The sequence below is a fragment of the Oreochromis niloticus genome, linkage group LG11 (genome assembly GCF_001858045.2).
Source record: "Oreochromis niloticus isolate F11D_XX linkage group LG11, O_niloticus_UMD_NMBU, whole genome shotgun sequence".
NCBI classification, from domain to species: Eukaryota; Metazoa; Chordata; class Actinopteri; order Cichliformes; family Cichlidae; genus Oreochromis; species Oreochromis niloticus.
In genome coordinates this window covers 1,711,722-1,821,672 of record NC_031976.2, presented here as the reverse complement: position 1 = coordinate 1,821,672, position 109,951 = coordinate 1,711,722, and the positions used below count along the sequence as shown (strand labels likewise).

At 41.5% G+C, this 109,951-nt stretch overlaps 3 protein-coding genes across 6 annotated transcripts; 1 reads left to right on the top strand and 2 right to left on the bottom strand.

Moving 5' to 3' along the window:
- Positions 1 to 23,828: 23,828 nt before the first annotated feature.
- sacm1lb (SAC1 like phosphatidylinositide phosphatase b) lies at positions 23,829 to 78,347 on the top strand. Of its 4 annotated transcripts, XM_025911630.1 has the most exons (21): positions 23,829 to 24,958; positions 42,352 to 42,507; positions 42,937 to 43,034; positions 47,218 to 47,292; positions 47,419 to 47,546; positions 48,057 to 48,206; positions 56,056 to 56,115; positions 56,935 to 56,968; positions 57,361 to 57,462; positions 62,374 to 62,459; positions 64,231 to 64,317; positions 64,412 to 64,480; positions 64,650 to 64,729; positions 64,828 to 64,926; positions 65,010 to 65,148; positions 70,685 to 70,754; positions 71,284 to 71,356; positions 74,997 to 75,090; positions 76,696 to 76,788; positions 76,871 to 76,928; positions 77,006 to 78,347. In XM_025911630.1, exons 2-21 carry the CDS (start codon positions 42,479 to 42,481, stop codon positions 77,140 to 77,142), a joined length of 1,761 nt encoding a protein of 586 aa, XP_025767415.1. In that variant the 5' UTR covers positions 23,829 to 24,958; positions 42,352 to 42,478; the 3' UTR covers positions 77,143 to 78,347. The 4 variants fall into 4 exon arrangements, with proteins under 4 accessions (XP_025767415.1, XP_005472416.1, XP_013123838.1 ...); XM_005472359.4 differs by lacking the exon at positions 23,829 to 24,958 and having other exon boundaries at positions 42,070 to 42,507; positions 47,419 to 47,501; XM_013268384.3 differs by lacking the exon at positions 23,829 to 24,958 and having other exon boundaries at positions 42,074 to 42,507.
- fbl (fibrillarin) lies at positions 25,698 to 35,586 on the bottom strand. The gene is made up of 9 exons (XM_003446166.5): positions 35,417 to 35,586; positions 33,655 to 33,771; positions 30,803 to 30,955; positions 30,528 to 30,622; positions 30,241 to 30,411; positions 29,625 to 29,757; positions 29,357 to 29,469; positions 28,356 to 28,501; positions 25,698 to 26,498 (listed from the first exon to the last, which is right to left on the bottom strand). The coding sequence occupies exons 1-9, from the start codon at positions 35,424 to 35,426 to the stop codon at positions 26,474 to 26,476; spliced, it is 963 nt and encodes a 320-aa protein (XP_003446214.2). The 5' UTR covers positions 35,427 to 35,586; the 3' UTR covers positions 25,698 to 26,473.
- An 8,216-nt stretch (positions 78,348 to 86,563) lies between the features above and the next one.
- On the bottom strand, positions 86,564 to 104,173 carry slc6a20 (solute carrier family 6 member 20). Its single transcript, XM_005472357.4, has 11 exons — positions 103,940 to 104,173; positions 101,829 to 101,969; positions 101,301 to 101,392; positions 100,961 to 101,188; positions 99,303 to 99,413; positions 98,961 to 99,202; positions 96,135 to 96,303; positions 92,236 to 92,437; positions 90,645 to 90,804; positions 90,349 to 90,514; positions 86,564 to 88,582 (listed from the first exon to the last, which is right to left on the bottom strand). Exons 1-11 carry the CDS (start codon positions 104,061 to 104,063, stop codon positions 88,412 to 88,414), a joined length of 1,806 nt encoding a protein of 601 aa, XP_005472414.1. The 5' UTR covers positions 104,064 to 104,173; the 3' UTR covers positions 86,564 to 88,411.
- Between the last annotated feature and the right edge of the window lie 5,778 nt (positions 104,174 to 109,951).

The following is a 109,951-nucleotide window of genomic DNA, read 5'->3' as shown; positions in this document are numbered from 1 at the left end:
GTGTGAACCAATAACTGTAGAAAAGATGGATGACTTGTTTGTGGGGGCTGCCATGTTCCACTTTAGGAGCCAGAATCTGCGCAGTATCGACTTGAGGTGGGGTTGCGTTGTCGCACCCCCGCCCACACGCCCGCTGGACTTGCATGCAAATATGCCCCCTCTACACTTTTTACGTAGCCCGGCTGCTCCAGTTTTGAGGACATCTGCTGAAGGGGTTTTCACGACTGGCACATCGGTAAATTAGGATAAGTACAAGCACGTCGTCACCATAATTAAAAAGACACACATCTTAATTTGTTATAGTTCTCGTCTAACGTCTCTCTAGTTCCTGTTGTTAATTCTTTAGCTAGATCAGCCATTAGCATGTCTATATGTTTGAATAACTGGGCACTCCTTAGTTTTTGTTGTTATATTTTAGACAGAGGTTGCAGTTAATATCAGAATTATCTGGAAATTAAATGTTGAGATTGGAGACGTAAGCTGGACGAGGATATAAAACTGAAGATTTTACACCCACAGAGCGCTCTACAGCCGGGTAACATGGAAACTTTAAATAAAATGTTAGATTGAAAACACAGCAGCAGGAGGTTTCATACAAGTGTAATTTGTTCTATTAATTTAATACCAGGATCCAGAGTCTACATTATTATTAACAATTATCCTGGAGAAAAACTAATGAGGGAGACCATCAGGACCAAGCTGTGTTTCCTGGGTGCAGAGGTTTCCTTCATCACAGCTGTCCCGAGCCAGATGTTGTGTTGACTCACTGACAGACATCATTTCAGAAACCTCAGGAAGACTGAAGCTCACCGCAAGGATCAAGGAGGGCTCATAAACTTTACCAGCAACTTCAGACCTCAACCATAGGCTCACCCCATAACATGGACAAACCCAGCACCTCATGAACAGTGTGATACTGACCTTTGCTTTTTGTAATGTTAGAAATACTCACATCATCCTCATATAATGCAAAGAGGCTCTCAACTTTTAAAAATGTTATATTCAGTCCTTACAAAGTTACACATATAAAATATGTACATTACTCTCTGATTATTCTGATATGAATGACTCTGAAGTATTTTATGCTCCCGTATACTGACACCAGTTACATGGATGATAAATCCCTTTGACTTTCTGTCAAAGCTGGACGTCTCAGTGTCCCTGCTTTATCTGCTATTACCAAACAAATATACGCAAGTTTCTCTGCGACTGCAGCTGCCAGTCAAAGTCATGATGTCATGATGACGTTGCACCTAAATTTTACAGCAACAAATTAAATCAAATTTATGAGAAAGGAGACCCCCCTCAACACAAATAATAATAATAATAATAATAATAATAATGGCTGAAAACGTCTTTGGGAAAATTCCTTTCTCTGGAGAACTCAGAGAAATGTACAACTTGGAGTTAGTATTTCGCCCAAGCAGACTGGAATAGCCAGAGTTCGAACCACTAACCTTCTGATTAGTAGATGGCCTGCTCGACCTCCTGAGCTACAGCCATCATCACCATCGGTGGTTCAAACATACAGACACATAATAAACCATAGAGTCAGACATTCATTCCAACACACATGCAAACAGTCAAAAACTATGGCTGAAAATAAGAGAGAAAGATTAAGGGAACGTTAACCTAGAAAAAGTAATTTTCAGCAGCTGTTTCAAACAAATCTCAAAATCTGAAGACCTGATTGGCTGAGGAAGGCTGCTCCACAGTTTGGGCACCACAACCTCAAAAGCATGATCACCTCTGTTTGTAAAACCAGAGTGAGGGAGAGAGGAGACTGATTAGAAGATCGGCGAGGCTGGCTGCAGTGATAAGGTCTCAGAAACTGCTACATATGCAGGGGCACATATTGGAGTCATATTTATTAATAACAGGATTTTAAAGTAGATTCTAAATTTCACCAGTGAAGGGATGCAAGAATGGGTGACTAGCTGAAGAGGTCACTTGGATGAGTGATGAAATGTTTCTCCCACTGAAAACGCTACAACCAGATGAACAGAATCGACTTTTTGGGATACCCTTACCTGGATGATTGAGCATGCATCAAGACAAAAACTTATTATAGTACTTCACTCATGATATGTGTTGCAAATTTAAACACTTTGCTATTGCTAAGTACTGCAGTAACATATATTGGGGTGGCTGTAGCTCAGGAGGTAGAGCGGGTCTTCTACTAATTGGTTGGTTCAGTCCTTGGCTAATCCAAGTCTGCATGCTAAATACTAACCCCAAGTTGCTCTCTGATGCATCCATCGGAGTATTAGCGTGTGTGAATGGTGGATGATCTGATATTGTCGTGTTGGTGTTGTTCCCATACATGGTAAATGTTGTTCCAGGATCAACATTGTAAGTGACCAATCAGAATGTTGTGACGTTATTCTTTGGCGCGCCAAGCCATTCGTGCATTTATGAAATTCCAATGTTGCAAGGACAATATCAATTCTGCTTAGCGTTTATTAAAGGGTTAGGGTCAGGGTCCGTTGATCGGCGGACAGAGGCGGTTTCTCGCAGCTTAAGTACCGTTTTTTGTTTTACGTCGGTTTTTCCCGAAGTCGCAAAAGTATGACATCACAACATTCTGATTGGTCACTTCCAATGTTGATCCTGGAACAACATTTACTATGTTGATCTGGGAACAACACCAACACGACGATATCAGGTCGTGCGTGAATGGTAGATAGAAGGCACTTCTATCGATAAAGTGCTTGTATGAATGGGTGAACGAGAGAGTATCAGAATCAGAATAGTTTCATAATCCCAAGGAAAGAGTAAAAAAGTGCTATATAAGAATCAGTTCATTTAAACACTTTTCTTCAATGGATCATACAACCAGTTGTAGCTGTACTATAAATCAACTTTACCATTCACTTCTGTGTAGAGGATTATGACAGCTGTGTCTGTGAGAAAAAACATTTAAACAGTGTCAGTACCTGGGTCCCAGTGTCATGAGAAAGAAACCAGTAAAAAGCCTTCATTTTCAACAACGTCAAACACAGGTGTTTGCACAAAAAGTAGATGATGGATTGTGTAGCTCACTCTTAATTGGGAGGTAGCTTTGCGAGGCTTGGTTTTTCAACTGAGCTGAATCAACATTAGCTTTGGTGTCCTAAGCTAACATTATCTCAGGACGGTGGTGCTTGAGATGAGCTCTCATACTAATAGTATTCCCAGACTATTTTACTTATAATATCACACAACTTGCAAATCTCATGTCATATCCACCTACTTTGTCCCATCCTTGCCAAAAGAAAAAAAAAATAAGTCAAACCATTTGATTTTAATGTGGACAGTGCTTTTGGATTGCTTTCCCTGATGCCACCACTTTTTTTTTTTTTTTTTTTAAACTGTGCAGCACCAATGTTAAATATGACATGAAAACACGTTACGACAAAAGAAACTATTACAAATGTATTTGTTTTTTGGATATTTAAAATATCCAAAAAACGAATGAATTGAGACTGATCAATTTTCTTGCGCTTATCGCCTCTGTCAGTGCGCCCCAGGGCAGCTGTGGCTACAGTGTAGCTTGCCATCACCAGTGTGTGAATGTGTGTGCGAATGGGTGGATGACTGGATGTAGTGTAAAGCGCTTTGGGGTCCTTAGGGACTAAGTAAAAGCGCTGTACAAATACAGGCCATTTACCATTTACCATCTGAAAACAGGTTGCAGGGACACCAGCCTAAGCAGGGAAGCCTCCCTCTTGCCCGCTACCTCCACTACCTTGAAGGAAACATGTTCCCAGGCTATCCAATATAATCTTTCCAGCATGTCTTGGGTGTACCCCAGTGCCTTCTCCCAATAGGACAGAACGCCTTACCCAGGAGGCACTGATGTGGGGGAGCATCCCCTACACACAGATTTTTTTAAAATATTCATACGTAACAGAGCTTGTCCCTGTGCTGCCATGATTAGTGCCTCTGTGCTGTCTTTCTGTCCAGCCACTGGTAGGATTTCTGGATGTCAGCCACCTCCTCTATCTGCTGGTGGTACATACCGTGCAGGGGCCTATCCGTCCATGATTGTTCCTCCTCTTGCTCCTCTTTCTTGGGTTTCTGCTGCCTGAGGTATTCACTGAGCAGATGTTTGTTGTCTCATCCTGGACTGTGGTGCTGACACTCACCAGTTCCCGGCCTCCTTCCTTTTGCTTAGCGTACAGCCTGCATGCTCAGGAGTAGTGCTGGGCGATATGACGATATATATCGTGTGGACGATAGAAAAGTGTCTATCGTGCCATTTGTCTTCTATCATTTCTAACCCTAATTTTATAAATTATTACATAAAATATATCATTAACCCTTTACAACTGGTCGGAGCAGGCACGCTCCGTTTTGCCTATTTTTAAATCCCTGTAGAACTGGAACCATGTAAGCTAGCGCAATAATTTTTTTTGCATATGAAACCGTAGGAGTTGTACTTACATCTTATTCCATTAGCTTGCCCTAGGTCACGGTTTCCTTCCACATATAGCTTTGCAAAAATTGCATAAAAAGCATTTCCAGCAACAAAAACAGAATATTCCAGAAACAGGCTTTGCCGATCCGATCAGCTGTTCATAACACTTCCTACCTTGGAATAGACGTCAGCGCGAACTATCGCATGTCCGCCATTACCCGTCCGAAACCGGAAGTGATGTCATTTCGCGGAAAATTTAGGGGTTTTTTTACCTTCAAAGGCTATGTTGGTGTTTTTAAAAGTCATGTTTGACTTTATGCTTTTCTGTATCTTTCTGGGATGCTTAGAAGTCAAATTACACTGTTGGAAATAGTTTATTTTGATGCACATGCTGTTTTTTGCAAATTTGCATTATAATATTTATTTTCATTTTTCCTGTAGTATATAAAAATTAGTGTATCTCAAACATAAAACTATGAAGACACTCAAAATAAATTTCTCGTGGTTGGAAACTATTTTGTGCAACTTTTTTGTATTTACAGTTTTGAGGGATAAGCCTCTTAAATATCAAGAGGCAAAAGAACAAAACAAAAACGATTTTCAATTTTTTTGTAGTTTATTGCACTTTTTTGCAATTTATGTAGTTACTATGCACTTAATGCATACATATTATTAAAATTTGGGCTATAACGGTTGTATTGATGTATAGCAACTTGAAATGCTCCCACAAATGGCACTACAGCATGTAAAATGTAAAGATAAACTCTGGCGGACTTGGTTCTATGGTAGGTCTTAAAGGGTTAAATAGCCTATGGCAAATATATTAGTGTTGTCTTCTCACTATACATACTCTTAACTTTATGCAAGAGAAAATAAAGTATAAAAAATGATATTTTTCGCAAAGAAACTCTGTCTTGTGGTTTTGCGACATGGTGCTGCTTTACGTGCACCCAGATTTGTGACATGCTTTACGGTAACTCAAAACAAAGACTGCACCCTCTCCACTCGCTGTTTACAGACTGCATACTTTCCAGATGACCACAGGTCAGGTGGTATATCGTGATATATATCGTTATCGTGATATAAAATAATTCATATCGTGATAAATATTTTTTCCATATCGCCCAGCACTAGTCAGGAGCTTCCTTGTGTTGATGTCAGTGGCTTCTATCTACTCCTTTGGCCAGCTTATTATCCCAGCAGGGAACCTGATTATGGGCAGGGCGTGGGTGTTGATAGCCCGGATATTGTTCTTACGGTTCAGCTGACACCTCAGGACTTGACTGACCCTCTGCAGGTACATAGTAGTTGCAGTTTTCCTAGCAGGGTCTTCGTGGTTTCCATTTGCCTGTGGGATTCTCAGGTACTTGTAACTGTCCTCTATGTCTCCAATGTTGCTTTCTGGTAGTTCAATCCCCTCAGTTCTGACTACCTCCGCTCTCTTCATTACCATCCAATTACACTTCTCCAATGCGAACGACATGCCAATGTTGTTGCTGTATAATCCTGGTGGTGTGAATCAGTGAATCCATGTCTCGTTCACTTTTGGCATACAGCTTGATGTCTTCCATGTACAGGATGTGGCTGACAACTGCTATTCCGTAGTCCGTATCTGTAGCCAGTCTTGTCAATGATCTCACTGAGGGGGTTCAGGCCTATGTAGAACAGCAGTGAGGACAGAGCATCTCCTTGGTAGCTCCCACACTTGATGCTGATCTGTGCTATGGGCTTGAAGTTGGCCTCTAGTGTTGTCCATCACATCCCCATTGAGTTCCTGATGAAGGCTCTTAGGGTCCTGTTGGTCTTGTATGGGTCTAGGCATTCCAGGATCCAGGTGTGGGGCATTGAGTCATAGGCCTTCTTGTAGTCAATCCAGGCAGTGCACAGGTTGGTCAGTCTGGTCTTGCAGTCTCGGGTGACTGCTCGGTCTACGAGTATCTGGTGTTTTGTTCCTCTGGTATTCTTGCTAATTCCTTTCTGTGTCCCACTCATGTATTGAGTCATGTGCCTGTTCATCTTAGCCGCTATGATGCCTGACGGGAGCTTCCATGTGCTACTGAGGCAGGTTACTTGCCGATAGGTGGATGGGACTGGTCCCTTCTGGGGGTCCTTGGAGATCAGGGCTGTCCAGCCAAAATTCCTGGTGAATTCCCTCAGTGAATTCTCATTACAGATATAAGCCTGGATCCATTTTTCTAACATTTTTGTTAATGTCATAAAAATTCCTTATTATCTAAAATAAATAAAATTCTGCCAAGATATGTAAAAATGTGTATAATTATGATTGAATTTATTAAAAATGACTGTGTCTGCACTAAATGTTTCTTATTAGCATAATGTGACTTCACCTGCTCTTCCACAGCATGTCTTTATCCTGTTTTCCTTCTCTCACCCCAACCAATGACAGCAGATGGCCCCGCCCCTCCCTGAGCCTGGTTCTGCCGGAGGTTTCTTCCTGTTAAAAGGGAGTTTTTCCTTCCCACTGTCGCCAAAGTGCTTGCTCATAGGGGGTCATATGATTGTTGGCTTTTTCTCTGTATCTATTATTGTAGGGTCTACCTTACAGTATAAAGCGCCTTGAGGTGACTGTTGTTGTGATTTGGCGCTATATAAATAAAATGGAATTGAATTGAATTGAACCAGGCCAACACTGCATCTTTCACATAGAAGATTCAAAATGGACACTGTACCAGCTGTTCGCTCTTCTCTTGCTTTGATATTTTTGATATCTTGATATTTTTGTCAGTGAATCTCCTGTCTGTTACACTGCCCATTATCATTACTGATATGGGATTATACTCGATACTTTTTTAAATCTAAAGAAATATTTTTATAATGACAAAGAAAATGTAAGGCTTCAGCATGAAGCAGTGTTAAAGGTTGTGCAGTGTGCTAGCATTTCAGAGTGTCTGATTACTGTTACTCATGATTGTCATTAACACGCACTCAAAAAGATCTTAAAGGTGGCAAGCACCTTTGATGCGGAGATGAGATCCGGATATAAGATTCATTTTAAAAGCAGTTAAGAGATTTTGTGTTTAAAACTTTTCATACGTTTATTTCTAGATTAGATTCAGATCAAAGTTAAAAATTGTATATGAATCCTGACCTGCTCGAGGAGTACAGGAGAAATTTGGGCAAAGTACTCCAAAAACATGAATGATCATTTTGAACAGTAATAACAGTAACATTAGTCTTTCAACCAGTTGTTTTTACTTTCTTTTTTGCTTGTATTTTTCTCAGTCAATTGGGTAAACTGAATTATTTTCATTACCATAATTCTTATCTCCACAAGGGACTTTTTATTACCGCTACGCATGAAAAAGCCTAGATTTTAATGTTTTATCTTTCAGAGACAAGAATTTGTCATTTTTATCGAAACATTTTCCTTAATCGTCCCCCTGCTGGTGTTTTTGTGAATAATTTTTGTGAACGATAACATTTTAAAAATGAGCTCTACTTTACATGTTTGTGTGTCAGTAATGAGACTTGTTTGATTTGAAATATAATTAAGAAATATATAAATCACTAATTTTCATTTATTTAGGTAAATCTAAAAAGATCTTTTAAAAATCTTTTTCTAATTAATGGTCTCACTTTGTCATTTACCCTATCGGTAATGACAATTATTTTTGGATCATCCTGCCATTAAATAAGAATAAAAAGTCCATGAAACTGTTTTATAATAATACTTTTATCAAAATATAAAATTTCGCATGGCAAGTTAAAAAAAATTGCTTAAATGAGAGAGAAAATATTTATATTTTGATCTTCCTGCGACAGTCTTCGTGAGAATCACCCGTGTATGGAGAGGTCAGGAGCGTGTGAATTACAGCCGAGGCTCTGTCAGGGTTTGGGTTGATCTCAGTCAGTGATGTTGGGGATCTTGTGAAAATTGATGGAATTATGAATGCAGATCCACCATGCAGCATGACAATGATCTTAAACACACTGACAATGCAAGAAAAGCATACCTAGACAGACAAACTTACAAAGGAACGATCAATCATGGATTTGTCTCCCCAGAGCCTGGATATAAACATTACTGAAGTGGGGATCATCTTGCCAGAGAACAGAGCAAAATGCAGAAACATCCAAATTAGAGGTCTGAATGTGATTTAAAAAGCCTAAAGTATCATTTGTATAGCCAGGGGTGCACATAAGTGGTCCGCAGGTGCGCATTAGCTGTCAAAATAAAAGACGCACACCAGATAAGAAGTTGCAACGCGCGTTTGCATACATAAGATTTTCTGGAGGAGGACAGACATTTGTTTAGAACTCTTAAAGAACCACTCTTAAAACCGCAAAAGAAGCACGTATTCCTGGAAAAGTGGTTGCAGGAGGTGAGCTGGCTTCAAACAAATGATGAACGCACAGAGATGTGGTGCAGAATATGCCGTGAAAATCCCACTCTAGCGGACAAAAACAGTGCCTTTTATATGCACGCAAACGCGTGTTGCAACTTCTTATCTGGTGCGCGTCTTTTATTTTGACAGCGAATGCGCACCTGCGGACCACTTATGTGCACCCCTGTGTATAGACTAAAAGAAATTATATTAGGCTTCTGAAGAGAGTTCAGACTGTGTTCAAGCATAAATATACTCACACCAAATACTGACTTTTAAATCTTATTAGAATGGTATGAACTATGTTTGTGCACTGTTTTGTACTGTGACAAATTTACATCCAAAAAACTAATAAACTGAGTGTGGCGTATTGTGCTGTACTTTATGAACGACGCAGGCTGTTTCAAAATTCACGAGAACAAGTTCAATAAAAAAGTTAAAATCTAAAAAAACAGAAAAATACATTATCCATCCACTAGGGCAGGGCAATATGGCCAAAAATATATATCACAATATATATTTGAAATTTTGCGATAACGATATAACTGATGATATATTTGACGCGAGACAAAATACTTTACAACTCCACAACTTTATTAGTGTAAAAAAACCCATCAATGTATTTTCACTTAAACAAGCAGCTGTTTTTTATGTGCATTAACACTATACAAAAATTTAACAGTGCAAATGCAAATTCCTCGCTGACAGTTTAACCAAAAGGCATTTCCAGTGGAAACTGGCCGACATATCCTCAGCATAACCATGTATAATATCCACAAAACTTAAAAAGAGGTTATACACACACAATACGCTAATATTATGTTGAAGCACAGTACGTATCACTCCGCGAGGCTCCTGCCTACGATAGCCGTAATGCTCCGACAATCCATCAGGCGGTGCGGCTTCGTAGCTTAGCAAAGTCGTACTAAAACATTTGACAGATTTCTGAGCGCCGTGTGCCACATAAAATCTGTTCGGTAATAACGACGGCCCGCTAGCATGCTCTACCAAAAAATGTGCTTTGTTGTGTATCTGACGGACGAAAGCTAAACCAGTTCCACACCACTGAAGTTGCAGCATTTTTACAAACCAGTTCTGGTTCATCTGTTTCATTCAACGATCCACTTTCGCCCTTCTCATTCTCTGTCGCCGCCATGCTTTTTCCACCATGTGCGTGCCCGCTTTACCCTTTATTCTATCGCAATATTTCATTTTCTTATCATTGCCTAACATTATACCGGTATTACCGTGAATGGTGTGATATGGCCCAGCCCTACCATTCACTTTATTCTGCTTATCTGAAATTGGGTGGCGGTGGCAGCAGCCTAGCAGGGAAGCCCAGACCTCCCTCTCGCCAGCTTTCCTAGCTTATCCGGGGAAATGTTCCCAAGCAAGCAGATAGATAGAATCTCTCCAGCGGACACTGGGTCTACGACGGGCCTCCTCCTGGTACGACATGCTTGACTGGAACATCTTACACAGGAGGTGAGTATCTCAGCTGTTTCCTTCCAATGGCGGCTCCACTCTGAGCCCCTCCCGAATGACTCCTCCTCACCCCAACGCTAAGGGAAAGCCCTCATCAACCCCCCAGGAAAAGCTTCTTTTGTCCCCTTGTATCTAATTTTTTGCGTACCAGCAATAATAGCGATTTATGGCATTTCTCACCAACGATGCTCCATTTGGTGACAGATGGTTGCATAACATCTGGTCTTACCAGCATTGGGTATCAATTAACATGTAAAACAATCAGATTAAATGACTAGTACCTCTGGTACCGACTAGCAATGGTGGAGGGTCGGGGTGGCTGGCCACCACATGCAGAATCCTGGCCACCCTATTGGCCACACCAAGCACTGCATGACAGCCGTCTGCATTTTTTTCCTGAAACTATCCCTGCACTGGTGCAGCACTTCCAGACACGTTAGCTGCACGCACATTCTGTCTTCAGATTGGAGTGGTCAGGAGGTGTGTCCCAATTTAGAGACTACATCCTTTAAAGGACCAGGCCATTCTAAGTAGGCCAGGCCCTTTGAAGGATGCAGCTCTGGCTGTTAACTGCAACCGTGACACTAGCGGGTAGAAACATTTTATACAGCATTGCTTGACAGAAAAGAAGGTGAAAATCTTAATTTTTTAAATTTTTTTTATACTTCTACTGACATGTTTCGCTGGTATGTATGTGAGGCTGAGAGACCACGGGACTGTGCAGCAGTAATTTTAACATTAGCTGATGAACAACAGTTGGCTAATGTAGTTCATGAGACTAGTGCTGGTAATATAATGTAAAAATGGTCAACATTAAATTTAATGTATTAATATATGAAAATTAATTAAAAGATTCAATTCAAATATTGAGCATCAGTAAAAAAAATAAAATAATTCAAGGTGCATGTATTTCTTTTTCATTTCACTTTGTCTCTTCATCTCAAAGACAAACCTCTCTTAGAGACTATATATGGACAATATATTGGCACCATGACATTTGTCTGAAAGCTTACTTATATGGGTAAAACGATGATATACAAACTGTGATTTCTGATAATATGAAAAGCAGAATGATATATTAAATATTCCTTGATTGGCTGAGAAAATGAAGCCATATCATAACTGTTTTAAGTCAGATGGAAAAGATATCAAAATCTTAAACAGGGCAGAGATTTTATTTAATCGTTTTCTGCAGTCAGAAGCACAATTCTTAATAGATATATCAATTTCTCATTTCTCATATTGTCCAGGGATATGCCAAATATATAAAGTTACAGATCTAACATAGCATCAATTTGCAACATGTTTCATCTCTTTTTGGAAAAATAGAGTACCAGAAAGGACAGGTGGAAGGACCACGCGTAACAACAACATGCTTGCCCAAATTACCCCCACATATACTGAGGAACACCGACTGACAGGAAGCTCAGAGAGCTGAGCAGACAGCAGCTGTCTAACACACCTGTTAAGGAACTCGGCTGATTTTTAAGAAATTTGCCTAGCTGCAGATTACTGGGAAAAATCACACATATGTTTGTGTGAAATACAGCGCAGAGCATGAAGACATGATGGTAAACTGATAGCTCTTTTTATTCTGTGCCTTTCAACAGTAACACACACACACACACACACAGGAGTAGCTGGGGATCAAACCACAAACTTTTTTCCTAGTGGATCACCCCCTCTACATTCTTAACTACTACTTTTGAGAGTGTGAGAGCCTGTATGTGTGTACCATAGAGCTATAGAGATAGCAGCAGCTTAGTACATACATCATATTTCTGACCACAGATTCATAGTGGATATTATCATGATGAACACACCTCGTAAAAGAGAACCTTCAGTACCTGTCATTTAAACATAGGCTGACCCAGTTTACTAGAAATGTTTCATCACTTCACCTCCAGATGGTTAAGTCAGAGTTCACTTTCCAAGATTTTTCACCTTGTGAGTGTGAGACTCAACTGCATTCAATGTCAATGCTTAAAGTGACATTTCAACTGCCTTTTCTAAACTGAAACATTCTGTGATTTCAGTGCTTAGATGCTAACTGCAGTTTTAGCTGCTTCCATCTACGACTCCTTGACTGTTCAAAAGTCTTTGACTCAGCTGCCCACAGCGTGTAGCCATTATCCTAACGTAAAGCAGAGCTGCGTTACAACAGTACAGCAGGTGCTGTTGCTGGGAGTTGCAACTTGAGACGATAAGCGCAATTCAATTGCTAAAACTAAAAGTCCACAGTACTAAAAAGCTAAAACTCTAAAAGACAGTCAGGGCAGCTCCATCATTCATTGTGACAATTTTTCTGGAAACTGTATCACTTTAAAATCATCAACTGTGAACTTTTATTGATCACACTTTACTAAATAGTTATTTCTAATTAAACAACTATTTCCAGTCAGCAGTGTTTGGTTTGTTAATCAACAAACCAAAACCAGTTCCACACCACTGGAATGTAATGCACATTACTCATGACTCTTCTTAAAAGCAATGCAATAAGTTATGTAGTTACTTGCTGGAGAAAGTAATGTTACACTACTTGTTACTCCATAAACTGACCTGAAACGCATGAATGAATGGAATGAATAATAATAATAATAATAAAATAACTGTATGAGAATTACAGGTAATTCAAACTTTACACTGAAATACTACCAGGACTCCTGGGGACAGTACTGTACATATTGTAATCATTCGAAAAGCTTGTGGGAGGAAGCTGCTGATCAGTCTAGAGGTACTGCCTTTTATACTGCAGAACGTTTGCCTGATGGCAGCAGTTCAAAGAATCTGTGGAGAGGGCGTAAGAGGTCCTTTATGATGATCAGTGCCCTAATCCTGCAGAGGCTCTGAAAGAGGTCCTGGACGGAGGGGATGATTCTCAGCGGCTCTAGCTATCCTCTGAAGTGCTTTTTTGTCTGACATACTGCAGCTGGAATATCACGCTGATGTGCAGTAAGTCAGAACACTCTCCACCACGCCTCAGTATAAAGTCCTGAGGATGCTGGAGGAGAGACGCCTGTTTCAGTCTCCTCAGGAAGTGCGGTCTCTGCTGGACCCGTTTTGTGATCACGGAGGTCCTTTGAGATCTGCAGCCCCAGCAACCTGACGACTTCCACTCTTTCCACTGGGCAGCCGCTGATACCCAGAGAAGTTTGCTCAATCTGCGTCTTCTGGAAGTTGTGATCATCTCTTTTGTTTTGGCTACATTTAGCACCAGATTGTCTTCTCTACACCAGCCTACAAGGTGTTCAACTTCTTTACTGTACACTGAATCATCGTTTCCACAAATCAGTCCCGCCACTGTGGTATCATCTGCAAACTTAGTAATTAGGTTCCCCTCATATCTAGATACACAGTTGTGTGTTAACAGCATAAACAGCAGTGTTGTTTAAACAACCTTGAGAAGATCCAGTGCTCAGCCTGATGGCTTTGTAGATCTTCCTAATATGGAATGCAAGGATGCATCTTCTATGGAGCGGTTGGGACAACAAGCAAATTGGTCAAATGATGCAACAAGGCTGGCTGTGATGTGTGGTTTGATAAGCAGTTCAAAATACTTCATTACAGTTGGTGTCAATGGGACGGGACAGTAGTCACTTAGACAGGATACAACTGGTTTCTTTGTTACTGTGGCCTGGCTGAGAGAGCTTAAAGATATCAGTCTGGACATCAGCACGCACGCCAGCACAGTCCCTGAGCACACGTCCTGGGAATTTATCTGGACCTGCTGCTTTCCGTGGGTTGACCATGACTAGGGTCCTCTGGGTATCTGCTGTGCTTACGATAACAACTTTGTAATGAGTCAGTGCCTGCACTCCCCGCCACATTGGTCTGATATTTCTTGTCTTGCAGAGCTGTCCTGAGATTCTCTCTGCATAGGTGAGTTTCACCATTTTTTGTCCCTTTAAGAGTGCCGACCTGGCCAGTCTGGCAGTTTCTTCCCCCGCCCTGAAAGCTGCACCAGGCTGTCGGCAGTGAGCGCACTTCTGTGGTCATCCAGGGTTTCTGGTTGCCACGTGCATGACGATCTTAGCTACAGTGATATTCTCTGTGCACTTGGAAAACTCAGTACTCCTTGATGTTTATCTGGTCTCCCAGTGAGGCTGCTGTCTTGAAAACCACTCAGTGTGCCTAAAGCAGTCTCGAAGTCCACCCTCTGGCCAGAGGCTGGTCAGTGTTATCACTGGTCTGCTGCACTTCAAGAGTGGTTTGCAAGCAGGCACCAACATGTTCACACCATGCATTGCTTCAACTTGGGAAGCACAGTCGTTAAACTGGTATGGTTAAAATCCCCCACCATCACTACACAGCTGTCTGTCATAGCTGTCCCTCTTCTGTTTGCATTCACAGCACTTTTGCTCTCTCCTCTCCGTAGTCTCTGATAGGATGCCGTATTGACTTCGTATGTCCAAGTCAGAGCTGAGCTTTGCAGTTCCAACCACATACTTTGCCCTGAGTATTAGTGAGGTCTCTCGTTCTTAAGTTTCACAGCCAGAACGTTTAAACACACCACTTCCACTCGCACTTGTCCCTAGAGGAGCCGCTGCATCCATGCGCAACGCCATCTCTGAAAAATGTAATGTGATTACAGAAACACGTTACCCCCAGCACAGCCAGTTAAATTATAATTCATTATCATTCGTTATCTATGAATAATATACATTGTATCAAAGCTGATAAAACATGAGCTACATAAGCTTTTATATATCATGTACTCATAAATACAAGACAGTCAAATGTTTTTATTTATTCATTTATTTTTTAAATAATAAAGGTTTCACCACTGATCAGTAATCCTATGCTCATTTCCAGAGCATCACGATGGTTCATTTCATGGGTGGTACTAGCTGCTAGCTATGCACTAAAAGCATATTAGGTGAAAACAGTGAGACCAGTAACTCCCAGTTTCTTCACTATGGATGCTTGAACAGTGCCATAACCACTGACATCAGTTAGTATGGCAAACGCACCCTACATATATCACTACCATATCTCAGCATGGTGTGCAGTCTGCCCTTAAAGAATTTGAGGAAACTGGACAAATTCAGGCCTACAAATCTCTCTACAGCAGATGAACAGCATCTGAAAGTCATGTGCTTAACAATAAAAAACAAACAAATAAAAACGTGTATTGTGCTGATAAGTAGTACCACTGACACTAATATTATCAATAAAGTCTTAAAGACATCCATTCCTGCTCAGCAGCACTCGTGTCCACACAACAAGAGACCAGAGGCAAAGGTCTCACTACTACACCCGTGCTTAGCGCCAAATTTCCTTTATTGTTGAATAATTGAAATGAAGGTGCTGAACACAGATGAAGCACAAGCTTTGAAATTGCTCTTTTTGACAAAACTTATAAAATCATTTTCACATAATTTCTTTGAAAAGACAAAAGTCTAAATTTCAGTTGCATCATGTAAGTGCTTTAGCTGTTGCTGTAAGAATTATGGCCAATGACATGCTTTTGGATAATATGAACTTTAAAATTTGTCAAAACTGCCCCAAACATTTCTCTTAACAGAGGGACAACATGGCATCTATAAACATAGTAGTTTTCTTTATAAAGTAAAAATTATTTCTATTTGAACACAATAACAGAATTATATCAGAAAAACTGAAATTATTATTAACTAGTTATGGCCCACACAAGCCTTTAGGATGGCAGTAATTAACCAGTTACTAAAAACGAAAAACAAAACTGTCTTGACCCATCATAGAAAAATCTCTTACATCCTTTTTATCTCTATGTTTTGAAAGAGTAGTTGTCAAACAGCTAACAGATCATCTGCAGAGGAATGGCTTATTTGAAGAGTTTCAGTCAGGTTTCAGAGCTCATCACAGCACAGAAACAGCTTTAGTGAAGGTTACAACTAGAGCTGGGCGATAGAACGATAACGATATGTATTGCAAAATAACTTTTTCTCAACAGAAAAATTTAACTATTGCGATAGGCCTCATCTCTCTTGTCCTCTTAAAAGAAAAAACAGAACAGCCAATCCAAATTAAGTAGCGCAGAGCCGAACCAATCACAGCCACAGCGTCGCGTCACGTGACTTGTTACGTGCAGCACAAGCGCCAAGGCGCACATGTGTATTTGTTTTTGCAGCCGTGCAGCCCGGGTAATGAAGGAAGTGAGTTTGCCGACTAGAGAAAAATGAACCGAGAGCGTGAGCGAAGGTTACCGAAGAAAAAACCGATAATGGTTCCAATGCCGGAGAGCTTGTCAAACGGAAGGGCCACAGAAGTTCCGTAGTGTGAAGGTATTTCGGCTATTTCAAGTCTGACAAAAAACAGAGTAGCGCGCACTGTAAATTGTGCCGAAAGCAAGTCTGGAAATACAATAAAGCGGTGCATGCTCAATCTCTGACTGAAAGCGCTGATTCGTCATTCGGCTTTTCTCAGACTAAAGTAACTGTTAAAACTGTTTGAAAAGCTAAGCTATACAACAAGGAGAGATTGAGAATTTCCTTTTAGTTCTCAGTTTATTTGATATTGACAAAAGTTAGTCAATTTTGTCTGTTCTTCTGTAAAACGACCTAAGATTTATTTTTAGAATTAATATTTTGTTTCTAAGTGGAATCGACAATTTAGTCTGTTTGTTTTTTCTGTTTTGAAACTTAAACGCTTTAGCGGCTGCCTTTTGTGTAGTTTGCAATATTTGCCTTTATTTATCTGAAACTGAAGTCTCATGTTCCTTAAGTACATCTGCCCTGTTGAACTTATTATGGGAAATAAATATTTAAATCAAAACAAGCTGCTGATTATTTCACATTTTACTTGTGAGCAACGGCACATTTAAATCTTACAAATATAGTTATTTGGCTTATATCGTGATATATATCGTTATCGCCTGAAATGAAAAAAACATATCGTGATATGAAAAAATCTTATATCGCCCAGCTCTAGTTACAAATGATCTTCTTATGGCCTCTGACAGTGGACTCATCTCTGTGCTTGTCCTGCTAGACCTCAGTGCAGCGTTCGATACTGTCGACTATAATATTTGATAATAGATTAAAGAATGTGAGAATCACCCACCTTCATCAAAGACTGCGAGATCTACTTTTATGACTAATTTATATTTTGATAAAAGTATTATTATAACACAGTTTTAAGGAACTGTAATCTTATTTAAGGGCAGATGATCCAAAACAATTCTCATTACCAATATAGTAAACGACAAGCTAAAATGAGTCATTAAAAAATTATTTTTAAAAGAGTTCTTAGACTGACCCAAATAAGCACATAAATGAACAACACACTCCATGAAAATTAATGATTTATATATATTTATATATTTCAAATCAAGCAAGTCTCATTACTGACACACAAACATGTAAAGTAGAGCTCATTTTTTAATTAATTTTATTGTTCACAAAAATTATTCACAAAAACACCAGCAGGGGGACGATTAAGGAAAATGTTTTGATAAAAATGACAAATTCTTGTCTCTGAAAGATAAAACATTAAAATCTAGGCTTTTTCATGCGTAGCGGTAATAAAAAGTCCCTTGTGGAGATAAGAATTATGGTAATGAAAATAATTCAGTTTACCCAATTGACTGAGAAAAATACAAGCAAAAAAAGAAAGTAAAAACAACTGGTTGAAAGACTAATGTTACTGTTATTACTGTTCAAAATGATCATTCATGTTTTTGGAGTACTTTGCCCAAATTTCTCCTGTACTCCTCGAGCAGGTCAGGATTCATATACAATTTTTAACTTTGATCTGAATCTAATCTAGAAATAAACGTATGAAAAGTTTTAAACACAAAATCTCTGAACTGCTTTTAAAATGAATCTTATATCCGGATCTCATCTCCGCATCAAAGGTGCTTGCCACCTTTAAGATCTTTTTGAGTGCGTGTTAATGACAATCATGAGTAACAGTAATCAGACACTCTGAAATGCTAGCACACTGCACAACCTTTAACACTGCTTCATGCTGAAGCCTTACATTTTCTTTGTCATTATAAAAATATTTCTTTAGATTTAAAAAAGTATCGAGTATAATCCCATATCAGTAATGATAATGGGCAGTGTAACAGACAGGAGATTCACTGACATTAACAAGAATATGACAAAGTGAGAGAACAGCTGATCTGAGAGATGCAGTGTTGGCCTGCTGGTCAGTTTAAAGGGAGACAGCACTCTATATGAGCAGGTGAAGTCACATTATGGTAATAAGAAACATTTAGTGCTGACAGTCATTTTTAATAAATTCATTAATTATTTTTTATATTTAAATACCATATAAATTAATGTTAGGCACAATTATAGACATTTTTACATATCTTGGCAGAATTTTATTTATTTTGTATGATAAGGAATTTTTATGACATTAACAAAAACAGAAAATGAATCCAGACTCATCGGTAATGAGAATTCACTGGGAGAATTCCCCAGGATTTTTGGTTAAATTATTGTGAAATTGGGGTTAAATGATAAGAAAAAAAAAAAAAAAAAAAGTTTTATCCCTTCAGGTCTTTTTGCTTCCTTTACATCAAATATCACAGTTTATATTAATAAGAACAGAGCTGCTGCTCCACCACATCGACCAGTTGAGGTGGTTCCAGCATCTGACTAGGATGCCTCTGGGCATGTCCCACTAAGAGGAGGCCCCAGGCAGACCCAGGACCACAGTGGAGAAGGTATATCTCTTGGTGGGCCGGGGAACGCCTTGGTGTTCCACCGGAAAGGCTAGAGAAGGTGGCCGGGGAGATGGAGGTCTGGGCTTCTCTCCTTAGGCTGCAGCTCTTATGGTTCTGTTGGCCATCCAGAATCCATGTGTGAAGCACTGAGTTACATGCTTTCTTGCAGTCAATCCAGGTGGTCCAAAGGTTGATCAGTCTGGTCTTACAGTCACAAGTGACTGCTTTCACAGTGCTTCACTTGTTCTACATTTTGTCATATTACAGCCTTATTGAAAAATGGATTAAATTCATTTTTCACCTCAAAATTCGATAGACAATGCCCCTCCCTCCTGACTTGCATGGTGTTTCCTTTTTTTGCATAGTATTATTACGGTTTGTATAGTCTGTTTATCTCTGTTCTGTCCACTCTTCTGCTGCAACAATGTGAATTTCCCAAATCTGGGACTAATTAAGGCCATCTTGTCTTGTCTGAAGTCTTTTTGAGTATGATGCTACAACCTTGCCACACCCATTTTTGTTTTCCTTTTTGATGATGAACCTTGCCCCACTCCCAGATCCGGAGCAGTGTATCATCAAGCTGAATGCTTAGATTGGCCTTGTGACCAGCTCTAGGAAGAGTCCTGGTGATTCCAAACTTTTCCATTTCTGGATGATGGAGGTCATTGTTCTCCCTTTTCAATTCACTGTTATGTGTATAGCACCAAATCACAACAACAATCACCCAAAGGCAGTAGGATAAATAAAATACAGAGAAAATCCAAACAAACAATGAGATGATGCCCTATGAGGAAGCACGTGGTAATAGTGGGAAGGAAAAACTCCCCCATTTAAGAGCAAGAAAAGTGCAGCAGAACCAGGCTCAGGGTCAAGAAGAAAGAGAGAAACTGCCCCACAATAGGAGCTCACACACTGGAGAAGCACCGGGGATTAATAATAACTAATAATTCAATTCAAAGGGGTGCATAGACCCACAGTGAGTGAAGGAGAAACACTCATCATGGGAGCCACCAGCAGCGTTGGCCTATAGCAGTGTAACTAATTCAGGGTCACCTGATCCAGCCCTACCCAAGTTTTATGGCTAATCTTTAAAGTATGGAGTGTGTCCATCTCCTGAATCCAAACTGGGAGGTGGTTCCACAGAAGAGGGGCCTGAATCTGAAGGCTCTGCCTACTTTAAAATAGCCTTGGGATCACAAGTATACCATCAGTCTGAGAGCAAAGTTCTCTATTGTGCTGATACCATACTAAGAAATCTATAAGAAAACATGGGTGCTTACAATGCTGCAGACTTCTATACCCTTGCCCAGATCGGTGCCTGGCTCAGCAATCTACAAACTCAAACTCTCCAGACTTCATGGCTTGGTCTGTGCTCTGACATACACCGTCACCTATGGGACTTTATATAGACAGGCTTTACAAATCAGGTCAAATCAAATGAATTTACCACAGGTAGACAGACAGAGAGAATGGCCTAAACTGATCGTTTTTCCATTAAAGTCAGCTAGCTGTTGAACAACATGATGTCTCAATACTAGTGTGGTGTTCAGTAGCTCCACTGATACTTGCCATGTTCAACAGCAAGTTGAAAAGTTTAACATTTTAAGACAAAACCCACACTGACTTCAAGAAGATGAATTTCTACAAGACAGCAGGTTACAATATTGTAGTGTAAAAAAATAAAGGTTTTATTTCACCCAGCATAATTCAGTTATTTGAACTGATGGAGGTTGATGCAGCACATAAGATTTGCTGTGGAGGTCAGGTCACCTTTAAAATTAATGGATATTTATTTAAATTTACCTATCATAAAAAAAACCTATAACAGTTATGCTGTGGTTACTTTTGGAACATGGTTTAAAGTCTACAAGACTTAAATGCAAGGCAGCCAGCTATAAATGTGTTTTAGAGGTAAATAGCCTTAAGTTCCTATGGGCCAGTGTTCAGTTATTTTGAAAAGAAGCACATCCAATAGAAATCAACTTTTAACAAGCAGACCCAAACTCTTTAACCAGGATTAGTGGTGATATTATAAAAAAAAGAAGAAAAAAAGAAAAGAAAATACAATTAATACCTACAAAAACACTGGCTCCTCCTTTGGCAGTGACTTAAACCTCTATGGAAAGAAAAATGTAGGAAAACCCTTAACACGAGGGAAAAAAGAAATGCTGCAGAGGATACATATATATCCATCCTTCCCCTGGTCCAAATATATGACCAGTGTAAAGAAAAGAAAACAAATTCTATCTAGGAAGCAACAGATAATGTAATTGCACAACATGGACTGATTCTGATTCTTATATAGCGCTTTTCTACTCTCCCAGGGTACTCAAAGCGCTCTATACAACATGCCACATTCACCCAATCACACAAGCATCATCTTCTATGTATTTAAGTGCTTTCTAACTAGCATTCACACACATTCATACTCCGATGGATGCATCGGGGTTACTATCTTGCCCAAGGATATTTGGCATGCAGACTAGGGGGAGCCAGGGATCAAACCACCAACCTTCCGATCAGTATATGACCTGCTCTACCTCCTGACCTACAGCCACCCCGAAACGTGTGAAAAAACATTCAGCTTGAGTAACAGTACCAGCACTACGTATGTACAGAGACTCGGTCATCACTGAATGTGGAGGTGTGTTCAAAAAGACCCCATCAATTTTTGGAATGAACCTGTGAAGAGCCGACACTAATTTTAAACTGGTTTGCAAGAGCTGTCACACAAACAGACTTAGCACAGCTGTGACAACAAGCTATCAGCTGGGAACAAGTCTATTGACCATTTCTGGCCAAAAGACACAGGCTGCACACCACTCCAGTGGTCAAAGTAAACCAGAACATTTACTTGACATCAGTGAGATGAGGCGTTATCTTGGGAGTAAGACAGAACACTAATAAAAGTGACTCGTGCGCTCCCATGTCACTGAGCACCCTGCCAAAAATCCAGATGACTTCTATTTTATTGTAGTTAATCTTAGGATTTGTTTTACCACAAAGTATTGGTTCATGATAGTTTGAAAGATATCAGCATCTTTAAACATACTGACTTTACTCAGGGTAGGACAGTGCTTCCCATACACTGAACCACTACATGGTAAGTACTGATGACCCAGCGAAAAGATATTCAGTGAAACTGAGCTGAATGAATGTGAATGCTTTCCTTTATTTCACTAAAAGTCAGCTTGGATTCTTCTTTTATTTGCCGCCTTCCATCTCATTGTTAATGCAAAATGACATTATGTTTGAATGAGAACACGTCAGAGAAGTTTGCAAATCACAGGTCGAAAGATGCTGTAACAGTTTTGAATCCATCTTCTGTGATGTGCAACTGTGAAGCACAGACCATCAAACATTCGGGCTAATTCCCGATCACACAGAATAGAGAAACGAGACAAACACATTTTCTCTAAGAGCCATGTAGCGCACTGTGGCTGCAGCTGCCCAGACGCCAGGTTCAATTCCACAGGAAGCTCACACACTGAGTAAGCACACCTTCACTGAGGCATCAACATGATGTCACAAAGAATGAATGAAAACAATTAAGCAAATTGGCTTTCACCCATTTTATGACCGACCCCCCACCCACCACCACCCAAAAAAAAAAAAAAAAAAAAATCCTACACAGAGCGTTAAATTGGGTGTGTATGTGGTGAGGGCATTCTGTGACATTTAAATGGTGATAAATATCAGCCGACTGTTAACCAAGAACAGAAAAGGAGCACGGAAATAGATTAAAAAGGTGTCAAGTTATGACTGTTCCAGATGTGCTTCGGCACCGTCCATTTGTCGTTCTGTTCTTGGCTACGAATAGCTATCTCCAGGCAACTGGATGCCTGTGTGCCTCTATTTGAGGGTAGGGTAGGGTAGGGTAGGGGCTGGGGCTGATGCGGTAGCTAAGCTAGCGGCTATGTTAGCTGCCACAGCAGATGAAATGCTGCAGGTCCGCTGAGGACAGCCCGGGGTTGCTGGTCGGCTGCGATGTCACCTAAACCCATCTGAGTCCTCGCGGCACAGCAGAATATTCGCACATATGCTAGAGGATAATCAACACGTCTCTAATGCAATCGTGTAATAGCACACTCATTCAGCTCCCATCGCTTTTCCCGTTTTGCTCCGCCGGCATCCCATCCCAGTCATCCCAGTGTCGCGCGTTAACTCGAGGCAGGTCACAATATCACAGTATGACACTTGTGCTCGAATTAACCAGTAGTCCCTTGATGACCAGCACAACTATGTCAACTCGTTAGATGGTTACTTGTCAGTCACAGGGTAAAGTGGAAGAGCAGGGGTTGGCAACGCTGCACATTATTAAAAGCCAGAGTAACGACTAGTTATCATAAGGCACGTCTCAGCCACCGAGACGCATCATCCCAGCTTAAGCTGTTCAACATCAACCACTGTGCATCAGCAATGGTGACCAACCTGTTCCAGTCGAAGCCTGCCTCTTTGCCTCATCAGCTATCTGAGCCGCCGCGCCGGGGAAGCGGTAACACGAGGCCGGTAACAGGGGCGAAAAGAGGGTAACGTTCTTCTACCAAGCACTGTTACCACTAACCCACTGTCAGCCTCCACCATAACCAGCAACTCTTCCATAAATAAGACCAACGCCGGCCGGCTAGTTCTTACCTCAGGCGGTGTGTCGAACCAAGTTCCGACTAGCAGCCATGTTCGGAACCCCTATTTCCCTTCGTCCACACGAACCGAGCCCCCTCCCCCAGGTCAGTCGTCCTTCGTTCAAAGCAGAAATCCAAAATAACGTCGTGTTGATTTATTTGCCAGGAACTGGTTTCCCGTTTCCAGTACAATTTGGTAGTCTATGTTCTTCGGAGCTCGAGGAGCGGGGCTGTCGATGGGGACTGATTGCCGGCGCAGCACAGCTAGCCGTGCCTAAGGGGAGGTGGGCAGCCCGCCGCTTCAAACACGGACACCTCGAACTCAGTCTTCTTTCTGTTAAGCAAGCTTAATGTACTGGATCGATATTTATTCTCAGGTGCACAACAAATTCCCTTGCAACCACAGCGTGGGGCAACTGAATAGGCGATCTCGTCCTCTTCTCAATTAATTTAAAGGCAAGATGCTAACATTAGCTAGCTAGCTAGTAGCTAGCATGCTAGCTGTCTTAATAAAACACTGCCATTGGAATTTGAAGGAAGACAGTCCGCAAAGTGCAGGCTGTTTGATGGTAACGGCCAGGCGACAGACCGAACCTGCAGACGCTATGAGAAAGACCGTATTTTAGTAGACACGGCTAAAGCTAACTCTATGCTGGCCAGCCCCTCTGTGATGTTAATATCGGTCAAAGGAGAGGGGCTGCATTGAGAGCGCACTCCCGACACTAGGCAAGTACGGCCCAGCGCGTTCCAGAGAAATTTCCCACAAAATGGCTGCCAAAACAAACCGTACCGCATACTCTCATACAAACTTCCCAAAGTTAAGTCTGTAATGGTGCTAAAGCAAACATTTTAAAGGTCTGCCCGATGCAGATCGCGTAACGCTTCGAAAGGATGATGGTAGTGTTGTCACAAACTAGCACGAGTCACCACTTTGGAGAGCACTCCATTTCCTCTGCTGTGTTTAACGTCTGCAGGTACGAGTAGTTCGTGTTTCCTGTAATTAAACAAAGTGATTAATGTGAGAGCTGAAATCTTCACTGACAGCACGGGGACAGGTAGCAAAGCAACGAGCTAAACGGTGCGGAGGGATCCCGCTGCCTGTCTACAGATGATCTCTGTGACTCACATCTGGAAATAGTTGGTCACCTGCATCATAACGTTAACCTGACTGCCGTTGGTCGATGGGGGGACTGCGCGGACTTGATACAGCGTGAAACCTGAGCTGTGGTCTTTAGCACCTGTGTGTTCCACAGTCACTCAGGGATGTCTTTGAGTGACGCGTCAAGTCAGTGTGGAGCTGCACCCCACGGACAAACTTGCTGGTTCAAAGCTGCCTGAATTCTTCAATAAGGTGCTGGGAACGTTTCTCGGGTTGTGACAGCATGACACACCTGCTGCAGACTTTCCTGCTGCACAGCTGACCAGTTTGAAGTGACGTGAGCTTAGTGACACGGTGAGTCATCGTGCTGGAAACAGCCATCACATAGCTACAGCGTGGATATGACACGGTAACAATACTCAGGTAAGCTGTGGTGTTTAAATGATGCTCCGTTGGTACTCAGGGGCTCTTGAGTGTTGACAGGACATTTATGGATCCATGCGGTCATGTTTGCCAGCAGGAATCAGGACTGATGTCCAGTTTGAGTCTGTGTGGACTGTAGTCAGTTTCCTGTTCTTAGCCGGCAGGAGTGGGCCGTGTGGTCTTCTGCTTCAAGGTTTGACATGTTGTCGTGAGCTGCTGCTCTGCATACCTTTGTTGTAACAAGTAGATATGAGTTACTGTTGCATTTGTATCAGCTCCAAGCAGTCTGACCAGTCTCTGACCTCTGGCACTAACAAAGTATCACAGAACTGCTGCTCACTGCATTATTCTCTAGTTGGGGGACCAGTTTCTGCAAACCTGTGGGACAGCTGTGCGCTACAGTCCAGGGCCCCTCCACAGTCACAGTCATTAACATTACCTTTCTTCTCAGCTTGAACTTCAGCGAGTTGTGTTGTCTAAATGCATCAGGGTACTGCCAGGTGACCGGATGATTAGACGGTTGCCCAAACAGGCGGTTGACCGTGTGCACCTAATAAAGTGAGTAATGCCATTTTTAAAACCACCTCACTGTTGTGAATCTGCACCGAAGAAACCAAGACAGGAGCAGTCAGAGAAACGTTTGTCAGTGACAGTGCGTTTAGCTAACGAGTTCAATTATAACCAACCAAAAACATTTATTAAAACAAATTTGCCAGCTATGTGGGGAAAAAGAAAGAAATACTTAAACTGGTTCAAACAAACTGCTACAAAACAGGAAGTGTGTATAATGGAAGCCGTTTGTCACCCGAACGTCCAGAAGTAAAGACAAAATATTCACGGTCCACTGTTAACCATTTAAAAATACCAGCAGTGTGGGTGCATGTTTGGAATATGCTTAAAAGTATGGAGCCAGTCACAGACTACTAAAAGACTCATTCATTAAGAAAATAATCACAGAGGCCAAAAAACAAACAAGAGCACAGAGCATACAAGCAACCTCGCTGCAGTCAGACCACAGCACATCAGTGTGTCGGACGCTCCTCAGCACACAAAGGAACGTCTGGTGGATCCAAAATCCCAGGACAAGGCTGGTTCACAGCACACAATACAGTATGTGTTACTTTGTAACCTCATCGACTGTATACATGTACATTACAAACAAGGGAACCTTTTTACAGCGCACACTAATGATTGCACTAATGGACACAGGTATCACATAATGTTCTCCACCTTATCTGTGAGAAATGGAAGCACCAGAGGAGATGGATGGTTGATTAAAGGACTTTGGATGAGAAACCCCAGCTGAAGGTTTGCTTCAATGTGCTTGGAGGAAGCTGCAGACCGGTGACTGAAGCCGAAAAGGAGGGTGACAGACGGCAGACGCGCCAGAAGGAGATGATGGTTGGAAATCCATTCTCTTCCTCTGGCCCAGCTTACATGCACACATCATTTCTTCTGTTTTGGTGGAGGTCTGAGAACAAAAAAGAAAATACATGGTTACCACAAGATACACAGCAGGTAGCTATGTTTACAGGCAAATGCAGTATTTTTGGTGCAGGTCTGTGTCTGACAAATTCAATGAAAATCAATATTGGGGGGGGTCCTTAGTAAGATGACTGAGGTGTTTAAGTGGTTTCTGATCTGGTGACTGAAGTCATGTGATTCTCATGTTCACCCTTCAGTGAGCCTCTGCACTTACAGTAAAAGCCAGAAAAGGTCAGAAACAATTCTTTAAGCAGTTCAGCTGCAACTTGATCTTGTTACAAACACAGATACATATTTGTAAATACATGTATGCATCCATGTGGCTCATTACCTAAACTCTGAATGTTAATTTAGCAAGTTCTTAATGAAGTAGTGAGAAGTTTTCCTTCCATCTCCTCCAATGAACCTTAAATAAAACTCTACAGACTGGAGCTCTGACAGCAGGCTGTGTTTCTTCAAAGCACACTATGCTACTGCAAGCTGGGTTTTATTGTTTTTAAACAGTCCACCAGATGGCGCTGACACACAGCGCAGGAGCTGAAAGGTTTGTCCTAAGGAACCACAGAGGTTGAGGAGCTAAAAAGCCTTGTTAGTCTGAGTCCTGATGCAGAAGCAGGAAACTCTGAACTGATTAACTGAGTTTCAACTGAGCAGAATAAGCTCCGCCTTTCTGATAATAATGGTAATGTTAGGGCTGCGTGTTCTTTAAAAATTAAAACATTACATGGTTACTCTGATAAACAGTTAAAGGTTACTCGGCAACTGTTCGAGTCCAACTAGGTTCGATCCACTTCAAAGAAAGCTTTGAGAAAATGTAACCTTTGACCTGGAGGTTCAGCAGCTGCAGCCATGGCTGCCCGACTGACAGACTGGTCGCACGCCTGCCTGCTGTCATCAAGTGGGTTTTTTTGTTTTTCTGGTATTCAAACTCAGCCAGCATCCCCTCATTCACACCAGTTCACTTAGAGGCAGGGACACCATCAGTGTGGCTCTTCATGCTGCCCTGCAACATCTGGGCAGTGCAGCGGAAACTACCTGCCAATGCTGCCCATCAACTACAGCTCTGCCTTTAACACAGTAACCCCAGACATACTCAAACTGCCTTCGGCTTCCTTAATCACACCTGCATGTGGATTAAAATCATCCTCACAGATCGCTCACAGACAGTAAAGCTTGGCCCACATCTCTCCTCCACACTCACACTTTGTAACGGCTCCCCACAAGACTGTACTGATCCCGGTTCTACACTCACTACAAACTCATTCCCTCTAACTCTTTAATAAAAATAATCATGTTACAGTTGGCATAGCTGGACTCATCTCAACGGGAGACGAGGTTCACCTGGTGCCCTGAACAGCAAGAAAACAAAAGTCATCGTGGGTTTTGGGAAGTGCAGAGCAGACTGTGTGGACACGATCCAGGATTTCCCACAGAAAACATTGTGTGGACTGCCCACAGCACCGCCGCCGTGAAGAAAGGTCAGCAGCACCTACGCTTCCTGAGAGATCTGAGGACAAACGGGTTGTAGACGGAGCTGCTGGTGTCTCAACACTCCTCCCTGCTGTCACGTCACAGTGTGTTTTGCAAACACAGTTTATAAAAAAAAAAAAAAATCCCAGAGAAACACCACCTCAGCAGGAGGATGAAAATGGTGAGTGAGCCTTCACCTATTTTACCTGTTGCCCTCTGGGCAGCGTGTCAGGTCTGATAACCCATACAGGCAGTAACGACCCTTGACCCTTCATGTGAACATGCAAAGGAAACACTGGTTTCCAGCTTGGTGAGTTGCTAAGCAGCACCAATACTGAGCTGGTCATGACTGAGTAGACCGAGGTCGCTTTACCTGTAGATGCCCACCACCACAGCGTGGTCTCTCTCATAGGGTTCCAGTGTGAGCTGTTCCTGTGGTTTCATGTTCTCTGCACTCATCTTCTTCACTTCTGAGGCAAACACTGCCTCTGGAGCTGCTGTCGAGTCTATACAGTTAGCCTTAAGGAAAAAGAGCACAGCTGAAATCAGACGTACGAACAACCAAAACAAGTCCTGCAAATCCCCAACAGCTAGACATTTCTCACCATCACACCGAGTATTATACGACTAAAGCTAGTCTAAATCAAGGATTCAGTCACAAATGACCTGATTTAGCAGCCATCTGACCATTAACACGCCTTTATGGTGTCATCAGGGAGCTTAGACGCAGCCCTGTGGTGACAGTCTGTGAGAATCTGTTAGACAAACCCGGGACAACCCAGGCTTCCTGCCCAGGATCACTGCCGGTGTGACTCCGAACAGTCTTTGGTGCAGGAGCCACACTCACAGCGTGTCAGGTGAAGGCTGCACTGGTACTTGACACACGATCGACGTGCTGATGTGATCGCCAAAGAGCACTTACAAAGATTTGAACTGCACATCTCCTGACACTGGAGAACATGAGATAGTTAAATGTTTATATCACAGCTGTTTGCTATGAACACCACAGTCATCATTCTGTAGTAAAGCAGGAGACGTTAGTCCTTTTATTCTGTTTAGCTTTAGCAACATTTCCTATTAGAAATCACACTATGGTGAGAAACGTACTCATGTTTGTGCTTCAGTAACACGTTATCCTGAGATAACTGACTCATAAAATGCCTTTATTAGTTTTGAGATTAAACAAAGTTTAAGCTAAAACATTTGTGTGAAAATGGTCAGCAGCCACTGGCCAAAGAGGGACCGTGAAAGACCTTCAGAAAGCCTGGAGAACTTTTGCATAAGACAACGTTAAAACCTGCGAAGTCCAGCGTTCCTCCTTAAACACCAATTAGTTCAGGGAGCCGTTACCTGTTACGGCAGTTATCAGCGTACCTTGATTGAGATAACAAAGTGGCCGCCGTTCTTCAAAAAGTTGTGAGCGTTCAAAGCAACGATCCTCGTCTGGTCAGGCTGGGCAACATCAGCAAAAATCACATCCACCATGCCTGCAGAGGGACAGAAGGCATGTGAGTACTCTCCATGTGTTTACTGTGCAGGTTCCTGAGGCCAGACGATGGCTGACCTTCATTTCAAGGAGCAGATTACAAACAAACCTGTTAGTATTTCACCCGCTCTGGCTCCGTCAGACACAACTACTTACCAACAAGCATCCTGTATTTGTGCGGGTGCCGAGCGTCTTCGATGATTGGAATGATGTTGGTGCGTTTTTTCGCCACGTTGAGAAGGTCCCGACCCGACCGATGGGAAAACTCCACTGCATAGACCAGCCCTTCCTGTCACACAAGACACCCATTATGTCAATGCAACCTTCTTTTGTTTCCCGTGTTAAATCTACGCTGTATGTACACTTTAACAGCAGTACACTCTGCTGAGACCCTACGCCCTAACTTGATCTACACCACCTTAGAAAACTTGCACTGATGCAGCCCATTGGCCCACTCATTACTTCATTTCCAACCAATTCTGTCACCATTTTTTAATCCACTGGAAGAGAAACTCCAGTGACCCGTGTTTGTAAGAGTCTTTCATTTTAGGAATATCCCCATGACATAGGGATTTCCCACCGTTCGGTTCCCCCAGTTTTTGATGGAGGAATGAGGATTGTATTTTTAATTATTGTGTGTTTGATTGCTTTGCCACCTCCTGACATTTCCCTTGTGGTCAAACACTACGGGCCGGCAGCAGTCTGCTAGTTTCCTCACTCGCCACTTCTCTGCCTGTTTGGCAGCTGCAAAGAGAAAGTGTGCGGTACTCACGGGTCCAACGATGTCAGAAACGTGGGACACTGTGGTGCCAGAGGCAGCTCCCAGGTACATGACCTTGGCTCCAGGCTTGATGTGGATCTGGTCAACCCCTCCCAAGATGGCCGCAGCCAGCTTGGAGCGGAACGGATTCCAGGCTCTGTATTCAATCTTAGTCTCTCCTTCCTACCAAAACCGAAGCAAACATCGACTCAAAGTCTGGTCACAACAGCAGGAAGCTACATGTTTTTATATTTGACATAGCTGCAGGATCTAGACTGGAACAACTAAGCTGGACTCACTTCCACACTGATCCTCTTCTCTCCATACACAGACTCTCCTACCACCATGTTTTTTGTCACCAGGGCATCCTCCTTTCCCCTGCAGATGAACACTCCTGACACACACACACACACACAAAAACACACAGAGTAGAATTACAAAGTGGAAAAAGCTTCCAAATGAAGGCAAATGCTGAAAGGATGAGTAAAATATGTGACAAACTGTAGCCGAGGCTCAGAACAGTCCAGCCTTCAGTGCAGAAAATTCCTCAGTCCTCTAAAATACGAACAATTACCTTCATGTCTGTGAGGCTCAATCAGGACCTTCTTCCCTCCTCCGAAACCACCTCGGCCACCCCTCCCTCCTCTACCCCCTCTCCCTCTTGGGGTTCCTCTGCCACCACCACGGCCCCGAAATCCTCCACCGTCTGGGGACTGGAAGCCTCCACCTGAAAAACAGCCGCACACAAGAGAAAGTTCCAAAACCTCGATCAGCACATCGCTGAGTGATGCATTTCTGTCCTTCACTGGGATGTTTGCTGGACAGCTTTTGTTGATACATTAAATACACAAGTAACTGTTTTGTTTAAAGAACAAAAAAGTAGTTATACACCTTTTTTGGTCTCTCCCAGATGTGCATTCATAACAGCATGGCCCTCGGAGAGTGAGCTAAAACTTTACATGGCCCATCATATGAAAAAGGTTCCCCACCCCTGCTTTAGACTAGAACAATTCATTCATAATGACCACAAGTACCAATCAACTAACACAGAAATAACTATTAAAGATACAGAATAATTTTAAAGGCAAAGCAGCTGGCTCAGTGTTACCAACCAAGTCCTTTCACAGGTGCACTGCTAACAGCTGCAGACGGTCCGAGCTTGGTACACACTACTGCCATGATGGCTTTTAACAACTTCCAGTAATGGCCAAAGTGAAACTTACATGAAAACTGACGTTTTCTTCCCAAAATGAGGACAGACGAACTGAAGACTGCTAACTACTGTTAGTTCACTGTTTGTATAATTAGTAGCAACTTTTGTCTAGAAGCATTTTTAATCATCCAGGCAGGTAAAACCCAGAAGGTTGATTCTGTTCATCTGGATGTTTTCAGTGGGAGAAACGTTTCATCATCACCAGGTGACGTCTTCAGTCTCAGCTGACTGCAGGTCTACAACCTTATAAACAGGACATTTGCACAATGAGTGAAACCAGCACCACTGAAGGAACAATGGGCTGGGAGGTCAGTTCCTTGATCACTGATATGCAAATCATGACCATTGATCAACAACCACTGATCAATGGTCATGAGTACCATTGACAGAGTTGGGGAATGGCTGCAATCACAGCACTGTACGACTTTGGTCTAACCTCCAGTGTTTGCTGAAGGTGGGGACAGGTGGATTTTGTAGCAGAGATCCAGCTGTGCAAGTCATAACCAGTGCAACTGGACCTCTTCATCACCATCTCCGTCTGATGGTCTCATTTTTCTTTTCCACTGAATCTTTCATATGTCAGCTGCACAGCTGTCTGTAAGACTACAGGGCATGTATGAGTTACACGGGAAAACCGTGAGCCAACACACACCTCTGTGGACAAGCGTTGCACTTGAACGCAGGACAGAAACTCTGTGGGCCTTGTATCTGAAATCCACTTTGTGGTCATTCGAAAGGCTCTGTTACAAACAGTTATGAATGCTGAGTGTTCAGGAGTTTCTTTTGCCATCATGTTCGTTTAGTCCAGGACCCCCTCAGTCTCAGCTCAGATTCTCACAGTTATGGAAATAAATCCACAGTGCTGTGGGTTAGCAGGCATTTACACTTATAAATGTAGGTGGAACTGCTCTGGCGCCGAGACCAACACATTTGCAATAATGTTAACCCTTTAAAGCCGGTCGGAGCGGGCACGCTCCGTTTTGCGTAATTATTTTTAAATCACTGTAGAACCGGAACCACGTAAGCTAGCGCAATAATGTTTTTTGCATATGCAGCTGGAGGAGTTGTACTTCAATCTTATGCCATCAGCTTGTCCTAGGTCACGGTTTCCTTCCACATATAGCTTTGCAAAAAACTGCATAAAAAGCACTTGCAGCATGAAAAACAATATTCCAGAAACAGGCTTTGCAAATACGATCAGCTGTTCAAAACACTTCCTACGTTGGAATAGACGTCAGCGCGAACTATCGCATGTCCACCATTACTTGCCCGAAACCGGAAGTGACGTCATATTCGTGGAAAATGTAGGGTTTTTTTTAACCTTCGGGGCCTTATAAGCCTATACTGGTGTTTTTAAAAGTCATCTTTGACTCTATGCTTTTCTGAATAGTTTCTGGGATGCTTAGAACTCAAATTGCACTGCTGGAAATAGTTTATTTTGATGCACATGCGGTTTTCTTTGCAAATTTGGATTATAATACTTATTTTCGTTTTTCCTGCAGTATATAAAAATTGGTGTATCTCAAAAATAAAACTGAAGACACTCAAAATAAATTTCCTGTTGCTGGAAACTATTTTGTGCAACTTTTTTGTATTTACAGTTTTGAGGGATAAGCCTCTTAAATTTCTCTAAGTAGAAATATATGTTAAAAAAACAAAAATGATTTTCTTTTTTTGTAGTTTATTGCACTTTTTTGCAATTTATGTAATTATTATGCACTTAATGCATACATATTATTAAAATTTGGGATATAACAGTTGTATTGATGTATAGCAACTTGAAATGCTCCTAAAAATGGCACTACAGCATGTAAAATGTAAAGAAACTCTGGCGGACTTGGTTCTATGGTAGGTCTTAAAGGGTTAAGAAACAAGTGGAGCGCTCAATGCTTGGTTAAAATGCGGTGGTCTGGTGAAAGCGGTGGTGTTTAAAGATTGCTCGGGTAATTGGAGAAGCAGAAATACAAAGCAACACTTCAGCTGCTGTTTGTGATCAAGTGGAGCACCCAATGTTTTGGAAGCTGCTTTAACTCCGAAAGTGTGTTCAAAACACCAAAACTGTTACCATTTGAACTTAACAGCCTATAATATTATATTATTAGCAGATACCTGAATAAAAATATTTTGTTCTGTAACTGCTTCAAGTCATCATCCTGGCATTTGAGGATGACATCCACGATGTGATGATACAAACGACACGTTTCCAGTCTCACCTCTTCCTCCCCGGAATCCTCCCCGGAATCCTCCTCGTCCTCCGCGATCACCAAACCCTCCTCTGCCTCCACCGCGTCCTCCACCTCTTCCTCCTCTGTCCATGCGAGGACTGAAACCTGAAACCATGAATCATTTATTATATGTGTAAATAGACGGACACATCTATAACACTTATTCACCCAATCATCTTCTCTTAAGCACTTTTATCCATTGACATTCACACACACATCACATTGAGTGCATTGGAGGAACTCTGGGTTCAATATGTTGCACAAAGATGCAGACTGGAGTCGGTGTGAGTCAGTCCATCAACCTTGATAGATGAGCCTGAGCCACAGCTGCCCCACATGTGGATCTGGAGGTTGTGAAATACCAACAGAAACTTCAAACACACACCATATCCACCTCTTCAAAACTAGCAATGTTGGAACAACACGTTCAAACTTGAAGTTATCCACAGTAACGTGGCAACCAGACCACTGAGAGTCAAGGACGATGGTGCCGCTTTTACACTCATAGCTACTCATCTTCAAAAGATTCTGTTTTGGTCGTTTTCCATTACGGCCGAGTAACACCTCCATGTGGGTGTGGGCGTTATAGCGATGTGGCTAAAAGACCCGTGATCTCATTTGTATGCCACAAACACCAAAGAGAGGAGGAAATCAAGATGATGGTATCCCTGTTGCTCGGTGTATGGCTTCTTGTCGGGCTCTGAGACCACAGTGTTGTTCTTTGTCTAGCTGTGTTTGGTTTTTTTTAAAAAAAAGGTAATTTAGATTTTTGTGAATGAGTTACTCTCAAGACTCACTAAGTGATGCCACCGATGGGCCAACCATTCCACTGGTGTCACATTTTTGACCCCACTCAGCTCACTTACAACCCCTTACGAGCAGGTTCCCTGGTATCAGGTACAAACACCTACTGGAAACCCTAAAAGCAGAGCCAAGCAGGCACTAGTGAAACAGACGGCCCCTGCAGGTCAGACAGCTGGTGCCAACATGAAGGTGGGACCTGACGTTTTTCCCAAATCCCAGATGAGCCAAAGCAACCTTTTACAGTACATGGCTGCCTACGTCAGTGCCGCCATCTTGGATCGTTAACCCGGGTCGCTGGGGCTGCTCGGGATTTTCGAGTGCGAAACGCGACTTGAGGTGGCGCTCCAGATTTAAACACCGACTTCCGACTAGCTGAGGGACGCAGCATAACACGCACATAACGTGGTTCTTCCAACACGCCCCACACTCAGAAACATCCTTCATAAGAAGTAACAGGGAGGAACACGGGCTAAGACTCGACTCACTGACTTCTGTGTCGGCGTGCTCAGCGTGGCCGTCCCCGTGATGTTTGGACACTTTCACCGAACCGCAAACACACAAAGTTCCGGCCGGGCTAACGTTAGCGCGAGCTACGTCTCGTGGAGCTGTAAACAGTTCGAGCGGGTTACAGACGGCACGACCCGACTTTGAGTAAAACCGTAACTCTGGTTGTAACGGAGGTCGCTGTGTGGGCCCCACTGAGTCCCAGACACGTGCGTGGAGCACAGCGCGTGTTCAACTCAGACTGCGCGGACACATGAACGTCTCACCGTGAACAAAACACGCGCTCAGGCAGCCACTGTTCGCCCAAGTCTGCTGTAGTTTTCACGGACAACGTGGCCGTGTAGGCCGTCCACGCAGTGTATCTAACTGTACAGGCTCATTAAATACACGATCAGACATCCGCCCGCATTACCGAGTATAAGCACATGTAATCTTACTGTACCTGGCTTCATCGTTTCTGGCGTAAACTACTGAAATGAACGCAGCCCGCGGAGTCGAATCGCTTCTCTTCTGTGTTGATCCTCAGTGAACAGACACGGTGTGATCACGTCCCACGTGCAGCTGTGCGACCGAGCACAAACTTTCTTCTTCTATCTAATCTACTGCTGCTTAGCAAGCAAAATGGCGCATTACCGCCACCAACTGGACACAGACGGAAATCTTGTTTTCAAACAGACGACAGCTGCTCTCAGCTGCCGGATGTTGTGCCAAAACAACCTTCCTGTCACAATGTTGAAGCCGGAATCCGTCTTTGATTTCTGATTGATATCTGCATCTAAACGATAACGGTCACTCTTTCGAGGATGCTAGTGTTCACATTTCACATGGTTTGAAAGAGAGTCAAAGCAGCACTTATCTGCACAATCTCATACACACACACCAAGTTACTTTTTGCACAATGCTCACTCTTGTGCACAACCCGCTGTCGTTGTTGCACTTTTCTATTGCACTGTCTTGTGTCTGCATTATTCTGTTCTGTCTGGTGTTGCACTCTCTTTGTTTTGGTTTTGTTGCACTTTATGTAATCCTGTGTTGATTGTCTGTTATATGTAGCAGCGTGGTCTCAGAGGAACGTTGCTCCGTTTCACTGTGTACTGTACCACTGCACATGGTTGGAATGATAATAAAGCCACTTGACTTGACTTGAGAACCACCTATGTCCACTGTGAGCAGCCATCTTTGACACCATCTGTCTGCCATCTACAAGGCAGTTTGAGATCCCTTCCCAGACGCTTAACAGACCCTTACCCCCACTCATATCATGCGTCAGGTGATCTCAATGGGTCGCATAAGGTCTCACAATAGTTTCACCCAAAACCTCTGCTAATAATGACCCCACACCCTTTTTCACACCTTGGTACATGTGATCAATATTGTTGGTCCTCTTGAGGGCCAGCTCCCACATGGGATTACATACCCAGGATTCTGCACCCTTTGGTTTTAGAAGTGAAGAAGCTTGATGAGAGGTGAAACATCTTCAAGAAACTTAAAGAAGTCCAGTTGTTTTTCTCCAAGCTCCCTGGATGAGACAACTATTAAAAGACCACTTCAAAATAACAAGAAAGTCTTTGTACTGATGTTAGCTAAATGATCAGAACACACAGACCGTACAAGCACATCACTGCTGCTCAGAGGAGCAGGGTATAACTGTTTTTGAAAGGAAATCAGATTCAGATTCATTTCTATTGAGCAGAAATGTTGGAAATCACAGTGAATAATTACTGAGTCATTTGTCATTCTGATATAGGCTCAGAGCATCATGGGAATCCCCCACACCCCTTTTCACTCCCCATGTGTTTATATGCCACTACTGCATGTCATTAACATACATCTTAGTTCCTCTTTTCTTCACCCTCATCTGAACGCAGACGGCTGAATTAGAATCTTTATTGTCAGTGTGCTTTAAGAACAACGGAAACTGTATGCAAACCCGCTCAGCAGGGGCGATTCTAGGATCAGAGCTTTGGGGGTGCTGAGCACCCAGAGAGCTGCCCATCCAGGCAAGATAAACTTTACACGTCACGACAGAGACTGTCAGTCCCTGCATCCTTAAATGTCTCCAGTTGTCCCGAGTTCTCTCTGACTGTCTCCTTGGTGCATTTAAACCCCTGTTCCTCCCTGTCCTCGTCGTCTGTTGTCTTCATCTCCGTTATCAGTCATCAGAATTTTACCATCTCTGTGCAAGTCTGCAAATTTCTTTCTTAAATCAGAAGATTCTTAAATTCATCAAGTCTCTCTGTGCCTGGGTCCTCGTCACAAAACATGACATCACTGTTTTGTACATTTTAACACAATTTAATCCCCACATTTGTGAAAGAAAAGCAAAACACTTTTTTGAAAAGTCTGTAACAAAATCATAAATCTGATAAAGTTTATTTAAATGCCACAAAAGAAGAATGGATTGGAATATAAAAAAATACACATCCTAACCTTAATTACTGGGGGAGGATAATGAATGATGATCATAGTGAGTAAAAAGTAAACTGAGTGCATTTTTTGGACAGAGATTCAGTTTTAATGTGTATGTATAATATAATACAGATACATAAAAATACTCCCAAAACAGAATAAATTATTACGAATAAATTGAGGGTTGAAGCACCCCCCAAAAATGGGCTAAAATCGCCCCTGCCACTCAGTGTAAGTGAAAAGAGCACACCGTTAAGAAAAAAAAGAAGAATATATATACAATAAATAACAATACAAAAATAAAAATAAACTAAATAAATAAATAAAATATAGTACATAGTATATCCAAGACTGTATATAAGAGTGAACAATGAAAAATACGGTTGACCCACAGTGATATAGTCTGTACAAATTTAACTGTACAATATTTGTATTTTCACAGTGGCTGCCCTTTCATGACCCTGGTTTCTCCTCCTTGTTACTCTTACAAAGAGCTGTTCAGAGGGGATCTCTGATTGATGGCACCTTGATTAAACTATAAAAAATCTATAAATAAAACTGAACAAGTCAAATATTAGGCCCATTTCCAACAACAATGAGTTCCAGTGTCACATTAATGCAAGTTTAAAATGTTAAAATGAACAAACTCATTGGATATAAGTTTACAGTTTTTACACACACAAAAACGGATGAATTAACACAATTTATCAATGATCAATTTTATGTAAATCTGTGTTGCTGCTGAGGCAGAGACCGTCCAGAGATGCTGGCAGCATTGATTTAAATGAAAAAGAAAACCTATCATGAAACAAACACGAGGTGAAATTAGCTATCATTAGTGTTTGGGTGTACATAGAAGTGCGATCAGTGCAAAAAACATGACCTAACACTTAAGAGTTCACAGTAGCCTACTATATTCAAGGACTCACTATGGCCATTTCAATAAACCTGCATCTTGAAGACACTTGCAACGACTACAGCCCGGCCTCCACAGTCACCTGACCTAAACCCAAAGGAGATGGTTTGGGATGAGATGGAGCGCAGAGTGAAGGCAAACAAGCCAAGTGCTCAGCATCTCTGGGAACGCCTTCAAGACTGTTGGAAACCATTTCAGGTGACGACCTCATGAAGCTCATGGAGAGAATGACAAGAGTGTGCAAAGCAGTAATCAAAGCAAAGGGCGGATATTTGGAAGAATCTAAATTATAAAACATGTTTGGAGTTATTTCACACTTTTTTGTTTGATACAGCACACTACGATGTGTGCTGCTGGTAAAGTTTCTGGGCTGTCTTTCCTCATAACAGCCATCCCTCAAGATTCTCTCCATTTAAAGCAATGCGATATCAGGGACAGTAACATCTAGTCCTTTTACTGAACCATACATGTTCATCCATAGTGTTGATGCCTTGAGTGAGAATCTACAATGTAAATAGTCATGAAAATAATGAGAAACCATTAAATGAGAAGGTGTGTCCAAACTTTCAACCAGTAGTAATAAAACACTACAGCTAATAGTCAAGCACCCAATGGAACTGTGTGAGCACTGCAAATAACTGGGCTGTGTTCAACATGTACTGTTAGGATGCTGGTCTGTGTTTAGGACACGAAGGCATTAATAGCAATCTCTGAGGAGCTGAAGATAAATTTGACATTAGAAAACCTGCTCGGAAGGGCACTGTCTCAAGTTTATGGCCAACTGTTGAAATCTGTGATTTTTTCCAGATCCACACTCCAGTCCAGCAGGCGGCGGTAATGCGCATCTAAGCTGGTTTACCAACCGCCATTAAACTGAAAAGAAGAAGAAGGTTACAGTCTCATGGCCATCAGTCGAGGCCCAGGCACTTTTTAGCAAGTCAAACATCACAGAGTTAAATAAGCCAAAGACACTTTCAGGGAGTTTCATGTAATAACAGTTAGACACAGGCTAAGGGTTTGAATCACACGATATCACAGAAGGAGCATAGGTTTATTTTAATTGCTTTTACATTATGGAAATGTTGTATTGTTTTAAAATATTGTATGGTTTCATTTATACAGCATTGAAAAGACGGTTTTCCATTGGAAAATTTGGTTTTATATCTATGAATTTTAGCCAGTAAAATGAGTTAATTAATCAAATTGCCCTATTTGCAGATTAATCAAAAAAATATTTCCCATAACAGAGAGAGAAGTCAGAATAGATAAAAGAAACAACAAAAGTACAAAAATCTGTCCAGAAAAGATTATAGCTGGAGCAGGACCAAAATAAGTGAGACAGTAACAAAATGAATCGTTAACATCGGTGTCTTTTTTATATCATACAAGAAAAGTTCTGGTGGGGTAAAAACGATGAATGATTTTAAAAGATATTTTCTTTACTTTGTTGGTTAACAGGAATTTCGATGGAAAGGTCAAATTCTCTTCCCCTCCAGGTCCCAGTATAAATTATTCCCATAAGGAACGGCCACTGGGACACAAATTGTGTCTTTCTGCACTGGAGTCCTCACTGCATGCTAGATGGTGAGGAGAAACCCACTGTGTTTGTATCACATACACTGAGTGTAGGAGAAAAGAACTACTTAGAACTGGATACAGAAGGATTAGCTGTAATATTTGGTGTACAGTATTTTCATGAGTACTTGTACGGCAGGAAGTTTATGATTATCATGGATCATAAGGCACTGATAAGTTTGTTTCACGAGATGAAGGTGGTGATACCAGAACGAGGCTGATGCCCCATGCTGGAACAGCTACATCACAGTCGGGAATGAGCCACATGAAGGGCCTGGCCAGAAGTTACCTGTGGTGGCCACACATGGAGACTGACATTGAGCATGAGGTACAGTCCCGCATTACTTGTCAAGAACACAGACACAGGCCTGCTACACCCCTGAGAGTGGTGAGCGGTGCAAACTTTAAAGGAAAAAACGAGTACTGGACACACACTGTTAAACAGGGGTCTGTTTAGTTACTGAATCACACCACAATCAACAACAGGTAGGTCTCCCGCCGAGTTGATGATGGGCAGGAAGTTGAGGTGTACACTTGATCTTATGCACCCCGACTTGAAACAGAACGTGGCATCAAACAAGATATCCAAAGATGGTTCCATGACAGACATGCCAAGAAGCGCACTCGTTATCGGAGACGCAGTGTATACCAGAAACTATACAAATGGATACCAGGGCTTATACAGGAGATGACGGGCCTGTTTTCTACACAGTGATGTTGGGCAATGGAAAGGTGGTGAAGCGGCACATAGATCAGCTGTTGGCCCACCTCGAGCCTTACTTACCAGCAGGAATGCCTGAGGGCCGCCAGGACGAGCCCACAACGGAGAATAGTGCCTCACAGGAGTTGCCAGCCACAGAGTTGTGACGATTACAAAGAAGCAGGAGACCTCTGGAGCATATGAGAGACTTTGTGCACTGACTGATAACAAGAAGGGGCACTGACAGGATCTTACTGTTATAGTGAACCTAAGTCTGTCGGATTGCTGGTTAATTAGTAGTGAGTGAAATTTGAGTAAATTTTGTGGGGTTTGTTTTATATTTTAATTTAAGGTTAAGTTTTTATATGGGCATTTTATTTAGTAACTAGAAAAATTTGCATTTCCTGCGAAAATGCTGTGTGGATGCTGTAACGCTGAAGCTGTCTGCTGAAAATAGCTGAAAAAAATGAAAAGTTGCAAAAATTGTATGGTGGTGAAGAAATTGAAAATTCTGCTATAAAAAAGGTGCAGAAGCAGAAATCTTTGCTGAAAAGTTGTGAAAAGCAAAAAATTCTACTGAAAAGGGGTAAAGAAGCTGAAATTTGTACTGAAAAGAGGTGAAAAGAATTGTTGCCACAAGCAGAATTCGAATCTGGGCCTCCTGGTCTCAAGGCAGTTACTCATCTCAGTGAGCCAAACTGGTTCTCAAGACAAAAAGAGATGGAGAGACTGACAATTCTGATGAAATGAGCAGAAGATGCTGAGATTTGTGCTGATAAGTGGTGAAAAGGCTTAAAATTCTGCTAAAAAAGAGGTGAAAAACTGAAAATTCCACTGAAAACAGGTGAAAAAGCTGAAAATTCTGCAGAAAAGAGGTGAATCAGCAGAATTTCTGCTGAAAAGGGGTGAAAAAAAATGAAAATTCTGCTATAAAGGAGTGAAGAACATACAATTTGTGTTGAAAAGAGTAAAAAAAAGTTTAACTGTTAACTGAAAAAAATGTTACCATAAGCGGGATTTGAATCCAGGCCTCCCAGTCTGAGAACGGCTGCTCATCTCACTGAGCTAAAACACAGCTCAGCCCAGCCAGAAATAAGTGACCACATTGATAATGTGTTCCATTCATTTCAATGGGCAAAAATATTGCATAAAAAGCTTAATATTTTAAAAAAGTATAATAGTTCAAAGTACAAAAAGATATAGCAGGAATGAGGAGAAATAGCAGAATATTGTGAAATTTGAATGGTGAAAATTGCACAAAAATTGTGGAAGTAGTTAACGGACAAAGAACGGAGCAACTTGAAGAATAAAGTATAAAGAATAAAGAGAAACAGGAACTCAATAGTTCAATAGTTAAGCTATTAAACTACACAGTAGTTTCAGTTAAGGGGGGAGGATTGTTAATGAATAACAGTTGGTGGACACGGTTTTGACCACCAGGGGGCAGCAGTGTTTTGATTGCTGTCCCGGTGTTTGTGTTTATGTCCAGTTTCGGAAATGAAGCGATGGCTGTGAGGTCGAAGCCGTCTCTGTTATTCCTTAATGCTCGAGATATTACAAAGAAATTAAAATCTGCTTATGCTTTGCTCTGATGTGCAGAAGGAAAAATAACGTTTGAAATTTTCTCTTTCTATCCGCCTGAAGAACCTTTGTAACGCAACTACACATATAATTGTACCTGCGATGTAACTAAATGTAGTACGGCAGTGCGTTACATTAACGCCTTACTGAAAATGTAAAGATGGCATTTTAACCACTGCTGCTTATTTTTCTACAGAACCGTGTTGTTCCGGTGTCCGGCCGCGCGTGGAGCTCGCTCACCCCTGCTGGTGAAACAAACGCTCGCGCGCTCACAGCTGACGACGGAAGTAGCCTGACACGTCACTGAGATTACGGGAGCAAAGATGGCGAACACCTTCCAGAGTTTCAGCTTGTAAGTGCTGCAGAATGAAACAGTAACATCACACAGCCTTATTTACCGTCCACGCTGAATGAAGAGGCGTGCCAGGCTTTAGTAGGCGTGTAACTACAACGACACACGTTTGAGTTACATTCTGTGAACGTTAGCTTCTCGTTAATTGTCGAGGAACTGATGCTAACGTCCATTTTATCCCAACTTGTTTCGTTTTTTTAAACAATTTCCATTCAGTTGTTTATAATCACATTTAAATAACACATTTAAATATGGATGTGAGCAAACGCAACACTTAGTAACTGAGCTTCTAAGCGAGGTTAGAAGATGTGATGAGGCCATGTTTCAGAATCTCCAGCAGTAACCGGCTCCTTCAGCGCCGTCGGTGTTAATGTGAGCTGCCCATGGGCTCATGTTGGCTTTTAAACCTGGTCTTGTCTTTTGCATCAGGCACATCACACCAGAGAAGTTTTACATAGAAGCTTGTGATGATGGCTCCGTGGATGTCCTGGCTATTGACAGGGTGTCAACTGAGATGACTCTAACAGGTAAGCAAATAGACACGCCCCCTGCCAAAGGTCGGGATGCTGTCTAAAAATGTAGAAGAAAACAACCTCAAACAAACGACTGAGATCATTTAAAGCTTTCAGTGAATAGCCCAAAGAAAATCTCTGCTCGTTTTGGTGAGTGGACAGCTTCTCTGCTCTGCCTGAGCAATCAAAGCACTCATTCACCATTTCACATAAGCAGCTGCTTCCATGTAAGTGCTTTCTATCTAACATTCACACTCCAACTTGGGGTCGGTATCTTGCCTAAGGATATTAGGCATGTAGACTGAAGCACCCAAGGATTGAACCACAGACCTTCTGATTAGCAGATGATCGGCTCTACTTGCTGAGCTACACCTCAAAATGGCATTTAAATTTATTATTATTTAAATATGGAATTAAAGAAAGTATATACAATTTGAGAGTTTTTTTTTTTTGCCAGTGTTGATAGACACTTTAAGTAACATTTCAGTTTACATATATCTAGCTAAATTGAATTTTGTTTGAACATTAAAATAGGAAATTGTGTTTCAAGATCCTTTAAAAAAAACAAAACAAAAAATCCCCCATTAAATTAAATTAAATACTTTATGTCTTTAGTTGGTTTGGCAGATAGTGATTTAGATTTAGGGTGTAGCTCAGGAGGTAGAGCAGGTCATCTTCTAACTGGAAGGTTGGTGGTTTGATCCCTGGCTGCTCTCGTCTGCATGCCAAATATCCTTGAGCACGATACTAACCTCAAGTTACTCTCTGATCTATCAATTAGAGTGTGAATGTTTGATTTAAACCCTCCCTTTAGTTAAAAGCGCTTGTATAAATGGGTGAATGAAGCATGTTGTGTAAAGGTACAAAAGCATCATATTAAAAAAATTCCCTGCTCGCCCCCTGTGGGCGGTCTACCCCTCAAACTTGGGTCCTCTACCAGAGGCCTGGGAGCTTGTGTGTATATATGTTTGGAAGTACTATGAAACAGTTTTCAAACATTACTTACGTCCCCTTGATATTCAAACTGTATACATTGTTATAACAGCTATATTTTGTTTCATTTTTAATAACATTTAAATTTAGAAGAATAAAGAATAAACAGGAGTATTTAATTACTGTGTGTAAAATAAGTAAATTTAATGACATGAAATTCTCACCAGATGTCAGTGACACGCCATCCAATCCATGCATGCAAAGAAATCAAACCATAAATCATGTGTAATAATGAGAAATGACACAGGGAAATAGTATTGAACATGCTTACTGAAATGTATTTAATACTTTGTACAAAAGCCTTTGTTGGTGTGACAGCTCCAAGCTCCATCTCTTGTATGGAGAAAGCAGTCACATGCATGGCTCAGGTGTGATTTTGGCCCAATCACAGTCTTAAATCCCGAAGGCTCTGTGGGCCTCTTCTATGGACTCTGAGCTGTCCATGGATTTTCATTTGGATTCAGGTCAGGTGATTGTGTGGGCCATTCTAGCAGCTTTACTTTCTTTCTGTGTAACCAACCAATCCTGTGAGTTTGGGATCATCGCATTGGTGAAAAGTCCGCCCTCGTTTCATCTTCATCATCCTGGCAGATGGCAGCAGATTTTTATCAAGAATGTCTCTGTACATTTTTCCATTCATCTTTCTTTAAATTGTATGAAATGTGCCAGTGCCATATGCTGAAACCTCACTGTTGGTATGGTGGTTTTGGGGTTACATGCAGTGCCTTTTGACCTCCAAACATGGTGTGTACTGTGGTATCCAGAGAGTTCAGTTGATATCATGTGGCCAGAGTATATTCTCCCAGTGTGCTTTTTCTTCAGCAATGGAATCTGCTGTGGTCAGTGTGCATACAGCCCATTACTAATTGTTTTCTTTGAAACTATTGTACCTGCTGATTCCTCGTCTCTCTGCTCTCCACAAGTTGTCCTTGGCTCTTAGACAACTCTTGTTTCTTACTCCTCTGTCTGAAATCTTGCAGGGAGCACCTGGTCCTGGTTGGTTTATGGTGAAATTATTTCCACTTGATGATGATGGCCTCAGCAGTGTTCACTGGAACCTTTAGTAGTTTAGAAATTCTTTTGTAACCAATGCCATCAGTACGCTTTCCAACAGTTGTGAAGGTCTTGAGAGAGCTTATTAGTTTTACCCATCATTAGATGTTTCTTGGTAATTACACACATATTTATAGGCCATCAGTTGGGACTGAACCAGCTGAGATTAATTTGCACTACGTGGCAGGATTATTTTCTAATTACTGATAGATTACAGCTGCTGTGACGACGTTCCTTTTTGCACCTCCCTTTCTTCTTTACGTCTTAAATACTTTTTTCCCTGTGTCATTTCATTTCTCATTATTACACATAACTTAATTTAACATACCCACATCTGTGGTTTGATTTCTTTGCATGTGTGGAATGGATTGGGTTATTACCAACATCTGGTGTGAATTTCATGTCAGTAGCACTTTTAGACAATTGGTGACATCTTCAAACAGTTCTCCAAAAGTGGGAGGCCAATGACTTCCAGACCCCAGCCCAAATATCCTCTGTATGCCGGCTGTGATTTTAATACATGGAAACAGTATTTCACTGACAGAAAGTATTTACAGAACACTGTCATAAAAACAGCCAACAGTCAAAGCTGCCAGTGTCACAGCTCACTTCTGTGGGGTTTGTTAGGATTAATCGCCCCTCCTGGGTTGTGTTTTTTTTCTTTACCTATGTTCTAATATGAGAAGCTCTGTTTTGTATTCAATGTAACCAGTGCCCTAAACTGTATCCACAATCACTCAATAAAAATATTTTGAGTAAAAGCTGCCAGTGTCCGAAGAACAACTTTGAAATGACTTCATACAGCACGGAGAGCATTTAAAAAAAGAGAAACTAGGTGAAAGTCTGTCCTCTCTTATGTAAAATATAGAGAAATTATGGGTTGCTCAAGACCTTTTCACAGTTGAGTTCTCCCACACCAACAGAAGCGGGCCATTCCCAAGTTGGGAACATTGAATTGTCCAAAATATCTTGGTGCAGTCTATTCACACCTACAGGCCAGTGGACACTCTTTCAATGATGAGGATGTGCACATCCTGGACAGGGAGGAGTGCTGGTTTGAGGGCGGAGTCAAGGAGGCCATTTACATGAAAAGGGAAAGACCATCTCTGAATCGAAGAGGGGGCCTAAGGGTACATCTGTCACCATTTTACAATGCTGTGATTGCAGCCATTCCCCAACTCTCATGGCCATTGACCAATTGTCATGACAATTTGCATATTGACGATTATGAAATAGATCTCACAGCCATTGTTAATCAGTGGTGCTAGTTTCGGTCATTATGCAAATGTAGTCTTTACAAGGTTGGAAACCTGCAGTCAGCTGAGACTGAAGAAGTCAGTCGGATGAGTGACGAAGCGTTTCTTCCACATTTGGGCCCCCTTCAGTTCACTTACCAGCCTCAGAGCTGAGGACATCATCATCTTCCTGTTCAATCGTGTCTCTGGAAAAGGCGGCGAGTTTTCCAGTGCATTTAGTACCATTAGGCCTATGCTCCTCTCTTGTTTTCTTGATTATAGATTACCTGACAGAAAGACTACTGCGCTGTACCACATCTGTCAGACATTGCTCAGGGTTTTGTTGTGGCCAGTACCATCTTCTATGCTAGGGGTGGGCAATCCCAGTCCATGAGGGCCGGTGTGCTGCAGGTTTTAGATCTCACCCTGGGTCAGCACACCTGTATCAAATGATTAGCTCATTACCAGGCCTCTGGAGAACGTCAAGACATGTTGAGGAGGTCATTTTTCATTTAAATCAGCTGTGTTGGATCAAGGACATATCTAAACCTGCAGGACACCGGCCCTCGAGGCCTGCTCTTGCATGCTGGGGCAGCAGCCTAAGGACCAACAGACTCAATAAACTGATCCACAGGGTCAGTTGTGGGGATGGTGTTGGATTCTCTAAAGGTGGATGTTGTCCGACATAAGGACAATGCTAGACAAGTCCTCCCACCCACTCCGTAACATGCTGGTCAGTCACAATAGTACATTCAGTGAAAGACTGAGATTACCTGTTGGGCTGCAATAAGTCCGGAGAGTAGATAATGAAACAATAATAGATGCCCTCCTTAGTTATAATCCCAGTTTCAGTGATGTTACAGCTATATTTCTTGTGTCCATAAAAACCATTGTTGTGTCCTTGTTGCCCTTCTCAGTGAGAAAGGATGTCCCTGCATCAGCTGAGACCAGGCCAATATGTGGACTGATGGGAACTATACGCTTAGTGGCAGGTAAGTTCAGCATGCACACAGTGTGTAGTTACATTTTTTTACTGTGAAATATTGGAATGGTGATTTAGTTGAAGTTGGATAATCCAGTGCATTGTTGCTCTGCTTTCTCCTTTCTTTTTCTTGAAGGCATGTACCTGGTTGTCATCACAAAGAAGAGGAAGGTGGGAGATCTGCTGGGTCATGCTGTGTGGAAGGCTCTGGACTTTGACGTAATCTCCTATAAAAAAACAATACTGCACCTCACAGACAACCAGGTAGTGTCTCCTGCATGTCTTCTGATTCTGCGCCTTAGTAGAATCAGAACAACCTTTAACAGCAGTAACACAAAGTAAACATTTTTACACATCATTGTGGAGGACTTTTGTAAAGTCTTCTTTACAGAGTTCCTTCAGTTCACTGAGGTTTGCAGGCATCTGTTTATACACAGATAGCTAAAAGTCCAGAGAGTTTTGAACTTTAAATACAACAACTGCATCACCTTCTTTATCTTTTTTCAGCCATTGTGTTACAGATTTGTGCTTGAGATCGATGTGCTGTTGCATGACCCAGTTTTAGCTAGGCTTTGCTGTGGAGCATATGTGTTGGCCCCACATTTGATGGTAGATACTTTGGTATGCTCATGACTTCATGGTCCACTCAGTGACTGCGAGGTCCCTGTGTCCTGTGGATAGAAAACAAGTCCAAATGACTCCTGAAGTATTTTGCTAATGTGTGTGTCTTGGGTGTATCTCTTGCTTTGTTGCTGGATTTATTTCTTGTTGCAGATGCAAGACAACAAGACCTTCCTGTCCATGATTAACAGCATGCTTCATTCAGACGGTTTCTACTTTGCAACCGACTATGATCTGACACACACTCTGCAGCGCCTGGCAAACACCAGCCCAGAGTTTCAGGAGATGAGCCTTCTGGAGAGGGTAAGATATTTCTAATGTAAACTTGTGTATTTGGAAGACACTGTGGCTACAATTCAGGGCTTAGCTGGAAGCATTTCTTTTTTTAAATAATGGTTTAGAGCAGGGGTCCTCAGTCTGTCCACGAGGGCCGGTGTCCTGCAGGTTTTAGATGTGTCCTTGATCCAACACAGCTGATTTAAATGCCAAATGACCTCCTCAACATGTCTTGCAGTTCTCCAGAGGCCTGGTAATGAACTAATCATGTGATTCAGGTGTGCTGACCCAGGGTGAGATCTAAAACCTGCAGGACACCGGCCCTCGAGGCCTGGAGTTGGACACCCCTGGTTTAGAGGTTGTTTTTTTGTTAAAGTATGCAAGTGTCTCAGTCACTAACTCCACATGTGCCAGTTATCACTAACAGGGTGTTGACCAGAAAAGTTAAGCTTTTTAATGCTGCACTTGATTAATTAATCCAACTGAGAGGGGAAAAAGAGCGAGGAAGAGCTTGTATCTCTGACCTGTGAAGTAAAGTAGGATATATATATATGAGAGACCATCAAATCATGGTTAAACATGTTGGACATACAGTGATAAATGATCATAATATGGAAATCCAACAAAATTCTATGTATTTTGCTTCCAATGAGCCAGACTCTGTTTTTCTTTCCTTTTCTTTTCTTTTCTTTTCTTTTTTTTGTGTTAAAAGTGCTCTTGAGCAATAGTTCAGGCTCCTAACTCACGGGATGAACCTGTGTTGTGTCTACACACAAAAAGGCAACTAAGCGGAGAACCAGTTTTAAATTAAAGTCTCTTTAGGCAGCCTGTCATAAAACAACATCATTTGTTCCCATTTCTACTTGAATATGGCAAAGATAACACAGTTTAGTGTTTTTGCACCAGCAAGTTGATTGCCAAAGAGCTATTAAACATATCTTGGTATACTGTTTAGTGTGTCTTAAAAAATAAGAGGCCAAATAGAGGAAAGAGTAAAAGCTACAGCTACAGGACATGAGAGACGCATCTGGATCTTCCGTTGAACCTGTTTATCAAAGCCGCCTCAGAAATGATAGCAGAGTGGCAGTTAAGAATTTATTGTTAGGAAGGGAAGCAGGGAGAAAATGCTGAGGTATGCCAAATTACACAAGAACAGGACTGAAAATCTGTGGCAACAAGTCTCAAGTGATGAATCCAAATTTTTGATTCATATTATCTTCTCTGTGCACAAGAAGGTCAGAAGAGAGGTCCAACAGTGAATGTCTACAGCCGTCTTATCAAAACTAATGGCATTATGAATGAGGAAAAGCTCCATCAGATTTTGGTCCACTATATAAAAACATCTGGAAAGCATCTTATTGGCAGCAGCATTTTACATTTGACCCCAAACATGATTCCAGTCCAGGAGAATCATACCTGGAAACCTCACGAAACACTGTCAGTCATGGATTGGGCTTTGAAGAGCTCAGACCTCAACATTATTGGAGCAGTGTAAAAGACAGCAAAACATCCAAAGAAGATCTCTGAATGTCCTCCCAGATGCCTGGAGAACTACTCAATTCAATTTTATTTATACAGCCCAAAATCACAACAACAGTCGCCTCAAGGCGCTTTATATTGTAAGGTAGACCCTACAATAATAGATACAGAGAAAAACCCAACAATCATATGACCCCCTATGAGCAAGCACTTTGGCGACAGTGGGAAGGAAAAAACTCCCTTTTAACAGGAAGAAACCTCCAGCAGAACCAGGCTCAGGGAGGGGCGGGGCCATCTGCTGCGATTGGTTGGGGTGAGAGAAGGAAGACAGGATAAAGACATGCTGTGGAAGAGAGACAGAGATTAATAACAGATATGATTGAATGCAGAGAGGTCTATTAACACACAGTGAGTGAAGAAGAAACACCCAGTGCATCATGGGAGTCCCCCGGCAGCCTACGTCTATTGCAGCATAACTAAGGGAGGATTCAGGGTCACCTGGTCCAGCCCTAACTATATGCTTTAGCAAAAAGGAAAGTTTGAAGCCTGATCTTGAAAGTAGAGATAGTGTCTGTCTCCCGAATCCAAACTGGAAGCTGGTTCCACAGAAGAGGGGCCTGAAATGAAACATTAATAGTTCACTGAGGGAATGTGCTGGATCTGCTCTAACGTGTCCTGAGCAGATACCTGTCCCACGTGCTGGGACACTGAGGCGGAATGAAGCTGCTGAAGAGAATTAAGACTGTGTTGATAAGTAAAGCTGGTCATACCAAATATTGACTGTCAAGTTTGTTAGGACTGTAAGAACTCAGTATGAGCTGTATTATCATTTGTTAGATTATGTTTCAATAAATTGCTGCACCTGTTTCCTGTTTTCTTAACAAAACCGGCGCTGCTCCGAGCTGGCAGCCAGTATCAGCAGCTCCGACCTGACCGAGTCCTTTTTTCTCTTTAATATATGTTTCTCTGTTGTTTTTGTGTTTCTTGTTCTTGTTTTTCTATTGTGGACTGCTGTCCCCCACAATGGAGCTCAGAATTTTATGGACAATCGTGTTCTTTATTACATTTTTTACGGCATCTGTGTCCGGAGAGCGCGTGGAGGTCCGACCTCCAATTGTTTACAGCAGGGATCAGCTGTTAGCCCTCAGAGCCTCCGCTGCCCTGCCTACCGCCGAGCAAGACAACATCCCCCGCGAGGTGAGGAGGAAGAGACGCGGTACTCGGGCCGGGATCGGGTGTCGCAGTCAGGGGCGGATCTAGAGAGATTTTCTTAGGGTGGCATAAGGGTGGCAAAGAAATCAAATGGGGTGGCAAAATCAAAGCCTTTTTTCCCCCCAAACACATATGCAGGTGGTTACATATGGTTAAAATGATTCAAATGCAGTAAGTATACACGTTTTTCATATAAATATAGTCTATAACTCAGTTATTGTCTGTAGCCCACATAATTACACACTTTAGTTACATAAAACATGTGATCTTATGTACTGTATAGCCTGTATAATAAATAAATATGTAGCCCAATAAGTATAAAATCCATAAAACTACACAACATGGGGCGGTTCATTTACAAACACACGTCTAACTTAAGTTTCACTGTTTTTTGTTAGAAAACAATCAGATTGTTTGATGCTTAAATTATACAGAATGTCAGAAATCTGCACTGTCATGAACAAAAATTTAAACCTAATTTTTCATGATTTGTTGGATTAACCCACTGAGGTCTGAAATAAAACAGCCACTTTTAACTCCTTTTGAGTTTACGTTTGTATTTCACCCTCATTGTTTCATTTTATTTTTTCCTCCTTGCCTTGTTTGGTATCATTTCAGCTCAACTGAATTTAGTTGTTTTTTTTCACTGACATACTGCATTAGTATCACTGATCTGAAATCACACAAAGAACTTAAAATCTTAGTATTTTTTACTGTAAAACAACCCATAGATATGTTGAGTAAATATAAAATGTACATTTTGTAAACATACACAACTATTTATCTAAAAATGCAGCCAATACACCTGCCGTTTTTTTTTCGTTTTGTACAACCATTTAAAAATATTACTAAAACTAAAATGAGAGAACAATCAGGTGTTGCAATAAGAGGCCCCACAAATGATGTGTGCCAGTAAAAAAAGGTTTGTCCACCAAAAGACAGAAGAGCACAGGGACAAACCTGCAGGCCTGACAACAGGAGGTGTATCACTCCGCTGGTTTTCTACTTAGTGACAGTGTTTACGTTGCAAATGTGCCTTTGTCACATTTGTTAGTGCCCTCACTGACACACAAAACAAAACAACGACTACACAACAGAACGACTACACAAGACAGCACAACACACTAAGTATACACTCCACACTAAACGTCACAAATCTCCCACATCTAAAAACTCTCTCTCTCTCTCTCTCTCTCTCTCTCTCTCACTCGCTCGCTCTGTCTTGCTGCCGTTACCGTCACTCTCTCCCCTCTTCCTAAACAACCAAATCCCACATGTTGACTTTTTTTAATTGGTCGACATGGTACATTTTTCCACCGATAGGAAAGAGGTGGCTTTTTTTCCTTTCTTTGCTGTTTTCGCGCTGTCCTTAGAAAACGCTTAAAACACACACACACAAAAACGTGACAACAGTATTTAGTAAAAAGCATGGCTTATATATATTATCATAACTCTGGATTTACTGGCCTGTAATTAAAATTTAAAAACTTTGAAGTCCGAACTTTCAATGTGGGCTGAAATAGAGACTCAGCGTGGCTGCAGCGTGTTGCTATGTCAGCTTACATCAGTCATGTGATTTGGAGGTGCAGCGTGTCCGTGGACCACAGAGGGTTAATAACACTCACCTTCCTTCCATTTCCAGAGTGTAACATCCAACCACCTGTGTAAAATCGGAAATTCCCATGGTGTTGTTCAAAATGTGCTCTGGCACAATCAGAAGCATCACTTGCTACTGAAAACAAGAAAAAAGCCGTCCTGCTATGGGCTGAACCATTTGTTAATGGTGCAGGAGGGGAACACTACGCAAGTATATTCAGTTTTAGCATTTACATTCACTGTTGACTGTAACTACGCTCAAACTGTTAATGCTATCTTGTTTTAATAAACAACACTGTCATATGCGAAACTGGGGTTGCACTTGGGGTGGGAAGGGATCATTTTAGGGTGGCACTTGCCACCCCATGCAACCCTTCTAGATCCGCCCCTGGTCGCAGTAAAGTTAGGAGGTACCGGCCAGCGATTCCATCTATTATTATGGGGAATGTGAGATCTCTCCCCAATAAAGTAGACGAGCTGGCGGCTCTTACCCGACATCAGAGGAGCTACAGGGAGTGCAGCCTGATGTGCTTCACAGAGTCGTGGCTAACTGCACTAACTCCGGACTCACACGTAAACATGGATGGCTTTCATCTGATCCGGGCCGACAGAACAGCGGAGAGTGGTAAGAAGAGAGGAGGGGGTCTGGCTGTGTTTGTGAACGATAGATGGTGTAACTCTGGGCATTTATCTATCAAAGAGACACTATGCTGTAAGGACATCGAGCTGCTAGCAGTTAGCATGAGACCGTACTATCTACCGCGAGAGTTTACACACGTGATTATGATAGATGTGTATGTCCCGCCCTCTGCTAGCGCTGCAGCAGCCTGTGAGGTCCTGCACACTGTAACCAGCAGACTCCAAACACAGCACCCTCAGGCCCTTTTCCTGATCTCTGGGGACTTTAATCACATCTCCCTGTCCTCCACTCTCCCCACCTTCACCCAGTATGTTACCTGCCACACCAGAGACAATAAAACATTGGACTTATTGTATGCCAACACCAAGGAGGCATACAGCTCATCACCTCTCCCTCCCCTGAGGGGCTCAGATCACAATCTGGTTCATCTCCAGCCTGTGTATAAACCTCTAGTACACAGAGAACCAGTAGTGAAACGCACAGTAAGGAAATGGTCGGCAGAGACTGAAGAGGCCCTGAGGGACTGTTTCTGTTCTACTGTGTGGGACAACCTCTGCAGCCCCCTGGAGGATGACCTCAACAGCATCACAGACTGCATTACGGATTACATGAACTTCTGTGTGGACAACACCGTACCCATCAAAAAGGTACGGTGTTTTTCTAACAACAAGCCATGGATAAATCCTGAAATTAAGGCTCTCCTCAAGGAGAAGAAGAGAGTCTTTAGATCTGGAGACAAACAGGAGCTGAGAGTTGTTCAGAAGAAGCTGAAATGGAAGATAAGGCAAGGAAAGGAAAACTACAGGAGGAAGATGGAAGAGCAGCTGCAACAGGACAACATCAGAGGGGTTTGGAACAGCCTGAAGACAATCTCAGGACAAAAACCAACCCCCCAGGCTGCAGGAGACTTGGGGTGGGTGAATGACCTAAATAAATATTTTAATAGGTTTGATCAACCACCCACCCCTCCCCCAGCATCGTCCCCCCTGCTGCAATCTCCTTCATCTTCAGGGACTGCCTGTCCTTCGTCTCAGGACTTCACACCTCTCAGCTTCACACCTCCCAGCTCCCAGTCATCACACCCACCCCCGGCTTCTGTGGACTCCAACCTACACACCCCTCCCCCAAAATCCACTCTTTCTATCTCAGCACTTCAAGTGAGGAACGAGCTTCGCAAGATCAAGGTGTGGAAGGCTGCAGGTCCAGATGGCATCAGCTCCAGGCTCCTGAGGTGCTGCGCAGACGAACTGTGTGGCATCCTAGGATATCTGTTCAACCTGAGCCTGTCACTGGGGAAAGTACCACAGCTGTGGAAGACCTCCTGTGTGGTACCGGTACCAAAGACCTCCCATCCCAAGGACCTCAGCAGCTACAGGTCGGTAGCCCTGACATCGCATCTGATGAAGACCCTCGAGAGGTTGGTTCTAAACCATCTGCGCCCCCTGGTGAGGTCTTCATTGGATCCGCTGCAGTTTGCTTACCAGCCTGGCATCGGGGTGGAGGACGCCATCATCTACCTCCTGCACCGAGCTCGGACTCACCTGGAGAAGCCTGGAAGCACTGTGAGGATCATGTTCTTTGATTTCTCCAGTGCTTTCAACACCATCCAGCCACGACTTCTGAGAGACAAGCTGGAGCTATCGGGAGTGGACCACCACATGTCCCAGTGGATACTGGACTACCTCACAGAACGCCCACAGTATGTGAGGTCACAGGGCTGTGTCTCTGATACACTGGTCTGCAGTACGGGGGCCCCACAGGGAACTGTGCTGGCACCGTTCCTCTTCACCCTCTACACTGCAGACTTCTCCATCAACTCCCCACGCTGCCACCTGCAGAAGTTTTCTGACGACTCTGCCATAGTCGGCCTCATCACAGGTGAGGACGACTCAGAGTACAGACAGTGGACTCTGGACTTCGTGGACTGGTGTCAGCAGAACCACCTGCTGATCAACGCCGGGAAAACCAAGGAGTTGGTGGTGGACTTCTGGAGACGCAGACCCACCACACTGACACCGGTGAACATCCAGGGAGTGGACATTGAGATAGTGGACTCTTATAGGTACCTGGGTGTTCACCTGAATAATAAACTGGACTGGAGCCACAACACTGATGCTCTTTACAGGAAGGGTCAGAGCAGACTCTACCTGCTGAGGCGGCTGAGGTCATTGGGAGTACAGGGAGCGCTTTTAAAGACCTTCTATGACTCTGTGGTGGCATCTGTCATTTTTTACAGTGTTGTATGTTGGAGCAGCAGTTTATCGGCAGCTGAGAGGAAGAGGTTGGATAAACTCATCAGGAAGGCCAGCTCTGTTCTGGGATGCACCCTGGACCCAGTGCAGGTGGTGGGAGACAGAAGGACTCTGGCCAAAATAACATCTCTGATGGACAGAGTCTCCCACCCCATGCATGTAAATGTTGCTGAACTGCAGAGCTGCTTCAGTGACAGACTGCTGCATCCTCGATGCATGAAGGAGTGTTTCCGCAGGTCCTTCCTCCCTGCAGCTGTCAGACTGTACAATCAGAACTGCTCCCAACATCACATGTTTACATCAGCACTGTAACTGCAATAAGTTAATCAACCGATTCGCACTACAACCTGGGTTTGCCTCTTATCTGTAGTTATTTTTATATAATTTAATAACTGTACAGTACTTTTTATAGTAACCATTGTCCTTATTGTAAATATGTAAGAAAAATTGTGTATGTTTCTGTTCTGTGTCCTGTGTACTGTTTGTTTGTATATGTGTCTTTTTGGCTGCTGTTACAACCAAATTTCCTCTTGTGGGACGATTAAAGGATTATTCTATTCTATTCTATTCTATTCTATTCTATTCTATTCTATTCTTCTAAAGAACAGGGTGGTTTAGGACAGAGTACTGTACGTTATCTGACTTAATAGTAGTAGCTTCGGCTTGATTTACCATTCTGTAACTGTTCTTGTTTCAGGCAGATCAGCGATTTGTTTGGAACGGACACTTGTTGAGAGAATTCATAGCACAACCAGAGGTAAGATCCAATTATTTAGTGAGTAAGGAAAAATAACTTCAATTTATTTTTATGCTTCCAAGTTTATAAAAAACACAAGAAAAAATTTAGTATGGTGAAGAAAATCCCTTCAGTCCTTAAGGCTCTATAGAGTTTGTTTCATTGTGAGCAATTAAGAAAAGAAGGAGAGGCAAAGCTGCAGTAATCCAACACATACTAGAAGAGGTATTTATACGACTTGATGAGGAAAACATCAACAACCATCAAAGTGACGGAGTGAGGAAAAGTGGCAGAAAACAAGGTAGGATAATGAGCTCCAGCAGCCTCTCATCTGACAAACATGGACATGAAACTTCCTCATTTACTAATTACTAACTGCTGCCAGAAGCATCAGGGTGAATGCAGATGTGAATTCATTCCAGCAACATTTTATGATTTAGCAGGAAAATGATGGTAAACATATAGCCAAAGTAAAGAGCTTGTGGCATAGAAGCTTTGAAATGTCCAAGTCAGTCAGCAAGATGACTTAAGGAGGAGTTGATGCTGTTTTCAATGAATTGTGTCATCAGGAAAAATAAAAACAGCATCTGCAGATGTGTAGCTGCAAAACGGCTTCAGCTGTGTCTGAACCTCCTAATAATAAACTTGTCTCCTGCAGTTCTATACAAAAGCAAAGCTGCTGAGCTTACTGTCCATTTTTAATTTTCCAAAATATGTGTAACTGTGGAGAAGGTCCAACTGTAGCAGACAGTTTTATTTCAGCATGTTTCACTATTCTACTTCTGCTGTACATAAAAGGAGAATAACATTTAGCAATTTACCACTGCTGTCATTTTACAGCTGCACATGTTTGTGTTTCCTGTTGTCCACGGCTGTATCCTTTTCTGTTTCCTTATTGAATGGAGTCTTTCATGTTGGGCAACATGTTATCTGTGTAAAGTGGAACTTCATGGTGTTATTTTTAGATTTTATGACCATTGAAGCAGACTGGTCTGTGTGTTCTAAATGGTTTATTGTTGTGATTACTGGAGTGCTTTTTTCTTCTTCTTGATATGAGACTATCAGGTGAATCATACAGTACATTGTTTAAAAATGTACCACAGCTTAGATGTTTCGTACCACTACACAACGCTCTTCTCCACTTTGAGTAAATGTTTCTTCATACTCTATTTTTTATGTGTAAGGCAATGAGTCTTTAATATCATATCCCTACATGTGGTAATGTTTCCTGTCAGCACTGTTGTGTCCTTAACACGTGCTAATCAGTCATCACCGTGAAGTCAAGCTGCATCAGTGGAAAGGTGTTTGAGTGGAGCATTATCTCCAGGAGGAGCTGTTTCAGAGCAGGCGTCCGCTACTATGTCCGAGGTAATTTTTGTCCTTTTAGCCCTGACTGAAGCTACGTCCACACTAATACGTTTTCGCTTGAAAACGCATCTTTTTCTCTCCGTTTTGGCCTCCCGTCCACACCGAGACAGCGTTTTCGGACAAGGAAAATGCAGCGTTTTGAAAACGCCCTTTTCGCGTCGCAGTGTGGACAGCGAACCCGGAGCCTTTTCGAAAACGATGACGTATTTTATTTTTGTCTCGCAGTCATGTGACCAATTAAACTAAGATAGCGGAGGGCATCACACAGCAGTTGTTTTGTTTGACAGCCCTAAAAAAGATTAATATCAGTCTGTAGATGCTCCAGACAGCTTTTCTTCAAATCTTTAACTCTCACTCGCTTTTGCAACTTTGTACTTCAGTGATTCTTGAGCTGAGGGACAAAACATGTCCGCCAGATAAAACCCAATTTTGGGGTTAAAAATATGCATACAAGTGTTAACCCAACTGACTAAAAGACAAACCAAGGCAATGTTTATACAACAAAAGTATGATTTTGCATTTTTATACATATATATATTTATTTTAAATGGTACAATACATTACCAGTACCTTAAAAATCCATTGTCCAGAAGCAGGTGTGATAATATTAAAATACAGAAAAAAAATTAAAAGTAATGTAAAATTAAAGATCATGGCTCTCGTCACCAAGTATTTAAGTCAATGCCTTATATAATATCAAAATATGCAATTGAAAATTTATTTTTACATATTTTTTTAAGTGTTTTAAATCGTGTCCAGTTTTTGTCAACACCACCAGATTTTTTTTAAAGTACAAAAAAATCAGGAATTATTGTGGGTAGCTTACACTCTGAGGACCCCTTTACCACTTCCTGTTTGATACACATGCCATGAGGTCACTGCTGTGATAATCTTTTTCATTTTTATTTCATTTATGGCATACCTTTCTGTCACAACCATAGTGCGTCAACGCCACAGTCGATGTAATGCAAGATTTAATTATTTTTTTTTGTAAACAGAGCTTCATTTAGGTAGATTGTAGAGGCCATAAGCATCTGATGAAAAACAAGATGGCGTCTGTCAGAAAAACATGTGTTACGAGAGAAAGTAGGGCATTTTGTCAACACCATCAGGATTTTTGTCTGACGGTGTTGACCCTTTTTCTAATGGTATTGCCAAATGCCACAAAAGTCTGCTATTCATCAATTATATTAAGTTATTTTTATTAATATTTCAGTCATATTACTTCCTTTGTATTTTACTGATATTTCTGCTTTACAGATGTGTCGAATATTTGCCTTATCTTGAATCTCATTGTTTATGTATACATTATTAATCCTGTAGGAAAATGCTTAGTCCTCTGCATTTAACCCGTTCACTCAGTGATGCAGTGGGCAGCTACCAATCCAGGATAGCCGCTGTTCGTTGGATTTGAACGCCCAACCTTCCGATCATATGACATCTACTGAGCTATCTCTGCCCCGACAGCTGGTCTTTAGGTGATGATGTATGAATCCTGCTTCCGGGCCCAAACTGCTCTGTGTTTATTAAGCCTGTTGTCCGACCTGTCCGACCATACATACATTACACAAACATCACATGGGGAAGACAGGTCAGAGAGGTGTAACATGGAAAAGCACAACATGAGGAAAGACGAGGAGAAAAGAGAACTCCCCCCAGACTGAGCTCCAACAGGGAGATCAGTTTGAGAACAGAAACAAAAAACCCCACCTCAGCGCATACAAAAAGCACATGACTATCAATACACCATAGAAACACAAGACAAGCAACAGGGGTGGGTAAAGGGCAATAGAGAGCCGGTGTAGACAGCGCATCCGGTCCTGCAGCATGTCTGCGCTGGTCCAGTCGACCGCCATCTTCCCCGGGAGGGGACAAGCATCGAAGGCATTTGGAAAGGGAGGGGGGATGTGTGTGTGTGTGTGTGTGTGTATGTGTCCAGAGTTCAGCTGAGACAGTGTCCTTCGCCCTGCCAGGCTAAGTAAACAGTCTTCCAGCCAACCCAGGTGGCCTTGCATAGGGGAGGAACAGTCAAAGCACAGTCTGTTATCAGGGTGTTGTTGTTCAGCTCCAGCCTTGAGATCACAGCTGGTGCCGAAGGGGTCTCCGCATGAGTGATGGTGATTTTTACTTTAGTGCGAACAACTCGTATGAATTTTAAAGCTGCTCTAACAGTCCGACACTGGTCTCTCAATCTCCCGTTGGAGAGCCGTGAGCTTCTCCATGATGTTATCAAATGTACGCTACGTGATGTTGTCATTCTTGTGCTCAAAGAGCCGATTCTGAGAACTCACGACCGCAGTGAGCTTCTCCAAGATGTGATCCAATTTTCGCTCAGAGATCTTATTCTGAGTGTTCACGGCAGCCGTAAGCTTCTCCAAGATCTTATCCATGCTACGCTCAGTGAGCCCAGCATGGAACTCATCACTTGTCCCATCGATTCAATCCCAGCGGGCAGCCTTGTGGGGGTTTGAACAGCCGGTTCTGCTTCCTTAATTCTTCGATAAGTCAGGGCCAAGCCAGCAAGAACCCTGTTATCATGGTTCTGAATAGGTAGATATCTTCAACACTCAGGCTCACCCAAGCCCAAACTTCTCGTTGAGAAAAGGGTGTCAATTGCATTCAGGGACCAGTTGATCAAATCCATAATTCCTCTTTTAGGTTTTAGAAAACAGACTGTGAGAGAGTGTTCCAGGGAAAAGTAATACAAAAAACACGAGACTAGACAAGGACACAAGAGGCTAAGCAGGGAAGCTAAGGGAGAGGAGGAGGAGAGGAGAAAAGTGCGACCGCCTTCGTCAAGAGTCAGCATCTTATATGATGCTAGTCCAACTTCAGTTACTCTACAAAAAGTCACAGCTGTTTAGTTTTCTGTCTTCATTTATGTTGGAATGTAGGTGGAAACCAGCGAGCTAACTTCTAACTCAGCCACACTGATCATTTTATTAAAGATGAAAGAATTTAGACAGTATCTCTCAGTGATGCTGCAGAGTTCCTTTGACTGTGGGATCTGCAGCGGAGTTTGGACCTGGAAACGGCTAATGACATCAGACTTAAAGACCGGATAGCATCTCTATTGCTTAATACATAATTGTGTTGTGAATATTCATCCTTAATCTGTATAAATGCATATGGTTCAGAAAAATTATAGTAATTACAAAATGGCACATTTCAGGCTAGAATGGCAAAGGGGAACCTGTCAGTAGAGGAACGAAAGAGAAGGAACAGGGAGGATCAAAAAAGGAGAAAAAAATTAACAGCCAGCCCGAGTTGAAGAAAGAGTTTCTCATAAAGGAAAGGGAAAGATGGAGAAACAGAGTGAAAGAGGGAAAAATAAAGAACATCAGTGATCTGAAAGAAAGAGAAAAAAGGCAGAAGAGAAGGTTTTGGAAACAAGCACAGAGAAACATGAGGAGAGAAAGCACAGCAGGATCACGCAACCACAGAGAACTTTAGGAATCAAGGAGGAGCAGGCAGCTACTTGCTGGTGAACTATTAAGATGTAGAACTTGACATGAGCAAAAACAGAATTGTTATAATGTGTCTTGTGATATTACAAAGGTTGTTAAGGTTTAATGGTCATTTTGAAAGAAATAATATCTTGTTTTCTACTAGTGTGTCACCACCGTCAGCACCTTGTCAACTCCATAATATGGAGTTTTGTTTATTTTTCTCTTTTGGAGAACCATATATTTTCTTACCTCATGATCTTCCAATAAAAATACGTAATTTTCTCAATAAATGTGTAATTTGCACGCTGCTAAATATGATTGTTTCTTATAGAGATTAAATACAAGCTTCTGAAAACATGTATGACTGTAACTCTAATAATAAAAAGCCAAAACCATCTTACTTTTAAACGTGGTATAATTAGTTTGAAAACATATGTGCATAAACAGTAGAACAGAGAAGCTGCTAATAGTCAAAATAGCTGAAACAACTTAATTTAAAATATATATCTTTGCATTTCTTTGTGTCTGACGGTGTTGACAAAAACCTTGCACTTCTCCAGCAAAAACATAAATTATTAAAAAATGTTACACCTGGGAGATTGTACCAAAACATGGTGAGACAGCCAAAACTTTGTGTAACAATTATATGTAAATATGTTTTTGAAAAATCCAAAAATATATTTTAGAAAATTAAAACCTGTTTTGTCCCTAATCTCAGGAATCACTGACTTTTGTGTTACTCGCAGCAACAATTCCACCTCATTGTTAGTCCATTTAAAAAACTCGGTGCTTTTCCTCGACTTTCTGCCGCGATGTTTCAAAGAGCTGGAAAGTAAATAAACGGCAGACAGAAATGAGGCAGGTCGAATCGTCTCGTGTTTCACGCATGCGCAGGACTGGAACGTAAGCGTTTTCGGCCGTTTCAGTGTGGATGAACAACTGGTTGGAAACACTTGAAAACAATAGTTTGGACGCGGAGCGTTTTTAGACGAAAACGCCGTTTTCAAATTTATCTGGATTAGTGTAGACGTAGCCTGAATGTTCTGGTCACTTTCTGTCTTCTGCTGGAATGATGAAAAGTGTTCTCAGTAAATGCATTTTTGTCTTATTTAGTTCTGTTTTTATAACAACACTAAAAAGATTAAAAGTATTTACAGAGAAAGTGAGTTGATGACATTGTTGTTCTGGGAGAATGTGGATCCTGCTGTGTTTGACACGTACTATCCACCTGAGCAGTGTAGCAGACGTGCACAGCCTGGGTCCACCTGTTCAAGTGGTCCAGCGCATACTTTGCTTAAATGCAGGCAGGTACAGGATGCAGTGAGTCATCTGAACATGGTGTGAGTCAGTGCATTTGCACCTCAAGTCAGTGACAAGCTAATCAGCTCCTCATGACTTTGAAGGATTTGGATATCCGAGTATATCAACAATTTTATGTGTGTTTGTGTGTTTTTGTTCATAGGCATTGATTCAGAAGGACACGCTGCTAACTATGTGGAAACAGAGCAGATAGTGCAGTACAACGGTGCAAAGGCTTCATTTGTTCAGGTGAGCTAAACACATAATGCTCCAGCAGAGATTAAATGAAATCTGCTGTTCAGACCAACGATAGCAAATAGGAAAATGGTCAGTAAGTGAAGGAACATACGTCCATAATCTTCCTTCAGAACTTCAGTCTGTTGGCTTCTCAGGGTGCAAACAATATTAGGTTTACTCTAAAAAGTATAAAAAGATGGAAAAAACAGAAAAATTCCAAAAAGTTGATTCTGTTCATCTGGAAGAAACGTTTCATCGCTCATCCAAGTGACTTCACCAGGATATACAGCAATGACATCGGGATGTCATTCGGGCTGGAGAAGTGTAGTCGGATGATAACAAAGAGAGGGAAGGTAGTCAGAACTGAGGGGATCGAACTACCAGAAGGCAACATTGCAGACATAGAGGACAGCTACAAGTACCTGGGGATCCCACAGGCGAATGGGAACCATGAAGAGGCCGCTAGGAAAGCTGCAACCACCAAATACCTGCAGAGGGTCAGGCAAGTCCTGAGGAGTCAGCTGAACGGTAAGAACAAGATCCGGGCTATCAACACCTACGCCCTGCCCGTGATCAGGTACCCTGCTGGGGTAATAGGCTGGCCAAAGGAGGAGATAGAAGCCACTGACATAAAGACAAGAAAGCTCCTTACCATGCATGGAGGGTTTCACCCCAAGTCCAGCACCCTGAGGCTGTACGCTAAGCGGAAGGAAGGAGGCCGGGGACTGGTGAGTGTCAGCACCACAGTCCAGGATGAGACAAGAAACATCCACGAATACATCACGAAGATGGCCCCAACTGACAGCGTGCTCAGTGAATACCTCAGGCAGCAGAAACCTAAGAAAGAGGAGGGAGACGAGGAACCATCATGGAAGGACAGGCCCCTGCACGGTATGTACCACCGGCAGATAGAGGAGGTGGCTGATATCCAGAAATCCTACCAGTGGCTGGACAAAGCTGGACTGAAAGACAGCACAGAGGCACTAATCATGGCAGCACAAGAACAAGCTCTGAGTACAAGATCCATAGAGGCTGGGGTCTATCACACCAGGCAAGACCCCAGGTGCAGGCTGTGTAAAGATGCCCCAGAGACAATCCAGCACATAACAGCAGGGTGCAAGATGCTAGCAGGCAGGGCATACATGGAACGCCATAACCAAGTGGCCGGCATAGTGTACAGAAACATCTGTGCCGAGTATGGGCTGGAAGTACCGAGGTCAAAATGGGTGGTGGAGAATGACCGAGCTAAGATCCTGTGGGACTTCCAGATACAGACGGACAAAATGGTGGTGGCTAACCAACCGGACATAGTGGTGGTAGACAAACAGAAGAAGACGGCCGTAGTGATCGATGTAGCGGTTCCGAATGACAGCAACAAAAGGCAGAAGGAACACGAGAAGCTGGAGAAATACCAAGGGCTCAGAGAAGAGCTCGAGAGGATGTGGAGGGTGAAGGTAACAGTGGTCCCCGTGGTAATCGGAGCACTAGGTGCGGTGACTCCCAAGCTAGGCGAGTGGCTCCAGCAGATCCCGGGAACAACATCGGAGATCTCTGTCCAGAAGAGCGCAGTCCTGGGAACAGCTAAGATACTGCGCAGGACCCTCAAGCTCCCAGGCCTCTGGTAGAGGACCCGAGCTTGAAGGATAAAACCGCCCGCAGGGGTGTGCTGGGTGTTTTGTATGTATGTATATATGTGTATGTGTGTGTGTGTGTATATGTATATATGTATGTATATGTATGTATCTCTCTATTCAAATTCTCGTTGTTAATGGTGTGTTTGCAGACCAGAGGCTCCATCCCCTTCTACTGGTCCCAAAGGCCTAATCTCAGGTACAAACCAAAACCACAGATCAGCAAAACAGTCAACCATGTAAGTTTTTTACATGTAGATCCAAATGACACAACAAATACTTGTGCCTGTTGTGTTTATCTTCATTTCTGAAATGTTCCTGTTTTCGTCGTAGCTGGATGGATTTCAGAGACACTTTGACTCCCAGATTATTCTCTATGGAAGACAAGTCACTTTGAACTTGGTAAGAAAAATCCATTAGATGATTGCTACATAGCACATTTACAAGACCATGATATAACCTTAACAGTCAAATGAAATAACAGTAGAAGCACAAATACCCATATGCAATCGTTTGGTTTATTAAAAAAACCCAAAGCCTCTTTGTTTTACTTGTTCTGTTTTTTTCACAGATAAACCAAAAAGGCTCAGAAAAGCCATTGGAGCTGGCATTTGACAAGATGGTCACAAACTTGGGTAATGGCATGATCAAGTAAGATTACCACTAATTCAGCCTAAGGCTTCATCTGTGTCTGGCATTTACTCGACATCCAGTTTTCCTCAGGTAATTAAAGCCTTGTTTTTGTCTAGGTACATAGCTTTTGACTTTCATAAGGAGTGCAGTCACATGAGGTGGCACCGCCTTCAGATCTTACTGGACATGGTTGCTGAAATGCAGGATGACTTTGGGTCAGTGAGTTAGTGTACTAGCTGGTGTCTGTCCAATAGCAATACACTCTTCATAAGAAGTAATGGTGTGCATATGGATTCAGATATTTCCTAGTGGATGCAGATGGAAAGGTGCTGTTAAATCAGGAGGGAACTTTTCGGAGCAACTGCATGGACTGTTTGGATCGTACAAATGTCATCCAGAGCCTGCTGGCCCGACGCTCTCTTCAGTCACAGCTGCAGGTATTAAATGCATAGTCACATATAATAATACTAAAAATAATGGATAACTCAACTCTGGGCACTGTTGGGGATGCCTCAGCCTGCTGAACTAAAAAAAAGCTGTAATGGTTCTCGCATGCAAGACTTTGCTTATCATTCAACACCATCGAAAAACCTTGAAGTACTTTACAGTCCAAGCAACATTTACACACATTTAGGCCTATGAGTCTTAAATGTTTTCTGTTTCTGTTCACCACCACAGTGGATTTTAAATCAAACAGTCAATATGTGACTAAAGTGCAGCCTTTTAGCTTTAATTCAAGGGTTTAACAAAAAACAGGAATCCCAGCCTGTTTTAGGAAGTTTTTCTGGTGCAGTGGAAAGACCCCCAAATTATTTTAGGTAGAGCAACGCACAACCATGTTTTTCATATAGTGCTCTTGAGCTGGGTTGGACTTTTTTCCCCTGCAAGCTAAATTATGAATCCTATTAATGGCTGAGCTACTTACCCTAAAGGTTTGGTTAGCTCTGTGGTGTATTTTGGGTTTTCGACCTATCCTTGTGGCCTCCCTCACTTTCATTGAAATCTCCTTGGACTGTAATTCCTTTTAGATTGCTATAATTCATTTTTCATTAACTGCAAATCAGTTCATGAAATAATTTTGCTAAACTCCTTACATCTAAGCTGAAAGTCATTATTTGGTTTAAAATCTAACATGGTAAGTGTGCCGAGGCCAAATTACAAAAATGCTTTCATTGTCCAAACATGTTTAAACAGAGAGAATCCACAAATAAACAAACAGCATATTTTAGATGGAGACATTAGCACAGAGAGCCTCATACTGCTTTATTTAACTGGTGATGATTAATAGTGCACATTACACTTTGATACAAAGTCTTTACTTTTTTAAAGGTAAAGCTTCAGATCTCTGTAACCTGTTTGCACTGTGCTTTCCTTAATCTGAACAGCCTTGACGTGGGCAGTGTCTGCTTTAATGCTGCTTTCAGGTTGTTGGTCTGCTTTGGGGTTTTCCCCTCAAATCAGAATACTTCATTGATCTCTAACAACATTATGTGGTTAGAGACAATAAGAACAGTAACAGACTGAACTAATTAAATAATACAATATATTACAAAGTTACAAAATATAAGAAATAGCTCAAGTCTAAATATCCAGAATATTACACAGATTAAATATATATCATCTAAGTTTTACTCTAAACTGTAAACTATGAAACTTTGTTACTTTCACTGCAGAGGATGTGCGCTATTGTACTATTGCATTGATGGAGGAGTTGTACAGGGAGATGGCCTCAGACAGGAATGATTTCCTGTGACGTTCAGTGGTGCATTATAGGTAATCTCAGCCTCTCAGTGAACGGGCTCCTGTGACTGGCCAGCATGTCATGGAGGTATTATCCAGCCTCATCTTTGACAACATCCGCCTCTCCAACACCACCTTAAGGGAGTCTAGCTCCGTCCCCACAGCATTACTGGCCTTACGGATCAGTTTATTGAGTCTGTTGGCATCTGCGACCCTCAGCCTGCTCCCCCAGCATGCAGCAGCATAGAGGATGGCACTGCCACAACAGACAGCATCGTCTGACAGATGTTAAAAGACCTTAACCGCTTCAGAAAATAGAGACGACTCTTCCTGTAGAGTGCAGTGTTGTTTTTAATCCAGTCCAGTTTATTATCTATGTACTCCAAGGGATTTATAGTCTTCTACAATGTCCACTTCAACCCACTTCCCCCAGTGCTCTGCCTCTTCACTCTCACTGATGCATTCGTGATCAGAAAACCTCTGATGGCAGGCTTCTGCGCAGTGGCTGAAGTCTGTGGTGTAGACGGTGAAGAGGAAAGAGGACAGTCCCTGTGTTGCTGATCACCTGACACACAATGTTGAAGACGCGCATTTTGTGGACTTCCTGTCAGGTAATCAACAATCCAGGACACCAGAGAGGCATCGACCTGCATCGCTGTCAGCTTATCACCCAGGAGGGTCGGCCTGATGGTGTTGAATGCACTGGAAAAGTCAAAAAGTATGATCCTCACAGTGCTCGCATAGACACAATTGAGCAGGTAGATGATGGCGTCGTCTGCTTCTCGGCTGGGCTAGTAAGCAAACTGAAGGGGATCCTGATGTGGGAAGTCAGTGCCACACGTCTGCAATCCTGGGGTCACTGGAATGTGGCAACTTTGGTAGAAGAACGAGGCATGACGTCTTCTTCAGCACTGGGACCCTCTGCAGACTCAGACTCTGCTTGTAGGGGCTGGGCATTTACGACAGTGTCAAGTCTGTTGAAAAACACATTAAACACATTAGCCCCTTTTCCATTAGTACCTACTTTGATCAGCTTGCCATGGCTCACCACAACTGGTTTTCCATTACAATTGAGTACCACCTAATCTGCCTGGTTGTTGTCATAGCTGTTGTCATAGCAACACTGCCTAGCATCCTGTAACGTAATTAGCATCCAAAATGGTACAAAAATGGTACAATGGTACAAAAAAGATGGAAGTGGAGGCGTCGATATACCTGCTGCTCGCTCTCTGGCTTTTCGTCAAACTCAGGGACCATGGCTTTGTTTTGTATTTCCCTCATTGCCGGGTCACAAGAACGGCAGTTTTGATTTTCATGAATGAGATGCTCTCATGACTCATCGAGTGACGCTACTGACCAGCCAATCGCTGAGATGCAGTCTGACGATGTCGCCTGCTTAGATCGCTTGGAACCCCGGTGTACTAGGTAATATTTTAGTACCTGATACCAAGTACTATGATCTAGTGGAAAACTATAGAAATTAAACTAATAGAAAGGAGGCTATTGGCTCTGCCCTCACCGCCCCCCAGCTCTTTGCTGTTGGATGGCCTGAATCCAGTGATTGTCTCCATGCCACTTCACACCTCTCTCATGCTGTTTTCCACTCCAGCTTTCTCCGGTAATTATTCTTAGCCTCTCTGATGTTGCCTTTCAGTAACGCCTGAACCATGCTCACCTCCTCTCTATTGTCCACTCTGAAGGCCCTCTTCTTGTCATTGAGGAAGGTTTTGATGTCCTTGTCACCCACAGCTTGTTATTTGGATAACAATGTCTGATCTGGGACAATGGAGTCGGTGTGGAAGGTGTAGTTGGTAAAACACTCAGTAAGCCCATCGATATCCTCACCTTGAGGTTCACAGAGAGTCTCCCAGTCTGTCACAAAACAGCCCTGTAGTTCCACTAAGGCCTCCTCAGATCACCTCCTAATACTACCGGTGGTCACAGGCTCCCTCTTCACAACAGGCACATAACGTCTTGATGCATGCTCAATCATCCAGGTAAGTAAATCTCCAAAAGTTGATTTTGTTCATCTGGACGTAACGTTTTCAGTGAGAGAAACGTTTCGTCACTCATCCAAGTGACTTCTTCAGTCTCAGCTGACTGCAGGTTTCCCCAATCCTTATAAACAGGACATTTGCATAATGACTGAAACCAGCCCACTGAAGGAACAATGGGCTGTGAGGTCAGTTCCTTAATCATAATTATGCAAATTATCATGACCATTGATCAACAACCACTAATCAATGGCCATGAGTACCATTGACCTGACCTCCCAGCCTATTGTTCCTTCACTGGGCTGGTTTCAGTCATTATGCAAACAGGCACATAGTGGTGAACTGAGGCTACGTCCACACTAATGGGTTCATGTTTGAAAACGCATTGTTTTCTCTCCGTTTTGGCCTCCCGTCCACACTGAGACGGCGTTTTCCTCAAGGAAAAACGCAGCGATTTGGAACCGCTCTCGAAAACGCATACATTTCAAAACGGAGCTGTCCCGTCGCAGTGTGGACGCTCGAAAACGCAGACTTTCTAAAACGATGACGCATTTTAGTCATGTGATGCAGTCATGTGACCACTTAAACAAAGATAGCGGAGGGCATTATACAGCAGTTGTTTTGTTTGCTCTCAATTTTGACAGCCCTAAAAGAGATTATTATCAGTTTGTACGTGCTCCAGATAGCCTCTCACTCGCTTTTGCGCATGTGCAGGACTGGAACGTAAGCATTTTCGGCCGTTTCAATGTGGACGCACAACTCCGTGAAAATGACTGAAAACGCTAGTGTGGACGCGGAGCGTTTTCAGACCAAAACGCCGTTTTCAAATCTATCCGGGCTCGTGTGGACGTAGCCTGAATCAACTTATGGTCTGACCCACCCAGTGGGGGTACAGAGGAGGAACTGTATGAGTCCTTTACATTAACATACAGTAGGTCTAACAGTCTCTCCCCCCTGGTGGGACAGACCACATACTGTGAGAAAGTTGGCAGTGTAGTGTCCAAGGTGACATGGTTGAAGTCACCCGAGAGGCTGTAAGCTGAGTCTGTAACCGGCCAATGGCAGAGTGAATAATGTCACATGCAGCTGTGAAGTTAGCAGAGGGAGGAACATTAACAGTCACCAAAGTCACATGGGTACATTTCCTGGGAAAATAATACAGCCTGTCTCCAACAGCGCACAGTTCAATGTCTGGGCAACAAATCCGCTCCTTGATTGTTATATGAGCAGAGTTACACAACCGTTTGTTACAAGAACAGCAAGCCCCCCTCCTTTCTGCTTACCGCTTGCAGCAGTCACTCTCGTCTCTTTCCTCTCTCCCCCAACATGGCCCCGCCCCTCCCTGAGCCTGGTTCTGCTGCAGGTTTCTTCCTGTAAAAAGGGAGTTTTTCCTTCCCACTGTCACCAAGTAATTGCTCATGGGGGTCGTGTGATTGTAGGGTTGTTGCCTTACTTTGTAAAGCACCTTGAGGTGATTGTTGTTGTCAGTTGGTGCTATATAAATAAATTAAATAGAACTGAATCAGTCCCAGGCCTTTATGTTGGTATTTTTCTTTACACTTTCACCATCGTGCGAACATCTGCTTCTGTCCAAATTATAAATATGACATCAAAGAGCAAATAAAAGTATCTGAGCACATAGTTCATCAGTTAGTTCATCTAGCTGAAGGACTGTTGAGCTTATATGGAGCAGTATTCTGTTGATGTCAATAAACTGGTCATTGATCATGATCAGGAGTACATCTCCTCTCATGATATGTGATTAATTTGCCCTAGGTATGACTGTTTGCGATTCTTCTTGGCCTTAGTTCGTGCATTAAAGCCAACCAATGAAAACAAAACGTTCTATTTGTACTGCTTTGCACTGTAGTATCTGCAGCTGTGTCCCCAGGGACAGAAGCCACATCACTCCAAGGTCACCTGTTCCTCTGAGAATAGCAGACTTGTTGCTGAGTGGGTTTTTGAAACCCTGCTTTGTCTATGATTATTCTTCAGATCTGGGTGGTCCTCCTGGCACCTTACAGTCAAAAGCATAGTCCCACTACTGTCTTCAAATGCACTGAAATTAACTCCATACCATTTTGCAGTGGGATTATATTTGCTTTGATTCTTCTAAATGAAGGCAGCAGGTAAACAAGGAAAATGTTCAGAGTTTGCATAAACAAGTTAAAACAGGGCTGTATTAGAAAACATTTAGACTTGAGAGCCTTTGACAAAAGGTGTGTGTGTGTGTCTTTAGAGGATGGGAGTTCTCCACATAGGCCAGCGGATTGAAGAGCAGACAGACTTTGAGAAGATGTACAAGAATGGTGGGTGTTCCCTCACACAGCTGTAGCCTGAGTAGTAACAACTAATCAGAGTTTATTGTTTTTTATAACTAAATCCTGCCTAATATGCAACTGGTCCTTTGCATGCTCGCAAAACCTTTTGGATCCATTGATTTTTACAATACTTCTAAAGGGCATTGTGTGGTAAACGGCACCAACACTGCTTCAGTTTGATATGCTCTGTCCCAGCTACTATCCGGCCTGCATGATTTAGTCTGTGTCACAGTTTTACACCCCTACACACACACTGAGCAGAAGACTTAGCACTTATTGCACTCTTTTACATGTTTGCTTCATGGATACACAATAACTATTCAACTTTATACAACATTTAGTCATAGAACATTCCCACACATTCATACTCCAATGAATGCATCAGAGAGCGTCTCAGGGTTCAGTGTCTCGTTCAAGAATACTTTGATGTGTAGACTGGAGTAGCCAGGGATTGAACGACGAACTCTCTGATTAGTAAATGACCTGCTCTGCCTCCCCTTCTGTGTTTCACACACAGCCTGGGCAGACAATGCTGATGCATGTGCCAAGCAGTATGCTGGAACTGGTGCCTTAAAGACTGACTTCACTAGGTGAGTGTTCACACAGCAAACACCTCAATTTTATCTACAATACATGATAACTTACCTGCATATTTGTCAGACCAAGTTTTCCTTTTATCCATACCTGTCTTCAAGTTCTGCCATCAGAACAGATAGCCTTCACTTCCATAATGAGGTGGAACCAAACACCCATGACTTTGGAGTAGCTATTTCTTTTTTAGCGTTTTGTTTCTGACTTTTGTGCTACAGTCGTGTCCATTTCAATCATCAATCTGATCACTATTGACTGATGTATCCAGTCGCTTGTACTCAGCTAAAATATGAGCAGTCTTTAGAGTTGCAATAAAAAAACCTCCACCTGTCTTGGTGTGCATGTCTTCATTGAACACACAGAGTAAAAGCTCCCAGAAAAGCCAAACTAAATGATGTCTTCAAAAGCTACTGCAGAGATTTGCAGTATGGATTGTAGATCGAGATGCACAGATCAAACCTTTTCCACTTCCAATACGATACCAATATGTTGGTTTGAGTATTATTGAGAACAGTACCAGTAATTAATGAACATGTTATGTCTCACTGTGAGGAAGACACTAGCAACATCAGACCCAACGTAAAGGCTGTTTTCCTACTTAAAAATAAAATGTAAAAAATAAATTTAACTAAAAAATATAAATGTTACTTACTAACTAGTAAGTAAGTAGTAAGTAATGTTACTTACTTACTTACTAACAAATGTGTTTTTCAAAAAAACATTTGTTAGTAAGACAATCATGAATGATAAGAGGCCGAGAGATGAAATATTAAATAAAATGTGTTGGTGTTATTCATGAAGCTTCTTTGTACTCGTCGCATTTCAGCTCAGAGTAAGTCGGTGTTGATGTTAAAGGAAGAGCAACACAAAGGCAGGAAATCTTTCTGAAAGTGCTTCGTGGTTCACGCGTGTTGAACTTTTAGCGCCATGGGTAGAATGAACGCTGCGCACCAAGACAGGTGGAGCAGTTTAACTGTGTTTTGCTGAAGCTGTATCGAAACATTTTACAGTAAAGATATCAGAGAGGCTGTTCAGTCAAACTGACGTGCAGTTTTTCGTCATAAAGGAGAAATTTTGTTAATTCTAAAACTAATGTTTTCATTCAAATTTAGCGCCGTAGCCTGTGTCTAAAAATGCAGAGGAGTAAGTGACAGAGACACCTGAGGGTGTTGCACAGGTATGAAGTAATGGCTTCATCACTGGGAGTGCCTGCAGGGACACCTCTTTTTTTAAAAACCCTGGCTTTGAAGAATAAAAACATTGTACTGTGGGTCTCTTTGTAATGATATGTGAGTTAGCCTTGTACAACTGTTCCTTCCATTCATCCATTTTTTTCTGGTAATCCGTGGCGGGGTCGTGGGTGCAGCAGCCTAAGCAAGAATGCTAGGACCTCCCTCTTTCCAGCCACCTCCTACAGGGGGCCTCCTCCTGGTGGGACATGCCTGAAACATCTCACCCCAGAGGCATCCTTGCAAGATGCCCAAACCACATTTGGCTCTTTTAATGTGGAGGGGAAGCAACAGTACTCTGAGACCCTCCGGGAGGGCTGAACTCCTCACCCTATCTCAAAGGGAGAGGCCAGCCACCCTTCAGAGAAAGCTCATTTCCACCGCTTGTATCCGTGATTTCATTCTTCTGGTTACTACCCGGATCTTAAAAAAGCAGGAACTGGAGTTCCTGCTTTTTTAATTCTTTCATCTTCTCCATGCACCTTGGAAGCAGGTGAAGTTGTGCCAGGATTTTTTGCTGTGATTTACTACCCGGATCTTGTCACCATAGGTGAGGGCAGAGACATATGTCGAACAGTAAATTGTACTGATTCTTATAAGTGACAGAAGGGGACCTGGGGAGGGAGCTTGAAGGAGAACGCCTGGTGGCTGGGCCATTGTTCCCTGAAGAAGGAAAATGACCCGCCTTCTTGTAGGTTCAACACCCACAGGAGATGTCGTAGGGGTTGGGTGCATTGTGTGTGAACTGATCCCCGGCTATCGAGGCTGGCTCCTGGGACATGGTATATCACCTCTCTGGTGGGGAAGTAGCCTGAACAACGGTTAAGAGTATCCAGTCTTCTTGGAGTCACTGGGCGGGGTCCTCGAGGGTGTTCATTCTGCTGACTCTGTTGTCCTGCTGGGAGACTTCAGTGCTCACGAGGGCAGTGACAGTGAGACCTAGAGCGATGTGATTGGGAAGAGCGTCCTGCCTGGTCTTTGCAACTGTTGCTGATTAGTGTTGGTGGTTATACCTGGTTCTAGCCTGCTGAGAAGTCTAATATTTAAAGATCACTACAGCCACACATCATCAGAATATTACAGTTTGTTTTATATATCTGAAAGGAGTTTTAGTGTGTCTGCAAACCAGATCATGTCGGAATCCACAGAGTTGTTGTGTGGAGTTCCTCAGGGCTCTGTGCTGGGACCTATTCTGTTTTTAATATAAATTCTTCCTTTAAGCCAGATAATACAGCAGTTTCCTGAAGTATCTTATCATCTTTTTGCTGACGATATTCAGCTATATTATTCTTTTAAGTCTGCTGAAGCTCATAAGCTCTCCAATCTGATTGATTGTTTAGCCAACATTAAACAATGGTTGAACAATAATTGCTTACAGCTAAAACAAAACAGAAACTTTGATTATTGCACCAGACGGTGCAATACCCGATATTAAACGGCGACTGGGTGACTTCGGTTCCTCACAGAAACATAACCTTAGAAATCTGGGTGTTATTTTTGATGAAGCTTTTTCTTTGGAGGGACATTTAAATTCGATAGTAAGAACCTGCTTTTTTCACTTGAGGAACATTTCAAAACTTAGATCCATCGTGTCAACAAGTGAACTCGAGATGATAATACATGCTTTTGTCTCTACAAGACTCGATTACTGTAACAGCCTGTTTACTTGTCTAAACAAGAAAGGGCTAGCTCATCTACAGGTTGTTCAAAACTCTGCAGTGAGGCTACTGACCCGCTCGAACAAGGGTGCTCATATGACTCCTGTTTTAAAGTCGCTGCACTGGCTACCAGTCAGATTTAGGTTCCATTTTAAAATTCTAGTTTCAACTTTTAGAGCATTACAGGGAAAGGCCCCCCCCACGTTGCCGATTTGATTTGTACACATACCCCCACTCGTAACCTGAGGTCATCAAACCAAAACCTTTTAGTGGTCCCCCACACTCGTTTTAAAGCCTGAGGGGACCGATCTTTCCAAGCTGTTGCACCCAGACTGTGGAATGCACTTCCCCTATTTCTACGGGGTTTGGACTCATTGGAGACCTTCAAAAAGCAGCTAAAGACATTTTTATTTCAAAAAGCTTTTAATTAGACCAGCGTTTTTATGATGTATTTATGACTGTATTGTGTTTTTACCTTGTAAAGCACTTTGTGACACATGTCTGTGAAAGGTGCTATATAAATAAACTTTAGTTACTTTTGTTTGCGAGGGCAAAACCAAAAACCCGAATTGGATCTTGCTCTTAAAGAAATACTCTTAAAGTTTCTAAATGGCGATAGGTTCTCCTCTGCGGACCGTTCATGAGCTCCTTAATTTTACTTTGAGTTCTGTACTTTAGCAGTTATTAAAATGGTAAAGTAGTTGTAAATGCTGCTGCTTTTCTTGCTGCTGAATTTCATGTTCATATTTCAGGACAGGAAAGAGAACACACTGGGGACTGCTGATGGACGGCTGGAACTCAATGATCCGATATTACAAAAACAACTTCTCTGATGGCTTTAGACAGGTGGGTACCAGAGACGTGCGCTGAGCTTCATGGCTGATCCATCAGAATCAGAGTTACAAATATATGAACCCAACAGAGTAAATTATTCACCATTTGGCTCAAGTCAGCTAGTAGAGGCACTTCCTGTTCCTGCCTTCCATTCGTGTTGCCGGTGTCTGAGGCAGCTGCTGCTGTTCTGGACATTCGATATTATTTTTTAGTTGCATTTCGTTACGTGATTTCTGCATTCATTTGGTTTTCTTCATTAATCTCTCAGTTGCTGGTGTCTACCTCACGGACACACACACACACAGTGGGAAGTCAGTGGTAGTTGCCTCAGTGCCCCACACAGTGGCAGCTGGAGACAGATGTTGAGAGATTAATTATGAAAACCTTGCAAATTGCTGCAGAAATGACCAGATGGAAATGCTCCATGGAGTCTAACACAGCAATGACGACTGCGTTATCAAATAGAAACACATGATCACAGCAGCAGGAGTTGCTGCAGACCAGAAGCGCCGCTGCTACCTGCTGCTGCCACAAATTGGGCCAGTCCTTCCTCCCATTTGATTGGCAGCAGTTTCATATCAGCGTTCTTTACACATACAAACTGTTTAAAAAAACCTAACCTTTACTTATAAATGAAGTCCACACGCCGATCCTTCTGGACCAAAATGATTGTCCCTTTTTTGCACCATGGACTCACGAGCGCCCCCTATTAGTACCTTGTTGCATGGCAGGGCACCATTTGTGTGAGTGTGTGCAATCAGAATTTTTAATAAAAAGTTCATTTATTTGATTATTATATTTTTTTATGATGACCTCTGCTGACCACATGTCACTGGTGGGTTCAGGTTGTCATCCTTTATATGCTACTTTATTAGTGTGGACTTGTGATTTTTTACAGTTATTAATCTTATGAATACTATGAATGCCATATTGCAAAGTGAAATGAATCTGTTCCATCAGATACTACAACAATATCACAATAATACAAGCTACTAATGACTCTTACATAATCATTATGTTATGAGTAATCAGACCGTTGCAGGTAGACTTTTCTTTACAGGCATGTATTCTTTTAAAATCAGGTCATGAGCAGCATGCTCAGCACTGATGGTGTGGAGATTTAGACAAGACTGTGAAATGTAAATAAAAACAGAATGCAGTGATTTGCTCATTAAGCCATATTTTTATTCTAAATGAAACATAGAAAAATGTTTAAACTGAGAAAAATACGAGCTATGAGCTCAGAAAAGCTCAGAGACAGGGCCGTGTTTCCCACTGTGTAGCATTCCCTCTTCTTTTAACAACAGTCCAGAATGAAAAGTCTTCAAACCAGTCCAGTCTCACTCTTTTACACTGATTGTAAACCTGCTCTTTTTTAAGCAGAGACAAAAACTGTTAAACTGTGTTCAGTGTGCACCTCATTGCTTTGCTGCATTCTACAGATCAGCAATGACATCAGTAAAATATTAAACCTGCATACAAAAATATTTTAAAGTCACTGCAAAATCTTTTGCAACAGAACACAATCCAGCAGTGAAAACTGTAATTCATATAGAAGAGCGTACCTGTAATGATGTCACTGCAAAGAAGAGTTCAGGTGGGCTGTTTTTCCTGCAGGATTCCATCGATTTATTTCTGGGGAACTATGTTGTTGATGAAGCTGACTGGACCACTCCACTGCAAGACCCCAAGGACTGGAAGTTTCTGACAGTAAGAAGAGTTTAAGAAGCTTGACTCAGAACATTTTCTTTTTCTGATGTCTTTAATGTGACGCTGCTTTTCTTTCTTCTAGTTGCCCATCGTCATGGTGGTTGCCTTTTCCATGTGTATAATCTGCCTTCTAATGGCCGGTAAGACTAACTGCAGTAAACTGAATGTAAAATAAATTTCCTCCACTGATGCAGTTTGACCTGTTGTCTCCTGTCAGGTGACACGTGGACCGAGACGCTGGCTTACGTCCTGTTCTGGGGAACAGCCAGTGCAGTAACCGGTGGGCTTATCCTCTTCTATGGACGGGACTTTGTAGACGCTCCTAAGCTGGTGCAGAAGGAGAAGCTGGACTGAATGTGTGTGTGTGGAAAGCAGCTGGGCCCTCGCGAACTCACCACCTCATCCTCTACCTCGTCATCACTTTATCTGCATCAGCAGGCCTGGAGCCTTTACTAACGCATGCTGGAGTGAGGAGGTCGGTGGGCAGCGAGGGTGGCTTTGTGCACGACAGCAGGAGAGACTGAAGAGTGCACAGGCCCGCTGCTCTCCACACTGTAGGTGACTGGACGGTCTGTCCACAGGTTGAAGTTGACACTGAACCTCAGGAGTTTGTTCTGACCCGATGTCGTTGTTCCTCATTTAACTGGAATGCTGTGGACCTGTTTAAATGTATTCCTTGTTGTTCTCCACCTCATTCCTTTTATGAAAACATGGGGATCAGACTTCAAACAGCATAGCTGTGAAGATATTCCTCTCAATTCTCCTTTCTTAGTTTTGCAGATGTACATATGTCGATTCACATTCTCATGTAGAACTGGTGTGTCCTAGGTTAGACACTGCCTGTGTTTCATACTCTGCATTTTAAGATCAGCATTAGCTTTAAAGGCTCTCCTGCTCCAACAACTATTTTTGCTGTATAAATCTGCATGAGGGGTCGTTATCATTTCATGTAATACTGAACAGGTGTTTGTGATTAGGTCATCAGTCATAAATGAACCCAATTTAAAAAAAAAAAAAGAAGATTTCCAGACTCTTAATAATAATAACGATGTAGCAGCTGCAGTAACAGCTAAAGTATCTACGGCCTCATTCGAGAGACAGCTTGGTGACCGCCTGGGCATCATCCGTCTCCAGGAGACGTTCCTCCAAAGAAGCCGGGTTGTATCTGTGGACAGCCTCAGCAGCCTGCTGGGGAACAAAGCAGCTGCACAGAGGATCTCAGTGTTGCATACACAGGAGGCCTGCAGAGTGTTTTCTTTTCTGGATTTTTTGCAAGGAGGTATCCAAGTGTGCTCGTCCTTCAGAATCCAGCCAGCTAGAACATGATTTATGGTTGTGGAGTTAAAAATGGTCCGTTGATGAAGATTACTCAAAAGGACCTTTTAAGAAGGGGATTTATTCTGGAAACCCTGGAGAAAGAAAGTTGTGTCATTAACTCGTTTTCTTGTATTACCTTGAGTGAACTATTTTTGCATGTCACTTCACCAGAGAAAAAATACTCCTTTGACTTGAAATCCTAAACTGAATAAATCTGTTTTACTGTGGTACTAAAGGATAAATCTACAAAGTTTATGTGAAACAGTATTCTCTTCACAGGGACACCATCGTGGCTGACAGTGTACTGACGTTAGAGGAATTTAAAAATTACATTTACTAATGTTCTTCCTCTTGGTCTGTGCATCTTCATGTGTTCGGAAAACATGCCTGGAGTCTTCAATTTCACTTCATTTCAATTCAAATGCTTTATATGTGCTTTATATTATCATCATTATTATTATTAAGACAAATATCTACAATATAAAAGATGAAATCCCAAAAATCAGCACTGTTGTGACCGTGTGAAGAACAAACTCCCTTTTAACAGACAGAGCTGTGATAAAGGCGGGCTCAGCTGGCAGACGGCGTGTGGAGCTACGTCGGGGTTGGAAAAAGTCATTTGAAAATGAAATTCTAAGTTTTGCTATTTAAAAGTTTTTAAAAAAATGTGTTTAAACTAATGAATGATTTTATTTTGAATAAATTGGGTTTTCTGAGCTTCAAATTTATTTGTTTGGTTTCAAATTCATTTTTCCCGTTTTTAAACACTATCAAAGTTGTTGGAGTGTTTTCGTGAAGTCCAGTCTGTAAAAGTAAATGGTGAAACAATAGCCACAGAGCTCGTGCTCCCTATGTACTTGGATAATAATAATGATACATTTTATTTATAGGCACCTTTAAAGACCCTCAAGGTAATCTTAAAGTAGTACAAAAAATAAAAACAAGGTGAGTAAAAATTTTTTAAAAAGCAAGCATGAAAGTAGAAAAGCCAAACAAGGTAAAAATAGAGATTTATTTATAGAAAGCTGAATCAGTTTGACAGGGCTCAGCTGTGACTGCTGCAGAAGGAACTGTATGTGTGTGCAAACACTTGCTGCCTCTTCAGCTTTGATTTTACCCTTTATCATTAAGTCACACCTTACTGTAGTGTTTAATGGTGGCCTACTTGTCTAACTGTACATAATCATTAACTGTTTATCTCTTCTTTATTGTCAAGATGAACTCTACTGAACTGAGACTGCCTGAAGCAGCTATGTAATTATAGGTGTGCCCGTCTTTGATGATCTTTTTGTTACTAAAAGAATTCTTCCTTTACATTTGTCGTAGAGTCGCAGTATCAAACAATGCAGATGAGCCTTTTTGTACTTCTGTTCTCAAAATCGGCTCAGAGATGAACAAGAACGCCGAGTTTTCAACATTTAATTTGTACCTCTGGAACGTCCAACACAGCAGCAAAGAATTGCTGTTATCGTCTTTGGATCTCAGAGGGGATTGGAATTTGGTCTGTGGTTATGTTAATAAGAAGTGCAAATCATTTGTTGATTTAATGTAAAGGTTTATAGAAAACAGCTGAGAAGTGGAACCCCATAAAACTGTGTCACTCACATGTTTGCAGGCAAATGAAATCATATTGTTGTGCAGTCTGTAAGTAAACTTTAGTTCGATGCTGGTGGTATTTGTCAGATAGATGCCTGCAAAACCTGTGCACCTGCTGGGGGAAATCTACTGTGAAGACACCTATGCCTAATTCAGATTATACTACAATTAGTTAATTGTAGAGCTATCAATCTGTCAATCCTTTCCGTGTCCGGGCCGGGTGAGGTTTCCCGTGTTGGGTCAAATTAAGCCGCAGGCTCCACTCCTGTCAGCTCCAGTTTAGACAGTCTAAGCTGAAGGGGTTTCTCCTGTGATGAGTGTGGCTGACTAAGAATGTGTGTGAGAGCATAATAATATTTTTATATATTTCTTCACCTCCTTGAATGCTGCAAAATATCTGTTTCCTCCTCGCAGCGACTCGTGTTTACTGCTGAAGACTATCAGGATGGCTTTATCAGGTTTGATTAGATGTGATCTTAACTACTGTCATATATCAGAGTAATGACTGAACTACTTTGAACTTTGATTTTATAGCATTTGATGCACGAAAGTGTTTCCGCATTTATCGTTTTCTTGTTTTTAGCTTCTGAGTTTTCTTTTTTATATCTAGGCTGGGGACTTGATTGTTTTATGGGGCTTTTGCAGTTTCATTTGTTCTCTGTGATCATGTTAAACATATTGGTTGGCCATGTGAATGGGACCACAAATTACATGTTACAGATGATTGAAATAAAAACGTTTAGATCTTTAGATTTAAAAAGCATAACAATGCATTACACGTGTGTTTTGTAAATAAACCAATGTAATGTACTGGACAGTACTACACGCAATATCCCATAATGACAAAGTGAAAAAGGTTTGCTTGAAATCTTTGCAACTAAAACTTTAAAACAAAAATATAACGTACACGGGCATTTATAGTCTTTACTCAGTACTTTGTTGAGGCGTTTGACAGCAATTACAGCTTGAAGTCATTTTGACTATGATGCTACAAGCTTGGCACACACATATTTGGGCAGTTTCCTCCAGGCCTCTGCTCTGCCACATGCTTTAAACAAATTTAAATATTAGACAAAGATAACACAAGTAAACACAAAATGCAGTTTCTAAATGAAGGTGTTTATTATAAGAATTTCATTGTTGGGTATTGTGTGTAGATTTTTTTGAGCCTTTGTTGGATAATTGAGCACTGAAGACAGAGAGGGAAGTTTGAAGAGAGAAGGGGGACACAGAGCAGAGAGCCACAGGTCAGACTCAAACCTGGGCCACGTGATACATGTTCACCTGCTCAACCACTGCTCTTGTGGCTAGATTTTTGAGGTCCATGCATTCTCTTCCGTTTATCCAATTCAGGGTCACGGGGGGAGAGTGGAGCCTATCCCAAGTAACTTAGGGCAAGAGGCAGGGTACACCCTGGACAGGCTGCCAGTCTGTTGCAGAGCTAACACATGATAGAGACAGACAACTCACATTCACACCTATGGGTAGACATTAATTAAACCTGAGCCCACTAATGATGTGTCTTTAGACTGTGGGAGGAAGCCGGAGTACCCAGGAGAACCCGTGCAAACATGGGGAGAACATTCACACAGAAACTGATGGTGGACTTGAACTCAGGACCTTTTTGCTGTGAGGCAACAGTGCCACTGCGCTAACCACTGTGCCACCATGCTGCAGTGAAAAATGAAGTTAATCCAGTTTTGAATTAAGGCTGTAACCTGACAAAACAGGTACCAGGTACTTTTTAGTACCTTCTCAGCCGGGGTTCCAAGTGATCCGAGCAGGTACTAAAATGTGACGTCATCAGGCTGCGTGCCACCCATTGGCTGGTCAGTGTTGGCACTCGATTAGTCACAATAGTGTCAAACCTGCCATTTTTGAAACGCTGAAACTTTGAAATGGCTACAAGAACCAACTCTGTGTTCCCCCGAGTGTGAAGAAAAGTCACAGAGTGAGCAGCAGCTATATCGTTGCCTTGATGTCCACCTTTCTTGTAGCGTTCATGTTGCATATTAATGACAGAATAATTAATAAGTAACAGTAATCAACCAAGATGGTGCCAGTGTGCACAGCAAGACGTCTCTGTCTCTCTGAACTCTGTTTATTGTTTGCTATTTTGTTTTCTGTATGCTTTCTGGATGTTACTGCACTAATTGCCTATGACTGTCAAACTCTGCTGAGCCTCCGTCCACTGAATCATCTAACACCGGACCCACACTGGAAACCAGAGAACTCTCCCCCATTTCGCACGGACATTCCTGTTTGCATACGCTACTTACCTTTTTCCCCTCCATATAAGAAACAACCTAGAAGACGGGGTAAACGGAGCAGCATCCATGCTGGTATCAAGGCCAACCTAAAATCATACGAAGTGATTAACTACTCCGGCATCTCGGATATCTTACGCCCCCTACTTTCCTCCCAGGATCAGTCTACCTTCAGAGTGTTTCGCCATCAATGGACCCACCATGTCGGACAGCATGCTCACTCGGACTTACCAGTCGAGTTTCCACCTGCTCGGACCTGGATGCGGGCCTGTGGAGGTGGCGTGAACCACAGCAATCTACGCCTGCTGAGGCGTGCTCCGAGAAACAATTAGACCACGATCCAGATGGCTCTGCTAAACACCAGGTCACTGGCGAATAAATCCTCATTGACTCTTTTAGTCTCACTCAGTGGGTAAGCAAAGCAACGCACATTAAAGGCCACATGCTTGATCTGGTACTGTCATATGGCTTGGACATTTGCATTACGGATATCAGCAATGCTGAGATTTCGGACCACTTCCTGGTTATGTTTAATGTTGAAATATGTAATGTGGAGTTGAACTGTGAGGACTCTCTGTACCAAGTACGCAAGATTGATCCTGAAGCAATCGCCCATTTTTCCACAGCCTTGACTAACTCTGCCTTTTATGATGCTAATTGTAAGACAGCTACACCGGTAAATGAACTCGCTAATTCCTTTATCGCTACATGTACCTCTATCTTGGACACTGTGGCTCCCATAAAGACTAAACGCTTTAAACGTAATCGCCAACCCTGGCTGAATGACTCTAACCACACTCTCAGACGTGAATGTCGCCGAGCCGAAAGGAGATGGAAAAAAGACAAACTCCAGATTTCCTTGGACATTCTGCAGAACTGCCATTTGAAATATCAGAAGGCTGTTAAAATCGCAACAGCTTCTTTCCTGTCGGAAATCATTGCGACTAATAGCCACAAACCCCAAGTCCTGTTTAGGATTTTTAATTCAGTGATTAACCCTTCCTCTGCCACTTTGACGGAGGCCTCTCAGGCTCTGTGTAAACTTCCCAAATTTTTTTATAGATAAAATCTCAGCACTAAAGGCCCCAAATCCATCAGCAGCAAACCAAACTCAAATTTCTGAATGCTCAACAGTCTTTCAACAGTTTGAGCCTGTGACTCTCCCAACTCTTAAGGAAATAATAAACCAGTTGAAAAGTTCTAACTCCCGCCACGACATTCTTCCTTCCCGTATTATTAAAGATGCTCTGAACATCATTGGACCCTGTATCTTACTCCTAATGAGCTCATCACTGTTATCAGGCTGCGTTCTGACTGCCTTCAACCATGCTGTTGTGCAACCTGTTATCAAGAAAAGTAACCTTGAGCCTAATGTTCTTTCAAACTATAGGCCGATCTCTAAACTTCCTTTTATGGCCAAAATCTTGGAGAAAATAGTGAAAAATTCCAGTCTGGGTTTAAACCGCGTCACAGTACCCAGACAGCACTGTTAAGAGTTTTTAATGACCTCCTTTTAACTGCTGATTCAGGGTGCTCAGTGGTCTTAGTTTTATTAGACTTAACGTCGGCTTTGGTTGATCACAATATTCTTCTGGCAAGGCTAGAATGTGTAGTCGGACTTAAAGGTAATGGCGTTTCATGGTTTAAATCATACTTATCTGAGAGATCTTTCTCTGTCACAATGGGGAAATACTCCTCCTCCTCTGCCCCTTTCCGTTGTGGTGTGTCCTACGTTAATTTCTTTGTACGTGCTGCCCTTGGGACTCCATCCATCCATCCATCCATTCGCTTCCGCTTATCCTTTTCAGGGTCGCGGGGGGTGCTGGAGCCTATCCCAGCTGTCATAGGGCGAGAGGCGGGGTACACCCTGGACAGGTCGCCAGTCTAACACACAGGGACAGACAACCATTCGCACCTAGTGACAATTTTGATTATCCAATTAACCTATCCCCACAAGCTGCATGTCTTTGGACGGTGGGAGGAAGCCGGAGTACCCGGAGGGAACCCACGCAAACACGGGGAGAACATGCAAACTCCACACAGAAAGACCCCGGCCTGATGGTGGAATTGAACTCAGGACCTTCTTGCTGTGCAGCAACAGTGCTAACCACCGTGCCACCCGCCCTTGGGACTCATTTTCAAAAATCATAATATCTCGTTTCATTGCTATGCTGACGACGTCCAAATCTACTTCCCCCTGAATCAGGATGTCCAGTCCCCATTAGTGCCTTTGTTCAACTGTCTGCGGGAAGTTAAAGACTGGCTATTACAAAACTCTCTAACTCTAAATGAAAGTAAAATGGAAATTATTGTTTTTGATAGTCCCATTCCCCTGGACCATCTAACTAATACACTGGGATCCTATGCCAGCCATCTCTCTTATACTGTTAGAAATCTTGGAGTGGTCCTGGACAGCTCACTCAGACAAACAAGTGTCCTCAGTTGTGAAAACGAGTTTTTACCAGCTACGCCAAATCTCCAAGGCTAAGCCCTATATTCCACATAAAGAGCTTGAAAAGCTTATCCATGCCTTCTTTACTTCGAGACTAGACTATTGCAGTTCTCTGTACATCGGCCTCCAATTCTCTCTCCTCCAGGGTTTGCAATTAATAATAATAATAATGATAATTAGTTCACAATGCCGCAGCATGCCTCTTAACTGGCACCAGAGGGCATGATCACATCACCCCTGTTCTAGCCAATCTACACTGGCTCCCTGTTAAATACCGTATTGTTTTTAAAAATCCTTTTGTATACTTTTAAAAATTTAAATAACCTGGTGCCCAGTTACCTAACAGACCTTCTCGATGTGTATAGCCCCAAGAGAGCGCTCAGATCCTCTAATCCTCTAACCAACTGCTCTTAGTGCAACAAAGGCCCCGACGAAAGACTAGAGCGGACCGAGCTTTTGCAATTGTAGCACCCAAACTCTGGAATAATCTTCCTGTCGATGTCTGCGTGTCAGATTCCATTTCATACTGTTTGACCTGGAATAATTAATTTATGAACATTTCTGATTAATTATTAATTAATCAAAGATTTCACTCTTCTGTTTAACAAAATGATTTTAGGAGTCACAGCAATACCATACTGTTTACATTGAATTAAATTTAGGTTTCTGTATACAGTGTCATTTCATAACAACAATTACCTCAGTGTACTCAAGGACTCATTTGCTGTGATGAGGATCAGTTGATGACGAAACAAGGAAGCTTAAAATACCAAATCAGATTAACTTCAATGTTCAAGAAGGGAAACATGCTGGGCGACCTCCCACAGGTCAAACCTGCAAAACACCAAGAACAAAATACAGCTTCCCACTGTCTTTATATGGGTAAAGACAGTTTTTCACTTCAGAGAAACAGCTTTTAAGTATTGTATGTATAAAGTATTGTAGCTGCTAAATAGTTTCAGCACACCAAAAACAGTACATTCAATTCAATTCAATTCAATTCAATTATATTTATATAGCGCCAAATCACAACAACAGTCGCCTCAAGGTGCTTTATATTGCACAGTAGATCGCACAATAATAGATACAGAGAAAAACCCAACAATCATATGACCCCCTATGAACAAGCACTTTGGCGACAGTGGGAAGGAAAAACTCCCTTTTAACAGGAAGAAACCTCCGGCAGAACCAGGCTCAGGGAGGGGCGGGGCCATCTGCTGCGACCGGTTGGGGTGAGAGAAGGAAAACAGGATAAAGACATGCTGTGGAAGAGAGACAGAGGTTAATAACAGATATGATTCGATGCAGAGAGGTCTATTAACACATAGTGAGTGAGAAAGGTGAGACAAGGTGAAACATTAAAAAATAAATGTGTCCATCTGCCATTGTAATTATAAATCTAACCACATAATTAGCAGTGTAATCAGTTTTCAGTTATAAATACAAACACATTGGGATTCAGTGAGCCAGATCACACTTTGTTTTTACAGCTGACATTTGTCACATCCCCACGCAGTGTGACTCTGCACAATGATACTGTCATGGTACATGATATTACAGGTGGTATGATAGTACAGTGATTCTGCAGTATTGAAAAGCAAATGTATATCATCACATCCATGTTTGCCAAAGAAGAAAGTAAGAGAAAATACAAAAATCCTTTGACAAATGCATCACAAGGACTCATGAAGTAAAACTGACTGCTAAGCATATTCACATGGTGCTTTTCTATTCTAGCTGGGCATGCCTTCTCTATAAGCCTCAATCTCGTTTTCAAACAAGTGCTTTTTTCTGTATATGCACCTTGTTTCACATTCACACAATTCACTGTGTGTCAGGAACAGCTCAGGCTTTAGTATCTTGCCCAAGGATAGCTATTCCAGTCTGCACGTCCAACCGAGGAGCAAACTACCAACTTTCCAACTGGTAGACAACCCAGCTTATGAGCCACAGCTGCCCCGTGTCTCTGGTAAGTAAAACTGGTGTGATCTGTTTAGAATGTCAGCATCATTTCATAGAACTGCTGATATTTAGTTTTCAGCATATTTCTAACGTCTTGCAAAGGTAAGGTGAGTACTTTGGCCAAGCCTTTACTCACAGTGAATACTTTACCAAAAAGCTTTGCCTGAATTGAACTACAAAGTCAAGGTTTAACTCAGTTTTATTTATATAGAGCAAAATCAGTACAACAGTTGTCTGAAGGCACTTTACATTATAAGTGAAAGATTGTACAAAGAAAACTCCAACAGTCAGACGACCACACAAGAGCAAACACTTACAGTGGGAAGGAAAAACTCCCTTTTAACATTGACAGGTTAATACCTCCCTGACCTATGAAACCACCTGTTACTGAAGTACATAAAAATGTATTCCATAACAAGGACGCATATGAAATCTGCATGAACATTTAGATGCAACAAGGTCAACAAAAACAAGACACAGGAACACACAAGCCATTTTAATGTAAGGTCAGGAGTTTATTATGGAATTTACATTTGACTCCTATAGTCAGTTATGAATACCTGCAGGTGGCAGTATGCAAAAACTGTGTCCAAATGATTACAAACATCACTCCATTGATGTTTGTAATGGTTAAACGTTAGCTGGTTTTATATAAGAAGCAGTTCAAGATTTCAAACTCAGTGTTTACAGATGTACAGGGACAGAATCCATCAAGAAAAAAAGACACCTGTCTTCTAAAAGACACACACGCACATAAATGTCTTCCTTCTTTAATAAAAAAAAAACCCAAATAAAATTCAGATGAAGCTGAAAGACAACACAGTGACTTACAAGATGCTTTATGTTCAAGAAAACTGACAAACTACTTTTTACTGACAGTTCATCGTTTATTAACTCACTGGCACAAAAAGCAAAAATCACATTTTTCATTAGTCCAATTATTTGGTCATTCGATGACACATACCCAACAGTATATACACATTTGACATATTTGGGAATCTACAAAGCAAATATTTTTATTACAATTGTGTTTTGGCACAGCAGAATTGGCTCATACAGCTATTTTGGTTCATAATGAGCTGCCAGCCCTTTTAAAATGAATAAAAAACTAGTTATCAAAAATACTTATGTAGAAAGCAGATCATTCATACACACATATAATTCTGTCTGACACATCAGTGCCAGCTATAATTAGATGACAGGAAAACAGCTCCAACTCGAGTCTTGAATCAAGTGTCATTTTTGGCAGTGATACAAAAACGCTCCTTTGCTCAAAAATACTTCAAAACAGAAAGTGAACCTCTATAATGAGATTGTTGTCACAGGCTCTAATCTAGCATGTGTGTGAGAATTTAACTTATTAGACAGAAACAGGCGAGTCCACTATAGTGTGATGTTACAGTGTGAAAGGACAGGACTTCCTTTTTTGATGCCTACGATATTTTAGTGCTCACTTCTGTGCACTACTGCTTTAAAACATGTTTACAGTGTGTAAGATGGGAATAAATGATTAAAACAATACATTTAAAACTCATAGTAGCTTATGTACATAAATTCATAATACCGTACTACTATTTAGAAAAATAATGACAAACAAAATACCAAATTACAACTATATTTAAATATCTGACAGTCAGACAACCTTCATCTGATAATATGAGCAATAATGTGTGCCACAGGTGAAATTTAGAGGATATTCTTCTCAATGTTGTAGACTTGATTACTGACAGACGTCTGACTTTAATAGTGAGAGAAATAATACAACAGTCGATTCAAAGGAAATATGGAGAATATTCTGAACAAAGAACACCTGTGTTTGATGTCGCCTACTCTGTTACTACAGCAACACTGAAGTGATGTCATTTTTGCAGACAAACAGTTCAAAAGGGCTGTCGCTAAGGCAAAACTCAAACCATCAAATACTACCGACCCACCCTGGGTTAGGTACGAAATACTGTAGTCCTGCTGTTCAGCTGAAGAGCAGATATGGAGAGGTCCAGGAAACAGGAAATGCCAGGAGGTTTGGTCCCTACACTGATACTGTACTCACAGGAGATGGACGCTTTTCATAGGCTCGCTCTTTCCTCTTCCTGCAGAAGGCATACAGAGCTGTGAGGGGAACACAGCTGACTGACGACACCAGCAGCAGCACGATGAAAACCTGACCAAAGACCGGGTACTCCGTCACCACTGATTCACCCTGGGAAGCCACACATACAGTTCACCATCAGCAGAAATTGTTATCAACTCACAATATTTACTTTGCTTTTCATTCTGATTATAATGGCATCAGTCTGTAGAGCGGTACAGTTGCAAACATATCCAGATCCTAATCTTGGTAAGGACTCATAACTACGTGATGCATGGCTAAATAAAAATGTCATGATGTTGTTCTGTTTGATGAGTGTGTATAGTACAGTATTGTCACATGTCTAGAAGATAAAAGATAATATGACAGTGCAAGTTTAAAAATACATTTGCTGTTACACTGGATTACTCATTTACACTGCAGCCAACTGTGCACTGATCTTGTTTTTAATAGCAGAGTAGTATCCAGTGTCAACACTAACATCGTGTCAGAAGGGTGTTTCTCCTGTTTCTAATTCATCTTTTAATTATAATTTTCAGTTTGATCCCTGTGTACATGGATGACATCAAACTTCCTTGCCTATGTCAAAATATCTCCGTGCTTCCAAGAATTCTGTCTGATTATGACTTTGGTGGAATTCAAACTCTTAAATGATAGATTTGCTTCCGTCTGAGGAGCATCTCAGAAAGAAACTCTTCAGAAAGTTTTGCAAATCTTGTTTGTACCACGATAAACTCAAGATCAGTCTTTGATAGATACTTGTTCTTCATTTGAAAATCCCCAAACTGTTCCCACAAAGTTGGGAGCATAAAATTGTCGAAAGTGTCTTGGTATGCTGAAGCATTAATGGTTCCTTTGACTGGAACTAAGGGGCTGAGCCCAGCTCCTGAGAAACAACCCCACACCATAACCACCCCCCCATCCAAACATTACACTGTACCTTTCTCCTAGCAACCACCAAACCCAGACTGGTCCATTGGATTGCCAGACATTCTGTCACTCAAGAGAACACGTCTGCACTCCTCTGGAGTTCAGTGGCAGCTAGCTTTGAGATCACTGCTTCAGACACTTTGCACTGCGCTTGGATGCAGCTGCTCGGCCGTGGAAACTCCTTCCATGAAGCTCTCTCAATGTTCTTGAGTTAGTCTAAAGGCTATGTGATATTTGGAGGTCTGTTGAGATTGACTTTGCACCTCAGCATGCGCTTTGTGATTTTACGTTGCGTACCACTTGGTGGTTAAGCTGCTGCCATTCCCAATCGCTTCCACTTTGTTATAATCGCACAAACAGTTTACTGTGGAATACTTCACACTGGAATTCACATGCTCTTGAGAGCGATCCATTCTTGCTCATGAAACAACAGATCCTGATCTTGAGCCCAGTTTGGGTAAAAAAACCTATTACATGATAATTATGTGCAAATTTAAACTTCTGATCAATACTGCGGGTACAGATTCTGGTTGGATGGCAGACGGACTTCGGTCCTTTGGCTGGATGAGCCAATGAAAACAATGTTTCCTTTACTTTTGCTTCTTGATTTGAGAGCTATTTGGAAGTCGTCGATTCACAGCATCATTTAAATCCAAACGATCCTATTTAATAGTGCACTACACCATCTTTTTTGCCATTTTCTGCCAGATTTTTCCACTCATTGCCTTTTTGGAGTGCACGGTATTACAGGAGACTTTGTTAAACATATCCTAACCCTAAACCTCAATAATGCCAATCCATACTGTCTGTTGAGGAGAATTTAAATGCTCACTAAAATACATACAAAAGTAATGCTTGGTTGAAGGATTTAATACATTGTACACAATTTCAGAAACAAAAAACAAAAAAAAAGTCTACACGTCAGGAATATTGAAACCAGAACTCACCAGCTCTTTATTCCATGCTTGGTAAGTGGGTGTCCCTCCTTGGATGTAGCTAATGATGTAAAATATAAAGAGGCCAATAAGGAGCAAGGGACTGGTTACTGCCCACATGATTTTCCAGTACCAGTTGGGACGATGACCAAGCATGTCTTCTATGTCTTTTTCAAACCTAAAGAGTACAAAACATGTTCGTATCGATTATTGAATTTTATAGCAGTAGATGAGAACTCTTCTAATGGAGAACAAAAAAGTTTTCATCTACAGTAAGAAATGTAACAAATCACAATGACAACACATACCTCTTAATTCCATAGATGTAACTAACAGCTATGACCTCAATGAGGACGATGAACAGCAGAGAGAAAGTGGCTGCGTAGTCGTTGAATATGGTAAACCAGTAATTCCCTGACGTGGTGGTGAAGCCCAGGCCCAGCAGCAGACAAAACACACACACCAAACCTGCAAGAAATCCTCACACCTTAGTCACTGGTGTTGGCACCAAATTACAACACCAGTCACAATGATTTGCTTTATACGGAAGAGGATTAGGGCCACTGGAAAAAAAAAAAAAAAAAAAAAAAGTGGGCACGTCTTTTTTTGTTTTTCCTTCTTTTCCAGAATTCTGACCACTTTTTCCCCCCCAGTGGCCCTAATCCTCTTCCATAGCTTTATATTAGGTGATAATACATAGTATCTAAGGTAAAGACCTTACACTAATATAGAGAAAATCCTAACAGTCTAACGACCTCTTAAGAGCAAGCACTTGGAGACAGTGGGAGGAAAAAACTCCCTTTTAACAGGAAGAACCCTCTGGGAGAACCAGGGTCAGGGAGGGGCGGGGCCATCTACCAAAACCAACTGAAGATGAAGGGAGAAAAACAGGACAAAGGACACACTGTAGAAGAGAGACAAAGATTAATAACTGTCGAGTGAAGGCTGTGTGCAGGCAGGAACGGTGGAGCCAAAGTACAGACTCACAGAGGCAAACGTGAACACAAAACTCAGCTTTTATTGCTGGATGGCAAAAAAGAAGAAAAAGCTAAACATACTAGAAAACTAACAACTTAACCAATCAGACAGGCAGAACACACAGCATGGAATTAGGGAGATCACAACACAGACAGAGGAAGACACAGGGATTAAATACACAGGGAAAGCAATCGGGGAAAGTGAGACAGGAGGGAAACACAGCTGGGGACTAACACTCTAACATAAACCACACAGAGAACCTAAACTTAGAACATTCCTCTAACCCATTAGACAAAGAAAGCTAGAACATAATGAAATGAAGAAAATCAAAGAACCTAGAACACAAACACTGGGTTGACGACCCAGGCACCCTAACAATAACGTCTACTGATTAAATGCAGACTAAGAGGGGATTCAGGATCACTCGGTCCAGCAGCCCAAACTATATATTTTATTGAAATGGAAGGATTTAAGCCTAGAGAGCGACCTGGTTCAACAGAGGCCTTAAAGTTGAAAACTCTGCCTGCTTTAAAAAAACCCCCCAAAACCCAAAAACCCAACAACAACAACAACAACAACAAAAAACAACAAAAAACAAAAACAGCAGTATTCCCAGACATCTGCCTTCTCAGAATGGTAGGACCATAAAGAATGACTTTGATAATATCTGCAAGGGCTGTCTGTTCTCTCTCATAGGAAGTAGGAGCATCACAAGTTACTACTTTGAATTCTATTTAACTTTGTGCACTCAGCTGAAAACTAGTTTATAGGCTGCAATAAACATTAATGCTGATCTTTACCACAGTCAGTTTGTTTGTAACCCAACCAGACAGACAGGAAAAGTGTGGCAATAGTTAAGTGACAATACATAGCAGCAGAAACTACGAAGACTTTCTCCACCAACATGAGTACGGATCTTACCACTGAACAACTCGTTGCTCATGCGGGACATAATCTTGAAATCACGTAACGGGGTGATGATGGCTGTAATGTTTCCCAACATGCTGCCTATTCCTAACAGCAGGAGCATGAAGAAGTACAGTACAGACCACAGCTGGGGCAAAGGCATGTTCTTAATGGCCTCACTGTACACTATGAAGGCCAGGCCTGTCCCCTCTACTGCCTGAAACAAAAATAAAGGGAGTTTATAGTTGAGATACAAAGTGAATTTAGTGTCAGTGTTTTACATTCATATTAGCTTTGTCAAATAAAATGACTTCAAAATCTCTCTTTATGAAGTATTATTTATACAGACACACATTTCACAGAGATCATTCATTCTTATAAAATACCTATAAATGGATGCACATGCCACAACCTTATCTCAATAATTATAGTTACAGTAAAGAGGTTTCATGTCTGTGGAAATGGAGACGATGTACTGTATCATATATCATACTGATGGGGAACATATTTCCTGCAGAAATATTATGCACAGTTTTCCAAAAATACACTGAGGTGTTTTCTGGTGTTTTATTGCTTGGTCTGTAAATTTCTTCAACCACTTGTCATTTTCAGCTAATATTAAACAATTTTTGGTAATATAGTAAATATTTTTTTCACCTAAATAAGTAATAATATTTTACAATTCAGCCAGGATGGAGTGTAAATATGTAAAGTACCAACCCGGTATCATAGCAAAACGTGTAATAGACACGCCGTTCCACCGTGGGCACTTCACACTTTGCCTCTCTAAAACGTGAGAGGGACAAAAATGCATGAGTTGCATTACTGCAAGCAGAAATTGCATTACCAGCAGGGGGAGAAAATATATTTAAAGCCACAAAATCGTAACGTACAAAGTACATCCCAGCATCGTCAGGGTCCCGATTAAGCGGCTAGTATGGACATACATGTGAATGTGTTAATATTATCTGTTTAAACGCTTTCCTGTTATTATTTTCATGTTGGCTTGAAATCAAATATTTCCCTCTGCTGGTTCTGCAGCTTACTGCAACTTAATGCAACGTGTAGATTTTACGTTTTGGAGGCAAAGCGTGAAATGGACACTGGATCGGGGTGTTTGATATCGGGTTGTACAGACAGGCAGCACAAGCGGTATGTTTTAGTCCTTAGCTACAGGTTTTTAATTAAATGGGCTACACAAAAAACCACTGCGTATTGTAACAGAAACAGGAAGTGATATAATACCACAGAGAGACCAAGTCTAAAATAATACATTTGTGGTTTAAGCAGTCACGTTGAATTGAGTTGTTCGGTGTTGTTTGTTGGATGGACGGATGATTAAAGAAACAACACATACTGACAGTTAACAAACAGGGGCCTCAGTAGCATGTTATTATTTTATTATTATTATAATTATTATAAATTATTATTCTTTCCATCAGCTTGGTGGAACACTGCTGTTGGATAGCATCCAAACTTTCAACCAGGATCTGTCACAAGTGGGCCAGTGTGGTCGTGCTGGTCACTCTGCAGGCAGACGTGGGTCTTTGACACAGTGTTTAGAGTTTTATTTTGGATTCATGATTCTTTCCTTTACAATCAGAAGATGATTGAAGTTCAAGCTTCGTATGGTTTAGTCTTGAGTTTAGTTATTTTAGCTTTCCTGGGTTTATTGGTCTTTCTGGTTCATGGTCTCTTGTTTGATATTATTAGGTTCCTTCTGTGTCTTTGTCTCGCCTTTGTTTTTTAGTCCTCAGCGTCTCCTGTGAAATTCAGTCTTGTCTCCATGTTTATTTACCCATCTATTTCATGTCTCTGTGTCTGTCTCTCTCCCTCAGCTCAGTCATGTTTCTGTCTGGTCTGTGTTCTGTCTACCTGTCTATGTTTCCTCTCTTGTCTTGTTTCATCTTTTGTCTCCCCAGTCTGTCATGTATCTGTTTATCCCTAGTCCCAGTGTCTAGTTCACATGTCTTAGTCTGGGTCTCAGTGTGTGTTGCTTCCCGTGTTATTTGTCCCTATGTCCTTATTTGTACTTATGTCTGTCTCTTTATTCAGTTTTAGTTCATCTGTGTTCCCTGCTGTGTTCAATCTCCCTAATTATCTCGTGTCTTTAAGTGTCCAGTGTCACATCGTTGTCATACATCGCTTCATGTTGTGTGCTCTATTTTTGCATTTCTCCCTAGTGTCCATGTAAAGAGTTATAAATAGCTGTCTGTTAAAACATGGCATTGAAAACAAACAGAAAAACTGCCAACCCTAAAGTTTTTTGTTTGTTTGTTTATGTTTGTATTTGTTAATCTGTCATTTAAATGTTCTTGTGGGATTGTGGCAGTTTCAGGTAGTAAAATGCTATTCCACATCTGGACACTAGAGGGTGCATAGTGTTTTTGTAGTGTACTTAGTACCTTGCAAGAACAAATTTTATTTGATTTAACTTAAACTCCAAAGTAAAGGAGGCGATCATTAAGATGAAGAACTAAAATAAAACTGTAAGAGAGACAGCAAAAACCTAGGAGTGGTCAAATCAGCAATCTGGTACACCTGGTTACCTTAATCAATGCATGTACAGAGGCTTTATAACAAGGTGCAAACTACCGTATTTTTGAGACCATAAGGCGCACCGGATTATAAGGCACATTAATCGAAACAAAACAGTCAGATAAGTCAAACTTTACTGAACTCACTGACAGCTGCTCTGTTCTCATGTTGTTGCAGTATATGAATGACTAACCTCGTATTGTGGATGGATTATCAGTTGTTCTCCTTGTTCTCCTTGCATTTGTCCCTAACCATCAGGAACCCTCACGTTAACTTTTATCGAGTGGAAAAGTGTTAGCGTTCATCCTCCAGCTTCACTGTGTTTATGTTATGCTAACGTAGCTGTGTCGCTAGCGATCACATAGCACATCATTATATACCAGCTAGCCCAACTTCAGTAACCCTACAAACGTCACTGCTGTTTAGTTTTCTGTCTTCATTTATGTTGGAAGTGATAGCAGAGCTGTACGTTTGAATGTTTCAGAAATCTCTCAGTCAGAACATGCTATATCATGTTTAGGTAACTAGTGAGCTAACTTCCTGCTAACTTCTAACTCTGTTAAATGTAATAAATCCTGTTTTCATGGATGCCTGGATGTTAAACTTATTTGTTACACCTGGTAAAGCAGCAACGCTGATCATTTTATTAAAGATGAAAGAATTTAGACAGTTTGTAACTCTCAGTGATGCCGCAGTGTTCGTTTGACTTTGGGACCTGAAGCTGACGGAGTTTAGGACCCAGATTACTCCGCGAGGCTCCCGACTATGGTAGCCATAATGCTCCGACAATCCAACAAGCAGTGCGGCTTCGTAGCTTACCAAAGTCGGACTAAAACATGTTTTGACAGATTTTTGAGCGCTGTGTACCACATAAAATCAGTTTGAGGTCAGTAAGCACAACCAGAATTCATACATAAGGCGCACCGGATTATACGGGCACACTGTCGATTTTTGAGAAAATTAAAGGATTTCAAATGCGCCTTATAGTGTAGAAAATACGGTAGTGGTTACCCTCAAAACAGAAAGGGCAGATTAGATTTTGTCAGGAATCATATAAAAAGCACGTGCTGTTCTTGGACAGACAAAAGGAACAGCTCATGATCTTAAGCTTTTTTAAATTGCAGTGGTATATGCATGTCAATCACATCTTGACTGTTTTATTTAAAATGTACTGTGTACACAGGCACAATTACAGAAATTGTGTCATGGTCCAGAAACATAAGGACCTAACTGTACGATCAGACTCTGGATGACAAACGTTGATCATCTATCGTTTCTCTTTTTCTTCCCGATTTAAATAACTTCCAACTTTCCATTATTTTATAACTGAATAGTGTTTCCAGTGTGGTTACTGTATGTAGATGAGTGTAACTCACTGTGTCTAGTTCCTTTTCCAGGTTGCACTCTCCCTCTCTTACTTTGTCAGCAATTTGGGCAAACTGCTCTGGATATGTTGTGTTCAGCTTCTCAATCCACTCAAGAACACTGTCCATGCTGATGGCGTCTTCTGCTAGATCAAAGGTATTTAGCAGCAGAATGCGCATTCTGAAAACGAAGAAAAAGGAGCACAAATTAACCCTGACCTTCCACAATAATTGCACAGGCCATTTTGCAACCTGTTGAACTTAGACGTATTCCACAAATTGTTTCCTTTATTAGACTGGGAATTGATGTGATACTGAACTAAGTTTACAGTCCACTTTTGTTTTTGGGGCAGATGAGAGACAGTTTTAACTGTTTTTGTTCTTATTTGTTTCAACTGCAAACCAACCATTTCGTTCTTACTTTTTTGTATTACTTTTGTAAAATCATTGCATTCAGTCACTTTACTTTTTGCTACCAACCCCCGGCAGGTGTAGTGAATGGCACTTATGTTAATGAAATACAATGTTCTGTTGGGTTTTGGCATTCATGTGGATGGTACTTTGACCCCTACCACATACCAGCCCCCCACCCCACCACCAACCCCCAACTACTGCCAACCCCAATCCCTCCATCCACCCAACCCTCCACCACACCCCACATATTTGTTCTGAGTCGTTATGTCTTGTTATTAAGTGATCTAACACTGGACACATGTTCTGCATACCAGATTCTAGGTCCAAAGTCCTATTCTGTGAAAGAAAGAACATTTCTGGGTTTTTCTTCTTCCTTCAAAGCAACATGCTATGTTGTTAAAGTACCAAATTACTCAACTGACAGAGAAATGCACACAGCCTGTTTTCAGAAACTACACCTGTAAGAGACTATCCTCTCGATGAACATGGTGTAAGCTGTTATCACAACATACAGCTTCATTTCAATGTAATCTTTATTGAATAAGTGCAACATGTACACTGGTGTCGTCATTTTTAGATACGTTTTATTGAGCTTGTCTGTAACTTTGTTAATAATGTAACAGAATCAAAACCATATTCTTTCCTCATCCTCACCAGGTAGTTTTTGTTCTCCAAGCCTTATGCTAACCTCTAAATCTAAACATAACCAAGTAGTTTCGGTTCATCAACCTAACCAAACAATGAGTAAACCGCAGTTTTAAAATGGTCCCAAACAACTGGTCCAGGCATTACTCGAGCATCCTGGTTGAACGATTGATGTGTTTGTACCACCTCACTTTCATCCTAAAGAAGACTTAAAATGGTTTCAATGTAAAAGCACTAATACATGTCATTTCAGAAGCACTTGCATGAACATGTTTAGATGACAGTAATAAACACTGTTCATTTGGAGCCCTTGTTGCACTTCCATAAGCTTGTGATCTCACAACTTTGCAGCCACTGGTCTCAGACATTGGCCAACCAGGACCCACTCTCCATCCCTGAGCAGCTGCATCACCGACTGCTATTAACTTCTTGCTAGAGTCGCTTTAGCTAACTAACACTAAAATGTCTCAGCGACAAACAAAACTCACCAAATGTTCAGTTGTTGGCTGCGAGCGCAAACACAGACGTCTTCACGCACTCCCGGCATCTGAGGAACTGAAGACCCAGTGGATTACTTTTATTTTGATGCAATGTCCCCACAACAATAGGAAAATCCATTGTGTTTGGCTAATGGCTAATGTGGCTAATGTGACTGTTAGCTTTGATTTTATGCCCACAGGCCAGAGCTATGTTTAAACTGTAGTCTAGGGTCCAAGTGAAAAAACAAACCAAACAGATTTATATCTCTCTACGCTCACTTATACTGTTTGTTTTGTTTTGTTTTATTTCATTTTAATAAAGCTCATGCAGGGTTTCTATGGCTTAAAGTCAGTCAGATTTAACATTTCTATGACTTATTTAAGACCATTCTGAATGAAAAGAAAACCCAAGAAAAACAAAACTAAAACCTCAAATGCTTCCGGGTTTGGGGCACCAGATGTTTTGATTTTTTATATAACCTTAAAACAAACTCGTCCTTGGTATCATCTCCAACAAGCTAATGTAAAATGTACACAGCTAGTCCAAAAAGCTGATGTGGACTGCCTTGTTTGACCTCCATACAAATGCGTGGGCAGTTTCATGGTCCGGGAATGCTGAATTATGCTGAATTTAAAACTTTTCCTGCACAAAAAATGAGTGTTGCTGACCCTACTGTGCTGATGTGGATAGTATTGATATGGGATTAGCTTGGTGAATAATAGCTGACACACGTTATTTTCACAAATATCATAAAAGAAAAAAAATTCCCATGTCTTATTTTCTCTAAGATCAGAAAAAAGATTTATTCAAGATATTTTGATGCCAATTAAGGCCAATAATTTACTCATTCTGCCTTAAATATTGTCTTTTGCAGCCTGTGTTGTTAACCAGAAGTCATTTACAAGTCATTTTCCATGCCAGTGTTTTACATTGTTACAATCCTGATTTTATAATTGTAACATCATATCACAACATACAAAGTTTGTCTGTTTTTACATATAAAATACTGGTTCAAAGATAAAGTTTGTGGTATTTTTTTCTGTTACTCAGTTGGATTTGAGGCCACAAAGAGCCTCTTTAAAAATGACCTATAAGAGCATGTTACAAACCATGTGTGGTATTCTGAATTTTGGAAATTGAAGTATGCATGCTGGGATTTGTAATAACTTGTTAAACCGTAAAATATATTCCGTATAATATATTATTATATATAATATAATATATAGGGACACACCTGTAGATTTACAGGCATGGTTGCATGTGTAGCGGGAACCCTGCATTAGCACAAATCATACATACCTGTCCAGGCAGTCCTCATAGTTGAGAGTAGCCTTGAAGCCATAGATGGCAAAGGTGACGATGCTGGCAAAGATAGAGGTTCCACTGTTGATAAGTGAGACAACGATGGCCTGGTTCTGAAAGTTGTTGTTGTACTGGTTGTAGCTAGCAAAGGCTATTAGTGAGCCAAAACCCAAACCAAGGGAGAAAAAGATCTGAGTGGCTGCATTGATCCACGCTCTAGGATTGGCAAGTTCAGCCATCTAAAAGCAGACAAATGCACATACACATAAAAAATAAACCATTCTAAGTATGAAACCTGAAGAGCCTTATCTGCGTAGCACATTTCCTAGACGCTCTTACCTTGGGTGTGAACATGTATTTGAGGCCATTGATGGCACCATAAAGAGTGACACCCCGAATCAAGTAGATAAACAGGACCAGATAAGGAAATGTAGCTGTGAAATACACCACCTGTAGAAGCCAAACAGCACGATTATAGAAAAGTTCAAATGTGAAAGTGTGATGATGGAATGTTAATGAATTTGATCATAACTTTGTAACTTTGTGTTACAGTATTTTTAATGAACATTTTTAGTTAGGCACTAGGGTCTGCTGGTTTAAAAAAATATGTGTAAATTACATTCACCAAAACCTCTATTAGGTACACATCGCTAGTAATGGGTTATACCCCCATATGCTGTGTGGTATAGAAGGCCTGTTAATATTGCTCAGAGATTTTGGTGGATATTGACATAACATCAAACAGTTGCTGCTGTTGGTCCATATCTAGGAACATCTCCACTTCCACCACACCTCAAAGAACTGTGCTAGATTCATATTAAGTACAGTGAACTGAGAGAACAAATTACTCATAACCATCTCACAGATGGAACATTCTGTACAGCCACTTTTTATACCACTGATATTAAACTTAAAACAGGTTACCGTTACTTAAAAATCCATCACTTGACCCATCAGTCTTAGCCAATTATAGGCCAATCTCCAACCTTCCTTTTATCTCAAAAAATCTTGAAAGAGTGATTTTAAAAGACAAATGGTTTATTTGAAGAGTTTCAGTCAGGTTTCAGAGCTCATCACAGCACAGAAACAGCTTTAGTGAAGGTTACAAATGATCTTCTTATGGCCTCTGACAGTGGACTCATCTAATGGTACTGCGCTGCAGTGGTTTGTATCATATCTATCTAATAGACTCCAATTTGTTCATGTAAATGGAGAGTCCTCTTCACACACTAAGGTCAATTATGGTGTTCCACAGGGTTCAGTGCTAGGACCAATTCTGTTTACATTATACATGCTTCCCTTATTAGAAGACATAGCATACGTTTTCACTGCTATGCAGACGACACCCAGCTCTATCTGTCCATGAAGCCAGGTAACACACACCAATTAGTTAAACTGCAGGAATGTCTTAAAGACATAAAGACCTGGATGGCCGCTAACTTTCTGCTTCTTAATTCAGATCAAACTGAGGTTATTGTACTCGGCCCTGAAAATCTTAGAAATATGGTATCTAACCAGATTCTTACTCTGGATGGCATTACCTTGGCCTCCAGTAATGCTGTGAGGAACCTTGGAGTCATTTTTGACCAGGACATGTCCTTCAATGCACATATTAAACAAATATGTAAGACTGCTTTGAGTGGTTTTCAGCTTTTTGCTTCTTGTTTTTGGTTTTGTGTTGATACGACTTAAAAAGAAAAAAGAAAAAAAAAAAAGATGTGTGTCCTCATTAGGATTGGGAATTTTGTCAGTCTGTGGGTCTGCAGCCTAAGATTTATACTGTTAACTTGTTATATTGTATAAAGCACTTTGAGTTCTCAGGCAGAGTTGAAAAGCGGTATATAAGAACCGGTTTGCTTACCATTTAATTATGTGACAATGCATTTCGGGATATGTTACTTGGTATCCAAATTTTTGAAGTGGCATTTTCATGATGGCGATTGTTGTGCTCATATCCACTTCTGATATGTATCACACAAACTCATTAGTCTCCTTACCTTTCCTGTTGACTTTACTCCTCGCACAATGAACAGGTAGGTTATTGCCCAGGCAAGCACGAGACACAGTGCCTGTCCTGTATGAATGCCTCCATGCTCTTCAATAGAAGAAGAGATGTTCAGTGTTTCCCTATAGAAGAAATATTGGGTGGGTGTAGCCACCTCACACTCCTCTGTAGGTCCCGTTCGGTTTGAATTTATGGGGCATACCCCCCAGGGCAGGACTGACTGCAATTGACATAAACATGAAGAGCAGCAGAGATGTGTTATGTTCAAATGAGTTACAACAATGTAGCATGTGTTTGAAAAAACTGCAGTAGTTTGAAAATTAGCAGCTCACTTGAAATGAATGAAAGAGGTACCAGAAACTCCATGCATTGATGACGTTGTAATAGAGACAGAGATACAAGGATGTCACAACGCTAGCAAGCCCTAAAACAGAGAAGAACAGCAAATAAAATCACCAATCTCACATTGACACCTGTTACTTATACCTGCTGTATTATTGTAGGGTACCTGCATATAAAGCACCTTGAGGCACCTGTTATTGTAATTTGATGCTATATAAATAAAATAAAATAAAATAAAATAGCCTACATAAAATTAAACTGTTAATTTGAAAAATTAAAACTTAAACAAAGCCCAGGGGTTTTCCATTAACAGCACTCTACAAAGTTCTGTCTGTAGCTCCTTTGCACAGACTCTTTTTTAGCTTCTTCTAATGCAACATTTAAACTGCTTACTGTTTTGTCACCAGAAAGCCTCTCCTTGGTGCTCCTTGGTACTCTATTATAACACCTCTAGTAGTGTCTAGTAGCTACAGCTGTGGAGTAATTGCATTGTGACTTCATTTTAATCAAGCACTTACCCAATCCCCCCAAATACGGGCTTATCGAAGTCCATGCCCCGATGCTACCTAAACGCATCTTCTGACCAATGGCGAGCTCCATGTAGAATAAGGGCAACCCCTCCAAAAGCAACATGATGAGATACGGGATTAAGAACCCCCCTGAAAGTAAAAAGGGTGAATACAGTACAGATGTTATGCAGTGGACACATTTGCTATATAAACATCACCACAATTATAATTATTAAAAAAATATGCAACCATAGCATTTTAAGACTCCCATGAGTGTAAACCAGAAGCACACTTTCTAAGCTGATAGGAGCCATTAAAGATGCTGAATACTACAAAATTATTACTTTGTAAGATCTGTTTTTAAACCAAAAATGTGTTTAAGGGTCCCTAACTTACCTTTAGCTCTGGTTTCTAGCTTTGAATTTCCACATCAGAGAGTAATTAGAGCTGATGTGTGCTTATTGCACCATATCTAATCTGTGGACATGTTTTACAACACTTTCTGTCCTTGTCTATTCCCACCTGTACTGCTATATTTATGGCTCCATCTGGGAGGCAATTAATATATTTGAGCACATATATTTGCATATGTGAAATGTATATAAAATATAAACAGATATTCTGGGATGTCTTTATTGATTAACGAACACCAAAATTTGTATAAGTGTATATATTTATTTTAATGAACAATAGAGCACAATTTATTAAAATAGAACCCACCACTAAGAAAACGTTATATTCATTTACTATAAATTAATTCATAAAGTTAACCTACCAGCCTGACTCACTTTAACGTCTGTACCAAAATGATATATATCAGTCTGCATCATTTTCCACATATAGCTGAATGTTATCTCTATCAACCAAAAATGTATAAACTTTATTTATGTCTGTAGTTTAACGTTTTGGGGGGGGGGGGGCTTTTGTTTTCACATAGCAAAACTGAATTGTCCTCACCTCACACTCTTGTGACCTTCGGGTGTTTTGCATAAGTGGCTGAGGACAAGCATTTCTGAATTAGATTTTTACAGTGATACCCTTCTTAGCAGTCTGGAGAATTACAGTGTGCCAACAAACCCCTGACCCAACTGCCACCAGTCTCCCTACTTAGAAGAAGACCATTATTTATCTGTGCTTGCTTATGGTCAACCTTTGAACAATGTATGTGAGAAACATCTTTTCACCCTGTTCCTTCTGCCATTCATAATCCACAGTGCACTGAGTTTGTAATTACACTCACAAAGGTGATTTGTTGTCAAGAAAAAAAGTGTTATGGTGTCGGTCACTAGCACAGGACAGTCGTACGTATAAGTACACTGAAAAATTCCACATCCACACAGTAAATGAAGGGTGACGCACAAAGTCAAATTCTGGCAGTGGGAGAGAAACATCGGGAAAAACACCCCCGGTATAAAGTGCCATATGTTGGAAACATATTCAGGGAAGAAGCGACAACATTTTTTCTTTTTTTAATGTCTGAATGTTTGCGTTGATTTTATTTTAGTTCGTCTTTAAATTGCGCACTCCCATCACTTAAACGGTGCTGCAGGAGTCTGTTTAAACAAGCCTACTTCGAAACCGCTTCTGATTTATTTGGATTATTTGCTTTTCGCTCGTTAATGACCGTCATGTACTTTTATTGTTGTTTTCAGCAGTGAGACAGCTAACAATAGCTCAATGAGTCAGATAAGGATTCCATAGGAAATTTACCACGAGAACGCCCCGCCCCCTTTATAAAATCTTCCGTTTATTCGAACAACTCTTCACACCAATTAAAGAATATTACGTTACTTGCTTACAATTCAATCAATGGTATTGAGGAAATTATAAACGCACGTTTACATGACACATGACTGTAATAACTGTCGTTTACCATCTGCACTGATGCCGTAACATGATTTCTCGAGTGGAGAGGTGAGTAAAACCCGTTATGTACAACATCACTGCTTTCAACTGAATCTTTGAAGAGAGAGAGAGAGTGTGTATTGGGATGATTTTTCATTTCAATCAAAATACACTCTGTGCGGATAAAACATAATCTCCGTAAACCTGATAACCTCCGTAGTTAAAGGCACAAGAAAGGGCTGCTCATGACTTGTAAGAGGTTCACACGGACTTACCCCCACCGTGCAATTGACAGAGGTATGGAAACCGCCATACGTTTCCCAGTCCGACTGCATATGATACACACGCCAGCACAAATTGCATGGGGCTGTCCCAGTTGGGTCTTCCATCTTTTTCCATGACTCGGTCCTGTGTGTAGTGTCAGCGAGCCTGCAAAAGAATAAGTGTCTGCTGTGTGGATGAAGTTGTGCTCAACCTGAGCCTGGTTTATAAGCCCTCTGCGACTGTAGCGAAGGCGGAGCCAAAAGCAAGTGTTAGTAAAGGGGGTGGGGCATGGAAAATAACCCAGGTGGATGTTTCATTTACTTGATACATACATACTGCAGAAAGAGGGCGACACACAGAGACAGGGACAAAGAAAAAACAAAGTCCTTAAGAAGCACAATACTAGTAAGACTGAATAAATGTGTGTGAATGAGAGGGAGAGAGGTGTAACAGCAAATCTGCAAGTAGAGCTAGTGAAACCAGATGAGTTTAAATACCTGGGGTCAACCATTCAAAACAACTGACAGTGGATAAGAGAGGTGAAGAAGAGTGTGCAGGCAGAGTGGAGTGGGTGGAACTGGGTGTCAGGGTTGATGGCTGGTTAGCAGGTCTACAAGATGCTGGATTGTAGATGGTGGTGCTAACAACTAACCAACAAACAACAAAACAGGAGGCAGAGCTGGAAGCAATGAATCAGGCAGCTAACTGCAGGCAGCCTTCCACTTTCTATTGCAGTGATGAATCAAAGGGGGGCATGGGGTTTAGAAGACCATATTTATATCAAGGCTTTTGTAAATTCTTAGCTGGAGTGAACCCACACAAACACAGAGAGAACATGCAAACTCCACACAAGATGGACCAGCCACATAGTGGAACTGAACTCAGGACCTTCTTGCTGTGAGGCAACAGTGCTAATCATTGTGCCACTGAGCAAAGCCTGTAAATACATGTAACATTCTGTAACATGTAACATTTTGTAAAAATGTTAATACATTTGTAAGAATGTGAAGCAAACTTTTCTTCATTTAGTATTGTGCAGAATTTTGAGGTGAAAAATTAATTTAATGTTTTGGAATAAGGCTGTAACACGACAAAATGTGAAAATGGCGGTGTGCAGTAAATGCCTTCAGGATGCCAGACAATACAGGTATACAGTCAGCTGATGTAAAGACTAATAGATACAAAGAAAATGTTACTATTTTCAGCAAAGAACAACAATGAAGACACAGAAAGAGTCTGTTTCCCAGGAACAATCGGCACGTACCACCCCTGTGAGAGTTTGACATTTTTAAATTAAAAGAAAGATAAGCAGACATAAAATAGAAATTAAGGAAGTCAGTGAAAACCTTTTAATCTGAATGTAACTTTCTCAGTTACCTCAATAAGGACATCCTTAGTCGTACATGCCCATGTTTGCTATAGCTGCTCTTTTGTTTGCTAACACAATTGATAAAAGTGACAGTTGCATAGAAAAGTATCTTTTCTGCTGTTTGAACTTTTGTAAACTAAAGCTGATCGAGTTTGGGGGCATTGTTTCAATTTGTGAGTTGATGGAAAAAGTTTAAAAATGCTGTGCAGTCCCCAAGTGACAATCTCTGTAGATGGAAAATGAGGCCAACAAGGAAGTATCAAAAACTGCAGATCCATAAATGCTGCTTGAAGCTGGTTTCAGAGGGAGGTCGGTCCCTATAGACACCCATGTTAAAAATTTCCAGCTCTGCAAAATTAAAAACCATTCTTGCAGCTTGGTACAAAATGGCTTAAGTATCTTTTGTATCTTTATTTATCTGAGTATTTTCAAAGCCTGCTGTTAGTTCTTTTGCACATTATTTGAAAACTGTCTCCCCAGTGCTTTAAACTCAAAAGCTTCTGTCGACTGTTTAAGAGATCTTTGAGCTCTCTTTTAAAGACGCTGCTCCAAAGAAAAAAGTGAATCTTTTCCTTGCAGGTCCCCATGATTATCAGATGGTGATGCAGCTGATTGTGTAATGGCCCACGTGCAGTTTCTTGCTGTGTCCCACTTAACTGTTTGAGGCCACCCCACATGCATATGCGTCAGGGAATGTGGGGTGACAATGGACTCGACATTTAGGACTATGGGCTGTGACACAACAGGATACTCATCAAAATAATGAAACCAACTCCATGAACAAGCACAATATGTTGTATACACCATGGACAACACAGTTCTTACATAATCTATGAAAAAGAAATCAGGGTTCAAGAGATTAAAGGTGACTTTGGAGTCCACAGACTCTGCCAGTGAATAAGACCATAAGGAGCCAGCTCTGAAAGAATTCAATTAGTCTATGTTTTAGTAATAACAGCTGACAGACTCTGCTGTTTGATTCCATTTGGGACAAACACATCTTGACAGCCAGGCACAGTTTTGACTATTATGACTATGAGGACCAGGTGCTCAGAACCAACGCTATAGATTTGACAGCTTTACAAAAGATTCCAACAGCTCTGCAAATATTGGGCAGTTATGTGATTGTATACATTTACACAACATTTAACTGCATTTGTGAGTTTTTAAGAACATTTTCCAGATGTAGTATTTTGTGTATCCACTGAGTTTAATTTTCATTTAAAATTATAAAAACAAAACATAAGGTGGATGAACTGATGGAGCTATATCAGCCATATTTATTCAATTCATTCAAGATTATTGTCTAATGAGCTTGGAAAGTTTTATAAGGACGTTTCACTTCTCATCCAAGAGGCTTCTTCAGTTCTCATTCAACATTATGTTAGTAAAAGAACATACTTTTAAAATTACTTTTATTTGTTTACTATGGATTTTTTCAATTTTATTTACACAGAGCCAAATCAGAACAACAGTCGCCTCCAGCATACGAGTTATCTGCTTTAGGCTACGTGTTTGAGAATTATACCACGGAGTCAGGTACTTCTGATTTGAGGCCTTAGTTTTCACAGGAGCTACAGTATCCAGAGTCGTACGTAGTGAGGAGGTAAAATTATTAACAAGATAATCGACCTCTGTTGGAGTAGCGTTCAGATAGCTGCTCTACTCTATGTTGGTACAGGGCATTGAAGATGATAACAGTGGGTGGATTATATTCTTAAACTTAGTTACAGCACTTTCAGAAAGACATCTACTGTGATAAAGTCTACTCTCCACTGCTGTGTAATCAATTATTGTAAATGTAAATGTTATCAGGAAATGATCAGACAGCAGAGGGTTTTCAGGAAACACTGTTAAATGTTCAGTTTCTATGCCATATGTTAAAACAAGATCTAGAGTGTGATTAAAGTGGTGGGTGGGTTCTTTTACAGTTTGAGAGAAGCCAATTGAGTCTAATAACAGATTAAATGCGATGTTGAGGCTGTCATTTTTAGCATCTACATGGATGTTAAAATCACCCACAATAATTATTTTATCTGAGCTGAGCACTAAATCAGATAAAAAGTCTGAGAAATCAGAGAGAAACTCTGTGTAAGGCCCAGGTGGACGATAGATGATAACAAGTAAGACTGGTTTCTGAGTTTTACAGCTGGGGTGGACGAGGCTAAGCATCAGGCTTTCAAATGAATTAAAAGTCTGTCTGGGTCTTTGGTTGATTAATAGGCTGGTGTGAAAAATTGCTGCCACACCGCCCCCTCAGCCTGTGCTTCGAGGTTTCTGGTAGTTAGAATGACTCGGGGGTGTTGATTCATTTAAACTAACATACTCATCCTGTCACCGTCCTGGGTCAGTGATCCAGTGTTTTCTGTTATGTATTATTAATCTTTGATTTCTTGACGTCTCTGTTAGTTCTTAGGTTTTGGTTCTGTGTTCCCACTGATCTGTGTCAGTATCGGGTCTGAGCAGGTCACTCAGTTTTAGTGACACTCTGAGTACGATTTATGCTTTTATTTCCTGTTGGTTTGATTGTTGTAATCAATCAATCATTGTTGGCGTTTTACAGATATCAGAAAAATCTGTTATTTCTGTTGGAAGAAGTAAGAAGCAAGGCTTCTTACAAGAACAAGGAAAAGTGAAAAAATGACTCCAGTCTGAATGAATCTACACTGCAAAATACTTTGAGATTGTTTATATATTGTGAATATTCAGAGTATACAGAATATACACAGTCAGCTTTGGTAATGTCTTTTTTGTAAATATTACTATACTTTTAATGTGTTTGACAATCTTACCTTAACTCGATCCTTTTTTATCTAAGTTTTGGATTTTTCATGTTACGTGTAATTCTATTATAAAGAATGGAATAAAGGTATCATCTTCTTAATTTGACATTAACTTGAATCTGGCATGGCCAATTTTAAATGATATGAAAACTGCTTTTACAATTTCTTCCTAGTTTGATTGTTTATTATATTGATTATGTGTTTCTGAGAAGTACTTTGTAAATTTCACACTCGAGGGTCTCTGACTTCACTGTAGGTCTGCGTGAAAAGAAGCCATGTAATTCTGTGAATAGAAACTACAGCTGCAAACCAGAGAAGAATATGTTTTGCCTGTTCCCCACAGACAGCACAGCTTTATGTAAATAAACTTTGTTTATTTATTGTTTCCTCACAACTCTTCTCGGGTGTTTATGAGGCCAAACAAACAGAAAATTCAGTTAATTTAATTAAATTCAACATCACCTCACAACAATATGTATGTCATGGTGCAAATATGTGTAGTTTCAGACTTTTTCTGAAAAGGGACCGGTCAGTGTGACCAGCAGGACTCAGGGAGCGTGTTTTGGTAACTGAACAGAAGAAAACAAAGAGCAGTGTTTTGTCCTGAACAGTTTGTCATGTGCCTTTCATGCACACTTAATCTTGAAAAGAGAGAGAGCTGAGACCATTTTAACTTGAAAATAATGCAGACCACTGTTGAACTCTGGTATTAGCTTTTTAAAAAAATAAACTCTACAAGGGTATCTGTAGATAATTATGCAGCCTCAGTTTTTAGTACCAGAACCTCTTTAGTACTAAGCAAACATATAGGCTGCATGCAGATAAACACTGACACTGCTGACAACAGGGTGCCTCAAAACATGGACCATTGCCCCAGAGGCAGTCGGTTAATTGTGATGGGTTTGGTTTCAGGGTCTGTGTCCACAAACAGTGCTACACTAGCAGCATCTGGTGTCAAAAGAAATTGTGTAATGCAACTGTGTAAGCATTTTAGTAGAAAAGTGCAATATACATGTCCATTTTAATGTGTTCCATCAATTTTAGTAAAGTGATGCAAAAAGCCTCCTATTTTTACTGTATTTTCAGAAAAATGTGCCAAAAAAAATCTATTCCCAGATGCGTAGCCGGGCAGCGCCAGAATGTAGCGGTTAGTATTTTTGCCTCAAAGTGAGAAGGACCTGGGTGTGAACCCACTGGTGAGCTGTGACCTTGCTGTGTGGAGTTTGGATTTTCTCCCCATGTCTGTGTGGGTTCTCACCACCAGTGTTGGGGAGTAACGGGATACATGTACCAGTGTTACATATTTAAAATACAAAATATGAGTAACTGTATTCCGATACAGTTACCGTTTAAAAAGGTGGTATTCAGAATACAGTTACTTTGTTGTAATAAAGGGATTACACGGTGGTCTTTTCCTGTTTCATATGTTAGGCTGTCCCCTCTCTATTTTTAGTAATTCCACGCTGGTGGAAACTCAAACAAAACACACATTAAGAGGCTCTCATGTCTGTGTCTCAATGTCACGGCCTATGTCACCTCTACTTGCGGCCGCATAATGACGTGAAGAAATATTTTTAAAAATTATTGTTCAAAAGATTATTTAATATGAAGGCAATAGGCAGAGTGTTACAGGCATGGCCCTAAAGACTGTAGCCTCATGGGCAGTGTAGTCCGTGCTGCAGGGAGAATGGACTACCATACCCGTGATGTGTCTGTGAGCGAGGGAGGGAGAGAAAGGAAAAGTCCGAGCTGTCACTGAGCAGAAACGGGAGCTGGAAGCATGTAAAAATAATAATAACCACTGCAGCCAAAAACAGTGCCCGATGAGCCCAGCTGTAAGTAAGCTATTAAGACTCGACTGTACGCTGTGT

Coding starts and splice junctions, on each gene's coding strand:
- fbl (XM_003446166.5), bottom strand. Junction 30,623..30,802: donor TGAGCCTCACAGACATGAAG/GTAATTGTTCGT, acceptor TGTGTGTGTCAG/GAGTGTTCATCTGCAGGGGA. Junction 29,470..29,624: donor CAAATACAGGATGCTTGTTG/GTAAGTAGTTGT, acceptor GTCCCTCTGCAG/GCATGGTGGATGTGATTTTT.
- sacm1lb (XM_025911630.1), top strand. CDS start 42,479: ATGGCGAACACCTTCCAGAGTTTCAGCTT. Junction 64,481..64,649: donor GACAAGTCACTTTGAACTTG/GTAAGAAAAATC, acceptor TTTTTTTCACAG/ATAAACCAAAAAGGCTCAGA. Junction 75,091..76,695: donor TCTCTGATGGCTTTAGACAG/GTGGGTACCAGA, acceptor TTTTTCCTGCAG/GATTCCATCGATTTATTTCT.
- slc6a20 (XM_005472357.4), bottom strand. CDS start 104,063: ATGGAAAAAGATGGAAGACCCAACTGGGACAGCCCCATGCAATTTGTG. Junction 99,203..99,302: donor AATACATGTTCACACCCAAG/GTAAGAGCGTCT, acceptor GTCTGCTTTTAG/ATGGCTGAACTTGCCAATCC. Junction 90,515..90,644: donor TACATCTATGGAATTAAGAG/GTATGTGTTGTC, acceptor TGTACTCTTTAG/GTTTGAAAAAGACATAGAAG.